The 144,179-nt window shown below is 41.9% G+C and overlaps 1 protein-coding gene across 1 annotated transcript; it reads left to right on the top strand.

Moving 5' to 3' along the window:
* Positions 1-51,665: 51,665 nt before the first annotated feature.
* On the top strand, positions 51,666-97,961 carry LOC147614778 (eukaryotic translation initiation factor 3 subunit B-like). The gene is made up of 11 exons (XM_086780123.1): positions 51,666-51,912; positions 94,403-94,637; positions 94,957-95,103; positions 95,186-95,314; positions 95,407-95,535; positions 95,648-95,731; positions 95,822-95,946; positions 96,033-96,231; positions 96,535-97,067; positions 97,163-97,271; positions 97,440-97,961. The coding sequence occupies exons 1-11, from the start codon at positions 51,761-51,763 to the stop codon at positions 97,785-97,787; spliced, it is 2,190 nt and encodes a 729-aa protein (XP_086636249.1). The 5' UTR covers positions 51,666-51,760; the 3' UTR covers positions 97,788-97,961.
* The last annotated feature ends 46,218 nt before the right edge of the window (positions 97,962-144,179 follow it).

Genomic DNA, 144,179 nt, shown 5'->3' with positions numbered 1-144,179 from the left:
AAGTACATTCTTTTTGAGTCCTGGCTAGAAGAAGCTTTTCTGGTATTACGCTGGTACCCTTGAGCTTGCATTAATCTTTTTGGAACCCACACTTGATAAGTGGCTGGAGTTCTTTGATGAACTCACATTGTCTTTTGTGGATGACATTGCGGAGTACTTTTATTCTTCTTCGGCCTTTGAGTTTTGCATTGAGGAAGAGGCTTTGATTGTCGAGGCACCCAAATTGGATTGGCACCTTTGTAGTAGCCCTGAGTTACAAGTAGCTACTTTTCCACTCACATTTTGATACCATTAAGATACCTTAATTTTTCCCATCGTGGTGGAGTTTCCTTTTTGGATGAAGTGGAAGATTTATTATCCTCCTTCACATTGGTGGCGCTGAGGCTGTGGGTTTGAGACTCATGGGTGTTGATGACAATGAGGCTTGAGTCTCTTATGGAGTGGTGGTTGTTGCTGGATTTTAAGCATGTAGCTTTCTCCCTTGGTGAGGTTGGTCGATGAGGAGTTGTTGAGGTTGAGGCTTTTCCTTTGAGTTCCTTTTTAGCAATAAATGGTTGCACTTGGGTGACTTCTTCAAGAATAGTTGTTGATTTGCGAGGTTCCGGCATTGGACTTTGTTGAAGGAGTAGATGCTTTGTCGAAGTTGGTCATTGATGCAAATGATAGGTCTTTGACTAGAGAGGCTTTTGAGGAAGAGGATTATAGCTTTTTACGCTCAACATCATATAGATCCTTCAGTGTTGAAGCCGCTTCCTTGTAGCATGGTATCACAAACTTTGTGTCTTGATGATCCTATTGCTAGCAAAGCACAGTGGTGCTTGGGGAGCAATAGTCCATTTATGCTCCAAAATCAAATCTTCTTCCAACACATAACCACAAAAAACTCGCAAGTAAGGGGGTTGGATTCTATATACATTGTTTGTTCAAAGTACCCTGAACATGGCATGTTCATGTCTTTTATGAATGGAATTCTTTCAAGATGAGAGCCTTGAGTGATGGTTGAACTAACAAATCCCATAACTCGAGGGTCATGAGATTGTGTTCTCTTTGAGGGTAAATATGTACTTGGATTGTGTTGATTTTATTGTAAATTTCAAATCCAAACATAACTCTTGGAATATTCTAAGTAAGATAGGTTGGGAATTCCAACTCCTCCAAGGTCTCTTCCTCCTGTAAGAGCAATTTCATAATGCCTACATGAGTGTTTAAGGGGTGACTGTTTACATGGATTTGTCAATTGAATACCACGAGTCACGTACCACAGTTCCCCCAAGGATGACATCATATTCAAGGGAATCTGGGGTTGCATGGAATTCAAATTCCACAATTTGACCGATTGTTTGAGTAGCATAGCTAAAGCAACCTAGAACTTTAATTGTTTCTGCACTAGCACCTATCGTAAGAGAATTTCCTTTAGGGATGATTGCAGGTTGGCCCAACGATACCCAAGTGTCTATTGTCATGAGGTTATGGCTTGCTCGAGGACTAATCAATACGCGTTTGTGCTTAACTTTATTTCCTATAGAGAAATCTAACCATACCATGATAGAATCCTCAAGCGAAACCATGGAAGTTTCAGTTTTTGTTTCAACTTCAGTTCCCATTTTGGTTTCATATTCCCATTCACTTTCATCCTCTTCTTGGCTCTCAATTTTTGTTTCAACTTCAGTTCCCATTTTGGTTTCATATTCCCATTCACTTTCATCCTCTTCTTGGCTCTCAGTTTTTTCCTTGGGGGGTACACTACTAAGAAACCCTATGTATCACGTGCGTTCAAGGGGTATTTAAAAAACCCCTTACTTGTAATTTTTCCTTGAATAAAATGACCCCTTTTTCATTATGGACTTACGAGTTTTTTTCCAAAATCAATTATAAAAACCACTTCTCTAAATGTATTTGTGTAAATTTACCTTTAAAATTTGAATTAAAAAACCCCTTCATTTGAACTCATGTGGTATACTTACGTATTTTTAGGTGAACCCACCGAGGTTTTTTCAAGAGTGCCCAATGTGTACAATGGTACCTTGGGTCCATTGACCACTTTAACTGAGGTCTATTTGGAAACTTGCGAATCCTTACAGTCCTGTTCTATGTAGCTCTTGAGATTTTGGTACAACTCATGGTTAGAACTTAAAGGTTGCAAGGGGGCTAAAGCTATGCTAGCTTCACCACATGAGAGAAGAGCACTCCTCTAAATGAGGATTTGAGATACTGCTTAAATTTCATAAGGGATTCATCGAATTCCTCATGTGCTTTTTCAACTGAATCATTTGTGCAATCTTCCTCTGATGACTCTTCTTAGCTTGATGAGTTCATTTATGTAGAGAGTGTCTTCCTCTTGAAAGGGAAAGTGATACTCCTCCGGTTTTTGTATTTTGGTTTCTTTTTTAGGTTTGACATTATGAGATTCAATTACAACCAGTGATCCTGTTTGACACTAAACAATGTTAAAGCATGCTCTCTTGAGCTTGCTTTTTGCGTTCCTCATATGTCATGTGATCATGATTTTCAATTTGGGGTGGTTTGATAGATTCTAGTTTCTTGATTGGACTGTGACGTGCACTGAGAGTAACGAGTCAAAACTTGTTTTGTCATCACTAAGTGATGTACTAGAACTTGTTTCATCTTTTGACTTTCCTTAGATTGTCAGGTTTTCATTATGTTTTCCCATGCCACAAGAACAAACTTTCTTTGGGATTTTGTATCATGTGTCGCACATATGGGTTTTGTGGTTTCAAGGGTAGCCTTGGAGGTGGATGCATTTGCATCATGTGTAGCTTTTGGCTCTTTTTGGGTTAGGTCTTCCACAAGCTCCTTTTCCTTGTTCTTCGCATCATATGTAGCTTTTGGCTCTTTTGGGGTTAGGTCTTCCACTGGCTCCTTTTCCTTGTCCTTTATTTCAACCTTGGTTTCGACACTTTGTTGGCCCTTTCTTAGGTTTAGAAGGTTTTGCATCCTCTTTTGGTTTCTGTTTGAAAGCGTGCTCTTCTACCCATTTTGAAGTGTGTTCTTTTGCATTCTTTTTTATTATTTCTTGTGCCTTGGCTTGCAAGTGTGTAAGCACATGCAAGGGTGCCATGGACAATTGCCCATTTTGCACTCTCAAGATGTTAAGAGTTGTATTCTACGAGATAGGTTGCATTGAAGCAACTTGCCTTGGGCAATCTTCGAATATGTGATCTTCGATGCCACATCATTCACATATGGGTTGTAAAGTGTCAGTGGTGGGCATGGAAGTATTCCAAACTATGCAATCTACCACTTTGTGAAATCCACAATAATGAAAACACTGAAGTATTTGCTTAACTACTTTCTGAACAGTTTCTACCCTTTGGTGGATTGTTTCTATTTGAGACAATGATGGTTGTAGTATTGATGCAAGTGTACGTGAATTAGGACATTGAGATGCATCATGATCCAAAGCTTTGCAATGTTTGCAGAATTGAAAGACATGCTTAGGGTATGCACATTGGGGATTAGGGTGGTAGTGGTGGCAATGAACACAAGGCATTAGGTCCCCACCACTTTGAGAGGCATCAAGGATGTTTTGTCTTGAGGGATCTCATTCTCTCTTGGATATTTTGGTTCAAAGCTTTTAAGCAAGGCTATGTAGAAACATCTCTATTCAAACATTTGCATATGAATTGAACAGGATCAGTCGTTCCATCGTACTTGCCCATGATTTTAGAAATCTCTATGGCCGTGTTTTTGGATGAGTCATTGAGGCCGTGTGTGGGTGATCTTGTGGTTAGGGCCTCATTTAGTCCTTGGGAAACTCCCCTTCCTAGATTAGTCAATATGTCCAAGGTTTGGGCAATTAAGGATTGGTGCCTAGCACTTCTAAAGGTTTAGGACTTGTGGTAGTGCTAGGCAAGGGACCAAATCTTGGAGGGATTGATGTGACAAGGGATGTGAAACCCAATGACATGTTGACATGGAAAATGGTGTTGGGAGGTGCATTTGGGGCATGGATTCCGAGAAAAGTGTATGCTGGTAGCCTCCCAAATGAAAGAGGTCTCAAAACCTATTTTCATTGTCTCAAGAGATAAAAAAATTTTCCAGAATGATTTTTTCTTTTTCACATCTTGTTTTTGAACGTATTGCAAAGGGAATTTGGAAAAAAGTTGTATGAGAGAGTTTTAGTATTGTTGGAGTACTATAACTTTATCTCTATGACTTTTTCATGATTTTGTCATTTAGACACTCAAAAAGTAGCCCGAATATGGTACGTGGTCTTTTTTTGTTAGTGGTTTTAAGCCCTTTTTGCCTCGATTTTTGGGTCAAATTTTGAGGCTGCTAGTCGGAGGGCAAAACAATGGATTTTGCCCTCAGATACTCCAATTTCGAAGAGCTCGATTAGGGCTTTTCGATGAGCACTAGAACATGTTCATCGGCCTCACGATTTAGGAGATATGGACCTCCAAACAAGGCTATTGTTTATACTCTTTTTTTTATTTGGACCTATCTCATGATGTGAAGTAGAGGCTATCTCACACTATGAAGTAGCTCCCATGAGTTTTTTTTTTTTTTTGCTACTTCATGAACCTATCTCATGCTGTGAAGTAGAGGCTATCTCACACCATGAAGTAGCTCGCGTGAGGTTTTTTTTTTTTCTACTTCATGGACCTACCTCACACCGTGAAGTAGAGGCTATCTTACACCCTTCAAAATGACCCCCAAAATGGACAAGTTAACAATTCATTAGCATATTTACATTAAATTCTCATTAGTCACTAATGAGTTGTGTCAAAATGTGATTAAAGATTAATCAAAGATTAACTCTTTCACTAATCATTTTTTTCTTTTTGACTAATTAAGGGCTCTAATTAACCAATAATCACTAATTAATTCACACCATTGAGCACATCATTGGATAGGGCATGAAATTGCTAAGCTATGTGCATCAACTAATGTGTAAATTAATCCATAATTGGAGATTAATTAAACTCTTAATTTAAGTCCTCTCTCTTTATACAAAATTAAGCAAAGAGAGAAAAAATCCTCTAATTAATGAAGAAATTGATGTAACTAGGTATTTTGATGCATCTAGATGCTCTCAAAACAATCAAGAATACTAATTTTAACCTCTTACATGATCGAAATGGACTCCATCCAAACAACATATTTATGAATTTTTTAACTCTTAGAAAGAATTAATCGCTCTTAAACAAGAAAAACGAGTCCATTAGTGAAGATTATTCAATTCCAAGAGTTTTTTAATGTCTTTGAGAAATTTTTTGAGAGTTTAAGATACCCTAATTGATTGATAACACACTTATGGAAATAAATCTAATAAAAAATATAAAAATTAAGCAAAAATTAAGGATTTTCACTCTATTAAACTAAAAAAGAGAGCTAAAAATCACTAAAAATGCATTCTATTGCATTTTTTGATGTAATGGAAGCAAACAAATCCTAATACACTCTATTTGCAGGCCCTAGGAACATTAAAAACCAAATTAACAACAGCAAAAACAATAATTTAAGCTAAAAACTAAGTAAAAAACATTCTTTACAAAACCCAAAAAAAAAAAAGAGCTATTCCTTACCAAATCACACATAAATCACCATCAAAACCACATCTTTTTCATGTTAAACCATTACTAAATAAAATGGACAATGGATAATGCATAGATTAGAGAAATATGATGGAAAAAGCCAAGGGATGGCTCCCCAACAGCGTCAAAAATGTTATGGGTCACCCAAACCCTTGTCGAAACACATCCAACAAGAAGATTACCTGGTGAACCACAACTATCATGTGGGGATCTCTCTGATGGCCAAGCTCATAACCCTTGAGTTCTCCAAGCTCCACCACTCCTTAAGTAGCAATTCCGATGTAGCCTCCCATGTGTGTGTTGTCACCCCGTCACGTTACACTACTACGTACACTCGTCCCTCCTCTCACCTCACTTCACTCACACACACTCACTAGCATGCATTAGAGAGAAATTAGCAAGAGTATTAGTAAGAGCCACACTCAATTGCACAATGGGAGCATCCTTTGTATTATGAGAGATTTTGACTTATATACATGGCCATAAGTGCTCACACTCACTTAAATTGTGGGGTCAGCTAGGCACTTTAGGCTCATAAGTGGCCTAATGCTCAATGACTACTCTCATAATATATCCATGAAGTACATCACTTGGGACTTCATCCTAACTTGCTACCACACGCTCTTGAAGTGGAAATTACCATGAGTATTCTATCGAACCATTACGAGCACTCATCCAAGTTGTAGATTTGGACATCGTTGCTTTATATCTTGAATGTATGACCTTTTGGCGTGTCTACCTTGACTCCTTGATGTAAGATAATGGCAATATCTCTTGTTAACCCTAGAAATGGGTTAACAGCAACCTCATAATATTTGTATCCTCGAGCTCTTGGAGCTCTTTTAATGTTTTTGTTTTCTTTTTGGGCACTTCATGAGCCGGTGGTGTTTTTGTAGATAATTCTTGTTCCTTACTTAACACACTCCCCTCATGTGATTTCTCTCAGACATACTCTATTGATGATGTGATAGGGGTTCTCTGTGGGAACATAGAAATTAGTCCCACTAGCCCTTCTATTTCTAACTGGGTCTACTACACCAACTCTTACATGCTATTCAACTTTGAGATTTCCTCTCTCGCGTTAGGGTAAGCTTGTAACTTCTTGGGAAGGGGTTCTTATAATCCTCTAAATTTTTATTTCTCTTCTAGGGCTTTCTTGGCCATTTCAAGAAGCTCATTTATGATTGATACAACTTCACTTTCCTTGCCTTGTTCTTCATTAAGAGTGATTTGAACTAGCAATTCAAGGATAATTTCTATTTCTACATGGCTTAATTCATCAATTGGTTTTAACCTCGGAGTTTTCCATTCCTTTCTATGAGCTTGTGAGGCACTCTTCCAGCCTTCTCCTGGAGTTCTAGAATTCTCTCTACTAGCACGGGCCCTTTTGGACCATTTAACCCTTTCTACTAGCATGGGCCCTTTTGGACCATTTAACCCTTTCTCTTCATCTAAGGTTATTTGACTAATTGAATCTAAAACATCTTCGATCTCAACATAACTTGGAAGGTCCTTAAGGTCTCTTACCCTTATCTTTTTACCACTAGGACTTTTTAAGGTTCCTCTTTGGTTGGATATTTTTCTTGTCTTTGAGGGGAGAAATGTATAGTCCTTGCCTCTTTTCTTGTTTTTAACACTTTTGAAAGTTTCCAGTGCTTAGGTCATAGATTGAGGACTAGCTTGATTTTGTTTTTGTTGGGCCTACATCCTAGTCACAATCCTCACTAGTACTTCATGTTCTTCCTCTAAAGAAGGTTGGCACTGAATATCCCAATGCTTGCTAGTGCTATGGTGTGATGGTAGATGGATTTGAAATTGTAGGCTTATGCGAACAATCACTAATCAAGTGGTCTATGCTACACTAAATACACCATCTATACAAAGGTGGCGGTTTTGTTGTTTACCACTTCTGGGTTTACCTTCATGGGACATTCATCAGGCTCTCTATGGGGGCCTTGACATCTAAAGCAAGCAAGAGGGATCTCCTCAGGCCATTAATGGCATGTCGTGTGTAGGCTCCCGATGCTATTTGCATTAAGGTAGTCAATTATTATGTGTGATAATACTTCTCAAAATAAAAAATGCAAGAGAAAAGAAAACTCAATTATTGTGTGTGGTAGTACTTCTCAAACTAAAAAATGAAAAACAAAGGAAAACTCACCATGCAAGGAAAGGCGATAAAACTTCACCATGGCTTGGCATTCTAAGTCCACAAAAATGTTATGTAAGGCATCATATTGGAAGACTATCTATGATTTATTAGTCTTCCCCCTAGGACTTCCTAGTGCCAATGTGCCTTCAAATGGAAATAGTGCCTTACACATCTTTTCACATCATCATTATCATTTATCTTCATAGCTCGAACCTTCCTAGGAACTAGAAGCAAGTTGCTTACAATCCTGTTAACCATGTGGGTTAACATCATTTTTCAAGCATGGTCACACTTCTTGTAACTTATCTTTTTGTAACCGTGCAAAGTGCTAATTATTAAAAGAGATATGGGATGACTGAGCTTACAACTTGTGTGATGCCGGTCATAAGAATGAGATGTACATAGACCTAGGAAGCTAGTTTTGGCCCCCTATTTTAAATGGGCGGCCGGCCATTGTAGAAAGTGAGCTCATGTATATAAGACATTTTAGGGAATATGAAAAGGGAGAATCCCATTTGTCTCAATTTAGTTTTGCTCTCTCTCTCACACACACACTCTCTTCAGCTTGTGGTTGCTTGCTTGTGTTGTAGTTGCTTGCATGCTTGATTGTTGTGTGTGCATGTTAGGGATGGTGTTAATCTGGCTTCTCTTCTCCTCTCCCTTCTCTTGTCTCTCTACCAAGATCCCTCTTGCATGCATGTTGGCATTGAGTGAAGGTAGAGCTTTCCATGGCTCCCTCCTTCGCTCTTCACCTAGCTTGTAAATTTCCACTTGGGTGACACAAGTGGTGGTGGAGTGAGCCCCTAGTGGGCTCACATAGGGGAGTTAACCCTCATTAGGGTTGGCTAAGTGCTAATCTCTGAATCGACCCGTGCATGGTTATTTCTCTTCTTCTCTCCCTCTCTTGTGTGAAAGGTTGTAAGTTTAGCTTAACATCTTTAGCGCCACTACCGGGGAGAGCACTTAGCTTAGGGTCATCCACACATTTCATGTGCTAGAGTCTTCATTTTGCCCTGTTGGAGTGCAAATCCACCGGTTGATTGCATGTTGCTTTGATTGTATTCAATGGAGCTATGGAGGTTAATAGAGCATTGGAACATCAAAGTCTCACCAAATACGAGAGACACAAGTATGTGTTTAATTTTTGCTCTTGACATTCATACAATTTCTGATTTTTTTCTTAACTTTTGTTAAGTTTGCACAATAGATTAATCATCTAATTAATCTTAATTTATTAGGTTTCCTTATGCCTTTTAGGTATCAATAGACATAGCTAGGGACTAGCTCTAAGCCCCCATAAAAATAAAAATTCAAAAAAAATATTTGGGAGACACCTGAATCTACATAAATCAGAGGAGGGAAGTAGGCAAAAATTGCATTTTGGATAAATCTCTGAGAAGTGAACACCCATTCCATTCTCCTGGGCATATCTTCTGAGATCTCTAGCCATTAATTTGGCAGTGGGCATTAAAAAAGGAATAAATTATATTGATTAAGCATAAACTACATTAAACAAGGGGTACAGTTGCACTGTTAGAGAATGTTTGTAGGTAGTTGTCAGACCTACACCATTAAAATCTCTGAAAAAATGGAAGTGAACACCCATACCATTTACAGCGTACGTCCCTTCCTTCCCTAAAGCATATGCCCAGGGCTACTTGCCACGCCCATTCCCTTTTAACTTGCCACGCTCATTCCATCTCTTTTTCTCCAACTATTACAACAAGTGTACACTCGTACCATCTCCCTTCTGAAGCGTACACCCGTGGCAACCTTGCCATGCCCGTACCATCTGCTTGCCATGCCCGTGGCATTTTTGCCATGCCCGTACCTTCATCATTCACAAGCGCACGTCCATTCCTTCCTAAAACCAAGTCCATGTCTTCTAGGAAGCGTATGCCCATGTCATCTTCTTTCTGAGAAGCGTACGCCCGTGTCCGCAAACAAAGCATATTCCCATACCATCTTGAAGCATACGGTCATACCATTCCCAAAAAAAAAAAAGATCGTTCACAGGGGTCCAACACAGTAATTCCACACATACATTCATGCACCTACGTTCAGGAAAATTGGTGCAAAATAACCTCTCACACATGGGGAGTGCTCAAGAGTGAGCAAGCCATGCCCAAACACACCACATTCTAAGCTCAACTACTAAAAGAACAAGGAGGAGATAAACTCACTAATCTAAGAAGGAATACAAGGATGGAATCCACAACTTGGACTAGAGGGGAATGAGATCTTCCTCACCCATGCTCTTTATAAATAGTAAAAAATAGAGCCATCCCATATGCACAAGTGCCACATGGTGAGCATAGGTGAGTCCACAAAAGATACACATGAAGATAAATGTCACCCAAATATCCTATGGAATAATATAGGATATGTGCACCGAAGTGATATGCATATACATGTGCATATGCACCATCATTTGGAGAGGGTAGGTAGTGCTATAAGCTATGGTGTACAGAAAGAGGTTAACATCCCCCACCTCTAATACATATCCAATCCCGTGGTAATGAGCATAAAAATAGAGGGGGCAAGGATAAAAAAAGGATATGGTCAATGATGAATGAAGCCCAAAAGAAGGATGGATCATGCCAAAGATATGTTAATGTAGAGCATGACCCACAAACCTAAGGATCTGTAAGATGTGTGGATGAAGAGGACCCTCCATGCACCAAAACATGAAGCAAGGAAAACTCTCCCACCTCAAGAGTGTAGACCATGGAAGTGAGGAATTCCCCCCACCTCAAAAGTCATCCCAAATGAAAACTAGAAACTGTGGAAGTCAGGGATTCCCCCCACCTAAAAAGTTGTCCCATCTACAAGGATCCCAAATGAAAACCAAAAACTCAACAGAATCCCAAAGATGTATGCCAAGATCCCATACGTAAGAGGCTAGAGTAGGTGCTCTTGAAAATTCCAAGGAATGGTATATCAATGGGGACGATGACACCAATGAGGTCCATGGAAAGTCGATGTAGACTAATCTAGTATCCCACATAAAGTAGCTCAAGACTCGAGCAAAGGCCAATGATGGGTGTTAATAACCATACAACATGGGGCCTGTGGATGGGGCCTATGGAATAAGGTGGAGCTAAGGCCTCCGAATGTGACATGGAAAAATAGAAGGGATAAAAAGCCTCCCCCTCAAAATATGTAATAAGTGTGAAGGTGGTAACTCCCTTAAAATATGTAATAAGTGTGAAGGTGGTAACTCCCTTAAAAGCCGATTGGTGAGGTAAAAGTACCCACACATGAGGATCCACGATCCCAAGAATACGTGCTAAGAGTGGGTGCCCTTAGAAATGCAATACAACATGAGGAAGTAGATGATGATGATAAAAGTGGTGCACGCCAAATGCAAGGTGTGTGATGAGTGGAACCATACAACATGATGACATGATGGATGAAAGTGGTGCACGCACATTGAATGGTGGCAATAGATGATGATGAAAGTGGTGCATGAACCTTGAATGGTGGCAAGTAATCGCATGGATGTAGAGGTGTCCAAAAAAGATGTATTAGTGGTAGGGGAAAGATCCTCCTCAATAAGAGAGAGCAGGTGCTCGGATACAACACTTAGTGTGGCAAGGATAAGTGTGGTAATACAAAGCTCGTCGATGTGACGAGGCCATAGATGGCATGCAAAGCTCCTTGTGATGCACCATGATGAGGTCCAAGTGATGCGGGTAACAAATGTGTGACACTAAAAAAACCCATGTGACCTTAGGCAATGGGGAAATGCTAGAGTCAAAATAAAGTATATCAATGTGAAGATGTGTATAAAAATGATTCACGTGACCCTAGCGCAATAGATAAATATGCAAGAAGCCATGGAATGCCACCATAAAATGCAAGGAATGTCCATACATCATCGCATAGTGAGATGACCATGGCTTGCCAGACATGATGTTAGCTAAATCCTCCTAAGCATCCCTCAAGGAATGGAAAAACGCCGCTCGTCAGTGGGTGATTTGAAGAGCAAACTTGGAGGGTGAAAGGTGATCGTACCACTTGAGAATGTGCATAAAGCTCATGGCATGGAAATGATTACATGGTGGTGGCATGATGGTACACATGCTAGATGATGCACCAGTTAGTTAAGTATATTTTTTTTTTATTTCACACACTGTGTGCATTGTTGTAACCCTAACCCTAATTCCAACAATTGGTATCAGAGCTAGCTTCCTTGACACTTGATCTAGTAGTCTGCCTCCCTCTTCATGACCCTATTTTTCTGTCTCCAATTGAGATACCCTCTTAGGAGAAGAAGGTAAACAGCATTTTTGAGGTTCGCGGTGCATTTTGGGCACCACAAGGTTTCTACAGATGTTGTGGAGAGACGCCATTTTGGATTGGTTCTACTCAATTTTGGGTGTTTGGGCTGTGTAGTGGCAAAGATTTGATGTGCAGAAACATCTATAGCATCTTCAACAACATCGACCATCCTACTTTCACTAGTAACAGTCTATTCTGTACTCTGTGTCATTTTTCATACACTTTGCAGGTGATTCAGTCAGTTGGCAACCATCCAAGGTTGCATTCAGTGAATAATGAGTACTTGCAGTATATTAAAAGATTTTGCATTTGGTAGAAAGTCATGGCTAGCAGTAGTGATGTATTCAACATGTTGTCTACTGAGGACAAACTTGATGGGACTAACTACCCATTGTGGTCCTATGTGATGAGGCATGTAGTACCGATTGCTAAAGGCCTTTGGAATGTGGTCAATGGTAGTGAAACTCGTCCTGTTTCACAACTACCAGTGCAACTAGGTGCTCCAGGTACATCTAAAGTAGAATCTGATATAGATGTGGCTCCTCCACATGCACCACCAGTACCACCCACTACTGCTCAAACGAGATGGGATGGAAGAGATGCACAGGCACATGCATTGCTTGAACTTTCTGTGAAGCGAAGCATTATTCCTCATATTAGGTCATGTAAGACTTCAAAACAGGCATGGGATGCACTTGCTGCATTATACCAAGTGCGCAATGAAGCACGTGTTACATATCTGCATAAACAGTTAGAGTCTGAGCACATGAATGAGGGAGACTCAATAGATAGCTTCTTGTGACCAAGATCAAAGATTTTAAGGAGCAGCTTGCTAGTGTGGATGAGATATATCCTGATAGTACATTGGTGCCCATCGTTCTCAATGCATTGCTGGATTCTTATCAGAGTTTTGCCTCTACCCTTAGACTCGTGATGAAGGGAAATCCAAATGCCCTTACATTTGATGAGCTGGTTTCGGTACTCTTGCAAGAAGATCAATCTAGGCAAAACATATCTAATATGCGAGTTGGTGACCAAGATTTTGTTGCCAATCAAAAAGGCAAAGGTAAAGCTTCTTCGCATGGTGGCTATAAGCCAAAATCAGAATCCTCAGGTAAGGATGCACAGAGAAAGAAGGTGATAAGCCTAAAAAGAAGGGCAAGTGTCACTATTGCAGGAAACCAGGACACTACTTAAATGAGTGCAAGAAAAGGCTAGAGAAGGAGAAAAAGAAAGAATCACGCATGGCTATGGCTGATGCATCTACACCAAGTGTAGAGAGAAGAAGGAATCTCTAAGTTTTGCTCAAGATGATTGGGCATGGACTGTACATTGCAATTATGACCCTTCTGTTCATGATGTATGCATGTCAGTGGCATAATCGGATGCTTGGTACTTTGACAGTGGTGCTAGGAAGCACATTATTTCACCAAAAAAAAAAATATCATCTCTGGAATCTGTCCCAAGTTTAGGAATTGTCATTTCCTCATATCCTGTCAAAGGAGTTAGTAGAGTTGTGCTCACTGTTACAAATGGGGGTGCATTTACTCTTTCTAAAGTTTTATATGTGCCAGGCATTAAGAAGAACTTGCTAGAAGAACTTGCTATCAGATTGAGCCTTAGCCTTGTCAGGCTTGACGGCGGTGAAATTTGTGGATGATAGATGTACATTTCATAATAGAAATGATGGTTATTCTATCATTGCCTCAGGTACCTTGTTTTATGGCCTATACAAGATGGATGTATTTGAGAAGTTGCAGCATGATGCTTGCTCAGTCTCTATGACTCATGCTATGAGTGATGTAGAATTATGGCATGTACGATTCGGCCATCTGAATTATGGCAGTTTGTTATGATATGGTGTCTGAGTTGCCAACTCTTGAGACCCCTCCTAGACATGTATGTGAGGGGTGTATTCTTGGTAAAATGCTTCAGGCATCATTTCCAAAGGATGGATCTGTTGAGAGCTGTTAAGAAATTACAGCTTATACATAGTGATGTATGCGGTCCTATATGAGAACACCATCTATTAGGGGATATCTCTACTTTGTCACTTTTATTAATGATTACTCCAGATATAGCTGGGTGTATCCATTAAAGCAGAAGTCAAAGGTTTTTATGTGCTTTAGGTACATTGTATCCATGGCTAAAAATGCATGTGAATGTAAAGTTGGCATCCTTCGTAAAGCAGACGGTAGCCAGACTTGAGCAGATATACATGAAGTACAAGAATTGAGTCATATAGACTCTAATTGAACTGCTCTGTGTGTTGAAGTAGCCACTTGTTGGTGAGGATTGAAAGAATTACGTCGACTTGCGAGGCTAATATAGATATCTTCACTAAGGATTGAAGATCATTGATTTGTGAAGATGGTTTTGTCGTTTGGAGAGGTTTGTAATTTAAAGGAAAATTCCAGGTGAAGGGTTGTACCAATGACCAGGCTTTCACCCACCACCATGGCCCCCCCATCTAAAGATGTACCTAGAAGTTGTCGATAGTGAGGCTTTGTTGCAAATGTTCTCCAATGCATGAGTATGGATATGTACTCATAGAGCAGCCACTACTTTTTTTTTGCCAAAAGAGCTTAACAAATATATAATGGCTATTGAAGATCTTTGGGAAAGTGTTAATGCGTGAGATGTGTTAATACCTGAGATGGTTTAATACACATGATGTGGCTTAAATCATGAAAGTGCAAGTTCTTAGGCCGAGTCTGTTAATTCATGCGAAACCTGAACTCGTGATATTGCAGGGGTTTTTTTGGGCCGTGAAGGGATATTCCGTGAAATGGCCTAATCCCATGAGATTGCAGGTTTTTTTGTTGAGAGATGTAATCGCGGTGTTGTGTATGTGGGAAAGCACCCTAGAGGTGCAAGATATTGTGGTGAGATGGAATGCCACATGTAATATTGTATGGTGTGTGAGTGTTGACTAAAAGAGTGGAAAAGGAGTTGCCACATGGATGATGATGTGTAAAGTGGGATAAGGCTAGAGAGCCTATATTATTGTATGGTTCATTGTGATATGCAATACAAGGGAATAGTGTTGAAGTGCAATCTCTCTCTCTCTAGTTATGGAGTTTTTAGTGTGGTTTAATCCACCTTAATTATGTTGCTTAATCTATGTCCTTCACCATGATCAATCCCATTTCTAGATTGTTAACATTTTTGGCTGTGAGATGAAATTCCATGAAGTGTAATTCCATGAGATGGAATTCCGTGAAGTGTAATTTCGTGAGTTGGAATTTCGTGAGATTGCATGTTTTTTGGCCGTGAGATGGAATTCCGTGAGTTGTAATTCCATAAGCTAGAATTCCGTGAGATTGCAGGTTTTTTGACCGTGAGATGGAATTCCATGAAAGTTAATTCCGTGAGTTGGAATTCCATGAGATTGCAGGGTTTTTTTTTCCGTGAAATAGCCTAAATCCATGAAAGTGCATGTTCTGACCCCGATGATTTTTTTATTGAAATGATTCTATGGGTCAACTAGAGCATGACATGCAAGCAACAGTTTCTTGTGCACTTATGCTTCGCATCCACCAGAGGGGTGACAAGAGCATTGTGAGTTTGTCTTTGATGTACTCGCAAGTCTCCATTGGAGACATGGGAATTGATTCTTGAATTTTTGGCTCACATGTTATCGAGGCCGTAGATAAGACTACTCGTTGGATACCATTGGGGTTGCTTGAACACACAAGCTCTTGTGTAGGTGGTGCTGAATGCACGAGAGTGGTTGAGTGACTTGCTTGTTATTGCTTAGGCCTCCATTCTTGCTGAACTTTAGGTGAAGCTGTTGGGGTTGAAGTCGGTGTGAGTTTCTTCACATTGTTCAATTTTGGCAACCATATGATGGAATTACCATCATAGTATCCTTGTTGTTGAAGCACATGCACAGGCACCCATCTTTGATGAACATTATAAACAGGTGTGGCTGATATGCTTGGTGCTGAGGCTTTCTTCTTTGTGCAAGCTTAGGAGACTTTGTGATGCACTTGGGAATCCAAGCTTTGGTATTACTTTGGTAGTACCCTTGTGCTCACAATAATGTTTTTGGTACCCACACTTTGTTGACTTGGTGGAGTTCTTTGAGGAACTCGCATCATCGGCTTTTGTGGACGGTGTTGTGGAGTACTTTTCTTTTTCCTTGGCCTCTAAGTGCTGCATTGAGGAAGAGGCTTTAACTATCGAGGTACCCAAATTTGATTGGCACCTTCATAGTAGCCTTGAGCTACAAGTAGCTGCTTCTCAACCCACATCTTAATACTATTAAGATACCTTGACTGTGGTTGTCTTGGTGGAGTTTTCTTTTGGGTTGATGTGGAAGGCTTAGGGCCCTCCTTGACTTTGGTTGGTACGCGGAGGCTACAGGTTTAAGACTCATGGGAATATTTTACCGATGATGAGGCTAGAGTCTCTTGTGGAGTGGCTGTCCCGATGATGAGACCTTTGAGCATGTGGTTGTCTCCTTTGGTGAGGTTTGTTGATGAAGATGCATAGGCTCTGGGGCCTTTTCTTTGAGTTCCTTGTTAGAGATAGATGGTTGAGCTGTAGGAACTTCTTTAGGAATAGCTGTTGATTGCGAGGTTTTGGCATCGAACTTTGTAGAAGGAGTAGATGCTCTAACAAAGTCGATTGTAGACGCAGACGGTAGGCCATTGTGTAGAGAGGCTTCTATGGAAGAGGCTTGTAACTTTTTATATTCAGCATCATAGAAATCCATTAAAGTTGGATCCTCATCCTTACAGGATGGTATTGTCAACTTTTTTGTCATTGACCATCATGATGACTCGCAAAGCACAGTGCTTGGGCAGCAATAGTCCATTTATGCCCCAAGATCAAATCCACTTCTTCCAACACATACTCAACCACAAAAAACTTGTGTTAATCCAATTCTAGGATTAACACATACTCAACCACAAAAAACTTGTGTTAATCCAATTCTAGGATTAACAACCACACATACTCAACCACAAAAAACTTGTGTTAATCCAATTCTAGGATTAACAACAGCTACCGCCATTATCTTACATCAAGGAGTCACGGTAGATACACCAAATGGTCATACATTCAAGATATCAAGCAATAGTGTCCAAAGCTACAATTTGGACGGGCCCCGTAATGGTGTGACAGAGTATTTATGGCAATTCCCGCTTCAAGAGCGTGTGGTAGCAAGTTAGGATGAAGTCCTAAGTGATGGATATATTATGAGAGTAGTCATTGTTGTAATAGCATTATGCCTCTTATGAGCCTAAAGTGTCCGGCGGCCGGCCATAGTTTAAGTGAGTGTGAACACTTATGGCCATGTATATAAGTGAATTTCTCTCATAATACAACATACTCTCCCATTGTGCAATTGAATCTGTGCAATTGAATCTTGCTCTTGCTAATCTCTCTCCCTAATGTATGCTAGTGAGTGTATGTGAGTGAAGTGAGGTGAGAGGAGGGACATGGACCCGTAGTGCAATGCGATGGTGTAACAACACTCGTGGGCGGGAGATGCAGTGGAATTGCTTCTTAAGGAGTTGTAGAGCTTGGAGACCTCAAGGGTTACGAGCTCAGCCATTGGAAAGATCCTCACACAACAGTTGCGGTTCACTAGGTAATCTCTTTTTGGATGTGTTTCAAGGAGGGTTAGGGTGAGACATAACATTTTTGGCGTCGCTGTCGGGGAGCCATCCCTTGGCTTTTTCTATCGTTTTGTCTCTAATCTACATATAACCCATTGCCCATTATCTTGATTAGTGGTTTTCCATGGAAAAGATGTGGATTTGATGGTGATTTGGGTGAGATTTGGTGTAGAATAGCTCTCTTTTTTGTTTTTTAAAAGAATGCTTCTTACTTAATTTTTAGATTAATTAGTTATTTTTGTTGTTGTTTTTATGGTTTTTCATGTTCTTAGGGCTTGCACATAGTTTGTATTAGGCTTAGTTTGTATCCATTGCATTAAAGAATGCAAGAGAATACATTTTTTAGTGAATGCTAGCTCTCTTTAGTTTAAACATAGATCTAAGATCATTAATTTTAGTTTAATTATGTGTTTTTTATTGAAATTGTTTGGATTAGAGTGTTAGTAAGCATTAGAAGTAGCTTAATCTTTCAAAAAAAACCATCAAAAAACCCTTGAATTTGACTAATTTCTCTTAATGGACTGGTTTTTGTCATTAAGGGTAATTAATCTTGTTCAACATGCTAAAAATTTAGAAAAATGTATTAATTAGAATCTAAATTGATCATATGAGTACTCGAAATTGAGGTTTTTGAATATTTTGAGAGCATCTAGATGCATCAAAACACCTAATCACATCAATTTTTTGATCAATTGGAGAAATTTGATTCTCTTTGCTTAATTTTACCTTAAAAAGGAGACTATAATTAAGAGTCTAATTAATCTCCTAATTTAGATTAATTTATATAATTGTTGATGCACATAGATTAGCTTTTCCTTGCTCTATCCAATGGTGTGCTCAATTGTGTGAATTAATTAGGGATTAGTGGTTGATTAGAGTCCTTGATTAGTGTAAAAGAGGGAAAGATTAGTGAAAGAATTAATCTTGGCTTAATCCTTAATCACTTTTTTACATAACTCATTAAGGCTAATGAGCATTCAATGAGAAGATGCTCATGAGTTGTCAATTTGCCCATCTTGGGGGTCATTTATGAAGGGTGTAAGGTGTCATTAAAAGATTGACTTTTTTTATTCCACTTACCTTTTTTATTCCACTTACTTTTTTTGGCAAAATGCCCATATCCCTTTCATTTTAAATTCAAAAAATATTTCCCCTAAAAAGGAAAATTTATATTTCCCACTAGACTCCAATTTTTTTTTTTGGAAATTTAATATCCATGTGAAGTCGGGTTTACACGTGAAAAGTTTTTCACGGCAAGAAACAGCAGTTCACGCGAAAAAAAATCAAAATTTAATTTCCACGTGAAGTTCGATTCACGCGTGAAAAGTGTTTCATGGCATGAAAAACTAGTTCTCGTGAAGTCCGATTCACGCGTGAAAAGTGTTTCATGGCGTGAAAAACCAGCTCTCGCGTGAAAAAAAAAATCAAATTTTAATTTCCACATGAAGTCCGGTTCATGCGTGAAAAGTGTTTCACGGCGTGAAACCCGCATGTGAAAAAAAAGACTCTGGAAACCACCCCTGTTTAGAGGCCCGTATCTCCTAAACCGTATATCCAATGAAGGTGCTCTAGGGCTCATCGAAAAGCTGTTATCGAGCTCTTCGACTTTGGACTTGGTTGTCCAAAGTCAAAATCGATCATTTTGGCGTCTGACCAGTAGCCTCAAAATTCGACCTGGAAATTGAGAAAAAAAACAGCCCAAAAACCACGAAAAAATGTATAAAAAAAACAGCGCGAAAATAACGACGAGCCATACTCGAGCTACTTTTTGAGGGTCTAGACGACAAAATCACGGACGACTTAGGGAAACAAAGTTGTAGTAGTCCAAAACTACTACAACTCCCTCTTACAGAGTTTTTCAAAATTCCTTTTGGGGATCACCCTCAAAAACCTGCTGCAAAACAGGAAAAAAATTCTCGAAATTTTTTTTTGTTTGGAGACAGAGATGGAGAATAGGTTTTAGGACCTCCTCTTCCATCTGGGAAGTTCCTAGTATACACTTTTTTCGAAAAAATATCTCAGGTTCACGTGCGTATAGCGCCTACTAAGCTAATTAGGGCAAACGGACACCCGTTTGATCCAACGAAGAGTACGCCAAGCCTCTTGAGGCTGTAACGGGCGGTGGGAAAGTATAAAAAGTGAAAAAAAAACTGTGATTACTCATTAAAGAGCATTTAGACACTCAAACATGGCCACAATAGAAGGAGTACCAAGGATCACACAAGGACTAAACCCAATGGTGGCTGACATCTTCGAGCCATTGAGATTCATGCCACAAATTCACCTCCCAATGCCATTGGCCATGCCTATAACAAGCGTGTCATTAGGTTTTACACCCCCTATGACTTCAATCCCACTAGGCTTTGATCCTTTGCCTAACATTCTCGCAATTCATATAACTCTTTCTTGGATGCCCACACCTTGGACATACTGGACTAGTCTAGGAAGGGGGGTGGCCCAAGGACTCACTGAGTCTCTTCCAACAAGAGCACTCACATATGATGTTAAAACCCTAAGATCTCTCTAGATAATTGTTATGCATAAACATGCATAAATCAAGCATAAACTCATCCACCCAAGCACCCCTGAGCCCAAGGGATGCACACATGAAATATAATGAAATACATCATACCTCTACCTTGATGTCCCAAGAGTATAACTCCAATCCATTAGCATGTAGCTATAGTGTAAAATGGTAGGTGAGTAGATATGATCCTCTACACAAGAGAGCATAACATAGCCTTGGCCTCATAAAAGCCCCAAGACTCAAGCTTCCCTTGAGTGTGCCCCATGTGTGACTCTCCATTTCCCATGTGTGATCCCCCTTGGATGCCTGACCCTAACCTTAACCCTTAAGGTTAGTCCTAACCCATGATCTACTAGAGCTTGTTCCCATGCTCCCATGCTCACAAGCCTAATGTGGGTTAGCCTCCTAGTATATGCACACATAATGTACATATAATATACTTCCCCTCTCTCAAAACGTTGTACTCCTGCAATGAAAAGAAGGAGAACAGCACGGAACAATATCAATCAACTCCCAAGTCGAATCCTCTATTTCCTTATCTTTCCACCTAATTTTAACCTCAAGGATTAGTCAACTACAAAGTTTCCTTTCCCTGAATTCAAGTACCTTATCAGGTTCATGTGGAACATAGGATAAATCTTCGACATAAATGAGTTCTTGAGGAGTAATTGTGTTATCCTCACCTCCTAGTTTCCCTTTCAATCTATCGATATAAAAGACTACATGAACTCTAACAATTGGAGGTACTTTTCGCTCATACGCAACCGTGCCAATCCGATGTATAACTCGAAATGGACCACAATATCTAGGAGATAAATTCGAGCATTTTTCTTTTGACAAAGTCGAAAAATCTTTAGAAACTTTTAAATAAACCAGCGCTCTTGGTTCAAAAGACCAAATTGAGCGTCCTCTGTCAGCATAGAACCATGCCATATCCCGAGCACTCCTGATAGAATCCCGAGCTTCGGTCAGCATTTCCTACATATCACGTAAGAAATCCCTCGATCCATCAAGCTCAATGTCTTTAAGACCGACATCAATAGGTGCCCTAGGTTGATACCCATACATAAGCATGAATGGACTAAAATCAATAGCCGTACGTTTAAAATTGTTATAGGCAAATTCCATCATTGGAGAATATTTTTTCGAATTTGATGCTTTTCTAGAGACATGCACGAAGCATGTCCTCTACAATCTAGTTCATACACTCTGTTTGCCCATCAGACTACAAATGATCAGAGGAATTCATACTCAAAGTAATTTTCTCATTGTAAACCATTCGAAATAAAGTAGGAAAACATGGCATTATAACAGCAGAAACCAGGGATTCATCGGCGCCCCGATGTACCCACATCTGCACATGAAATAATCGACGTCTCGAGTTACCCATATCAACATAGAGAGTCATCAGCATCTCGATGAGTCACATATGTCCATCCGTAAACCATCAGGTTGACTGTATAAATCACCTGAAGTACGGAGCTAGAGAAAGAAATGCCAACAAAGGAAAAATCCAAATTTCCTGAATCCGAACACAATAAGATAAACTCGTTGAACTCTAAAGAAAGAGATTTCAACAAGTGAATATGCCGACGAGATTACCCTCATCAATACATGTAGGCAATAGATAAAAGAAGTTTATCTAAAGAATGCCCACACTATAACTTCTGGTGAATTTAGAAAATGAGATTATCTTTGAATGTTGAGGTCAACATGCTAAGTGATGTAAGCAAAGCAACAATCTTGAGCCCAAATTATCCCATAAGATAATATATGTGAGGGATCACTAGCATCCCATACCACCACGATACCACCCATACATACCTTAACAATTTGAAAACTCCCTAGTATGCTGTCTAGGAAAATATGAATAAAATCCTGTATAAAAGGAATAAAATGGCCTTATCTCCCAGACTTTCACATACTAAAACTTGTCTCTATATTCCTGAGACTACATCAAAGAATAACTCTTTTCGAGTGTATCATTAGAAAAAAAATTGAATTATTGGCGCCTTTCTAATGATAACTACCCAATAAACTCAATAAAGTTAGGGTAGAAAAATAACTCACCTAGATACATAAACAACTAGGTATCAAAGTTGGAATATGTACAAGAGTATAAGAAATATACTCTAAAATCACGTGCAAAAAACGAAGGCAATACCTTCATCAAAGCACATGATATTATCCAAAAGATCAAAAGATCCTTATAAAACCATGGATAAAAGCATAGAAGCTCCTCGAATCCATGAAAACCATAGTTGATCAAAAAATTAATGCATGCCATCTAATGGACATTAATCATGCCAAAAGAAGCATTAAAATTGGTGGCCAACTCATCAATCTGGAGTATATGAACGTAGTGTCATTCAAACAAAACTCCAAAGCAAGCAAGTGAAACACGTGTGTAGCACTCATTAAAAAATCCTTAGATACAAGTGATCTAGGCAGAACCTGATGAGTCCATATAAAACTTGGAAAACATCCAATAAAATCCACCAAAACAAACCGATCAACTATTCCATGATATAATTTGTCTTAGGCTTAAGAAATTAAGCACAAACCACACTTAAATAAGTGCAGAATAAATTATTATGGAAAAGTGTCAAAGGTGAAATACACTTTGAACGTAAATTATAGCCATCAAAAGAAATTAAGGAACATGTCCAAAAAGAATGGCTAAACAATGGCAAAAAATCATGATCGTTTAGAATTAATCCAAACAAAAATAACTATTAATACGAGGTACAATCGTATTAATAATATACGAATAACCCGCATCTATCTAATGTCAGCACGAGAAAATATACTTCAACATTAAATAACCCTCAAAAATATTAAAATCTCAAGAAAAAGAATTATCATCATTTTTTTCCTAATTTTTCCTAATTTTATAGGGCCTCAAAATACGATAAATTTGAATTCCACCAAACCTATCTTATGCCATTCCAAACCTACATTTTTCCAAAAAAATTTCAGCAAATAATTTTGCCAAAAAACCATTGATATTTTAAAAATACCAATTTTTAGGATTTCTAAAAATAATTTCTAGAATATTCCTAATTTTTTCTGAGAATCCCATCGTTCTTGAAATTTCCAATTCTACCCAACAATTCTCAAATCCAATGAAAATTTACAATTTTAATGGATTTTTTAAATTTTTGGGTCAAAAAATATATTTTTAAAGTAATTTGAATGGTCACGGGCGCCCGAATGGACAACCACATGCCAAACACCAATCCCACATTTTCCAAAAATTTAAAATAACCTTTGTCTAATTTTTCACTAATTTTCAAGAAATTTTTAAAATTTTTAATTTACCCTGAACGCATTAGAATCAACAAAAAATTTTGGAATTCCAATGGTTTTCCCCGAATACAAAAAGCTAACAGTTTCGGGAAAATGAAAAGACAAAAAAAAAATCAGAATGTGAAAGGTCAAAAGTTTTCGGAATCCGAAAGGTCAAAAGATTTTTCGGAATTCGAAAAGCCAAAAGGTTTCGGGAAAGCGGAAAGCCAAAAGGTTTCCCAGAAGATGAAAAGCCAAAAGGCACCAAGAAAAAGTTTCCAGAAAGAGAATTTGTTTTTTGATTTCAAATTTTCTCTATTTTTTAGGGTTTTTCTAAGCTTTTTTTGAAAAAAATTCAAAAGCTTTTTTTTGTAAATAAAAACTCATTTAAAAAAATAAAAAAAACCAACATTAATAAGCTTAATTAAAAGCTTATAAAAAAATTTAGGGGGGGGATCGTTTTTCGCCGGCGCGGCTGCTGCGCAGCCCCCCACCTGTGCGTAGAAAAAATGAGAGAGCGATCTCTCTCTCCCTCTCCACTCTCCTCACTCCTTCACACCATTTCCATGGCTCCTCTCCACCCCCTCCTTCTCTGTAATCACATGGGAGGATTAACATTTGATTAATTTTTTTCATTAATCTTGTTAATCATAATTATGATTAATATTAATAAAAAATATATTTTTTAAGAGGTTTATATACGCGAGAGGAAAATTTAGAATTGAGAGACGAAGAGGATCCCACGCACACAGGAGAGCATTCCATGCATAAACATGCTGCCCCCTACTAAATTTCAGTAGAAAATCAGCAGAAATTTGATCGCATACCCGCGAAAAAACCCGCAAAAATGTATAAAAATACATTTTTAACCATAAAAATGCTCAAATAATTTTTAAAAAATTAGAAAAATTTTCCTTAAAATTCTAAAAATTTAGGGAATCTATTCTACCAAAAAACTCCATAATAAAATATGTGATATTTTTGTAAAAATTTCCATTAATGCTTATTTTAAACCTCAAAAAATAGAGAAAAATAACATTAAACTCACGGAATTCCCCCGTAACGTCAATTCGTCCATTGAATAGTAGTAACATACATTTCAATCGCCATATCAACGATCCACGTGCAAATCATCAACACAAATCGGCAAAATAACATTTTTATTAGTAAATATTAAAATTTACTTCAAAAAATGCCAAAAATTACAATAAAAAAGAAGAATCAACAACAAGTAACTAGAGATTGCTCTGATACCACTGTTAAAACCCTAAGATCTCTCTAGATAATTGTTATGCATAAATCAGGCATAAACTCATCCACCCAACCACCCCCGAGCCCAAGGGATGCACACATGAAATATAATGAAATACATCATACCTCTACCTTGATGTCCCATACCATCAAGAGGTATAACTCCAATCCATTAGCATGTAACTATAGTGTGAAATGGTAGGTGAGTAGATATGATCCTCTACACAAGAGAGCATAACATAGCCTTGGCCGCCTCACAAGCCCCAAGCCTCAAGCTTCCCTTGAGTGTGCCCCATGCCCTATTATATAGGAGGGCCTTCAAGTGACTCTTTACTCTCCATTTCCCATGTGTGATCCTTGGATGCCTGACCCTAACCTTAACCCTTGAGGTTAGTCCTAATCCATGATCCACTAGAGCTTATTCCCATACTCCCATGCTCACAAGCCTAATGTGGGTTAGCCTCCTAGTATATGCACACATAATGTGCATATAACATACGACCTCAGTGATTCATACAGAAATACGACCGTACATATTTCTAAAATTATGGGCAAATTAGACAGAACAACAAACCCTGTTCAATTCATTCAAATGTTTGAACAGAGATGTAAAGCCTTTGGAAATCCCAACTGCCCCACTAAGGTACATACATTGAACTTATTCTTAGAGGGAAAAGCTAGTCAATGGTTCATCGCATTAATGCCAGCAATCAAGACCAACTTCAACAAAACCTTGAAATCAGCCTTTATACATGGCTTTTCCAGACAAGGTGATCGGTGGAGTGGAGTAACAAAACTCTATTCAATTGAACGTCAACCCAATGAATCCATTAGAGATTTTATCCTTCAGATAAAACTCCTGGACTCACGTTGTGAGTCGTGGGAAAAATTAAACGATGTTCAATTGAGGAGATGTTTCATGATGGGCTTGAAGAATAACAGCTTACACAACTTGATCATTGTATCCAATCTAGAAACATTCGATCAATGTTGTAAAGAAGCAATACGTTTAGATAACATGCTAGAAGATGATCATGCTACGAGTTTCTATTGTCGTGGTGACAGACTGCATAGTTGGAATACTTCCATGCTGCCCATAGTCATTGACACCTTGAGACCAATGTGTGAATGATGTGGCATAGATTACATTTTCCAAGATTGCCTAAGACAAGTTGCTTCAATGCAACTTGTCTCACAAAATACAACTCTTAACATCTTAAGTGTACAAAATGGGCAATTGTCCACAGTGCCATTGAATGTGCTTACACGTTAAGAAGCCAAGGCACGACAAACAATCAAAAAGAATGTAAAAGACAATACCTCAACATGGGTAGAAGAACATGTTTTAAAAAAGAACCCAAAAGAGAAAACAAAACCTTCTAAACCCAAGAAAAACAAAAGACAACAAATTGTCAAAACCAAGGTCGAATTAAAAGACAGAGAAAAGGAGCCTGCAGAGGACAAAGACCTAAAAGGGGACATAAACACGAAAGAGCCAAAATCTGTACAAGATGCAGAAGCATCCACCTCAAAGACCACCACACAAACCTCAACACCCATATGTACGACACAGGATACAAAAACCTAAAAAAAATTTCGATCTCATCGCATGGGTAAACATAGTGGAAATTGACAAACCAAAGAAAGTCAAAGAACGAAACAAGTTCTAGTACATCACTAAGTGAGGATGAGACAAGTTCTTACTCTTCGCTCAGTGCACCATATAGACTAATCAAGAAACTAGAACCCACCCAACCACCCCAAATGGATAATAATGATCACATGACATATGTAGAATGCAAAAAATGAGCTCAAGAGTGCATGCTTAGCATAATTGAATATCTTACATAGGGTCACCGGTTATGATTGAGCCTCATAATGCCAAACCTAAAACAGCAACCAAGATTCAAAGCCTAGAAGAGTATTGCTTTCCCTTTCAAGAGGAAGACATACTCTCTACACAGAAGAGTCATTTGAGACAGATTGTACGAACTATAGGCTTCATAAAGCATGTGAGGAATTCAATAATTCCCTTACAAGATTAAAACAATCTCTCAAAACCTCATTCGGAGGAATGCTCTTCTCTCATGATAAAGCCAGCATCATATCAACACTTGCACCTTTAATAGCTCAACCTGAGTTATACAAGGACATAACGAACTACATAAACCAGGACTATGAGAATTCGCAAGTTTCCAAACATACCTCATTAAGAATTGTCAGAGGGCCAAGTGTGCCACTGTACGCATTGGGTACTCTTGAAAAAGCTGAGATCCAAACAAAGGATGAAAGTGAATGGGAATATGAAACAAACACAGGATCTGAAGCTGAAATAATAACCGAAACACCCATGGTTCCTTTAGAAGACTCTATCATGGTATGGTTGGATTTCCCTATAGGCAATGACGTTCAGTGCAAGCGCGCATTGATTAGCCCTCGAGCAAGTCATAACATCATAACAATAGACACTTGCGTGTCATTGGGACAACCTAACCTCACCCTGACAAGCAATAGTCTTGCAAAAAAGAAACCAATGAACAAAACATTGAAGTTCCAGGTTACTTTAGATACACTACTCAAACAATCGATGTGGTATGGAATTTACATTTCATGTCACCCTAGATTCCCTTGAGTATGATGTCATCCTTGGCAAACCTTGGATAAGTAAATCATTGTATTCACTAGATGAAAACAATCACCTTGAACACTCCTACATGCAATGTACAATTGTTATTACGGGAGGAAGAAACCTTGTAGGAGCTGGAACTTCCAATATATCTTATTGAAAAGATCCCTAGGATTCTGGTTGGATTGGAAATTGCGAATGAAATCACCACAACTCAAGCACAGCTTTATCCAACACAAGAACACAATCTCATGACCTTCGAGCTATGGGATTTGTTAGGTCAACCAACACTCACGCGACGGCACATCCTGAAAGGATTACCTTTACACAAGACTTGAACATACCATGTTTGGGGTACTTTGAACATACAATGTATATTGAAACTAACCTCCTCACTTGCAAGTTTTTTGTGGTTGAGTATGTGTTGGAAGCAAATTTGATCTTGGGGCATAAATGGACTGTTACTGCCTAAGCACCACTGTGCTGTGCTACCGATAGAGTCATCACTCATGAGAGTCAACAAAACAAAAAGTTGACAATACCATACTGCCAGGAAGAGGATCCAACTTTAATGGATATCTATGATGCTGAACGTAAAAGGATACAAGCCTCTTCCACACAAAATCCCCTCTACACAATGACCTACCATCTGTGTCAACAAACGACTCCGACAAAGTCTCTACTCCTTCAACCCCATCCTCACCTATGAAGTTTGATGCCCATTAGGAATTTTTTGGACCCAAAAAGGGCATCCTAAGGATTCCTAATTTTAAGGGATTAGAGCTTTAAAAGCTAGGCTTAAGGGAGACAAAGGCTATGATGACTCCTATTTTTTACCTTGCCACATCAGCCATACCCCCCTAGTTTCACTTTTTAAAGGGAATATTCTCATACTCTTTCTCTTACTTTTTGACTTTTCTCATACTTTCTCTCTTACGTTTTGAATTTTTTATCTTCACTCTCTACAAATTGAATCTTTCTTGTCAGTTTGAAATCTCCTTTCTCATTAACTCCCACCATACTGGGGCGACACCACGGAAGAGAGTGACCCCTTGGATTCTAGGACACACCCAATGGGATCACCAGAGTCCAACCTCCTCCCACAGTAACACCAACGCACACACATGCAGGCCCTTCTAGTGTGAGTAAGTGTGTGAAGAAGACCCCACAATGCAGCCACCCCAGAGATCAAGACAAAGAGGCCGATGATGAGCAGTTCGACTGGGTTGGTGAAAACATTCCTACATTGTGCTACCCGGGAGGAACTTTTTGATACACAGGTACCATAGCAACAGGAGGAGGAGGATTTAGACTATGAGAGAGACCAAGAGGAGGTTCCTGCAAGTGCGCGCAAGTGTAGAAAGGTCAAGCTCTTCAAGCCAAGGAAGTCCCAACCTCGCCAACGCACTAACACAACACAAAGAGCTCCAAGGAGAAGGATGCGCCAAGGGCATAGGGCTCTACAAGAAATCAAGTTTTATCATAGGAACACTGAGTTGCTGATAAGAAGAGCCCCTTTCGCTCACACAGTGAGAAGGAGATTCTCCAACGATATAGAACAGAGTTCCGTGTGTGCAGGGGATTGCCCTTGAAGCATTGCAAGAAGCCTCCGAGGCTTACCTTGGGCTTTTTGAAGACACCAACCTCCTTGCAATACATGCAAAGAGGATTACCATATCTGCCAAGGACATGCAACTAGCTCGGCGCATTCAAGGCGAGCGAGACACGATCTAGAGATCTTAGATGTTAACCTTTTTTTTGAAGCAACTCTTTTGTTTCAAACCCCCCTTTGTAACAAGCCTATCTGACTTTCATTTGTAACCTTCTGATAATTAAAATTTTAAGTTTCTCTTACAATGTCTTGGTGTCATCATGTTTGTTTAACATGGAGTGTCTATCATGTGCCAGTTTGTCACCCAAGGTATCAGAAATGCTCTTGGAGGACTGAGGAAGCTGTGCCGGAACAGTACGAATTTGGCCTCTTTTTGCAGCAGTAACGGTGTAGGCTCAAAATTTGCACTATTCTGGCACTTCTCCCCTAGCCTCATTTCTGATACATTTATAATGAAGTTGAGCACACTAATTGTGAGAAACAATAGTTTATAAGATAAAAACACCTTTAATCATGTGTAAAAAATAATGTTTATCATCCAATGCATCAGAATTACTCCTGGAGGACTGGGGAAGCTATGCCAAAACAGTGCGAATTTAAGCTCTGTAGCCGACGATGTAGGCTCAAAATTCGCACTGTTCTAGCACTGCTCTCAGCCACTCAAGATCATTTCTGATGCATTTAATGAAGTTGAGTACACTAATTGTAAGAAACAATAGTTTATAAGATAAAAACAGCTTTAATCATGTGTAAAATTACATTGTTTGTCATCCAATGCATCAGAATTGCTCTTGGAGGACTGGGGCAGCTATGCCAGAACAGTGCGAATTTAGGCTCTGCAGTAGGGCGGTGCAGGCTCAAAATTATGGCACTGCTCCCCCAGCCACTCAGGATCATTTCTGATGCTGAGTACACTAATTGTGAGAAAAAATAGTTTATAAGATAAAAATAGCTTTAATCATGTGTAAAATTACATTGTTTGTCATCCAATGCATCAGAATTGCTCCTGGAGGACTGGGGAAGCTATGCCAGAACAGTGCGAATTTAGGCTCTGCAGCGACGGTGCAGGCTCAAAATTTGCACTGTTCTGGCACTGCTCCCCCAGCCACTTAGGATCATTTCTGATGCATTTAATGAAGTTGAGTACATTAATTATAAAAATAGTAATTTACAAAATAAAAATACCTTTAATCATATGTAAAATGCATTATTTGTCATCCAATGCATTAGAATTTCTCCTGGAGGGCTGGGGAAGCTATGCTAGAGCATTGCAAATTTAGGCTCTACAACAGCAGCGGTGTAGGCTCAAAATTCGCACTGTTTTGGCACTGCCACTCAGAATCATTTCTAATGCGTTTATAATCAAGTTAAGTACATTGATTATATGAGAAACAATAATTTACAAGATAAAAATACCTTTAATCATGTGTAAAAATACATTATTTGTCATCCAATACATCAGAATTGCTCCTGAAGGGCTGGGGAAGCTATGCCAAAACAGTGCGAATTTGGGCTCTACAGCAACGGTGCAGGCTCAAAATTCGCACTGTTCTGGCACTACTCCCCTAGGCTCCCAAGGTCATTTCTGATGCATTCACAAAAATATTGATGGTACAAACTAGAAAAAACAATGATATACTTGATGAAAATAAGTTTGCAAAAATTATATAAGAAGTGATACATCATCTTTACAAAAGCTTTCTTACAATATTGAGCTTCCTTCTCTTGTTATTGGTGTGGGCAGAGTGTGCTCAAGGAGTGATTGGGCTATTTCTTGAGGATCCTCTATGCCTATGCTTTTGGCTATACCTATACGAGCAAGAAGCTTACCCCTAAATCCATAACCAAAAACATTGAAGGCAAGGGATTTTTTAATCTGAACTATACATTTGGTGCGTTCAAGGCGCTGGATGTAGGGGCGGGCATATTGTTGAATGTACTTAAGCAGCTCAACAAGCACCCATCGATCATTGGGGCAATGGGGAAAGGAGATGGAGTGAGGAGCCAAGTATTGCTCCATGTATACAATCTGCATCTCATAATGTTGGGACACAAGGGCGAGCGACTTTTCAAAGTCGACTTCACGAGAGAACATGACAGAGCTCGCTCTTGCCCGTGGTGGAGAGGAACTCACAAAAGTTGTCAAAGTGGGTAGCCATGTGAATGCAAAGAGATAGTGTGAGCTCGTGCTTGGTTTCTATCATGTGAAAATGAGAAAGAAGGCACCTTTGGCTATTTATAGTTAAAATTTAAAGTTTGGCCTTTTCACACTAGACCGGACAAAAAAATTACAGTTTGTAAAAATATTAAGATTTTAATTAAATAAAGATTGGTTAAAAAAGAGCCTGCTACAAAATTATAAGCATGTCATCTAATCTAAAATTGTTATAATGTCTTCATTTTTTGCCCCTCTTGTGACATTTACTTCATATTGATCTCCATCTCCTTGTTGAGTACTTTGAAAACTTGAGTGATGTCTTGATATCACTTACCATCTTAAACTTTAAGCATAAGATGGTCCAAGCATCAGGTTTGGGCCATTCAGGATTGTTAAGAGGGGGGTTGGGGATCTCTTCTAGCTTGCCAAATAAACCTGGTTTTTTATCTACAAAATATGAGTGAGAAAAGAAAAAGATATTGTTCTGTACAAGATCACTTGGGCTTTGAGATACAAACATTGCCTCTCCAATGGATGCATGCATAGCATAGAAAACTCCAGGGAGGCTTTGGAGTGGTTGTTCCTCAACATAATTAGAGGAGGGGAAAATATCTGTAGAGAGACATAAGAAAATTTGAAAGAAAAATCCAATATTAGCATGTTGTTACAGCTGTGTTTATGTTACACTGACAATTTGAAGGAAACCTTGGTCGTTGGCCTTGAATGTACAGGTCTCCAAGGGTATACACATGTTGCACTATGGCAACCAGTCCTTCCTTCTTAGTATGCTTGAAGCCTTGCAAAGCCGCCCCTTCCAATGATATAGCATATTCCCCAGTTGACGCACTCGATGTGGTCCCTGAGAGCTTGGCTGCATGTAGACCCAAGCCCCAACCCTGAATCTTGTTGGAGCCCAAACTCCATTCTCATCTCTTGTGTTATGCAACACAAGCTCTTCCACCTTCTCCCTAGGTCTTCTCACATTACTGGAAGAGGCCATGGTGGTAAGAAAAGAGAAGAAGGGAAAAAAAGCTTGTTTTACAATAGAGGAGTGGAGAGGAGAGAAAGTTTAGGGTTTTCAGTGCAGCAATGGAAAGCTTAAAAGAGGGTTAAAGTTTGAGAATAGGCTTCCTGAACCTAGAGTAGACTAAAGAGGGATAGAGTTTCTGCAGTAATGGAGAGGGAGGGAGCTTGAGAGAGAGAGAGAGAGAGAGAGAGAGGGAGATTGAGAGGGAGGGAGCTTGAGAAGGAGGGAGAGCTTGAGAGGGATGGAGTTTCTACAGCAATGGAGAGCTTAGAAAAGGAAGAAAGAGGGAGAGGGAGCTTGAGACTGAGGGAGCTTGACAAGGAGGGAGAGCTTGAGAGGTATGGAGTTTCTGCAGCAATGGAGATCTTAGAAGAGGGAGAGGGAGCTTGAGACTGAGGGAGCTTGACAAGGAGGGAGAGCTTGAGAGGTATAGAGTTTCTGCAGCAATGGAGATCTTAGAAGAGGAAGAAAGAGGTTCAAAATGAGCTTTCCAAACCTAGAGTATGTTGGGGGAAAGTTTGAGAGGGAAAACACACTTTTGGAAAAAAATTAAAAATTTTCAATTTTTAGAATTTTTATTTTGCGCGATTCTAGGTGGCGGGACCTCTAAGTTTGGGCCCAAGAGGTAGGGGGACAAGAGTAGTAATTAGGCCCCATTAGCAAACCAAAGCCTAGGCCCCCTAGGGTCAAAGAAGTCAAAAATGTGCACCCAGCCCTCTTCCTATTGGTCCATTCCTAATCAAAAGTTACTCTAAGAGGCCCTCTTTGGGTCTGAAAAATTCCTAATGCAAAACCTCGCAATCAACAGTTATTCCTGAATCTCGCCAACCAGCTATATCTAACAACCAAGGAACTCAAAGGAAAGGCCCTGGATCCTATGCATCTTCATCAACAAACCTCACCAAAGGAGACAACCACATGCTCAAAGGCCTCATGATCGACAACCACATGCTCAAAGGCCTCATGATCGACAACCACTCCACACAAGAGACTCTAACCTCATCATCAACAATGCCAATGAGTCTCAAACATGCAGCCTTAGCGCCAACCCAAGTCACGTCCACACCAATCCAAAAGAAAACTCCACTAATTTTCCCACAATCATGATATCTTAATAGTATCAAAATGTGGGTGGAGAAGCAACTACTTGTAGCTCAAGGAGGCTACTATGAAGGTGCCAATCCGATTTGGGTGCCTCAACAATCAAAACCTATTCCTCAACGTAGCACTCGCAAGCCAAGGAAGAAGAACAGTACTCCACAACACCGTCCACAAAAGCCTATGCGAGTTCCTCAAAGAACTTCTCCAATGCAACAAGTGTAGGTACCAAAAACATTACTGCAAGCACAAGGGTACTACCAAAGAAATACCAAAGCTTGGGTCCCCAAGCGCATCACAAAGTCCCCTAAGCTTGTACAAAAAAGAAAGCCTCAACACCAAGCACATCGGCCACCACTTTACAATGTTCATCAAGTAGTCATTATAATAGCATTGGGCATCTTATGAGCCTAAAGTGCTCGACCGGCCATAGTTTAAGTGAGTGTGAACACTTATGGCCATGTATATAAGTGAATTTCTCTCATAATACAACATACTCTCCCATTGTGCAATTGAGTCTTGCTCTTGCTAATCTCTCTCCCTAATACTACATGCTAGTGAGTGTGTGTGAGTGAAGTGAGGTGAGAGGAGGGATGAGGACCCGTAGTGCAACATGATGGTGTGATAACGCTCACTCGCAGGAGACACGGTGGAATTACTTCTCAAGGAGTTGTAGAGCTTGGAGACCTCAAGGGTTACGAGCTCGGCTATTGGAAAGATTCTCACGATAGTTGCGGTTCACCAAGTAATCTCTTTTTGGATGTGTTTCAAGGAGGGTTAGGGTGAGCCATAACAACTTGCAAGTAAGGGGGTTAGTTTCAATATACATTGTATGTTCAAAGTACCCCAAACATGGAACATGTTCAAGTCTTATGTAAAGGGAATTCTTTCAGGATGTGCCGTGAGTGTTGGTTGACCTACCATTCCCATAACTCGAGGGTCATGAGATTGTGTTCTCTTGTTGGATAAAGTTGTGCTTGAGCTGTGGTGGTTTTATTTGAAATTTCCAATCCAACCATAATTCAAGGGATTTTTTCAGTAAGATATGTTGGAAGTTCCAGCTCCTCCAAGGTCTCTTCCTCCTGTAATAACAATTGTACAATGCTTGCAGGAGTGTTTAAGGTGACTGTTTGCATGGATTCATCTATTGAATACAATGATTCACCTATCCAAGTTCCACCCACGACGTCATAGTCAAGGAAATCTAGGGTAACATGGAATGTAAATTCCACATCTCCACCGATTGTTTGAGTATCATAGCTAAAGTAACTTGGAACTTCAATGCTTTGTCTATTGGCTCCTCTTGTAAGACCATTGTCTATAGGGATAAGTTTGGTTGTCCCAATGACACCCAAGTGTATTATGACTAGCACGAGGGTTAATCAATGCACGTTTGTGCTTAACATCATTGCCTGTAGGGAAATCTAACCATACCATGATAGAATCTTCCAAAAGAAGCATGGATGTTTCAGTTTTTGTTTTAGCTTCAGATCCTGTTTCTGTTTCATATTCCCATTCACTTTCATCCTCTTTTTGGCTTTCTACTTTTTCAAGAGTACCCAATGTGTACACTGGCACACTTGGCCCTTTAACAATTCTTAATGAGGTATGTTTGGAAACTTGCGAATCCTCACAGTCCTGTTCTATGGAGTTCTTTATGTCTTGGTATAACTCATGTTGAGCTCTTAATAAAGGTGCAAGCGCTGATGTTATACTGGCTTCACCACCATGAGAGAAGAGTATTCCTCCAAATGCGGTTTTGAGAGACTGTTTTAATTTTGTAAGGGAAATATCGAATTCCTCACATGCTTTCTCAAGCATATAATTCGTGCAATCTGTCTCAAATGACTCGTCTATAGAGAGTATGTCGTCCTCTCTTGAAAGGGGAAGCAGTACTCCTCTGGACTTTGTATTTTGGTTGATTTTTTAGGATTGGCATTATGAGGCTTAATCACAATTGGTGACCCTGTAAGACATTCAACCAAGCTAAGCACGCTCTCTTGAGCTTGCTTTTTGTGTTCTGCATATGTCATATGATCATTATTCTCATTTTGGGATAGTTGGGTGGATTCTAGTTTCTTGATTGGTCTATGAGGTGCACTGATTGAAGAGTCATAACTTGTTTCATCCTCACTAAGTGACGTACTAGAACTTATTTCATTTTCTGACTTTCTTTGGATCGTTAGTTTTCCATGCGACGAGATCAAATTTTCTTTTAGGCTTTTATACCATGTGTCGCACAAATGTTTGTGGTTTGTGTGGTAGCCTTTGATGTGGATGCTTCTGCATCATGTGCAGCTATAGGGTTTATGTCCCCCATAGGCTCTACTGGGTTTATGTCCCCCATAGGCTCTACTGGGTTTATGTCCCCCATAGGCTCCTTTTCCCTGTCCTTTACTTCAACCTTGGTTTCGATAGTTTGTTGTCCCTTGTCTTTTTTGGGTTTAAAAGGTTTTGTTTTCTGTTTTGAGTTCTATTTTAAAGCATGTTCTTCTACCGATGTTGAGATATTGTCTTTTGCGTTCTTTTTTACTGTTTCTCGTGCCTTGGCTTGTAAGCGTGTAAGCACATTCAAGGGTACCGTGGACAATTGCCCATTTTGCACACTTAAGATGTTAAGATTTGTATTTTGTGAGACAAGTTACATTGAAGCAACTTGTCTTAAGCAATCTTGGAACATGTGATCAATGCCACATCGTTCACATGGGTCACAAGGTGTTAGTGACTATGGGCATGGAAGTATTTCAAACTGTGCAGTCAGCCACCCTGTGAGGTCCATGACAATAGAAACACTAAAGTGTTCGATTAACTGCTTCTTGAGCAGTTTCTACCCTATGGACTGTTTCTATTTGATGCACCGGAGATGGAGATTTTGAGTCAACTGTGGATGAAGTGGGACACTTTTTGGTATCATGATCAAAGGTTTTACAATATTTGCAGTATAGAAAAACAGATGCCTTATATGTACAATGGGGATTGGGATGGTCGTAGTGATTGCATTCAACACAAGGCATTTCGTTCTTCACTTGTAGAGACATTAAGGATGTCTGGTTTTGAAGGAGTACATCCTCTCTTAGAGATGTCGATTGAAAGGTTTTAAGCAAGGCTGCATAGAATTCATAGAATGTCAATTCTGAGATTGGTCTTTCTTTTACCATTGCTTCACTTAGTTTAGATGAGGAACACATCGTAGCATGATCATCTTCCAGCATGTTGTCATCTAAACGTATTGCTTCATTACAACATTGACCGAATGTTTTCGGATTGGATATAATGATCAGGTTGTGTAAGCTATTATTCTTTAAGCCCATCATGAAAATTGAATATCGTTTCATAGGGTCTATTGTTCAATCGTATTTGCCTACATATGATTTTGGAAATCTGTACGGTTGTATTTCTGTATGAGTCACTGAGGCCGTATGTGAGTGCTCTTGTTGGGAGAGACTCACTGAGTTTTTGGGCTACCCCCCTTCCTAGACTCGTCAGTATGTCCATGGTGTGGGCATCCTTGGTACCTATAAGATTTGTAGGAATGTTAGGTAAGGGACTAAAGCCTGGTGGGATCAAAGTGGCAGGGGGTGTAAAACCCGATGACACGCTTGTTATAGGCATGGCCAATGGTATTGGGAGGTGCATTTGTGGCATAGATCTCAATGGCTCAAAGATGTCAACCATTGGGTTCAGTCCTTGTGTGATCCTTGGCAATCCCTCTATCGTTGCTATGTTTGATTGCATAAATGCTCCTTAATGAGCAAACACAGATTTTTTTTTTGCTTTTTATATTCTCTCACAACCCGTTTACAGTCTCAAGGGCGTGGCGTTCTCTTCGTTGGGTCAAATGGGTGTCCATTTGCCCTCATTAGCTTAGGCGCTATACGCACACAAACCTCTTAGAGATATTTTCTAGAAAAAGCATATGCTAATAACTTCCCAGATGGAAGAGGAGGTCCTAAAACCTATTTTCCATCACTGTCTCAAGATGAGTTTTTTTGAAAATTTTTTCCTTGTTTCGCAGTACGTTTTTTAGGGTGTTCAAAAAGGAACTTTGAAAAACTCTGTATGAGAAACTTGTAGTATTTTTGGAGTACTACAACTTTGTTTCCCTGAGTCGTCCGCGATTTTGTCGTTTTGACCCTCAAAAAGTAGCCCGAAAATGGCTCATCATCGTTTGCGCGCTGTTTTTTATGTTTTTTCATGGTTTTGGGTTGTTTTTTGCCTCGATTTTTAGGTTGAATTTTAAGGCTGCTGGCCGGAGACCAAAATGATCGATTTTGACCTCAGACGGCTAGTCCAAAGTTGAAGAGCTCGATGTCAGCTTTCTCATGAGTCCTAGAGCGCCTTCATCGGATACACAGTTTAGGAGATACGGGCCTCCAAATAGGGGTGTTTTCCAGAGTCTTTTTTTTTCGACGCGGGCTCCTAGGGTGTGAACCCGTAGGCCGTGAAGTTGCAGAAATGATTCACGACGTTAACCATTTTCTGAAAAAAAAAATCAATGCGAGCTCCTAGGGCATGAACCCTTAGGCCATGAAATGAAAAACCACAATAACAATACCAAAAATAACAAATTAAGCTAAAAATTAAACAAAAAGCATTCTTTTTAAAAACAAAAAAGAGAGCTATTCTACACCAAATCCACATCTTTTTCATGGGAAACCATTAATCAAGATAATGGGCAATGGGTAATGTGTAGATTAGAGGAAAAATGATGGAAAAAGCCAAGGGATGGCTCCCCGACAACGGCGCCAAAAATGTTTTGTCTCACCCTAACTCTCCTTGAAACACATCCAATAAAAGATTACTTGGTGAACCGCAACTATCATGAGGATCTTTCCAACCGAGCTCATAACCCTTGAGGTCTCCAAGCTCTACAACTCCTTAAGAAGCAATTCCACCGTGCCTCCCATGAGCGTTGTCACACCGCCACGTTGCACTACGAGTACTCGTCCCTCCTTTCACCTCACATCACTTACACACTCACTAGCATGCAGTACGGAGAGAGATTAGCAAGAGGATTAACAAGAACAAGACTCAATTGCACAATGCGAGAGTATCTTGTATTATGAGAGATATTCACTTATATACATGGCCATAAGTGTTCACACTCACTTTAACTGTGGCCGGCTAGGCACTTTAGGCTCATAAGAGGCCTAATGAGAGATATTCACTTATATACATGGCCATAAGTGTTCACACTCGCTTTAACTGTGGTGGCCGGCTAGGCACTTTAGGCTCATAAGAGGCCTAATGCTATTACAATGACTACTCTTATAATATATCCATGAAGTACATCACTTAGGACTTCATCCTAACTTGCTACCACACACTCTTGAAACGGGAATCGCCACATAAATACTACGTCACACCATTACGGGCGCCCGTCCAAGTTGTAGGTTTGGACACCATTGCTTCATATCTTGAATGTATGACCCTTTGGTGTATTTAACGTGACTCCTTGATGTAAGATAATGGCGGTAGATCTTGTTAACCCTAGAATTGGGTTAACAAGTGGAGAATTAAAGGTACCCTTGTTTGTTACTATGTTATTAACATCAGAGTTATTAGTGTAGTTCTTTAGGTACTTATAATTTTTTTGGGAGTTACAGATTGAGACGTATTGTTTTACAGATGAAGGAAATAAGGCTTTTCTACTTAGGGTTGGCTATGATGCTATCTTGCTGTTTAAGAGGAACTCAATATATAGTTTCATCCAAGAAAGTAGATTCAATGGAGCACAAATATGATGGCCACCTATGGACGAGCAAATACATTTGATGGTATTGTGAGAGTCAATCAATACCTTGGAATCTTACAATGCAGGATGCTTACTTTCCCAAATTATCAAAATATTAGCACTCACAATAAAGTCTACTTCAAGGGTTCATTGGCTACAAAGTGGAGTGGGTATGATTTGCTGATGATGGACACACTAAGCTGATTTGTCACTTTTGCAAGATAAAATGTTCAGTATATTATGTTATTTTAAACGCTATAGATATAGGTAATTTTATATATTTTCAAAAATTTAGTTGTAGGACCAATAATAAACCCCTTCCAGTGTGAATGGGACCCACCACATCCAATCCAGCCGCTATAGCTGAACAAGCAGATTTTGATCCACTTAAGCCTTTCATGGGCTGAGGAAAAGTTTAGTTCTTGTTTGAATTGCAGACCAGCCGGCCGTCCCGGGCCAGTAATCATTCCTTCAGAATTTGAACTTGTCAGTCCCTCGATGGGTAATTGGAAGAGGGTAGGTAATTCCATCAATCTCAAGAAAAAGGGTGAATGCGCTTTTTCCTCAAACATTTTCCAAACCAATAACTTGCGCCTCTTGACTGCATAGACCCTTTCACAACTTTTCGAAGACGAAAATCTATAAGCATGTAGTACAACCATGGACATCTAAAGCTACCATTGAGAAGACCAGAATGTTAATTCAACAAGTTATTCAAGGAGATAGGAGTGTTGGACCAAGGAAGGTTTAGATGACAATAGCCAAAGAATTAATTGCGTGGCTGAAAGATGATAGGGTGATGATGATACAGTCAAGGATATTGAATTGACCAATTTGTTGGAAGAAATGGCTTCTCTAGTGGAGAATTGAAGGTACCCATTGTTTGTTACTATGTTATTAACAGCAAAATTATTAATATAGTTCTTTAGGTACTTATATTTTTTTGGGCGGGAAGGGGGTTATAGATTGAAACGTATAGTTTTACAGATGAAGGAAATAAGGCTTTTCTAGTTAGGGTTAGCTATGATGCTATCTTGCTATTTAAGAGGAAGTCAATGTATAGTTTCTTCCAAGGAAGTAGGTTCCTTGGATAAAGGTTGCCTATAGTGAAAGGTGTTTTATATTCAAAATGTCAAGTAAAGGTCAAGCTTCAGGTGTGGACTCAGTGAATCGAATGAGACGAAGTGGTGATAGGGTGACCATCTTACATGGGTGAAATATTTAATCACACAAACATAGAGTACATGATTGGGTCATAATGACATGCCATGTTTATGATTCATCGTAAGTGTAATAAGCTATATATTTAACTTTTTTATTTTATTAAAGTATATTACTAATTTATGTAAAAGTAAATAGTTATCTATGCTTAATAATATACAGGGTTCAAGTGTTGATGACTATTGCAATGTGTGAGATGAAAGAGGAAGATGTGGAATCCCAAGTACTTTTTTAGACTTTTGTTAATCAGACAATGGAAAGGAGTGGTCATGAAAGAGCTGATTTCCATGGCTTCATGACATATGAAGCACAAGCTAATTGGAATGTATCACACTATCCGATATGTTAGAAATAAAAATCAAACGGAAGGGTTCAAGTGTTGATGACTATTGCAATGTGTGAGATGAAAGAGGAAGATGTGGAATCCCAAGTACTTTTTTAGACTTTTGTTAATCAGACAATGGAAAGGAGTGGTCATGAAAGAGCTGATTTCCATGGCTTCATGACATATGAAGCACAAGCTAATTGGAATGTATCACACTATCCGATATGTTAGAAATAAAAATCAAACGGAACACAAGGAATTGTGTGAGAAAGGGAGAATTACACGTTCAAAAGAAGAAGCAATGTCTCATAGTAAACATATTCGCAACAACTGGCAGAGAAGCAAGCGAGTGGGAAAGGCCTCACAAGCGAGATTGCTAACCCCTATCTTGCAAGGGGGAGCTCAACCTGACCATCCATCTCCACCAATAAGCAAAAACAATAAAAAACACAAAAAGGGTTATGGTCTTAAAAAATCTCAATCTAATCACACGTTCTTCTCTCCTAATCACTCAAACACACCTTCAACTCAACACCTAATCACTCTACCACAAGTTTTGTAACTCATGGGAAAAACTAAATCAAACACTGGATCAATAGAATGCTTCTATTCCACTCTAGCACTAGTTCTACTCTAGGTAGTAGCGCCTCTTGTTTAGGGAAGTTGTAGCTTCATAACAAGCATAGTCTTCACCACAAGGAGTACAACCTGTGTAGAGCGTGAAAGCACATTGAATTTGGGAATGGGAAACTCAAGGGTGGTCACAATCCCTCAAGCTCTACCAATCCAATGATTAGACCTTCGTAACCTAATCACTTATCTCTCTCTATCCCTCTCTCTCTCTCTCTCTCTCCCAATCACACTCCACACCTAGTTAATCACAAGCAAGCTTACCTTAATCACACACTCTCAAGTACTTGCAAATGCAAGCAAGTAACTCAATGAGACTCCATAGTTAATGATAACATAAACATAAAATCATACAAGGATCAAGAAGAGATTAAGACAAGAAAGAATGAAGAAGCTCCCAAGCTTGAGCTCAAATGTAGATTATATTAGCAAAAGTTCCTTTACACACTCGCATAAGTCACTTATATACAATTGGGCTTTGCACAGTCATCCACAATTATGGGGTGCCCAAAACCTGTGCTCACTGGGATCAACTCCAATAGGGAATATGGCGAGCATTCACCTAGAGCCAACTTTTTTTATAATTGTAGGCCTTTGTCCATGTACAATGTGAAACATGTAGGCTAGGGTGGGGATTATAAGGAGTGTATGAAAAAGGAGTAACATTAACCCAAGAGGAGGAGATAGAACTTGTAGATATTCTCAAGCAATACAGAGATGTGCTCACTTGGAGCTATGCAAATTAGAAAGGAGTCCCTCCAGAGGTTTACCAACACATAATTCCTTTACTGGATGGCACTAGTTAGGTTAAACAAAGACCATACATATACAATAAAACATATGCTAAGGCAATTAAGGATAAAGTCAACAACCTTATAAATGTGGGTTCCATTTATGAGATTAAGCACATAGATTGGGTATCCGTGTGTGCAGTAACTTGAAAAAAATGAATGCGGGCACTGTAATAGATCATTACACACTCCATACACTGAATATGTGCTTGAGAGAGTGGCAAGAAAAGAAGCTTATGACTTCTTAGATGGATTTTGCACGTATAACCAAGTCTCCGTAGACCCAAGGGATCAATACAAGATAGCATTCGCTATAGAATGGAAAACATTTGCGTATAAAGTAATGTTGTTTGGTTTAACCAATGCACCAACTCATTTCAAAGACTTGTGTGTATAGCATACAAGGACTTTCTAAGTGAATTTGCTAGCTCATTTCAAAGACTTATGTGTATAGCGTACAAGGATTTCCTAAGGAAATTCTTAGAGATCTTCATGGACGATCTCTACATGAACTCAAAGTTGAGATGAGAGCACATACCCCATGTGGGGCTAGTGTTGAAAAGGTGCCGACGATACAAAATATGCCTAAACCTAAAAAAATACAATTTCATAGTGAAACATGGTGTAATCCTAGGACATGTGGTGTCTAAAAATGGAATCTCTATAAATAAAGGAAATATTCAAGTGATCATAGACCTCAAAAGACTTGAAACACCCAAAGCACTCCAAAGGATTCATGGTCACATAGGGTATTATAGACGCTTCATATTCATGTATACAAAAATTGCTAGACCACTATATGCCCTATTGGTATATTTTATGTAAAGAGTAGAGTCATTCCATAAGCACAAGGAGGCCTTAATAACCGCTCTGATTCTCAGAGCACCAAGGTGGGGTGTCATGTTACTAGTTTAACTTGGCAAAAAGAACATGGACTTTCCTATTAGTTACACTAATAGATAACTTAAGATTCTGAGAAGAGTTATACCACCATAGAAAGGGAAGGCTTAGTAATGGTTTATGTGGTTAAGAAGTTTTGCCATTATCTTTTGGCAACAAGAACAAATTTATATTTTTTAAAAGACCATCAAGATTTGCTCTACCTTGTGAACAAACCGTGCCATGGGCAAATTACATGATGGTTGTTACTTCTTCTTGAGTTCGATTTCACGGTATTAATTCACAAAGGAACATCTCATGTGAGAGCTGATCACTTGTCTATAATTTGCAAATGGGAGGGACTAACAAGTGTCAAGATGATCTTCCAAATGCGTCCCTATTTCAAGTAAGCTTAGTGCCAAGGTGGATTTATGAGATTCGGAGCAATGGAATTCCCTTAGACGAGATCATGTCTTTACGAAGAAAATGTCAATTAGTGAAGGCAACTGCCCTATACACCCTCATTTGAGGATAACTTTAAGAAGAAAATGTCAATTAGTGAAGGCAACTGCCCTATACACCCTCATTTGAGGATAACTTTAAGAAGAAAATGTCAATTAGTGAAGGCAACTGCCCTATACACCCTCATTTGAGGATAACTTTATAGATAAGGGAAAGATGACATCTTAAGACTCTACGTATGTGAGGACAAATATGTTGATATTCTAGAACAAGCTCATGCAGGAGTCGCCAGGAGTCGCCAAAGTACATTGGAGGAGACATCACAGTGAGAAAATTCATGTACATAGGATGGTGATGGCTGACACTCTTTGGTGACGTAATGGAATATGTCAAATGTAGCGACGATGAGTGTGCCATTGCTTCACCATTCCCCAACAAAACAAAAGAACCTTTATAGCCAATCATGTTCACGAGACCTTTCGCCAAATGGGGCACTAACTTCATAGGACCCATTAGTCTTGCCATTAGAAGTACACAAGTACAACACATCATGGTGGCTACCAATTATGTAACCGAGTGAGCTAAGGCTAGGGCCATGGTAAAAGCACATGTGGAAATGATTGCCAATTTCATTTATGAGCACATCATCACTAGATTCAAATATCCTTTGGGTATAATTAGTGACAAGGGACCAACCTTTTAAGTAACATGGTGACATTTCTCTTAGAAGAACTAATGATAGTACACCATAAATCTTTCTCTAACTACCCCCAAACAAATGAACATGCTAAGAGCACTAACAAGATCATATGCATTGTGCTTACAATCACAATCAAAGCATCAAGGACATACCATGTTATGGGCTTATAGAACCGCCTACAAAACTTCAACTATAACCTAGTCTTTGGACTTAATGCTATACTCCTAGTACAATTCATGACCCCAACTTTGAGGGTACCAATGTAAATGGAATGGATGGGAAATGAGTTGTCTGAACGACTTGTATAGCTTGAGAAACTTGATGACGCAAATCTACACTCTAGTGGTGGGCATGCATGCCAAAAAAGAGAGAAGAAAAAGTTGGTTTGAATGCCAACATCAAAACCAATAGGTTTAAGGAAGGGGACCTAGTCCTACCTTATAACCTCAAGAAAAATAAAAGGAAATTGAAGTTGAGAGGGATGGGTCCTTTTAAGATCTACGAACTCACAAAACTAGAGGGGTAGCATCCCTAGAGAAGCTTGTTGGAGTCCAGATGGAGGGATTCCTCAATGGGAGTAAGGGGAGGCATTCCTCAATGGGAGTAAAGTTAGAAATTATTGTGAATGTCTATGAACAACTTCAAGCCAGTTACAAGGCTAAAGAAAGGAGAAAACAAGAGATGCCAAGGGGTCAAACTGACCAACATACTGTAGGAATGTGTTCTACAGAATGTGTGGACATGATGATCACCTCAAGGAGCAACACCAAACGCCACCCACCTGTTAGATCTACATATCCTAGAATCATACCACCAAAGACTATAGGTACAACATTAAAAACAAGGCACTTGCAAGTGGTAACACCAATTAGCATGGTAGTAACGAGTAGTCAGCTTAGAGGAAAAATTATGACAACAATCAACCAAGGAGGCCATACTGTAATGAGCCAAGGAGGCCATACTATAATGAAAATAGAAGAGGGAAAGGACGTGTGGGGGGGGGGTAGTCTAGGACAGAGATGTGTGTTAGTATTGTAGAGTCCATAGGAAGACTGCTTGCCCAATCTTTCAAAAACATCAATAGGAGTTGAGGGAGCAAATGGGTGATTCCTAAGAGACCAGTCAGTCTGCAAAAAATGTGGTGATGCTTGTTCCTATGGTGGGGGAAGAGTATGTGTGTAACAACTAGATCAAAGCAAAAAGAGTTGGTGACCTCGGAGAGGCCATTAGATAAGAAAAAGAAGTCAGTGTCTTGGGAGAGTTAGGCAAAAGTTGGGGAAGAAGCCACAAAACTAGTACAATAACAAGTGTAAGGAATAATCTAGAAAGCAAACACAAATCTATCCTAGAAGCTTGAAGCACATGGAGTTGAACTCCAAAGAATCAGGATAGATGTAGGAGCCAAGAAAATAGAAAATAGGAGTGTGAAGCAGAGCAACAGAGACAGACATCTAGGAGGATGGGATAGAAATCCTACTAGTAAGTAAGCACAACATAACCTCAACAAACATAGAAGGAAGGGAAGGCGAAGTGTGATGCATGGAATGATTTGAAAAACATGAAACTGAATATCAAATCGGACCAGCTATTGACCTTGGTACTAAATTACAAGATGAAGAGCATCTAAGCTATTATGACAATTAGAGGATAACTTGGAGGCTATAGCCAAAGAGTCAGTGTGGATTGCCAAACTACCATAATAGAAAGGATCCCAGAAGCGAACAATGCAATTCCATAATTGACAGGAGTGAACATCCAACGTAACCTAATATGAGTGGTACCTTTGGATGGAGGTTCTAGAGTGAACATAATGTTGAAAAACACAACTAGACAGTTTGGAATATATGTATGGATGCCAGGACCATTTAATATGCACATGGTAGATCAGAGAATGCCAAGCCATTAGAAATAGTGAGAAACAAACAAATGATGATTGCTCGTGGATGGAATTTCCATACGACACTCCTCATGATGCAGATGGACTTATTCGTTCTCACATGGCATATTCAATCCTACTCGAAAGGCCGTGGTTACAACATGACAAGATCTTGCCACGGTTATGACATGGAAAGATCAAGCAAATATGGGAGAAACGAACAAATGATGATTACAGGATGGAATTTCCCTATGACATTCCTCATGGTGTGGATGGAAGCCGTACACGGAGCATATATGATCCTACTCAAAAGGCCATGGTTATTATATGCCATGGCAAGATCTTGCTTGGTTATGACATGGAAAGACCAAGTAGAAAGCCATGGTTCGACATGCAAGATCAAGTAGAATTGGGAGAAAGATAGGATAACCATCAGAAGACGTAAGAAGAAGTTGAAACTATTGTTGAAGCCACATTTCGACCACTTCCTGTGGAAGGGCTAAATTTGATGAATGGTGTGGAAGAAGATGAAGAAGAGAGGATCCTCAAAGAGAATCTAGACCTTATATCATTGTTCATGGTGGATGTGGAGTGTGTTGTTGTGCAATACACGACGATATGCACAACATAGTTGAAGGGGCCACAAAAGTAAGCCCAAACTCAGCAAAGTAAATCATGCAAATAGGTTCGATGATGATCAAACCTATTTATTTTATGATGATGATCGGAAAACACAAAATCTTTACAAGAACCAAAAGTAGAACAAACTCCTTCCCTAGGAGAGCCAAAGAATTGGATGGAAAACGAAAAGTCGAAAGAAAAGCCCAACATCAAGTTAGCCAAAGTGCAAGAAGATGAATTGGTGAATGTCAATCTAGGCCTGAATTTTTGATCTAATTTTACACTGAATTTGACATTCCTAGGATCAAAAATTTAAACTAAGACCTAACAAGCCTATTGACAAAATTCAAATATGTATTTACATGGAGCTATACTAACATGGAAGGCATTGTTCCTAGTTTTTATCGACATTGGATCAACCTCAAGAAGGATGCAGTGCAACCAATTGGGCAATAGCAAAGATACATAATGAATCCAGACTATGCAAAATCAGTGAAAGAAGAAATAGACAAATTACATAAGGTTGGGTTCATTTACCCCATAGAAAAAGAAACCTATATCTCACCAATTGTGATTATGCCCAAGAAGATTCTCAAGATCAGAGTCTATGTTGATCACAAGAGGCAGAATGTAGCTACCATTCCAAATCCCTTTCCCTTGTCTTTCACGAAATGGTAGCTAGCCATGAAATGTATTCATTCTTAGATGGCTTCAACAGATACAACCAAGTCCATGTCTCCGAAGGATAGAGAAAATATAGCCTTCATCACATAATGGGGTGTGTTTACCTTAAACGACTTTCGGCCTCAAAAATGCCCTTGTTACTTTCCAACAAATGGTACATGAGATGTTTTATGTATATCTGATAGATTATATAAAGGTGTTTATAAATGACTTTTCAGGGTGTGTTTACCTCAAATTTAATGGCTTTCGGCCTCAAAAATGCTCCTATTACTTTCCAGCAGATGGTATAGGAGATATTTTATGTATATCTAATAGACTATATGAAGGTGTTTATAGATGACTTCAATGTGTTTGATCATAAGGACATCACCTCATGTTATGCTTGCAAAGATGCATGGTCACACAATTGAAGCTCAACCCAACTCAAGAATCTTGCTCGGACACATTGTCTCCAAGGACGGATTGATAATTGATCCCTAGAAAGCGTAGGTGATAAGCATTGTGCCATCACCATCAAATTTAAAGGAAATAGAGAGGTTCCTAGGAAAAGTCAAATGGCATGCAAGGTTCTTGAGGTACTTGGCATGTGGCCTATTTTCTCTTCACACACTTACTAGGAAAGATGTAGCATATGCATGGTTAGACAAATGGTGCAGAGCTTGTTAATGGGTGCTTGGCCCAGCACCAATGGTGATCTTCCCAAGACTGGAAGATGGTACTGAAACATAGCAATTAGGAGTGTGAGGAAAGATGGTACAGATAGTGTATAATGCCAACAAAATGTTGTCCAAAGCAGAGAAAAACTATAATCCTACTAAAAGGGAAGCACTAGGACTGGTTCATTTTGTCAATAAGTTCAGACACTTTGCTGGGGAACAAGTTCGTTCCATGAGACTTTGTTATACTTGGTTAGCAAACCACATGTAACATCGCACTTTTTGTCAAGATTAAAAAATGGGAAAGTAAGTGAATCAGGAGTACCGTGATGATGTGGCAAATACTAAGTAGCGGGATCTGACCCAGATTATGCAAAAGAGGCAACTTCACGATGCTATGCCGGCTCCAATTTTAAGGTGCCACGAAATGCTTTCATAGCTTTCAACAAAGTGACAGACCCAACGCAACTAACGAGTAATCCTATGTTAGTAACGAATATATGTGGATTTATATGTAATGATTGTTAAAACTTGAGAATCCAAGCTTCCATGGTGATGGTGATGGTGATGGTGATGGTGAGGGTGAATTATTCCTATACTACTAATTACAATTATGATTAGTGCTAAGCTAAGCTAAGGTGGGTGATACCTATACTAAGGTGGATGGTGAGAATGAATTAATCCTATACTAATTACAATGTGATTAGTGCTAAGCTAAGCTAAGGTGGATGATATCTAAGTGCAATTATAATGATGAATAAACTAAACTAATTAAGCTTTAGACTTAAGCATAATTAAGCTTTAGATTCATAAATGATATCTAAAGTGTAATCATAATGATGAATATCTAAGTGCAATCATAATGATGAATAAACTAAACTAATTAAGCTTTAGACTCAAGCACAATTAGGTTAAGATTGAGACTCAAGCACAATTAGGTTCAGATTGAGCTTGTGCTCATAAAGAGGCTTGAGAGCTTGCTTCATTTGATTGCTTGAAAGTGACCCCTTTTATATAACGCGAGTATATCTTGTACTTATAAAGAGGCTTGAGAGCTTGCTTCATTTGATTTCTTGAAAGTGACCCCTTTTATATAAGGCGAGTACATCTTGGCTTTGATAGCTTATGTGGGATAACTGTAGCTTGCTCATGTGGCTTCTTGCTAGGTTGGTATATGTTTGGGCTTACTCATACTCCCTCCCTACCTTTCTTGTGCTCAGTGGCACCACATTTGTCAACACCCCCCCTTGGTGCCCTTGGTGCCATATTCTTAGGTTACTGCAGGGTGGCTGGATGTGAGGTTTGCAAATACTTCACCTCCCCTTAATGTAGCTGGTAGGTGGATTGACATTTGGACTTAGACATAGAACATGTCCCCTCTTGGGTGCTTAACTAGCTACTCTCAGCTGGTTAGGATTGTTTACATTTGCATCACTTCCCCTAGGTTCTCTTTGGCTAATCTTAGGTGGTAAAGCATGCTTACAAACTCATAGATTTGCATACTCATTTGGTGGCTTGCAACATATGGATTGATTAGGTTAGGGTAGTGGTTGGTAGGTCCTTTGTTTCTTAGTGTTGCTGCTTGTCTGAGATCTCCTTGCTTTTGCTTGATGAAGGTCCCTTGTTGCTTCCCTGGCTCTCAATCTCTTGCTCTTGGCTTTGACTCCAACTTTTGACTGCTTGTCTCTCGCTTGTCTTTGTGTCTACCTTTTAACGTTGTCTTCTTCATTGTGCCTTTGGTGTAGACTTTGTCTTTGCCATTTTCTTTTGATGCTTGTGCTTGGTGCTTTGATTCTTCTTCCTTAAGTGCCATTTGTGCTTCATTGCATATGCTTTCATGTGTGGGTGCCATGCATGTGCTCACCTCATGCGTGTATGCTTTTGGCATGCTTAGGAGAGTGATTGATGCATTTGTTATTTGCTTTTGATGTGTATGTATATGTGTGTATCCATTTGTATTGACCTCGAGGACCTGACCCTTCCCTAATGAACCTCTCAATATGACTTGTTGTGTGGTGCTTGATGCCATTTGCAAAAGGTCTTACCCACTTATGTCAACTTTTTCCTCGGCAGTGTCTAATTTGCTTACAAGTGGCAAGAGAAACACTTAAAATGCTTTGACACATGAGTTTTTTTGGCTTTTTTATTTTTGGGAAGAAGAGGTCTAAGAAATGCAAATGAAAAAACTCAAAGATAATGTAACTTGATTAAGACTAATAATTAACTCTTAATCAAGCTAGTGAAACTATTAGTATGGGAGAGTGAAATATGCAAATGATGTAATGAGAGAAATTAAAAAAGCATTGAGGATAAAGTAACTACTCCCCTAGCTCAAAAACAACTAAGTTTTTCAATTTTTAGCTCTAAAATCTTTGATTTCTTCTAATCTTTCACTAATGATAGTGATTAAGTCATAAAAATAATGATTAGTTAGTTATTAGCATGAACAAAAATTGGAGGACCCAATTCACCAAAGAAAACTTTTGATGGGGGTTTTTGATGGGGATGAAAGCCCTTGATTAGTAGAAGTTCCCCAAGTTGAAGAATTCAAATCTCCATTAGTGTTAATGAACTAGTGTTAGTGTAGTGGGAGCTACAGGAGATGAATGCCTGATACCATGTTAAAACTTGAGGATCCATGTGCCCATGGTGAATTAATCCTAAATATACTAATTACTATGTGATAAGGTGGATGATACTTAAGTGCCCATGATGAATTGATCCTATAATAATTACAATGTGATTAGTGTTAAGCTAATTACAATGTGATTAGTGTTAAGCTAAGGCAGACGATACCTAAGTGCAATCATGACGATGAATAAACTAAACTAATTAAGCTTTAGACTGAAGCACAATTAAGTTACAAGATTGAGACTTGTACTCATGACGATGAATAAACTAAACTAATTAAGCTTTAGACTGAAGCACAATTAAGTTACAAGATTGAGACTTGTACTCATGACGATGAGTAAACTAAACTAATTAAGCTCTAGACTCAAGCACAATTAGGTTACAAGATTGAGACTTGTACTCATAAAGAGGCTTGAGAGCTTGCTTCATTCGATTGCTTGAAAATGACCCCATTTCTATGAGGTGCATACATCTTGGCTTTGATAGCTCATGTTAGATAGCTCTAGCTTACTTGTTGCTAGGTTTGGTATATGTTTGGGCTTACTCATACTCACTCCCTACCTTTCTTGTGCTCAACGGCACCACATTTCTCAACAATGATGGAGTGACAATCTAAAAACTAGAAGGTAATTGGTACTATGACATGCTGACATTTTTAATAACAGGACCATATCAGGGCATCAGTGACAATCCAAAAACTAGAAGGTAATCGGTACTATGACATGCTGACATTTTTAATGACAGGAACGTTTTTGAGTGGTATGAATAAGGAAGGATCAGTGGAAAAAAGCTTGTACTAAGAAGCATGATGTCTGGTGGTAGCAACAGACCAACGCTGTAAAATGGGGGTAGAGTAGCAACTCTGCAGATGTGTCTTAGATCAAGTCGCACTGATAAAAGCACATTAGGGTATCAATGGAGGATGACACTTCACACACACACACACACACACACACATGCATGAATATATATATATATATATATATATATAGTTGATGTAAGGATTGTTATCGAAATACACGCCACTTGTATGCATATATATTAAGAATGAGTAAAAGGGAAAAAAATCAAATTGAAAGTCACCATGGAAAAAAAAGAGATTTCTTTTTAGGAAAAAAATAAGTGCTGGAAAATAGCAATTGCCTTTTAGGTGGGAAAAAAATAACTGATGTATAAAAAAAAAAGCAATTGCCTTGGTGGGAAAAAAATAACTGATGTATATAAAACATTTTTATTGGTATCAGTCAAAATTTGCCCTAAAATCCTCTTTTCTCACTCCCAGCGAGAGTCTCTGCAGAAGCTAGGGTTTCTTCTGAGGTAGTCTCCTTCCCTCCGAGCTTCCATGGCGGAGGTTGCAGATCTGCCGCAGGCGCCTCATCGCCTTCCCCCGCCCGCCGAGCCTCAAGAGGATCGCATCCAACTTAACATCGACTTCTCCAAAATTAACCTCGACGACATCGTCTTGCCCCCCGGTGAAAATTTCGGCATCAAAAGGTAAGCCGCCTCCTTACATTGCCATTCTTTCGGATTTCTTTATGTTTCTGTGTAATCTGTCTGCCTTTGTCAGCAGCTTCAAGCTGCGTCTAATCGAAATATTTGATCTCCTGTAGATAGTTCTGTTTCTTTTTAGGGTCTCTGCAGAATCAAAGCTACTATTATTTGAAACCTGCTTTTGCCTTAGGGGAGTGCTGTTGATTTTTAGGGTTTCAGCATAAAAACCAGGTTTTCCGTTGTTGCTTCTCGTATGCGCTCAGATAGCTGTTGCTTGGTGCACCATTTATTGTCTACTCACGTAGCCTATGTAATTTCCCCGTTAAGGAATCTCCTGGATGCCCCTCTTCATGGCAACTTATGGTGTGAGGGCACTGGACGAGGGCTGAAGTAGGCGCTACAAGAGCCGAACTCGGCATTGTAACGGAGTTGCTAGGTGGTCGGGCACAAAAACGGGTCAAAATAGCACCACTATTTTTTTCTAACCTATGTATCCTCCCGATTATGGAATCTCCTTTTCCTGTTGGTACCCTGGGCTGCTTGGCATGCCTGATGTGAGATCACGCTCGCGAGGTTCACGTGGGTGAACTTCACTTAAATCTTGAATGTCAGGAAAGAATATATTATCTATTTAACGCCTCACTTGACATAATTTCTGAAAAATAATAGAACAAGTGTTAAGAGGCAATTAAAAGTTTGATAAATTCAAGGTCATACATGAAAAGATAGAAGTTTACATAGAACGCAGCACAATTAGTACCCATAGGGATTCCAATTGCTTGACGAATCAGAGAGTCCCCTAAGGATACAAACAAGGCGTACAAGAAGAAATCTACCCAACAAGTGGCATCTTCAAAGTTCATAACTTCGGTATATCTCCTCCTTTTTAACTATACATCATCCTTTTTGGTCTTGAGCCAAAATAAAAAGTCAAAATGTAGAGCTAGGTTTTTATTACACTAAGCTCTAATTATGTCCTTCACATAGTAGCTTTTTTGAACGAGATTTCAAATCTTCCATAAAATCGAAAGTTTGAAGAGACACAGCTTACATTAGTGCTAGGTTTCATTATGGCTGAGTCTGCCCTGTACCTTCGGAGGTTTGACAGAAACTCAGTACGAAGCCTTTGTGTGAATATATGCTCGTGTGTGTGTGGTGTGTGTGTGTGTGAGAGCATATCTTGATACAGAGTTTGACACCCACTATTGGGCACTGAGGACGTTAGTGGGGATGTCGTAGTATCTAGTCCCATAGTAGTCAGGGGGTTGTTTGAAACGGGTTTCCTAAAACTTTCAAATGTGTTTCAAACGGGTTTCGTAAAATCAGCCCAAAGTTTCCCACCTATAGGTTTTTGCATGTACAAAATTTCTAATATATACTGTATAAAATATGTAAAAATAACACTAAATGCATAGAATACATGGAAACATCAATTTGAAGCCTACAATCTTTGAATCACAAATAACAAAAACCATATAATCATCCATCATCAATGTCAAATGATCATGATTCAAAGACCATGGTGCACTATCGATGATCCATGATCCAATCATCCATCATTCCATGGCACAAAAAAAAAAAACCCATACATGACACTACGTAGGTTAAAACTTATAAGTTTGAAGTGTTCATGTTACATGAATCATGATGAATCCACAGTTATGGCCCAATGCCCATAAACAATACAAAATAAATCAGCCTTGATGAGGGAAAGCGGCACACGGAAACCAGAAAAAACTTTATCAAAAGAGTCGCACAGATTTTCAACGTTAGATTTGGGGCAAAAAAAAAGTCGAAAAATTTGCTTGAAAAAAACGCGTTTCCTACAAGGAAATGTTTCAGAAACGCTTCCACGTTTCCTTCCCTGTAGGAAACGCGTTTCCTAACTACTATGTCTAGTCCATACTATGCATAATGGAGTTGATAGTTATATAATCTTGTGGGTTGACTACCAAGAGTATATAACATGCACGTTCCTAAAAGGTGAATTTGGGCATGTTCCTGGGTTCATCTAGGTATATATATATTACATTAGTTGGGACAACACCCTCTCTTTAGGACAAGCAAGCATGTCATGAGGCTCAATGTAAGTGTCATCAAAATATAATGTGTCGGCAAAAAAACTAGGACCCTTCAACCTAAACATGGTCAGCCCTTCAATATTGATAGAATGTGCAGCGGAAGAAGGGAAAGTGGAAACACGGGAGAGAGAGAGAGAGAGAGAGAGAGAGAGAGAGAGAGAGAGAGAACACAGGTGAGAACCTGCTCTCAATATCATCACCAAAAGGAATACATGTCCCGAGCAAGAGGGGAGAACCTCGTAAGTGAGGGACTGCAGCTAGACAAGCTAGGCAAGCAATGAAATATGAGGGAGGCATGCCGGCTATATATACCTCTACATGAAGGCAGTCGACTGGTGATAAATATCTCCACGACTGGGAAAAATACCCAGGACCATAAATGGGGAATAAATATGGGTAAAATACATGAGGGGTGACCAACCCCTCAGACTAACATGGTCAGCCCTAGAGGCTAAAATAGGACACCAAATAGGAAGCCAGCAAGTAGGGGATGATATCTAACACCCCCTCTCAGCACCGGATGCTGAGCAAACTCCAAGAAGCCAGAGACGCCGTCCTCGATCAAAGATGAAAGACTGCAGAAACAGGTACCAAGAAAGCTCCACAAGCAATCTCCTCAGCAACTCAGCTAAAAAGCAACAAAACAAGGTGCCAGGTACACCGCTCCTCTGGAAGAAAACAACCATGTAGGTTACGAGGTGTTGCTCCAAATAATGGTTCCAAACCCAAGTGTAAGAACACTCCCCGAAGTCGAATGTTGTGTATCTAGTCTGGAGAAGGTATGAAAAACCTCATAACTAACCAAGATCAAATCTTGTAGATAATCAATCATGGGAGAAGCAAATTGCTCCTCTTTTGGAACCCTCAAAAGAAAGAGTCAATCTGCTTCAACTCTGTACCAAGAGTAGCCAAATGCTGTATAAAAGCATCCTTTGAAAAGGTCGCCATCGCAAGATGGAAAGACTGTAGAAAAGATGGGGTCCATTTGCTCAAACTCCATAACATGAGTTGCCCAATGCTGTACATAAGTACACGCCACTGAGGTGGGCATCACAAGATGAAAGGACTCCACATCCCCCTCTGAAAAAAGATATCGTCGGACTGATATAAGTCCAACCTGATTTTGATCCAAATCCAAAAAACTCTGGAAGTACCACTATGCCCCAGGCACGGTTAGCAACCACAAATCCAAAGCATCCCATTGGGTCCAAAAAAGCATCCTCCAAAACAAGAAGCCTGCAGAAGTGGTGTCACGTGCATCCCGCACTTGGATGCCACGTAGACATTCTGTACAGAAGGTGCAGGACCTGGGATGGTGAACTGGTCCCATGTGAGCCCAGTCCGGGACGAGTCAGCCAGGGATCCATCTCAGTCGTCCGAGGTCAGGTGTGCATTGTCCTGCACATGAGTCCAAGGTCAGGTGTGCATTGTCCTGCACATGGAGCAGTGCCAGTCCGCGCTGTGAGTCTCCCTCTGGAATGATGTCAGATGATCTGTGTATCTGGTTTGCAACTGGATGCCAGGCCTCTGTAGGCATGTAGGTTTGCATGTAGAGATAGGGGCCAGCCCATAGGGCTACCCCAGGATAGAAGAGCTTGCATTTGCACTCTTAGTGTGGGCATGGGGGAGGTATAGAACCACCCCCAAGGGGCCAGGAGGGCCCACATTGTGCCCACCAGCCATGGCTTGGGCTGGAGGGGCTGTCAGCCAGCCCTAGGGCTGCTGGACAGGCAGCCGACAGGGCTAGAAGCCCTACCCAGCCAGTCGGCCAGGTGTGGGGGGCAGTCCCACACCTCTACGCAAGGTGCCCAGCAGTCAGATAGCTGTCCAGAAGGTATGCGCAGGCTGGACAGTAGTAAAATAGGTGTGAAAGCATTTATTTAATCAGACTCAGTCGTGGGACTTCATAAAGACAGCCGACTGGATGCAGTGAAGGGTATAAAAGCCCAGCCCATAATTCATTGATTCCATCTCACAATTCACCAAGAGCCTCAAGCATTCAAGGGCCAGGACAGCCAAGGGTTTGCTAAAGCTAAGGGGTGAAGGACTGAAGGTCAAGGGCAGGTTTTCCAGCCAAGAAAAGGTCAAGTACTTTGTATTTGTTTCAGATTTACATCATTCTAATAAAGCAAATACACCATCCGTGGTGGGGGCCCTACAGAGGGTAATTGGGACCCAATACTGTGTCCTTCTCCATCTCCCCCTTCTCTCTCTATTTTCTGCACATAGTCTTTCAGTTTTGTGCGTTAATTCCGTCGCGAAAAGAGTGCTGATTTCTGAGTTTTGAAGTACCGATCCTTCTCCGAAGCTTCCGCATATTACAGTGGTATCAGAGCCTACTTCAAGGACGAAGATTCAGCAAAGAAAACCAGAAAATTTTTCGCTCGTGTGGTTGGTTTTTAGACGCCGGTGGACTACCCCTTTCGGAGTGACTCCTGTCCCTCGAAGGACGGTTGGTTTTTAGCCTCCGGAAGCCTCCGGAAGTCTCCCACACAGATAGTGGATGGTCAGATTGCGTTCCGGAAAGGAATTGCAGATTCCCGCTATGGCGAGCTTTGGCGACGAGAGAGAACCAGAACCATGGGACCAGAGTGCACCAGGCAGCCCAGCTAGGGCACCCGGCTTGAGTGTACAAGACATGTTCCAGCAGATGATGCGAGCAATCGCAGACCAGACAACCAAGTTGGATGAGCAGAAGGCACGGATTTTGGCTCTGGAGGAGCGTTCTCGCTCTCCAGCGTCGCGTTTTCCATCTCCTCCTCCCTCTCCTTCCGTACCTCAGATACCAGATCCTCGTCACAGGGACCCTCTCGAGGGGTCACAGCAGCAGTCAAGCTCCTTGCTTGAGATGCAGATACGGGCATTGGAGATTCGACAACGAGAAGACGAAGCCATGCGACGAGTGGAACACGAGCGTTACCTCCGAGCTTTGGACGCCAGATTGACACCGGCGGCGCCCTCGAATCATTTTCCCGAGAAAATGAACTTCAGTAAGTATAATGGTAAACTCGATCCCACTACTCTGTATTCATGGTTACATCAATTTGAAGCTTACTTTGCCGCAGTTAGGAAAACAGATATTGACAAAGTGATCTTAGCCAGTTGGTATTTGGAAGGTGAGGCCATTCCTTGGTGGACTCAGTGGGCTCATGCCCACACCAGATCAGGTATGGCAGCTTATGGGTGGGACGAGTTCGTCCGTGACCTTAAGCAGCGGTTTTTACCGCCCCACTACCTTGAGCGACTCGAAGACGAGTTCAGGGGAGCGCGTCAGAACGCGCAACCAGTCCTTCAGTTTGCCAATAGAATTTCGACCTTGTGTCTACAATTAGGCTTATCTGATGCGGACAAGAAAGGGCAGTTTTTGTATGGCCTGGACACGCAAATCCAATGGGAGGTGCGTATGTTTAGACCAGCCACCTTTGAGGACGCACTCTCGCTTGCGCAGAGTGCAGAAATGAAACACAATGGTGGCAAGCCCAAGACTTCCCAGCCGGCTTCTCCTAAGGCTAACGCCTCGGGGGGCAAAAGCCAGAACCAGACGGGGTCTTCCCCAGGACAGAGCCCGGGAGCCTCTGGCTCCAAGAACTTGAACAATGCGTCTAAGCTTACTCCAGACCAGAAAGCGGAGGCAGGCAAGACAGGTGGCAAGTTGAGTGCTGAGGAGCTTGCTCAGTACAGGAAGGAGGGTAGATGTTACTTTTGTCACACAAAAGGACATACTTCTCGGGATTGTCCGAAGAAGCCTCCAAAGCCCGCCGCCGCCTCCACAGCTTCCGTGGTGAGCACAGCTCCCACACAGACCCCAGTGGCTACCCCTAGTTCTTCAACCCCCGGTGCTTCAGTTGGAGCAATTATTAGCCGGGAGCTCGAAGATAAGCAGAAGGGCGCCCATGACCAGGAGTATGAGCGCAACGAATTGCTCAAGTCCTTTGGCTACATAGGTGGCCAGAGAGTCGTTGTCTTGTTTGACAGCGGCAGTACGGAGGATGTGATCACGGAAGAGGCAGCTAGGCGTGCCCGTTTCGAGCTGACTCCGGTGGACAAACAAGTTGAGGGATTTAGCACAGGTATGACAACGAGCGTCAAGTATGAAGCTCTAGGTGCTAAGTTAGTCATTCAGGGCATAGAGTTTGTGCGTGACTTTATGGTTGCCCCTCTTGTAGGAGCAGACATAATTTTGGGGATCCAGTGGTTTCACAAGTTTCTCCCTGATGTCAAGTGGGACAAGCACACGTTCCAGATTGATCGGAATGTGTCAAACACCCCTGTGACCATTAAGTGTGAGCCAGGTATTCCAAATTTTCCGCTCATAAGCCACTTGCAGGCTAAGCGAGCAGTCCGGAAAGGCGCACAGTGTGCGATGATTTACGTCCAGACAGCCCAGACGGTGGCCAGTGCTTCCGAGAAGTACTCGGTTCTCCATGAAAAGTTCCAGAAGATTTTTCTTCGGGACAGTCTCCCTCCCCAGCTTCCCCCGTCCAGACCGGAGGATCACAAGATTGACCTCCTCCCAGGCTCGGAACCCCCGAGCAAGTTTCCGTATCGCCTTTCTAAGGCAATGGAATCGGAGTTGGACCGCCAACTCCAAGAATTGTTGCAAGCTGGCTTCATCCGCCCCAGCGTGTCGCCATTTGCAGCACCGATCTTATTTGTCAAGAAGAAAGATGGGTCTTCTCGGTTGTGTGTCGATTATCGTGCACTCAACAAGCTGACTATCAAGAGCAGATTCCCGATGCCTCGAATTGACTATATTCTCGAGAGGCTGAATGGAGCTAAGGTGTTCTCTAAATTGGATTTAAAGAGTGGGTACCACCAGGTTCGGATTGTTGAGGGGGACATCCCCAAGACGGCTTTCCGTACAGAACGGGCCCACTATGAATTTGTGGTCATGCCATTTGGTTTGACGAACGCCCCAGCTACATTTAACCGCATGATGATGCGTATTTTCCGGGAGTTGATTGGAGTGTGTGTGTTCATATTTTTGGACGACATACTCATATTTTCAGCTACAGTTGAGCAGCATGACATTGATGTGGAGAAAGTCCTTAGGTTGCTGGAAAGCAACGAGCTCTATGTCAATGAAAAGAAGTCAGAATTTTATCTGTTCCAGGTGCATTACTTGGGATATATAATCAGTGCCGAAGGCATTCGACTTGATCCGGCTAAAGTGGCCGAGATTGTTAACTGGGAAGTACCTCAGACTGCTTATGACATTAGATCATTTGTGGGTATATGCCAGGCATATTCCACCCACATTGACAAGTTTTCTGATCTCTCGGCAGACCTCACCGATCTGCTAAAGGGAGTGAAAACAAGGAGGCAAAAGATTCGAATGACTCCACGAGCGTTGGAAGCATTCCAGAACCTCAAGGTGGCTTTGTCAGAAGCGCCTTGTCTAGCCCTTGCCTCGTGGGACGAACCATTTCAGGTGATCACCGATGCGAGTAACATCGCAATTGGCGGTGTATTGCAACAGAATGGTCATCCAGTAGCTTACATGTCTCGTAAGTTACTGCCCGCCGAAAAGAATTACTCAGTCTACGATCGTGAACTCCTAGCAGTCATTCAGGCCTTGAAACATTGGAAACATTTCTTGTATGGCCGTGACTTCGAGGTTCGCACTGACCATCAGGCATTGCGCTGGATTCAGACGATGCCCAGTGCACAGTGGAGTGATCGACAGCACCGCTGGAGTCAGATATTCCAGCAGTTTGGTGGCATGATTGAGTACCTTCCAGGAAAGGCCAATCCAGTGGCCGATGCTTTGAGCAGGAAGGGACAAGTATCTGCGATTCAGACCACTAGACTGGACCTTGTTGGTACAGGACTAGAAGACATGAAGCACACGTACGCGGATTCCGAGGAATTCGGTACACAGTGGGAACAGGCATTGGATGCCACAGGACCATGCCATTTTCTGATACGCGATGGTTGGCTTTACTACAAAGGCCGACTGTGTGTCATGAAATCATTCCGGGCAGCTCTTCTCCATGATGCCCATGACGCCATTACAGGTGGTCATAGGGGCATGAATTCGACTCTGGAGAAGTTAGAACGGCAATACTATTGGCCAAAGATGAGGCGTGATGTGTTTACTTATGTACAACGCTGTGACATTTGTCAAAAGGTGAAAGCTCCTCGTGGAAAGAAGATAGGGTTGTTACAGCCTTTGCCAATTCCTGAGGGTCCTTTCCAAGACATTTCGATGGACTTTGTCACAAATCTGCCTCCCAGTCCGAGTAAGCGTAATACACAGTGTTTGACTATTGTTGACAGGTTCAGCAAATTTGTGATGCTTATTCCTTGCAGGGCCAATGTGACCGCCGAGGATGTTGCCCAGCTATTCATTCGGCATTGGTACCCGATTGGTGGGATTCCTAGGACCATAGTGTCAGACCGAGATGCCAAGTTTACCAGTCATTTTTGGATGCCAAGTTTACCAGTCATTTTTGGAGGGCATTGTTTGATAATTTTGGTACTAAGTTGAATTTTTCCAGTGCATTCCACCCACAGACAGATGGCCAGACAGAGATATACAACCAGTTGGCCTTTGATGTGCTGAAGTGTTATGTCCACGATCAGCAAGGTAAGTGGGAATCGTTTTTGCCTTTAGTTCAAGCTGTTCTGAATGACTCTTTTTCTTCAGCTATTGGCAGGACTCCATATGAGGCAGCGTTTGGAAGGCCTTTCCAGTCGTTGTTAACCAGGACCTCGTCTTCAGTACCGGAGGCGAACAGAGTGACGGAGTCTTACCAGGAGATTCTAGAGTCTGTTAAAGACAGATTGGCTAAAGCGCAAGAGGCCTACACTCGACAGGCCAATAAAGACCGAAGGGACATGAAGTTTTCGGAAGGAGATTGGGTATATCTTCGGATTATGAAGCAAAGATTAAAGCAAGTGGGCAAGCGATGCCCAAAGTTGTCTTTCAGGAGCTTCGGACCATTCCCCATCCGGAAAAAGATTAATGAGGTGTCTATGCAGTTAAAGCTACCTCCGAGTTGGACTATGCACGATGTATTTCATGTCAGTTGGTTGAAGCCATATGCAGGTCCACCCCCTTTAGAGGTCAAAGACGAAGCGGAACCAGACATCATTGATGAAGCCGAAGTAATGGTTCCAGAACAGATCCTTCTGCACCGTTTCAAGCATGGCTCAGGCCGAAGACTACGACAGTTCCTCACGAAGTTTCAGGACCGAGGAACTCATGAAGCGGTATGGCTCGACAAAGAATTTTTCGAAGACTATCCGGCTTTATTGACGGATTATTTGGAGGCTATGCAGCTTCCGTCAAGTTAAGCAGAAGGGGATGTCACGTGCATCCCGCACTTGGATGCCACGTAGACATTCTGTACAGAAGGTGCAGGACCTGGGATGGTGAACTGGTCCCATGTGAGCCCAGTCCGGGACGAGTCAGCCAGGGATCCATCTCAGTCGTCCGAGGTCAGGTGTGCATTGTCCTGCACATGAGTCCAAGGTCAGGTGTGCATTGTCCTGCACATGGAGCAGTGCCAGTCCGCGCTGTGAGTCTCCCTCTGGAATGATGTCAGATGATCTGTGTATCTGGTTTGCAACTGGATGCCAGGCCTCTGTAGGCATGTAGGTTTGCATGTAGAGATAGGGGCCAGCCCATAGGGCTACCCCAGGATAGAAGAGCTTGCATTTGCACTCTTAGTGTGGGCATGGGGGAGGTATAGAACCACCCCCAAGGGGCCAGGAGGGCCCACATTGTGCCCACCAGCCATGGCTTGGGCTGGAGGGGCTGTCAGCCAGCCCTAGGGCTGCTGGACAGGCAGCCGACAGGGCTAGAAGCCCTACCCAGCCAGTCGGCCAGGTGTGGGGGGCAGTCCCACACCTCTACGCAAGGTGCCCAGCAGTCAGATAGCTGTCCAGAAGGTATGCGCAGGCTGGACAGTAGTAAAATAGGTGTGAAAGCATTTATTTAATCAGACTCAGTCGTGGGACTTCATAAAGACAGCCGACTGGATGCAGTGAAGGGTATAAAAGCCCAGCCCATAATTCATTGATTCCATCTCACAATTCACCAAGAGCCTCAAGCATTCAAGGGCCAGGACAGCCAAGGGTTTGCTAAAGCTAAGGGGTGAAGGACTGAAGGTCAAGGGCAGGTTTTCCAGCCAAGAAAAGGTCAAGTACTTTGTATTTGTTTCAGATTTACATCATTCTAATAAAGCAAATACACCATCCGTGGTGGGGGCCCTACAGAGGGTAATTGGGACCCAATACTGTGTCCTTCTCCATCTCCCCCTTCTCTCTCTATTTTCTGCACATAGTCTTTCAGTTTTGTGCGTTAATTCCGTCGCGAAAAGAGTGCTGATTTCTGAGTTTTGAAGTACCGATCCTTCTCCGAAGCTTCCGCATATTACAAGTGGCAGGGGGAGGGGCATCCTTAGAAGCATCACAAAGAGATGAAGAGATAGACTCCTCACAGTGAGGAAAGGAAGTAGGAATATAAACTGCAGTGGCAACAAAGTCCTCAAAAGCTTCACAGATAGCAGAAGACTATTCTAGAAGTAGAACCAGATCCCAAGAATCAGCAACAGATAAAGGATCCATGTGAAAGGATCACACCGCAAAAGTGCAAAACACCCTCCTTGTTCTGCAAATATTGCAAAGAACACAAGCTCGTACAAAATAAACTTTGCTCAGGATCTCTAAAAAGGCCACTGCTCTCCTCCAAATAACTGTAAACTCCTATCAAGGAAGAAAGTCTCCACAGATACAACACAGCTCCCGAAACTGATCCTCAAGTGAAGTAGCTGGAGAAGGGCCCCCTCCTAAGTGAAGAAAACTCCTGTGGGAAGCAAAACGCAGCCAAAAGACTGCTATCCAGCAAAAAAAGCACTCCACCGCCAGTAGAAGGCAAGGAACATGTAGAAACCGGGAAATCGTGTAGGCCAGGAACAAAACACAGGTAGAGATGCTCCAAAATCAGCAAAACGCTGACTGAAATCTAAAATTCAGAATCCTCCTCAAGTACCAAACTGCCTCCAAAGCCACAATCCAAACAAGAAACCCCCTCTGCAAGTGATCTGTGTCCATTGGAGAAGAAAACACAGCCAAACAAGGGCTACAAACCCGAACAATGAAAATTCAGGCCAACCAGTGTCCACATCTCCTATGAGGAAAAACGCTGAAGAGAAGGTACCTTCGGGTACAACAGATGAAGCTCAAGTGAAGGTAGAGTTACCAGCAAAATCGGTTTAGAAAAACGCAACAACCATGGCTGCAAATCTGAAAACGCAGAGGTAAAAGGGGCTGAATATGGAAACTCTGAAGCCTCAAATCAAGAACTGCTGCAGAGAACAATCAGGGAGGATAGGCAAAAGGGAGCCCAGAGAGCTCCAAGATCAGGGTCGGGAAAGCAAGCCCAAACAGGCCAAAAACGCAGCCTGTTTGGGACAGCTATGTTGCTGTCCAGACCTGAAAAAAAAATGCATGAGTACCCCTGGAAGGTGCCGCCAAGAAGGACAGGTATGCTGTCCAGAAAAAACACCCTTGTCAGGCTGCCAAGAAGCTGCAAACTGACGCCCTGAAGAGAGGAAACTGCAGCCCACTGAATGGGTATCAATCAGCCCTTGAAGACACGCAAGCTTCAATGCATGAACACAAAAACACAGATCTGTCCATGGGCGGAAAAACGCAGATATGAAGAGGTAGAGGAGGGAGCATCCAAGGCTGAAAATCACCGGCGCTCTGATACCATGATAGAATGTGCAGCGGAAGAAGGGAAAGTGGAAACACATGAGAGAGAGAGAGAGAGAGAGAGAGAGAGAGAGAGAGAGAGAGAGAGAGAGAGAGAGAGGGAGAACCTTGTAAGTGAGAGATTGCATGTCATGTGCACAGTGTGTATCTACCGTGTGCTACACGCACGCAAGACTAGTTTCGAGGCTTGGGGAAGCTTGGAGCTAGGCAGGCTAATTGACGAGCTGAGTTAGGGATATACTAACGGGCGGGCACCCAAGTGTGGACGCCCGATGACCGGCCAAGAGCCTATAAAAGGGTGGCCAAGGTTAGTTATTGGGATATAGAGTCTCGCGAGTTTGTGAGAGCTCTATGGTCTTGGAGCGTGGATCTAGTGCAGACGTGCACCTGCTTTATGCAGTCGAGGCCGGCAGCAATCTCGAGGCCCGCGAGGGCAGCTTCGTGGCGGTATGGGACGTCGTGAGGAGGAGATTGGTCGGTACGTCAACCTAGTTAGCTTAGCTCGTGGCTTGGTGGGGACAGCCAAGATTGTGGGCTCGCCCACGGCTGTCATGGTTGGGAGGTGAGTCGGGCCTGCACCCCCTTTGTCATGTGCACAGTGCGTATCTACCGTGTGCTACACGCATGCAAGACTAGTTTCGAGGCTTGGGGAAGCTTGGAACTAGGCAGGCTAATTGACGAGCTGAGTTAGGGATACACTAACGGGCGGGCACCCAAGTATGGATGGGCGGGCGGCCAAGTGTGGACGCCCGACGACCGGCCAAGAGCCTATAAAAGGGTGGCCAAGGTTAGTTATTGTATTATAGAGTCTCGCGAGTTTGTGAGAGCTCTATGGTCTTGGAGCCTGGATCTAGTGCAGACGTGCACTTGCTTTATGCAGCCGAGGCCGGCAGCAGTCTCGAGGCCCGCGAGGGCAGCTTCGTGGCGGTATGGGACGTCGCGAGGAGGAGATTGGTCGGTACGTCAACCGAGTTAGCTTAGCTCGTGGCTCGGTGGGGACAGCCAAGACTGTGGACTTGCCCACGGCTGTCATGGTTGGGAGGTGAGTCAGGCATGCACCCCCTTGCTTGTTTGTTCGTTCATTTGTTTGCTGGATTCGAGTTTCGAACCAAGATCGATCACGAGGAGATCCGTGGGGATTTGACAGTGGTATCAGAGCATACCTCATGAACGAGCAAGTCGGTAGGTAGAGAAGAAGAGGTCGAAGAACGGTATGTGTTAAAAAACTTGCTGTTTTTCTGTGCATACTGCAGATTTCGGATTTGGTATGTGTTTTTTCATCATCAAAGAAACCCATGTTGATGGGAGATGGTAGTGTAGTAAGGGTTGATTGCTTTGCAAAGAAGAGGAGTCGTTTGTGCAGTCGCATGAGAGAAAACAGAAAAAAAAAGCATGATGCTTTTCGTTGCTTTTTGGCGCATGAGAGAGCGAGAGAAGTGCTGGATCGCTTGCAGGCGGCCAGGTTAGTGCGCTGGCGGGAGACGCTAGTATGCTATTGGCGGCTAGCAGGCAGGCGCATGTGTCTGTGTAGCCAGGCGGCCAGGCAGCCAGGCCTACGCAGCCTAAGCGCAGGTGTCCCGGCAAGGCCAGGCCACGCACAGCCGCCGGCGCCCAGGCCACGCACAGCAGGTTGGCGCCCAGGCCACGCACAGCAGGCGGGCGCCCAGGCACTCGTGGTGGCAGGTGCAGGATGGCGAGTAGTCAGCAGCCGATGGCAGGCGTGCAGGCGACGGAAAGAAAGCAGCCGGCAGCATGGCGACGTCAGCTCCACCGGCGGGCTAATCCAGGCGCCGGCAGCTCACCGTCAGGCTAATCCAGGAGGGAAGCGAAAAAAAAAACGCAAGTAAAGCATTACGTTTTTTTAGTGCTTTCGTTTTTTTTTTGGAGAGTTTATTTAAAAAAAAAAAAAGGTTTAAAAGTTCTCTCCTCTCCAAGGTTTCCATGGTGTTTATTTTTTTAGAAAATAGAATATATATATCCATATATATATATATATATGTATGTATATATATATATATATGTATGTATGTATATATATATATGTATGTATGTATATATATATATATATGTATGTATGTATATATATATATATATGTATGTATGTATATATATATATATATGTATGTATGTATATATATATATATATGTATGTATGTATATATATATATATATGTATGTATGTATATATATATATATATGTATGTATGTATATATATATATATATGTATGTATGTATATATATATATATATGTATGTATGTATATATATATATATATGTATGTATATATATATATATATGTATGTATATATATATATATATATATATATATATATATATATATATTCAAGAAAAAAAAAACACAAAAGCTAAAGCAAAAGCCAAGTCTAGCTTTTGGAGATTTTTGGCTTTTGGGAAACCTTTATAAACCCCTCAAATGGGCTTCTTGCCACACATCTCTCAAGTTCTCAAGTTTTCAAGCTCTCAAGCTCTCGAGTTCACTCGCACTTTTGTTGTGCAAAGATCGAATTTTCTCTCCGCGTATCCTCTTCACGATGTCAACCCAAGAATCGGAGTTGGAGCCCCTCGTGGAACGCGAAGGCTTGCCGGCTACGGAAGGTACCGACGTCGATCTTTTTGACGATTTTGTGATCAGATTTCCAAGAGTTCAAAGTAGCTCTCGAAGCTTCTTCGACGGAACGTCAGGCACAAATCGCAGCCCAGATGGAGGCTTTGCAGAACTCCATCGCTCTATTGACCACTACCCTCTCTACTTTCTCGGGTATGGATACCTTGGCTTCAGCTTTAGGCCTCAATATTACTCTGGAACCGTTCGGGGGCGAGCAAAAGCAGCGAACCAAGGAGATCGTGGACACGTGGCTACACAAGTGGCAAGTTCACTTTCAGTTTCATCCATATGATGATGGAAAGAAGATCCAGTTAGCAGCAGGTTTCCTGTCCGGCAAAGCTTTGCTTTGGTGGAAGGAACTCAACCCTAAGCCAACGACTTGGGCACAATTTGAAGATATCTTCAAGAAAGAATTCCTCAAGAAAGAGGATGACTATGATGATGTTGCTCGGTTTTCAGCTTTGACCATGACCTCGCAGCACCTCACTTATGAGGTCTACCTCCAGAAGTCTCGTGACTTGCAGATGAAAGCTATAAAGATGGATCCCACTTCTCTTTTGAGGTTTTTCGTAGCTGGTTTACCCGACTCGTACCGATTACATGTTAAAAATAACAAATGTAAAACATTGGACGAGGCCATTCATTCAGCTCGTATCTATGATGATACGATGGTCTCTTCTAAGTCGAAACCCGTTACCGAGCAGGGGAACAAGCATAAACGAAAGTTCTCCGTACCTATGGCTAACATGACTGAAGGCAAGTCTTCGGACCAATCTTCGAAGAATTCAAGTTCGACACTAGCGAAGAAGAAACGACTCCTTGGGGCTTTGAAGCTCAAGAAGGAAGGACGTTGTTTTATCTGCGAAGAAAAAGGACACATGCGTAACGAGTGCCCAAAGCAAAAGGGTACCAAGTCAAACGCAGGACCCAAGCCAAAGGCAGCTAACCAGTTGTCTTTGACAGGTATGTCAATTACTTTACTTTCTCGCCCTAGTACTTGTTCTGATTGTCTGTTCAATTCTAAGGTATTTGGCTTGCATGATCTTTTCCGAGTTTATGGAGAAGTGAATGGCCATAAAATTCACATTCTTTTAGACCCTGGCAGTTCGCATAACTTTGTTAACTACAAACTTGTGCAGAAATTGAGTCTTGATACAACACTCAGCAACCATACCTATGAGGTACGTCTACCTGCGGGAAGACAAGTTTGGGATCGAAAGGTGGAGATGCTTCCAATCCAGATTTAGGACTACAAAGACACTCTGGAATGCTATGTTATGCATTTGGAAAATGTAGACTTGTTATTAGGGATTGAGTGGTTTAAGACTCTTGAAGTCCAGATAGATTGGTCTAGTTATATTTTTTCTTTTCAGCATAGGGACACCAAGTATAGTATTTTAGGTGATTGTATCCATCCCTCTCAGGGACCTCTTGTAAATACAATTGATTTTGGAAATATAATGAATTCTTCTTTGTATACCGCCTTCCATTGTGTATTGATTCCACTTTCTTCTTTTCTCATCCCTTCCATGGATGTGAATGAATTAAGTGTGTTTGAAAGCAAAGAATTACAGAAGATACTTGATTCATTTCAAGATGTATTTCCTAAGGAACTGCCATCGGGTTTACCACCTGAACGGGCAGTAGATCATCGTATTGACTTGATCCCTGGTGCTCATCCTGTGAGTATTCCACCTTATAGGATGAGCTAAGCTGAGGAAGATGAGTTGGCTAAACAACTCGAAGATTATTTGAGGATGGGCCAGATCCGTCCAAGTAAATCACCTTGGGGTGTACCTGTGTTGCTTAGGAGAAAGAAGGACAATACCTGGAGAATGTGTATAGATTACAAGAGATTGAACAAGCTGACCATTAAGAACCGTTATCCTCTCCCTAGATCAGATGACCTGATTGACCGGTTAGCAGGAGCGCAATATTTCACGAAGATAGATTTACGTACTGGCTATCACCAGATATGTATTCATGGAAGGCATGTCGAAAGAACCGCCTTTCGGACTAGGTATGGCCATTACGAGTTTCTCGTATTACCTTTTGGGTTAACCAATGCTCCAGCCACTTTCCAGCAAATGATGAACGATCTTTTTCGTGAACATTTGAGAAAATTTGTGGTGGTGTTCCTGGACGATATTTTGATTTATAGTCGTACTCTTGAGGATCATGTCAGACACCTCACGATTGTCTTAGCTATTTTAAGACAGAATCGACTATATGCTAAGTTAAGTAAATGTGAGTTCTTTATGACCGACATCATTTACTTGGGACACAAGATCACTAGAGATGGATTGAGCATTGACTATGACCGAGTTCAGAAGGTTCTGGACTGGCCTATACCACGAACAGTGAAACAACTTAGTTCTTTTCTCGGTTTTGTAGTTTTTTTTCGGAAATCTGTACGGGAGTACTCTCAGCTCACACTACCGACGATGACCGACTTATTGAAAGGTCGTGGACGTAAGTCAAATCAGCCTATCACTTGGAATAACGATTTGGATATGACCTTCAGACTTTTAAAAGATAAAGTCAAGGAAGCACCTATCTTAGCATTACCTGATCCTAGTCGGCCTTATGTTCTTGAAACTGATGCCAGTGACTATGCTATCGGGGCTGCTTTATTTCAAGATGGTAGACCGGTTGCTTTTGAAAGTAAAAAGCTTTATGAGTAAAAAGGGAGGATCAGGTCCTGGACATTGAGTCTTGTCCGCCTCGAGACTTCAGTGAGTGTGAACTTGGAAGAGGTCATAATTTATAAGTGACTTTTGGGCGCCCAAACTTTAATGAAATGGGAACGCACTCACTTATAAGCATTGGCTAAGTCCTAAGGGCTATTTGAGCCTAGATCGGGAAATACTTACCACCTGTTCACATGCCACACAACCATGTCAGCAGACAGTTTCACACGCACGGTTCACGGGCGGGCGTCCCCTTACCCGGAACTACACATAGGTCATGCAGGCATGAAAACAGCATGCAATTTCATTTGCAGACAAGCACATAAAGATGCTATGCAATGCAGCATTGGCATGAGCAATTTCCGTTCATGAAACCATATAAGACCAGGCGTTTCCAGGCAAGTATACGCAATACCAGACCCAGTGGAAAGCCAATCCTCCGGGCGTTTCCGGGCATGTACACAAAGGCACAAGTCCCAGCGGAAAGCCAAGTCCTCCAGGCGTTTCCGGGCATGTATACAAAGGCACAAGTCCCAGCGGAAAGCCAAGTCCTCCAGATATTCCGGGCATGATAACATCAAGTCCCAGCGGAATATCATATCCAACTATACAGCATGACACGTGTCAATCACCTGCATAGGCATATTCCATAAGCCATGGACACTAATCCAATATGTACATAGTGTGAAAGCAAGAGTGAACCATTCGGGTGGCCAAATGGTGACATTCCCCCCCGCTTCTAAACAGTTGTCCGCAACTGAAATGCATCCAAATATGTCTGAAGCACATGCGGGCAATCTTTGAAGAACTCTTCATCTACCCATTTAGCATCAATGGGAAGATAGTTCTTAAACTTCACAAGGTAACGCCTCACAACTTTGCCTGCAGCAAGCTTGCGTTCCTTGTGATACACAAACTGCTCTGGTTGCAAGATCTCCTCAAGCTCATCCACTTCTGGTGGATCCGCAATGAGCATTTCACTGGGCTCCGGTCCTACATACTTGCGAAGAAGACTCACATGAAAAGCATTGTGTATGTGCCAATGACTAGGTAATGCCAATCTGAAAGCCACTTCATTGATCTTCTCGATCACTCGAAAAGGTCCATAGTACCTGGTTGCAAGCTTAGGATATGCACCCTCTTTGCCAGGCCTCTTTGCAAGTCTTGCTTTCTCAAATTTCAGCAATACCCAATCATTCTCTTTAACATCCAATTGCCTTCTATGCTTGTCGGCAGCCTTTTTATGCTTGTCTTGTGACCTTGCAATGGCTGTCCGCACCTGAGCAAAAGCAATATCCAAGTCTCTTACATACTCATCAGCTGCAAATATCTCATCCTTTGTGCGAAGGATGGGTGGCAAAACCACCTTACCATAAACAATCTCAAACGGGGCCTTTCCCGTAGATGCATGCACCGTGTTGTTGTATGCAAATTCCACAAGCGGTAAGTCTTCTTCCAAGAAGACTTCTGATCCGCCACATAACATTTCAAGAGATCCAACACGGCTGAATTTGCAGCCTCACTTTGCCCATCCGTTTGAGGGTGATAAGCTGATGAGAAGTCCAATTTGGTGCCCATATTATCAAATAAGGTCCGCCAAAAGAGACTTGTAGTCCTGGGATCTCTATCCCCCACAATGGACTTCGGCATTCCATGATGTTTGAACACTTGTGCAAGATATATTTTAACCATATGCTTAGCTTTGATGGTCTTTTTGATCGGCAAGAAATGAGCTTGCTTGCTAGACCTGTCCACAATTGTCCAAATTGCATCATTACCCTGTTGGGTATGTGGCAAGTCCATAATGAAATCCATTGTAATACTTTCCCATGGCTGCGTGGGAATAGGCAATGGCTGAAGCAAACCTGGTGCCTTTTGCCTATCAAATTTGACCTTTTGACAGGTGATACATGCACGTACATGTGCCTCTATGTCCTTCCGTATACCTGGCCAAAAGAAATACCGCTCAATCATGTGCGTAGTAGGCATTATGCCTCTATGACCAGCATATGGAGGAGCATGGCACTCATCCAAAACCTTTTGCCTCATGTCAGACACCACACATAGGCAATTATCTTTCATGAGATAACCCTCTTTGATCACATATGAGGCATGTGCATGACTAGCCATCAAATCAGCCCAAATAGACAAGTCCCCATGAGAGGCAACCGAGATAGCTGCTACATATGGCTTTCGTGACAATGCATCGGCCACTACATTCTTCTTTCCCGGGGTGTGCAAGATCTGAAAATGAAACATAGAGAGGAAATTGGCCATCCTCATATGCTTCTCTGACAATTTAGTTTGAGTAAGAAAATACCTCAAACTCTGGTGATCTGTCTTCACAGTGAAATCAGCCCCAAGAAGGTAATGTTTCCATATAGTAAGTGCATGAATTACAGCCAAGAGCTCTTTCTCATAAATGCCAAGAGATAGCTCTGCATCATGCAATCTACGACTCTCATAAGCCACGGCATGTCCCTCTTGATTAAGGACAGCCTCTATGCAATTTCCAGATGCATCACATTCCACACAAAAAGGCTTTTGCAAATCCGGAACGATCAACACTAGACCATGAGTAGTTGCATCTTTCAATTTGAGGAATGCATCTCTCTCTACATTAGTCCATTTGAACACGACCTTCTTCTTTGTCAAATCTTGCAAAGGAGAAGCAATCCATTCAAAGTGCCGAATGAACCTGCAGTAGTAAGAGCATAATCCAAGAAAACTACGGATCTCATGCACTGAACTCAATTCGGGCCAATTTCGAATTGCATCAATCTTTGCAGGATCCATCCGCACTCCATCTTTGGACACAATATGCCCAAGATAATGTATCTCTGACAAGAAGAACTCACTCTTCTTTGCATTTATGAAGAGTTTATGCTTATGGAGCTCTTCAAAAACAATAGCCAAATGAGCTTTATGCTCTTCTTCGGTCTTCGAGAAGACTAGGATGTCATCAAAGAAGACACCTGTAAATTTCCTATACCCACGGAATATGCGATCCATCATTCTATTGAATGTAGCCGGGGCATTTGTAAGACCAAAAGGCATAACAAGATACTCATAAAGCCCAAATGCTGTCTTGAAAGCAGTTTTGTGTACATCCTCAGGCACTACACGCACTTGATGATATCCACTCTTGAGATCAATTCGGCTAAAGCATGCCGATCCATCCAACTTGTCAAGGATGTCGTCTATGCGTGGAATCGGAAACCTATTCTTGATGGTAAGCTTATTCAAAGCTATATAATCCACACATACGAAAGGATCCATCCTTCTTTTGAACCAAGAGGACGGGTGAACAATATGGGGAAGAGCTTGGCTCAACCAAACCCTTCTCAAGAAGCTCATTCACTTGCTTCATTATCTCCTCTTTTTGGGATGCACTTACACGATAGGCTGGCCTATTAGGTGGTGAGCTACCCGGCACAAGATCAATGCGATGATCTTCCGGTCGTACAGGTGGTAACTCATTTGGTAACTCATCAGCAAAACAATCATTGTGCTCTTGCAAAAATTTCAGCCTATCATTACTAAGAGTGTTTACATGTACATTATTTTTCTCAACATGATCTCGTACAAAAATCAAGTACGCAAAAACACTCTTTTTCATTACTTTCTTAATTTGTACATGAGATACAAGGGGAATAGTATCACCCTCTTCACCAGCATCAATTACATGTTCTCGGCCTTTATGCATGAAGGTGATCCTGTTAGTCTTGTAAGCCTTGCACGGATCAATACGTGTATGCCAAGGCTTTCCAAGCAATACATCACAGCCATTCAAAGGCGCCACAAGAAAATCCTCATGATCCACATAGCCTTGAATGTGTATGCGCAACTTGCCAAAAATAGGCATGACCTGTACTTCTCTACCAACAAAGGCAGCCCCTGCTTCAATTTGAGGACCCATGTCCTCCACTTCAATACCCAAAGCAGCTGCCATCTGAGTGGATATGAAATTCTCCGATGCACAATCATCAAACATGAACAAAGCGGGTTGATCTTTGAGCTGTCCCCAAGCTTTACATACAACCCTATCTTTGCTATCATGTGAAGTGTTGCCCTGCACATCCGGAACCATATGCACATTAGGCTTCGGTACGTTAGCATTTTCAGCTTTCTTCTTCTTATTTGGGCATTCTCTTGCCATGTGCTCAGTGCTGCCACAAGTAAAGCATTTGCCTTCACGCATATATTGCTCCTTCTTCTCAGCACTAAGACCAAAGTTTGCCGGCTTATAAGGGCGCTTGTTAGCAAACTTATTTTCAGCTTTTGGACCTGATTTGGCTTGGTTTTGGTCCCTTTTAGGTGGCTGTCCATCATTTTGCAGGTTTTGGACAGCCCTCTCTTTGCCTTGAAATGAGGGTTTAGCCTTATTGGATCGACTCAATTTGAGTTCCAATTGCTCGGTGGCGGTGGCGGCTGCGATTAATTGGTGTAAGGTATGACCAGGATACATTTGTAATCCCGCTTTGTACACGGGTTGCAATCCCGATTGAAACCTTCTCTTCCTTTCCGCCACGGTGACATGCATAAATGGAGACACCTCCAAGAGCACTTTCCAAAACTTTTGTACATATGCATTTACCGATTCCCCCTCATTTTGCTTTACCCAATCCCACTTCATTGTTATCTCATTCAATGCATTGGGAGGCAAGAATTGAGCATAGAACCTCTCCTTGAACTCTTTCCATGATCTAACAGGATTCGGTGAGAGCTTCTCCGTGAGCCACCAATGGGCAGCAGTGCCTTTCATGAACATGCTTACATGCCGGATCATGGATTTCTGAGTGAAATCCTCATCACTGAAAGCAATATCAAACTGGGCAATAAAAGCAAGTGCCTTTGATGCATCATATTCTCCATGATATGTGTCAAACTTCACAGATTTGTCTCCGGCTTTGAAGTCACGAGACTTTGATGCATGTGTGTGCATCTCAACATGTTTTCCCCCATGTTTGTCCATTGGGACAGCTCCTGTGGACTGGCATCATTTTTGGACCAAAAGGTGATGCATAAGGCATAGATACATGTGTAACGGGAGGTGGACGCGTGTATTGGAATCGTATAAATGTGAACAAGATTCTGAGCACTTAACACTTGAGTATTACAACCACAAAGCTGAAAATGACAGTACACCACATAAGGGGCCGATGATAGGCTGACCCCCCTCCCCCCCTTTAGGTTATATTACCAAAAGAGTCTGCAAAGTACAAGATTACGGGTGCCTGGGGATTCACCACCAACCTGCACCTGATTCTTCCAAATACATCATGAATGAATACATTTCAAACAAGAGAATCTGTAGGTACATCCGCCCTACACAGGTACATCTGCCCTGCACAAGCCTCTTCATAGGTACATCCGCCTTGCACGAGTATCACAATCCTCACAGGTACTCCGCCCTGCACAAGATATAAATGGATCTTTAGGCCCTGTTTCCACGCGAGAAACTGATCCAGAAACCTGTGTTCTCCGCGAGCAAGTGTCCCCAATGCTTGCCCTAAGCACCTGTTACACCAGGAATCCTTGAGATGCATCCATGCTCACATATTCCATTGCTGTCCGGCCTGTTTTGTGCAATAACCAGTCCAAAACAGCAACTTTCTATCGCGAGAAATCCACCTGTAAAGGGTCCTACAGCCCTGTGGAGGTCCCTAGAGCTGTCCTGTAGTGTCCAAGTTGACTTTGGACACCTGTAACCAGCCCAAAACTCGCAATAACTAGAAATTGCAGGTCTGAAATTTACCAACCAGCCCTTTAGAAGAGTGTGGGGATCATTGTCCAAGCTTTTGTGAGTCCGGGAAGCAAGCAACCAGCCCTGTAGCAACTCCCAAAGCTCCAACCAGCTCTCCAATGTGTTCAATGATGAATAAAACAGCCCAAAAGGCCTCTTGAGGGAGGCGCCTTTTTCCAGTGCCACCTAAGGGGCCTGGTGGGTACACATACTGGCTGACAAGTGTCCCCATAAGGTGTCCAGGTAGGTGTCCAGCCCATAGTGCTCCATTTGTCCTGTTTGTATAAGTTTAGGTCCAACCAAATGGGAAATGGCCATAAGCTGTCCGGACTTCATTAATTTTGGTCCAACCAAATGCGAACGCATTATAAGTTGTCCGGCCACTTATTAATGAGTGTGGACCTGCAAACCAATAAACTTTAGTAGTAAATGAAATAAGCTGTAAATTGAGTGTGGACGCACTTACCACCTGCAAAACCCATAAGCCCACAGTTTTAGGCCCAAGCAGGAGTGCACACACGTGTCCACAAGGTGCCCGGGCGTCCCCGGTCCCTCGGACTTCACAAGCCAAAATAACAAGCATTGTCTAGGCAGCAAGACAATGTGACACAGTAAAATAAAGTTATGGCATGCATCATTTATGCATTGTGCACATGTAAACTTGGAGAACCACCTATCATCATTCTTGTACTTGAAAATATTCTGCCTGCCATCATAACACACCATGTGTGCATGGCCGGAATCCACACGAGCACTGCCCGAAAGTCCACAAATGTCCTGCCATGTCCTTGGACTCGTATGCATCCACTCATATGATCCATACACATGCCCAAGTATAATACATACATGCATCCGCATGTTTCTAGGCCTGACACGTATCCGCATGTCCCTAGAATATAGGGGTTTGTGACATCCCCCCAGCTTCTAATCAGTTGACCGTAATTAGTTGACCGCAACTGAAAAGCCTCCAGATAGGCCTTCAAAAGATCTGGGTAATCCTCGAAGTAGGCCTCATCCATCCATTTTGCATCCAAAGCTGAATAATTCTTGAACTTCACAAGGTACCTACGAACAAGTTTGCCTCCCGCAAGCTTTCGTTCCTTGTGAAAAACAATCTGTTCAGGTTGAAGAATCTCTTCCAGCTCATCCACCTCGGGTGGGTCTTCCAAAACCGGCTCAAACGATGTCGGTCCCACATAAGGCCTCAATAGGCTCACATGAAAAGCATTATGCATGTTCCAATGATCTGGGAGTACAAGCCGAAATGCAACATCATTGATCTTCTCCAAGTTTTGAAAAGGTCCATAGTACCTGTTGGAAAGTTTAGGGTACTTTCCCTCTTTCCCTGGCCTCTTTCGAAGGCGTGCCTTTTCAAATTTCAGCAAGACCCAATCACCTTGTTTGAATTGTATATCCCTTCTATGTTTATCAGCTGCCTTTTTATTCTTGGTTTGAGACCTCTCTATGGCTGTCCGTACCTGTGCAAATGCAGTATCCAAGTCTCTGACATACTCATCTGCTGCAAAAATCTCATCCTTTGTACGAAGGATGGGTGGTAGTACCACCTTGCCATAGATAATCTCAAAGGGCGCCTTGCCCGTAGAAGTATGTACCGTATTGTTGTAGGCAAACTCCACAAGTGGTAAATACTTCTCCCAATCCGATTTGCGGTCGGATACATAAGATTTCAGCAAGTCGAGGACGGCTGAATTTGCTATTTCACTTTGCCCGTCTGTCTGTGGATGGTAAGCTGAAGAGAAGTTCAGCTTTGTACCCATATTGTCAAACAATGCGTGCCAAAATAAGCTTGTGGTTCTAGGATCTCTATCCCCCACGATAGATTTAGGCATGCCATGGTGTTTGAATATCTGTGCCAAAAACATCCTAGCCATATGATCTGGCTTTATTGTCTTGCGCACGGGAATGAAATGTGCCTGCTTGCTAAACCTGTCAATAATGGTCCAAATAGCATCATTTCCCTGTGGCGTTCTTGGCAAATCCATAATGAAATCCATAGCAATGCTTTCCCATGGTTCATTTGGTATAGGCAAAGGCTAAAGCAATCCAGGTGCTTTATGTCTGTCAAACTTGACCTTTTGACATACCATACATTCACGTACATATGCTTCAATATCCTTGCAAATATGTGGCCAAAAGAAATACCTCTCCAAAGCTTGTGCTGTGGCCAAAATGCCTCTATGACCTGCATATGGAGGAGCATGACACTCATCCATAACCTTATGGTGAAGGTTCTTTACCACACACATACGATTTTGCATCATGAGATATCCATCTCTTATGACATAAGATGGGACAGCAATACCCTCTTGCAAATCAGCCCATACATGTGCAAAATCCTCATCCAGATGATAAGTATTACGCATATCCGATAAGTCCTCATGGTATGCAACTGTAATAGCATGAACCTGTGGTCGTCTAGATAAGGCATCCGCCACCACATTCTTTTTCCCTGGAGTGTGTAAAATCTGAAAATGAAACATTGAGAGGAAATTTGCCCATCTCATATGCTTCTCTGAGAGCTTACTTTGAGTCAAAAAGTATCTCAAACTTTGATGATCAGTTTTGACCATAAAATCAGCCCCTAAAAGATAGTGTTTCCAAATAGTAAGGGCATGAATTACAGCCAACAACTCCTTCTCATAAACCTGTAAGTGAAGCTCTGCATGTTGCAAGCGTCTGCTCTCATAGGCAATGGCATGTCCTTCTTGGTACAAAACAGCCCCTATGCAGTCCCCACATGCATCACATTCCACCACAAAAGGTTTGTGCAAATCTGGAATAATGAGTACCGGTCCCGAGATGATTGCACTCTTCAACTTTTGAAAGGCATCTCTCTCTTCTTGTGTCCATTTAAAGATTGCTTTCTTCTTGGTTAAGTCATGTAACGGAGCGGCAATGAAAGCAAAATGCTTGACGAACCTCTTGTAGTAAGCACATAAAACATGGAAGCTCCTCACTTCATGGACTGATTTCAGCTCTGGCCATTCTTGCATGGCTTGTATCTTTGCGGGATCCATGCGCACACCATCCTTTGATACAATGTGACCAAGATAGTGAATCTCTGGGAGAAAGAATTCACTCTTTTTTTGCATTTATGTAGAGCTGATTTTCCTTAAGCTCTTTAAACACAATAGCCAGGTGCTCACGATGTTGGGCTTCATTCTTTGAGAATACAATAATGTCATCAAAGAATATACCCGTGAACTTTCTATGCTTTCTGAATACCCTGTCCATCATCCTGTTGAAGGTAGCGGGTGTATTAAGGCACCACCAAAAACTCATAAAGACCAAAGGCTGTCCTAAATGCAGTCTTGTGTACATCTTGAGGTGCCACTCTCACTTGATGATACCCACTCTTGAGGTCTATTCGGCTGAAACATGCCGAACCTTCAAGCTTGTCCAAGATGTCATCAATGCGCGGAATGGGAAACAGATTCTTGATGGTTATCTTATTGAGGGCACGGTAATCAACACACATCCTGTAAGTACCATCCTTCTTTTGAACAAGACCGGCGAGCAATATGGCGAGGAACTAGGCCGAATCAAACCCTTTTCCAAAAGTTCATTCACCTGTGCCATAATCTCTTCTTGTTGACTAGCACTCACCCTGTATGGTGGCCTATTAGGTGGAGAGCTACCGGGAACTAGATCTATGCAATGATCTTCCGGCCTCTCTGGTGGCAACCTTGCTGGCAAAGCATTCGCAAAACAATCTTTGAACTCATTCAAAAAGTTAAGCTTGTCTTGATCTAATGTACTAACATCAACATTAGAATGTTCAATGGTATCACGTACAAAAACCAAGTAAGAACAAGCTGATTTCTTTATTGCCTTATTAATTTGTACATGGCTTACAAGAGGTATGGTACTTCCAGTAGTACCAGCATCTATAGAGTGCTCACGGCCTCTATGTACAAAGCTGATTTTCTTCTCTTTGTAAGTCTTAATAGGCTCTAAACGGTGATGCCAGGGCATCCCCAACAAAACATCACAACCTGTAAGAGGAGCCACTAAAAAGGTCTCATGGTCGAGGTAGTCCTGTATATGTACACGGAGCTTACCAATGACCGGAGTTACATCAACCTGTTTGCCCTCAAAGGCGGCATCTGCATTCATTTGCATTCCCATGTCATCCACATTGAGACCTATGGCGGCAGCCATCTGTACGGATATAAAGTTATCTGTGGAAGCATCATCAAAAAGAAACAAAGCGGGCTGATCCTTCAATTTGCCCCAAGCCTTGCATATGACTCTACTCTTGGGCTCATGCCCTGTATTACCCTGCACATCGGGTACAACATTCACAAGAGGCTTTTGCACATTAGGCTCAGCATTCTTAGGATTCTATGGGCATTTAGGATATATATGATCTTTACTGCCACACTTAAAGCATTTTCCAGCCTTCCTATACTCTTCCAATTGCTGTTTTGAGAGTCCAAAATTGTGGCATTTACCCCCCGGCTTCTTTTCGGAGTCATCCTTTGCATCTCGGCCATCTTTGGGAGCATTCTTAGGTGGCTTTCCACCCTTTTTCTGGTCATAACCAGCCCTGAATTTGCTCTTGTTTTGACCTGCAAATGGCTTATTTGTGGGTGCTTTTATGTGCAAGTTCTCCGTTATTTGGGTACACTCCCAAGCTTTGTTGGATAATGTGATGGAGCCCCGATTCAAACTTTCTCTTCTTCTCGTCCTCTCCAATCTTCATGAAGGGAGTAACCTTGAGAAGGACTTTCCAAAACTTTGCTATGTATGAAGCAACGGACTCTCCCTCATCTTGGGACAGCCAATCCCACTCCTTGCGTACATCCTTTGCAAAGTTTGGTGGTAAGAATTGATCATAAAACTGAATTTTGAAAGAAGACCAAGTTGGGGCAGCACTTCCATCAAGTATTTTTGCAAGCCACCAATCACTTGCCGTATCCTTGAGATGCATTCCCACATGCCTGAGCATAGACTTTTCCGAAAAGTCTTCATTGCAAAAAGCTATCTCAAACTGTCTAATGAAAGCAAGTGCTTTGGTAGAGTCCATCCGTCCCTGAAAGTTTTCAAACTTTACATCCTTGTCACCGGACTTGAACTCTCGAGGCTTCTTCCTTCTATATGCATCCCTATGTACATCCTGTTCATCTGCATGATGATGATGCCGCGATGAAGATTCACGATCCCTCTTCGTTCTCTCTTGAGCCACACTCTCCAAATGAGTGGAAAGCTCAACACGAGAACGGATATGTCTTCTTGGAGTAAAGCGGGAATGAGTAGAGGATCCCTCATCCTTACTCTTCTCTTGACTTGCATCAAGCCTAACACCAGGGACTCTTGTCCTTTCAGCATTTGGCACTTGCTGTGCTCTTTCTGCTTGTGCATCATGTGCATCACCACGGGCAGCCATGAGGGGTGGCTTCTTGAAAGCCAAACTACCATCTGCTTCAGTGTATACATCACCCTTAACCATTAGGTATGCAAGTGCAAGCTCTCGGGGTTTCTCAACATCCATTTCCTTTGCAATTGCTTCAAAAGTGACTTCATGGACCGAAGTCTTTGCCTTCGCAGCCAACACCCTTTGTACATCCGGGTCATTTTTCAATGACCTAAGCTCTTCGGTTTCAACCTATAGCGTCGCACTTGACGCCTCAAAGATTCCAAATCAGAATGCATAGTGTCATGAGTACTTGCATCTCCATAGACATCATTGCCTGCAGCATCTCTTGTATCCCTTGTACCATGAAATTCATGGTCCTGTGTGTTCTCCACACTGTCAGGAATGTGGCTGTCCATGACACTCAAATCAGGTCACCACTTATGATTCCAAGCCTCAGACCGTTTTCCAATGAGGGGAAAAACTGAGCTCTGATACCAATGTAACGGGAGGCGGACGCGTGTATTGGAATCGTATAAATGTGAACAAGATTCTGAGCACTTAACACTTGAGTATTACAACCACAAAGCTGAAAATGGCAGTACACCACATAAAGGGGCCGATGATAGGCTGACCCCCCCCCTTTAGGTTATATTACCAAAAGAGTCTGCAAAGTACAAGATTACGGGTGCCTGGGGATTCACCACCAGCTTGCACCTGATTCTTCCAAATACATCATGAATGAATACATTTCAAACAAGAGAATCTGTAGGTACATCCGCCCTACACACAGGTACATCCGCCCTGCACAAGCCTCTCCACAGGTACATCCGCCCTGCACGAGTATCACAATCCTCACAGGTACTCCGCCTTGCACAAGATATAAATGGATCTTTAGGCCCTGTTTCCACGCGAGAAACTGATCCAGAAACCTGTGTTCTCCGCGAGCAAGTGTCCCCAATGCTTGCCCTAAGCACCTGTTACACCAGGAATCCTTGAGATGCATCCATGCTCACATATTCCATTGCTGTCCGGCCTGTTTTGTGCAATAACCAGTCCAAAACAGCAACTTTCTATCGCGAGAAATCCACCTGTAAAGGGTCCTACAGCCCTGTGGAGGTCCCTAGAGCTGTCCTGTAGTGTCCAAGTTGACTTTGGACACCTGTAACCAGCCCAAAACTCGCAATAACTAGAAATTGCAGGTCTGAAATTTACCAACCAGCCCTTTAGAAGAGTGTGGGGATCATTGTCCAAGCTTTTGTGAGTCCGGGAAGCAAGCAACCAGCCCTGTAGCAACTCCCAAAGCTCCAACCAGCTCTCCAATGTGTTCAATGATGAATAAAACAGCCCAAAAGGCCTCTTGAGGGAGGCGCCTTTTTCCAGTGCCACCTAAGGGGCCTGGTGGGTACACATACTGGCTGACAAGTGTCCCCATAAGGTGTCCAGGTAGGTGTCCAGCCCATAGTGCTCCATTTGTCCTGTTTGTATAAGTTTAGGTCCAACCAAATGGGAAATGGCCATAAGCTGTCCGGACTTCATTAATTTTGGTCCAACCAAATGCGAACGCATTATAAGTTGTCCGGCCACTTATTAATGAGTGTGGACCTGCAAACCAATAAACTTTAGTAGTAAATGAAATAAGCTGTAAATTGAGTGTGGACGCACTTACCACCTGCAAAACCCATAAGCCCACAGTTTTAGGCCCAAGCAGGAGTGCACACACGTGTCCACAAGGTGCCCAGGCGTCCCCAGTCCCTCGGACTTCACAAGCCAAAATAACAAGCATTGTCCAGGCAGCAAGACAATGTGACACAAAGTAAAATAAAGTTATGGCATGCATCATTTATGCATTGTGCACATGTAAACTTGGAGAACCACCTATCATCATTCTTGTACTTGAAAATATTCTGCCTGCCATCATAACACACCATGTGTGCATGGCCGGAATCCACACGGGCACCGCCCGAAAGTCCACAAATGTCCTGCCATGTCCTTGGACTCATATGCATCCACTCATATGATCCATACACATGCCCAGGTATAATACATACATGCATCCGCATGTTTCTAGGCCTGACACGCATCCGCATGTCCCTAGAATATAGGGGTTTGTGACAGCATGGCTGGCCCCTCAACATGCATTGATACATTTTCAGCCATAACTTCTCCCTCACGAGCACACTCGAAGGCATGAGTGGCATGAGAGATACGCGGAATATCTGCACCAACAGAAAATTGCAGCCCATGTTGCATGTGTTGTGCATGTACATTTTCAGCCAGCAATGGCATTTGACATACATTTTGACCACTGCCATAAACATTGTATCCTTCACGGGCTACATGAGGTATTCCTGCATGGCGTATTCCTGCATGGTATTACTATTGGAGAAATTCAATACATAGCTTCACGGGCATCCATTGCCAAATCCTCCATGCCAATGCATATGAAATTCAGCATTTAGAAAACAATGGTATGTCGATGTAGATCACCAAGGAGCTGCCTTGATGCCCGGCCCGACTTCAGTGCCCATATTCTCTACCATTGGCTCTATGTTCTACCAAGCAAGGTAGCAACATCTTCAAGAGCCAATAGGACAAGAGAAATACTACACAGGGTGGCTAAACAAGGAGTCCTACCCTTCTACTGAGTAAGTAATGACAATACATTGTCCAATTACCTTACCAGTCTTCGTAGAAGTTGTTGCAAGTGGAAGCCTTCGCGTTGGAAGCTTTAGAAGTGTTGATATCTTTGATTTGCCGCAATCCTTCGCGACAAAAGTCTTCAAGAGGATGAAGGGAACCTTGGGAAAGCTTCCCCTATGGTTCAACTTGAGAAAGGAAGGCTGAAATTAGGGTTTTCAGCAAAAAGACCAGAAATTACAGCAAAAATGAGAGCTGTTTTGCTGAATTTCAGTCATTGGGAGTGAGTAGGAGAGTGATTAGCACTTGGAAACACTCTTGGAAGCTTGGAAAACACCCTAGCAAGTTGGGTATGGCTATGGAGAGCTTGGAAATGGAGAGAAATGGTGGAAAAACAGAGTTTTCAGCCTCCAAAAATCCTCATGAAGAGAAAACACGAATTTCTCTTAATAAGTAAGTGAATTGGGGTCCAATCAGGTGAAGGGACATGGAGAGATGCCCATTTATGAGTAAAAGGGGAGGATCAGGTCCTGGACATTGAGTCTTGTCCGCCTCGGGACTTCAGTGAGTGTGAACTTGGAAGAGGTCATAATTTATAAGTGACTTTTGGGCGCCCAAACTTTAATGAAATGGGAACGCACTCACTTATAAATATTGGCTAAGTCCTAAGGGCTATTTGAGCCTAGATCGGGAAATACTTACCACCTGTTCACATGCCACACAACCATGTCAGCAGACAGTTTCACACGCACGGTTCACGGGCGGGCGTCCCCTTACCCGGAACTACACATAGGTCATGCAGGCATGAAAACAGCATGCAATTTCATTTGCAGACAAGCACATAAAGATGCTATGCAATGCAGCATTGGCATGAGCAATTTCCGTTCATGAAACCATATAAGACCAGGCGTTTCCAGGCAAGTATACGCAATACCAGACCCAGTGGAAAGCAAATCCTCCAGGCGTTTCCGGGCATGTACACAAAGGCACAAGTCCCAGCGGAAAGCCAAGTCCTCCAGGCGTTTCCGGGCATGTATACAAAGGCACAAGTCCCAGCGGAAAGCCAAGTCCTCCAGATATTCCGGGCATGATAACATCAAGTCCCAGCGGAATATCATATCCAACTATACAGCATGACACGTGTCAATCACCTGCATAGGCATATTCCATAAGCCATGGACACTAATCCAATATGTACATAGGGTGAAAGCAAGAGTGAACCATTCGGGTGGCCAAATGGTGACAGAGCCCCTTATGGAACGCGAAGGCTTGCCGGCTACGGAAGGTTTCGATGCTGAACTTTTTGACGATTTTGTGTCAAAATCAGATTTCCAAGAGTTCAAAGTAGCTCTCGAAGCTTCTTCGTCGGAACGTCAGGCACAAATCGCAGCCCAGATGTAAGCTTTGTAGAACTCCATCGCTCTATTGACCAGTACTCTCTCTACTCTATCGGGTATGGATACCTTAGCCTCTGCTTTGGGCCCCAACATTACTCCGGAACCGTCCGGAGGCGAGCAAAAGCAGCGCACCAAGGAGATCGTGGACACGTGGCTACATAAGTACGTTCAGTTTCATCCATATGATGATGGAAAAAAGATCCAGTTAGCAGCAGGTTTCCTCTTAGGCAAAGCTTTGCTTTGGTGGAAGGAACTCAACCCTAAGCCAACGACTTGGGCACAATTCGAAGACATCTTCAAGAAGGAATTCCTCAAGAAAGATGATGATTATGATGTTGCTCGGTTTTCAGCTTTGACCATGACCTCGAAGTACCTCACTTATGAGGTCTACCTCCAGAAGCTTAGGGACTTGCAGATGAAAGCTACAAAGATGGATCCCACTAGTCTTTTGGGGTTCTTCGTAGTTGGTTTACAAGACTCATATCGTTTACAAGTTAAAAATAACAAATGCAAAATATTGGACGAGGCCATTCATTCAGCTCGTATCTATGATGATACAATGGTCTCTTCCAAGTCGAAATCCGTTACCGAGTAGGGCAATAAGCATAAACGAAAGTTCTCTGCACCTATGGCTAACACGACTGAAGGAAAGTCTTCGGACCAACCTTCGAAGAATTCAAGTTCGGCACCAGCGAAGAAGAAACGACTCCTTGGGGCTTTAAAGCTCAAGAAGGAAGGACGTCGTTTTATCTGCGAAGAAAAAGGACACATGCATAACGAGTGGCCAAAGCAAAAGAGTGCAAAGACCAACGCAGGACCCAAGCCAAAGCTAGCTAACCAGTTGTCTTTGACAGGAACGTCAATTTCTGTACTTTCTCGCCCTACTTGTTCTGATTGTCTGTTCAATTCTAAAGTATTTGGCTTGCATGATCTTCTCTGAGTTTATGGTGAAGTGAATGGCCATAAGATTCACATTCTTTTAGACCTTGGCAGCTCACACAACTTTGTTAACTACAAACTTGTGCAGAAATTGAGTCTTGATACGACACCCAGCGAAAATCAAATTGAAAACTTGCATCGAACCCTATTTTCTTAAAGAACTGTCTTACGCAAAAATGCTGGAGGGAGCGATCATATCTGTGAGGTACGCTTACCTGCGGGAAGGCAAGTATGGGATCGAAAGGTGGAGATGCTTCCAATCCAGATTCAGGACTACAAAGATACTCTGGAATGCTATGTAATGCACCTAGAGAATGTAGACTTGTTTTTTTTTTTTTCCGGAAAAAAGATCCTTCCATTAGTTAATGAGAAAACGCCATAAGGCTACAAAGCTCACCTCGCAAGGAGGGATAAAAACACAGTGAACTCCTGAGCTCCACCCTCGTGGCTGGTCGCTCTCTGGGGGGGGCTACCTAATAGTACATGTGGGAGGTGAGAAAAGCCAAACTGGAGGCCTGTAGTGCCAAGTGACATCCTCGCCCCTCGCGGTGAGGAAAGGGCCAGGTTGCCAAGTGCGGAGGAAAGCCTTGCGGCGCCCTCTCATGCGGTCCGAGTCGCCCTGGAGTTTCCCCCAGTGTAGAATGTAGACTTGTTATTAGGGATTGAGTGGTTTAAGTCTCTTCAAGTCCAGATAGATTGGTCTAGTCATATTTTTTCTTTTCAGCATAAGGACACCCAGTATAGTATTTTAGTTGATTGTATTCATCCCTCTCAAGGACCTCTTGTAAATACAGTTGATTTTGGAAATATAATGGATTCTTCCTTGTATACCGCTTTCCATTGTGTATTGATTCCACTTTCTTCCTTTCTCATCCCTTCCTTGGATGTAAATGAATTAAGTGTGTTTGAAAGCAAAGAATTACAGAAGATACTTGATTCGTTTCAAGACGTAATTTCCTAAGGAACTGCCATCGGGTTTACCACCTGAACGGGCAGTCGATCATCGTATTGACTTGATCCCTGGTGCTCATCCTGTCAGTATTTCACCTTACAGGATGAGCCAAGCTGAGGAAGATGAATTGGCTAAACAACTCGAAGATTATTTGAGGATGGGCCAGATCCGTCCAAGTAAATCACCTTGGGGTGCACCTGTGTTGCTTAGGAGAAAGAAGGACAATACTTGGAGAATGTGTATAGATTACAAGAGATTGAACAAGCTGACCATTAAGAACCGTTATCCTCTCCCTAGATCAGATGATCTGATTGACCGGTTAGCAGGAGCGAAATATTTCACGAAGATAGATTTACGTACTGGGTATCACCAGATACGTATTCATGAAAGGCATGTCGAAAGAACCGCCTTTCAGACTAGGTATGGCCATTACGAGTTTCTCGTATTACCTTTTGGGTTAATCAATGCTCCAGCCACTTTCCAGCAAATGATGAACGATCTTTTTCGTGAACATTTGGAGAAATTTTCTTGGATGATATTTTGATATATAGTCGTACTCTTGAGGATCATGTCAGACACCTCACGATTGTCTTATCTATTTTAAGACAGAATCGGCTATATGCTAAATTAAGTAAATGTGAGTTCTTTATGACCGAAATCATTTACTTGGGACACAAGATCACTAGAGATGGATTGAGCATTGACTATGACCGAGTTCAGAAGGTTCTGGACTGGCCTATACCGCGAATAGTGAAACAACTTCGTTCTTTTCTCGGTTTTGTTGTTTTTCTTCGGAAATCTGTATGGGAGTACTCTCAGCTCACACTACCGATGACCGACTTATTGAAAGGTCGTGGACGTAAGTCAAATCAACCTATCACTTGGAATAACGATTTGGATATGGCCTTCGGACTTTTGAAAGATAAAGTCAAGGAAGCACTTATCTTAGCATTACCCGATCCTAGTCGGCCTTATGCTCTTGAAACTGATGCCAGTGACTATGCTATCGGGGTTGCTTTATTTCAAGACGGTAGACCGGTTGCTTTTGAAAGTAAAAAGCTAGACGACACTCAATCTCGTTGGCCAACCCTTGAGAAGGAGCTTTATGGTGTGATTCACGCTCTCAAGGCTTGGAGACATTATTTATATGGCTCCAAGTTTGTGCTATTGACTGATGATCAGTCAATCAAGTATGTGTGTGATGCGGATGATTTGAGAGGAAGGAAAGCTCGTTGGGCTGAGTTAATGCAAGATTTTGATTTTGAGATCCGTTATCGAAAAGGGTCCATGAATAGTGTTGCAGATGCGCTTAGTCGAATTAGAGAGGTGAATTCTTTGTCGTTCACCGAGATTTCTACTGACTTATTTCAGTCATTGAGAGGGCTTTGTAGGTTTGATAGTTATTTTGGTCCATTTTGGCAGAAGATCTAGGACGGGAGCTCATTGATTGACCAAGACTCAATGATTGAGCAGTCTATCATTCAGGCTGTAGGAGACTAGTGGATGATTCGGAATGGTTTACTATTTCGTAATGGCAAAATTTATGTACACAGGTCCCGGACATTAGGTCCAAGATTCTTAAGGAGTGTCACGACGCCCCTTCTGCTGGACACCCTGGGATACATAGGACACTATCGTTAGTGAAACACACTTTTTATTGGCCAAAGATGAAAGGGTATGTAGAAGATTATGTTCTCAAGTGTCAAATTTGTCAAGCAAATAAAGCTGAACGCTTTAGACAGGCTGGGTTGTTGCATCCTTTGCAAATCCTAGGTAATAAATGGGAAAGTATTTCCATGGATTTTATTACCGGATTGCCAAGAACACATCAAGGCCACGATTCTATTTGGGTTGTGGTAGATCGCTTGACAAAAATGGCTAGATTTTTACCGACTCGGAAGACTATTACAGCTACGCAATTAGCACGGCAGTTTATCGAGCAATTGTTTAGACTGTACGGGTTACCGTAGGACATAGTCAGTTATAGGGACTCTAAGTTTACGCGTGATTTTTGGAAACTTGTTTTTGAGAAGTTGGAAACAACTTTGAATTTGAGTTCCTCTGATCATCCTCAATCTGATGGCCAGATTGAAAGAGTGAATCAGATTTTGGAGGATATGCTTCGAGCTTATGTATCCAAAAGACAGAGTTCATGGGAGGATTATCTACCTATGTTAGAGTTTGCATATAATAGTACTAAGCATACAAGTACAGGTTTTAGTCCTTTCATGCTTATGTATGGTTTTCAACCTAGATCACCTGTTTTTACAATAGGATTCTCAGGACTTCAGCATGATGCAGCACGTAATTTTTTGTAAGATATGCAAGAAATGTTACAAGTTGCGAAGGAATCTATTAGAAGTGCTCAAGACCGAGACAGGTTTTATTTTAATAGACATCGTTCACCTAGAGAGTTCTTTGAAGGAACGATGGTGTATTTGCGTGTTCCGAAAGATTTCGAGACTTTACGGATAGGTCGATCTCCGAAATGATCCCCTAGATACTGTGGATCATTTCGTGTTACACGACGGATTGGTTCAGTTGCATATGAATTGGATTTGCCTTCTCATGTGAAAGTTCATCCTGTATTTCATGTCAGTAGACTTAAGGAAGTACTGGGTGGAACAGATCAGTTAGTTACTCCTCAAGAAATTATAGATGTCGAGGACATAAGTGGAAGGATCGTGTTGAGGAGGACGCTACATGGGAGACATTGACTACTCTTCAGAGAGATTACCCTGGCTTTTTAGTGAGCTCAGGAGTGAGCTCTTAGAGGAAGGGGAGTATGTCATGTGCACAGTGTGTATCTACCGTGTGCTACACGCACGTAAGACTAGTTTCGAGGCTTGGGGAAGCTTGGAGCTAGGCAGGCTGATTGACGAGCTGAGTTAGGGATATACTAACGGGGGGGCATCCAAGTATGGACGGGCGAGCGCCCAAGTGTGGACGCCCGATGACCGGCCAAGAGCCTATAAAAGGGTGGCCAAGGTTAGTTATTGGGATATAGAGAGTCTCGTGAGTTTGTGAGAGCTCTATGGTCTTGGAGCCTGGATCTATTGCAGACGTGCACCTGCTTTATGCAACTGAGGCCGGCAGCAATCTCGAGGCCCGCGAGGGCAGCTTCGTGGCGGTATGGGACGTCGTGAGGAGGAGATTGGTTGGTACGTCAACCTAGTTAGCTCAGCTCGTGGCTCGGTGGGGACAACCAAGATTGTGGGCTCGCCCACGACTGTCATGGTTGGGAGGTGAGTCAAGCCTGCACCCCCTTGTTGTTTGTTTGTTTGCAGGATTTGAGTCTCGTATCAAGAACGTTTGCGAGGAGATCCTGTCAGAATACGCAGCGGAGATGATGACCAAATCTGGGAACACAAGAGCAAAAACGCAGGCAGAAAAACAGCACAAGAGAGAGACAGATGTAGGCGTGTAACTCTGCTCTATATACACAAGAAGATCCCGAGAAATGATACAAATGAGGTATGGGGGCTGAGGACCTATATATACCTTCCTGGAAGGGCAGTCGGCCAGCATAAAGAAAGCCCACGACTGATAAAAGGTCCCACGACTGCATAAAGGCAGTCGGCCAGTAAACAGGTGCCCACGACTGATCAAATCCAGTCGGCCAGCAGCCCAGTAGCCCACGACTGATCAACATGGAGTCGGCCAGCACTGGGGTGCTCTTGGCATCACCTGGCAGCCCTCCCAAGCCTCAGAAAAATGGAAAAAAATAGGGAAAAAATACAGAGAGTGGGGAAAAATGGGAAAACACCTCATAAGGGCGGACACACCCACAACAAAGGCCCTGGTGTATAAATCTAGACAGGAGATGACTTCTAACACACCCTCTCAGCTCCTGGCTGTGTGACCAACCACTGGGAGCTGGGGTGCTGCCTGAGCAAATCCTGAGAGCGACTTCGTGAAGAGGTCCACCGTACTGTCCTCCGTCGAACAGAACTCCAGCACGATGTCATCAGCAACGATCTGTTCACGAACAAAGTGCCTCTGGATGACCATGGGTTCCTCCAATGAAGGCCCAAACCTGCAATGTAACCTCCTCCTGCTCCGTAAAACTGCTCCTGGGCCATAAGTAGATCTCCTCGTGTCCGGATCTCCTCCCCAAACCGAGTCACTCCAACCGCGGAGTCCGACTCCATCCAACAATTCCCCTCCTGTGTACAAGAGTCCATGATCCTTCGCATGCTGCAGAAACCACAGGAAACGCAATCCTGCCTCACAAAGAGACATCTGCAACCAAGAGCTCAACTGCCTCATCAGGAAGCTCCCGTCCAATCCGGTGTCCATCAACCAGATCAATGAACCATACAGCTTCTGAGTCACAGAGACATCACACTGCTCACAAGGATCAACACCTGTTACGGTGCACAAACAAGTCCTGGAAACCTGATGAAACCTGTCAACCACACCCTCTGAATCCGGAACCACAAAGCCTGGAGAAACCACCTCCTTCTGCAAGTAAGCACCTGCCACCTGCTTGGCTTTCCGAAAGGTCCCCGTGGAAAGAACATCCTCAACAACTGGAAGTTCTATGTCCCGAACAGTACGAGACATCAGAGCATAAGTGACCTGTTCAGCTTCCTCTGACTGACGAACACAAGAACCACCAACATCAGTACTGGAAAGTTCCTGCCAACTGCTGCCATCTACTGGCAAGCTATCCACCACCTGGTCTCGGAAAGCCCGCACCTGCAGCGTATCCACACTTAAGTGGCCATTACCAGACTGCCACTCATCACAAATCTGAGGACCTGGGAGAGAGAGTGCTGAAAGCCTGTAAACTCCATTCTCCACTCCACCTTCCCAAACCACCTGGCCTGTTGCTTTGTCCCGGAGAGCAACAAAATGCTCATCAAACTCCACCCGTACGCCAGTCTTGCAAACCTGATGCACTGACAACAGATGAAAACCAAGTGCCGGAACATACAACACCTGGGAGGAATGCTTCCCCCCTCTGCCATCGGGAACTATCTCCATCCTGCCCTCACTGTGAACTGGGATAGTGGACTTATCCCCAGTAAGAATCTGACCAGAACACCTGCAGAGATCCTGTAAACCGGAACCATGTGCCTGGAAGCACCTCTATCGAGAATCCACTCCCGAGTATCCGTTGCGGAGAGTCCTCCAATCTCCTCCCTGCCTGAAGAAAATGAAGCATCGGTGTCCATCACCTCCAGGTGCACAAAAAGCCGGAGTCTTCATGATTGCTGAGGAGTCTTCACCCTTCTCGGTCTTCCGCTTGGGACACTACCTCCAGTAGTGGCCTTTCTCGCCACAATCATTACAGGTCCTCTCTGCCTTCAGTTTCTCACGGTCACTAACGGACATCTTCTCAGAAGACTTCTCCGACGAAGCCTTCCCCTTGCCCGTGTTACGGCCTTTCGACCGTTGGCCAGTAAAGGCCTCCGAACCTCCACCCTGAGGAGGGTTCGTGAATCGTTCCTCCTGGTCCAAGACCATGGGCACAAGCTCCTCCCACGTGATGGTGCTGAGCCTGCCACTGGTAATCAATGACGAGTAGAATGCTGAGTACGAAGAGGGCAAATGTGACAGCAACGTTATGGCCATGTCTTCTGACGATATCTCCTTCCCAGCCTGGAGAACTTCCTGCTGAAGAGCCTGCAGCTTGTTAATATGCTCCCGCATCATCAACGACTTTGCAGGGCTCATAACCCGCATCTGTACTTCCAAGGAAATCCTCTTCATGGGCGATACCCTGTTGTAGAGTGAGGCCAAATGCTGCCATATACCTTTGGCCAGCGTCATATGCTTTACATGATTGATTACCTGCGGTGTGCAGTTGAGGAAAATAAACGAACGGACCTTGGCGTTGACGCGATCCCACATCTGCGTCTGGGCCTCCCGGTCCTTTCGGGTTGACGGTAACTCCCCTTCCTCTACTTCCGGCCGTGGAATACCAACAACGACGAAATCGGCGAGATCGTAGGACTCCAGAACGGATTCCATCATCACCTTCCATATGCCGTAGTTGCTCCCGTCCAACTGACGGTCCACCGGGAACGTGGGGAGAGTCGGGATCTTCACATGTCTCTCGGCCATCTCAAACAAATCTGCCATAGCGGGGATGTACTCTGAAAAGGGTGGGTGGGTGGGAACAAAGAAGAACTGATACCTGCAAGTGGCTGTCCAGCAAATCAGCCCGCCTTCCTCTTGCTTCTCCTCTTCCCGATCAGCCCAAAACAGTCCACCAATCAGCCACAAAACAGCCCCCTCTTGCTCACACAAATCCCAAGACCTATCTAGAGCCTAGGGCTCTGATACCATGTCAGAATACGCAGCGGAGATGATGACCAAATCTGGGAACACAAGAGCAAAAACGCAGGCAGAAAAACAGCACAAGAGAGAGACAGATGTAGGCGTGTAACTCTGCTCTATATACACAAGAAGATCCCGAGAAATGATACAAATGAGGTATGGGGACTGAGGACCTATATATACCTCCCTGGAAGGGCAGTCGGCCAGCATAAAGAAAGCCCACGACTGATAAAAGGTCCCACGACTGCATAAAGGCAGTCGGCCAGCAAACAGGTGCCCACGACTGATCAAATCCAGTCGGCCAGCAGCCCAGTAGCCCACGACTGATCAACATGGAGTTGGCCAGCACTGGGGTGCTCCTGGCATCACCTGGCAGCCCTCCCAAGCCTCAGAAAAATGGGAAAAAATAGGGGAAAAATACGGAGAGTGGGGAAAAATGGGAAAACACCTCATAAGGGCGGGCACACCCACAACAAAGGCCCTGGTGTATAAATCTAGACAGGAGATGACTTCTAACAGATCCGTGGGGATTTGACACTGCAGCTAGACAAGCTAGGCAAGCAATGAAATATGAGGGAGGCATGCCGGCTATATATACCTCTACATGAAGGTAGCCGGCTGGTGAAAAATATCTCCGCGACTGGGAAAATACCAAGGACCATAAATGGGGAATAAATATGGGTAAAATACATGTGAGGGGTGACCAACCCCTCAGACTAACATGGTCAGCCCTAGAGGCTAAAATAGGACACCAAATAGGAAGCCAGCAAGTAGGGGATGATATCTAACAAATATGTACCCCTCACTGTTGTTTTGCTGAGTTCAGCTCTTGAATCAACTCCTTCATCCCTCCTCCACCACGCTTGTATAGACTTAATAAGAATGCCTCATAGTGCCTTAAATAATTCGGATATTGGTAAATATGGAGTATTAATTTTCTTGAGCTCGAATATGCTTGTATAGATTTGATAAGAATGCTTACATTACTTTAAATAATTCTGATATGGCTAAATATGGAGCTATTACTTTCCAGTTTCATGGGTTTTCTCATCCTTGCACAAGCAAAGTTACTTTTATTAATTAGTTTAGTAATGTGATTCCTTTTCTTGTTTGCTAGGGTATTAGTCGCTATGTTTGGAGTTTGAAATGTTTAGGACTTTAGAAAAGAAGATTTTAAAACAACATGCATTCTTTTTAATTTTAGGGCTGCATATGTGCACGCCACATTTTATATGCTTACATTAGCATTGCTATTGTTTGCTTCATTAGTGTGTGTGTGTGTGTGTGTGTGTGTGTGTGTCCTCTTGAAATCTTATGTAGTTGTGTTTATGTTTCACTTTTTCATTGTACCTCTTAGTATCTCTTTTAGACTCTTTCAAAACCAGTGAACAATTGATGCTTTTGTGCTGATGAGAACATAAGTATTGCTTTGCTTACTAGGAGGCTCTCTCTCTCTCTCTCTCTCTCTCTATATATATATATATATATATATATATATTCAATCATAACTTGCGAAGTTTCTTATTCTAGTAGTTAATCTATTAGTTGAACTTCAGATTTCTAAAAGTTTGTATTTCTCTTTGTCCCTGGACGCTTTGCAAAACTTTTTCTAGTTTTCCTTGCTTGTGTTTGTTTGTTGTTAAATAAGTGCAATCAGTCTCCCAATTTGTAAGGTTGTATTTCTCTTTGTCCCTGGACGCTTTGCAAAACTTTTTCTAGTTTTCCTTGCTTGTTTGTTGTTAAATAAGTGCAATCAGTCTCCCAATTTGTAAGGTTGTTTATATTCCAGTATTATGAAGGTTTTATGAGACCCTCTTGTATTGCAAATCTTGAGGATCCCCTACGTATTCTTTGTTCACTATTTTACTATCAATTAAACCTAGATGTAAGCTTTTGGGGGAAGGGAGGGTATTCTCATCTGGGGGCCCTAATGTGTGTTGCTGATTTTCATTTCTTTTATGGACACTCTAATCTAAATGTGGGCATAATCACGCAATATTCTTAATTTTTGCCCTAATATGGCCCACTTGCAGTGATGATGACGAGGAAGAAGAGGAAGTGAATGAGTTCGAGTCTGGGTTTGGCAATGTTATTGTTGTGGACCGCTTACCGGTGGTTGCTCCAGAGAAATATGACAAGCTTGAGAATGTTGTCCGGAAGATTTTTGGCCAGATGGGAATCATAAGGGACCATGGTTTAGTGATGCCCATTGATGAGGAAACCCAGAAGACAAAAGGCTATGCCTTCATTGAGTACAACACGCCTGAGGTATAGCCCGATACTATGGTTATACTGAGTTTCCCCTGTCTGCTTGGTTGTTGGATTCAGGGGTTTTAAGTTTTTGTTAGTTTTGGGGCATGGCTTTGGAATTGGTTGGCCTTCTTGAGATGCCATCACTGCACAGAGGAGGTGTCTTTTGACTCACTACATGTTGTCATTGCACTAGTTTGCAACTGCAGGAGGCCACAGTGTGTGGGAGCAAACAGATGGCTATGTACTTGTGTGTTTTTATTGTTGTTATTGCTGCACAGGTGGTGCATCTTCTGGCATGCACAATTATATTAACGCACTAGTATTGGGACTGCAGGAGGCTCAAGCAGCCAGAGAACAAGCAGATAACTACAAACTTGACAAGGCCCATATCTTTGCAGTTAACATGTTTGACGACTTTGACAAGTACATGAAAGTGCCCGACCAATGGGTGTCACCTGAAGTGAAGCCCTACACACCTGGGGTATGTCTTGAGGACCTTCTTTCATAGCATTTAGTTGGGTTTTTCAATGTATAGAGAACTGATCATAATGCTGTATGTCTAGGAAAATCTATTAATGTGGCTAACAGACGAAAGAGGGAGGGACCAGTTTGTTGTGCGGTTCGGATCAGAGACAGAAGTCTATTGGAATGATGCAAGATTAGGAAAGCCGGATCCTGTTTATCACCGTTCTGTAAGTGCATGTTTATTCAAGTGGGTTGCCGAGAGCTGCAGAGTTTCTTTCTGCTTGCTCCTTGTTATCTCACAATCCGTTTGATATTGCAGTTTTGGACAGAGAGCTTTGTTCAGTGGTCTCCTCTTGGAACCTACCTTGCCACTATTCATAGGCAAGGAGCAGCTGTGTGGGGAGGTGGCTCAACATTTAATCGATTAACACGATATATCCACCCTCAGGTGCTGTTGGGAGTGAATGATGAAAGCCTGTTGGTGTCACTGCTGGCTTTCAGGTCGTGCTTGCTTGGCTTTCATATTTGACTGCATGGCTTTTGTATCTTCATCTTTGCAGGTCAGGCTGATTGATTTCTCTCCAGGTGAGAAGTTTCTTGTGACGTACAGCAGCCATGAACCCAGCAATCCTCGAGATACACAGGTTGGTGTGATAAATCTCTTAGCTTTTCTCTCTTTCAAGGTGAACAAATACACAAATTATCAGTCACTGATTCCTTATCATTGCGGCCAGAAAGTGACTCTGAATGTATTTGACGTAAGAACTGGAAAAATACTGAGAGAATTTAAAGGAGGCGCAGATGATTATGCTACTGGGGGAGCAGGAGGTGTGGCAGGTGTCTCTTGGCCAGTATTCAGGTACTGATACAGTGTAGCGTCTCAGGATGTTATTGCAACTTCTAATTTGATACATTTAGGTGTTGCTAAGAGTGGTTTGATGCCAGGTGGGCCGGAGGCAGGGAAGAGAAGTACTTTGCCCGGATTGGCAAGAATGCCATCAGTGTGTACGAGACTGAAACTATGGGGTTGCTTGACAAGAAGTCTCTTAAAGTTGACAATGTGATCGATTTCAGCTGGTCACCTACAGACTCTATTCTGGCCTTGTTTGTGCCAGAGGGAAATGGTGGAAACCAGCCAGCAAGAGTGAGTTTTATTGGGTTTGAGTGATGATTGCCATCATGTCCTTGCATTGCTGGTATATATCAGCTGGTGATTGGGGATCTGCGAATTCTAATTTCTTTATTATTTTTGCTCTCAAATGAGTGCAGAACTGCCTCTCAGAGAGCTCTAGGAGACTCTCTTGCACTCACTGGAGTTAAATAAGAGCTTTTTAGAGTCTCTTTGAGTGCATACCAGTCGAGTTCTCAAATGACTTAATATGCACTCAAGTGAGTGCAAAAGTGCCCCGGATGGTGACAGAGAATTGACATGTTTTTGTTTTGACAGGTAAGTTTAGTGCAGATCCCAAGTAGGGAGGAGCTGAGACAGAAAAATCTGTTTAGTGTCAGTGATTGCAAGATGTACTGGCAAAGCAATGGGGATTATCTAGCAGTGAAGGTAGATCGCTACACAAAGACCAAGAAGAGTACCTATACAGGCTTTGAGCTGTTCCGAATTAAGGAGAGAGATATCCCCATTGAGGTGCTCGAACTGGAAAATAAGAATGACAAGATTGTTGCCTTTGCTTGGGAGCCGAAAGGCCATAGATTTGCGATCATTCATGGAGATGGCCCTAAGCCAGATGTTACTTTCTACTCCATGAAGAGCCCAAACAATGTGGGTCGTGTAACAAAACTGACCACTCTGAAGGGTAAACAGGCCAACGCTCTGTATTGGTCTCCAATCGGGCGGTTTATTGTTCTGGCTGGATTGAAGGCATATAATGGCCAGCTAGAATTCTACAATGTGGATGAGTTGGAAACTATGGCAACAGCTGACCACTTCATGGCTACAGATGTTGACTGGGATCCAACAGGAAGGTAAGATCAATGCACTTGTGATCTGTATAGACGTCTTGCTGTTGTTGGATGTGGTAATGATCATGTGGTGTAATGTTCCTCTTTACTTTCTGCAGATATGTGGCGACATCTGTGACTTCTGTGCATCAGATAGAGAATGGCTTCAACATGTGGTCTTTTAGTGGAAAACTCATATATCGTCTTCCCAGGGACAGATTCTTTCAGGTAATGCGTGAGAGAGAGAGAGAGAGAGAGAGAGAGAGAGAGAGAGAGAGAGATTCCAAAGTGCAGTGGTACCAAAATCAACTTGCAACCATTTTTCGTCCAATGAGTAGTAGTTACTGGGTGAGGCCTTATGCTTTTGCTCTGATGGGTTTCTTACCTTGTGTGCAGTTTTTGTGGCGCCCAAGACCACCATCACTGCTTAGTGCTGAGAAAGAGGAAGAGATAGCAAAGAATCTGAAGAAGTACAGTAAGAAGTATGAAATTGATGATGCGGATGCTTCGCTTGCATTGAGTGCAGCTGATATGGAGAATAGGAGAAAGGTGCAAGATGAATGGAAGGCATGGGTAGCTGAATGGAAGCGTCTCCACGAGGAAGAGAAGGCTTTGCGGATGGAGCTGCGAGATGGGGAGCTAAGCGATGAGGAGGAAGAGTTCGAAGCTGAAGAGGTTGAAGTAGAAGAGATTCTTAACATTGAGGAAGAAATAGTTGCATTTGGGTTTGAACAGCTAGATTGAAGCGCAGTCCCATCTTGAGATCGAGCCTTTTGCTGCTACTAAGTGCTGCTGTTGTACCGGCAAAACCAGAGCCTGAGCTTTGTCCCCCTCAGTGAATTTCTTGTTTTTCAAGAAATTTTGGAACATATGGTCCAAGAGCAGACCAGTCTTTTAAGGAAATTCTGTTTTATACTAGCATGTCTGTGTGTGTGCATGCGTGCTCATGCACATTTATTTTTGCTATTTCTTGATTGGAAGTCTCTCCAGCTGCCTGGAAATAAATGCACGCTTGTGTGCATTTATTTTTGGTATTTCTTGATTGGAAGTCTCTCCAGCTGCCTGGAAATTCAGGTTGAAGTCCACATTTCGTTATCTAGTGGATATCTTCACCCCGGATAAAGCCAGGGGGCTTCATTGTGGTGCTGGTCTGCCATCCAAATTTAGAATGGGACCGGTTCCATCTCCATGATATCCATCTTCGTCTCCAAAAGGATATGACCTCCAGATCCGCCATCCAAGACTACTCTTGTGATGGTCTTTCTGCAAACTAAAACTACACTTGTGATGTGGTCTTTCTGTGCAATTGCCCTGTGACCTCTGGAGCCATCATATCCCAATCTCTGACCGTCTGCACCTTGAAAGATGTGCTATCTTACATGACTTCATTATTCTTCTACTTTTCAGGATAGAAAGTAATATGCTCTGTATCCACTAACTTCCAGTTCAGCTGTGTCTAGTGATTTGGTAGGCAGCACAATAACTCATCCGATGTCATGTTCAACTTCATGCCTGTAACCACCATAGGTCATACTGAAAACTGTCCTTTTGGTTCATGTTCAACTTCATGCCTTTAAGATCTTCCCACCCTAGGTCATACTGAAACTTTCCTTTTGGTCCAGTTTCTTAGACTTAGAAACTTTCACCTTGATCTTGTTAGCTTGTCAGCTCAATGATTGATGATAGGGGGCTAGCCTCTCTCGGGTGACTACCTCTCCTGCTAGTCAAGCAGCCCTTTCATTTTAGCAACTCCTATATTCAGTCACCTGCACTGGCCACGAAAGGATTCGCGGAGACGGGGAGAATAGCCCATCGGCAATAAGCTAGGGGTGAGGTGAGGGAGATCGCCTAGCGGTAAGGGCGCTTGCCCTACACTGCGACAGTGGGTTCAATACCCTCCCCCTTCTCCTGCATGCGTAATGGCATATGGTCAGTCAATTCCGTCTCTAAAATAACCTTGGTAATACTAAAAAAAAAGGTCGAGGGTCGTTTGTTAGTTATATCTTCGCTTGTGTCCTAGATAACTTCCATATCATCCAATTCTTGTTTGGTATTGGGATCAAATGGAAAAAAGCAGCTTGACTTCATTAAAAATTAAACAAATCAAAAGCAGAATCCAAAGAGTCATGTTGCCTCTTCTTCTTCTTACGCTTCTTTGATGAATCAACTGATAAATCCAAGATTCGTTCTAAATGGATTGCAGCTATGACAACCTCCTCAAAGGTTTTGTGTGTAAATGTTTAGATGCAATAGTAGGTTTCACTATTTTCTAGAGGTCCCAAATAAACTATTCCGCTATCTAATAATCACCCGGCACAAAAATCCAGATGATTATTAATTGCTTGAAGTTTTGGAGCATATTCCTCATTTGTCTTGTGTGGGTGGTCTAAACACAACTGCAGTGATGTTTTGTGTATGTTTGAAACCTATCCAAAAATGCCACCTTTATGGCATAAAAAATGGAAACATGAGCAGGTTTGAAGGAGGGCATACTAGTTCCATGGTTGCACCTTTGAATGTGAGAGGGAACTATTCTAACTCCATCTAGTCTATCACCATGTGATTGGTGGAGTATACTATTTGAATGCTGGAATGTGACTATCTAGATCCTTATGTAGCTTTCCCTTGAATTTAAATAAATTGGCCTTGAAGGAGGGTTTGTCAAAGTTGGATCTAGTGCTAGCTTACGCATAACTATGGTGGGGATGTGCGAGTAGGTGTCATCACATGAAGATAGTGGTAATTAGCTTGACTCAAGTTAGTTAAATTGCAAGATAGATTAGCTTGCACTCATAAAGAAACTTGAGAAATGTGCTTGATCTATTTGCTTGAAATAGGCCTCCTTGTGGTACAACTTTTGGGCTTTTGCATATGGGATGATTCTAGGCTTTGTCACATGGCGCCACATTTCTCAACACCTTCCCTTGGTGCCATATTGGGTACAATTTTTAGGCTTTCTGTCTCCCTTTGTGTTGGGCTACTTTGGTCCTATAGGTTACTTTTGGGTATAAATTTAAAGCTTGAGTGCATCATATGGCCTTAGAGGCTAATTATAACACTTTTTGTAGAGATTAGAGGGGTGAAGAATACATAGTTATTTCTCTAGAAGAGTGTTTCTTTGGGTATGTTGTCTTCATCTGTAGTTTCTTTCATCTCGATGTAGTTTCCTTGATTCTTTTTATGGTAGCAATCTTTTTTTAGGTGACCAACTTTTCCACAAAAATCACACACAAGCTTTAGTTTGTGTTTGTGACGACATTCGTTCTTTGTGTGACAAGTTTTTCACAATGATAGTATCTTGGAAGTGAAGAGGTTCATTGATTATTCATTTGAAATTTTCCATCCTTAGCATAGAGTGCTTGTGAGATGATTGTTTCATTTTCGTTGAATTTTGATTCATATTCAAACAAAGATGATTCTATGTCTTGAAGCTTATTGTTAGGTACATTTTTAAGTACAGTAGCCACAATTGATTCATATGGTTCTTTATCAATACTTTTTTAATAGTATAATACGTTTGAACTTGTTGATGTGTTGTGTCATGCTCTTGGTGTCCTCCTGCTCAAGCTTGTAGAATCTTGGAGGTCTTTGAGTCGGTGCTGAAAATCTTGTTAAGCTCTTGCTATGCTAATTTGGCATCCTTCATGTTGGCAATGAGACTAATCACATCGTCACCGAGGTTTTGAGCGATAAGGTCCAATGTTTTGTGATTTTCAAGTGGCTCAACCTCCACTGTTTCATTCTCAATTAGGTGCCAAATCTCCTTACGCATAATGCTTTGCTAGGTAAAAAATTTGTTACATTACCCATAGAAAGCCACCATAGCTACCAAGATGAGGGAGGAGACAAGGGCTCTTGTTCACCGTCGAACCTTAGAGGAGAGTGGATAAGCATCCACACTGTCGGGCTTATGTAGTAGCATGCCTACTTGACTTGAAATTCAAGCGTAGCCTTGTAGCCCTGCATAGCAAGTGGCACTTCCAAAACCACAGTGTCCCAAATGGTTTTGTCACCATTAGCCATGAAACTATGTACTTATGGTCACTCTTGGTCTCTCGGGCAACTTCAGCTTTTTGACTAATGAGTAGTTAAGAAGGTTGTGTGTGGCTCCACGTCGATCTTAATGGTGTCTCTATGGCCACCAATCTTGCCATATAAACGTACCAAATCGTGTGGCTTGAAAGATGACTGCGACATAACCTATGAAATACAACAGGCATGGGTGCTGTTCGTATGGCAGACTGTCACATCTCTAAATTGGATAGACCAGAGAGGTAACATCTGCATCGTATGAACTTGCTGAGAGGATTAACCATCTTTCTTGGCATTGCTAGAACTTCCTTAAGCTCTAGTACCTAGATTAGGACAAGCTGGTGGGTGCTTGAACTAGAGGTCTAGCTCCATCGCTACTAGAACTACCTCTAGCTTCAGCACCTACGTTGGGATAAACTACCTTGCTATGTCTTGTTTTGGTGGGGCTACAAACGTCCTTACAGGTCTTTGTGGCTTTGGGTGGTTACCATGGGGTCATCTACGGACAAGGATGTGGCTAGGTACGTGCCTTCCACACCACTTGGCTCCTATGCACCAAGTTGTGAGGTGGATGGAGGACAAACGACCTTTGTCCTGGCATGCAAGGACAACTTGCTGCATGTGGGTAAGCTTAGTCTATGCAAGGCCAAAAACGGGCAATAACACGCGAGAAATACCCCCGAACCCCCTGAGGTGGGGTATGCTACCTTCGCTTTTGAAGCCATTTTTTAAAATAAAAATTACCAAAAACTATGCAAAATTGAAATTCAAAAATAAATGCAAACTTTACGAAATGAACAAATGGAACCAACTACTCGATATGTCTCGGAGTGTCCTGGCCAATGAAAGCTTGAAGCTTATGACGCGCTGCACTGCCATCGATGGAAACTTGAAGAAGCTGATGGCACTTCGAACTTCGTTGGAATCACCTCGGGCTTGCACACACACTTGATTCATAGATTGTTGCTTGATTTAGAGGCGGGTTTTGCCGTTTCTTGTACAAGTAGACGTGGTTGATTGTGAGTAAAGGCTCGAGGGTTTTTGAATAGAAGCACTAGTTATACCGCATAATAGCACATCACAGCAAGGAAAGTTTGATAGCCACTTTTGGAGGGAAGTCTTCAAAAAGTTGGATACTACTTTGAGTATGAGCATGGCCGACCATCCATAGTTTGATGGTCAGACAAAAAGAGATCAAATTGGGAGTACCTGCTACTTTTGGAATTTGCTTATAATAGTTCAAAACATTTAGTGATTGATGTTTCCAGTCCATTCATGTTGATGTATGGTTTCCAGCCGAGATCTCTTATAGCCGTAGTGTGTCAAGGATTTCAGTGAGGACATGCAAGATATGCTAAAAGCAACAAGAGAGAGCATTTGCAGTGCACAAGGTCATGCAAAAATATATACTGACAAGAGCTGCAGAGAAGTGACCTTTGAGAGGGTGACTTTGTTTTCTTGAAAGTCTCTACTATGCAAAGTCAAAGATTCTTAAGACCGGAAAGTGTCAAAAGGTTTCCCCTAGATATTGTAGTCCGCTTAAAACCATTAACAAGATTGGTAGCGCAACATACAACCTTGAGTTGTCGGAGAGCTCTCGAGTACATCCTGTAGAATACGAAAAATAGCAGATCATTAGGATAACGTAGTTACTCCTGATGTTTTGGTGGAAATTATTGAAATGCCGTCTCTTCCACATGAACCCAAGAGGATTCTTGGATTTAGGTATCAGAACATGCGGCATACTGTGTATCGAGAGAAACTTGTCAAGTGGAAAGATACAGACGAGGAAGCTTCCACTTGGGAACGCTTGAGTACGCGTACTAAAAACTATCCTCAATTTTTTTTTGGTAGACGAAAACCCTTCTTAATGGGGAGGTAATGTCACATAGCTTGTAACTGGCTACATAGGGCTTGACTGGGCATGGAGCCTGATCCGCTAGAGTGCGATTCACGAGCGATGGTGTCTGGGGTTAAGGGGCGAGGTACTTGGGTTGAAGGACTGCGCATAGCCGAGCAAGCGTGGGCAGACATGCCACTACATAAACTCTCGACAGTGTGGATGCTTATCCGCACTCCTCTAAGTTTGGGTGGTGAACAAGAGCCCTCATCTTCTCCCTCGTCTTGGTGGCTATGGTGGCTTCCTATGGGCAATGCAACAAAAACCATCACCATTGAACCTTGAGTTAACTTCTATATGCTCCATAATGAGAAGGGATTATGTCTAATGCAAGGGAGGACTAGATAGGCAATGCAAATGATGAGCTTTGAGATTTAAAAGAACTTGAAAGTATTAATGAAAAACCAAAGATTAGAGTTGGTTGAGGGTGGTGATTAAGCCATTGTGTTACCTTAACCCCATAAGCCTAATGATATGTAGAAAAATGCACAGTGTACAATTAATGAGAGACTAAGTGAGGGTTCAAGTGCAAATGAGGATGTCCCAAGGTAAAAAACTACCCAAAGATTCCAATTTTTAAGCTCAATCACTTCAAATTTTACTAATTAAGCCTTAATGATAGTGATTAGCAAGCTAAATTAGAGTTTAGTGAATAAAAAAAGTGGAGGCTACAATTGAGTTTACCAAGATGAATTTTGATTTGGGTGTTATTGATTTCCTAGCTTGCCCTTAATAGAATTGAGTTCCCCAAGCTCCAAAAACTAGCTTAATAGCGCTGAAAAACATAGAATTTCTACAGAGAACCACGACTAGTTTTTTCTTCTTCCAAGCGCATTGGCTCTTTGGTTCTACTTCCTTTACTAAAGCTCCAAGGCCATCCATATGGAGGTCTTTCGGAATCATGAGAGGAGCTCCTCATTATTTCTTCTCTCCCCTTTTCACCTAGCATGATCCATTGCTGATAACCCAACATACTTGGATATTTTACTGTTGCCGTGGCTCATATTTTAAGAGTTCCTTGTGGTTTTTTTCTACTTTTGCCTCCCTTTTCTTTCAAGGATTCCTTTAGCATCTGGATCTCCTTGGGGCCTTTTGTTACACACATCTATAGTTAGTTTGGTGCCCCCTGAGCCTAGTGTGTATCCACTCTTTCTGAGAACTTTACTACTCTCTGTTTGGGAGTCCGCATAGTTCCAATTGTTGTTTGTTGTGATAAGGGAAGAGACACTTCTGGTTGCGTGATGGTTTTGAGGAGATCATTTGTAGTCTTCACCTTTATTTTTGTAGAACTCAGTACAAGGAGGTCTTAAAGTGCTTGGTATGTGGTGGACACTTCCATTATGTGGGTTTGCTCTCCTTTTCTTGAGAATTTTTCTAGTGGTAGCTGTTGTCTGACTTGTAGCTGGCTTGGGTGGCAGGGGTTTTATCCCTATAGGCTCAATGGGCATTGGCTTTGATGTGCTTTGCCCTTCCTTGTCCTGTTGTGTTGATGCACATCTTGTTTCTGAGGGCATTCTAGTCCTCCCATGTCTTCTTCCTTAATATTCTTGGCTAACTCTTGTTCACCTGCTCTTATGTCTTCTTCTGCAAATGCACTTGGCCAAATCTTGTTCCTTTGTTCTTATATCTTCTTTTGCAATACACTTTGCTGACTCTTGTTCCTTTGTTCTTTATTTTCTTATACAATGTTCTTTGCTAACTCTTATTTCTTTGCTTTCCCCTGTTTTTCTAGAATTGGCCCTCCTTGTGGAACAGAGCCTTGAGATATCCTCCAATCTTAGTTTTGTTTTTTGGCTTTGTTAGCTTCACCATCTCATCCTTGTATTCTCGTCCGCGGCGTAACAGGGGAACTGTCTCTCGGAGGAGAAAGACTCGGTGAAATAGACAGGTTATTATATAGAATTCCTACCTAGGCTGATTTGGATCCTCCCTCACTAATCCATAGTTTTTCCTGGACATGCAGTATGGTTTGTGTGGACGCGGTTTATCATTTCCACTATGAACCTCATTTGCTATTTTTTGTCCTCATGTGGGTTGCCTGTGATTTTGTACTCATTGGCCCTTCCTTCCATAGCTGCTTGAACTACTGGAAGAGATCTTCCTCATTTCCTTCCTTGATTCAATCTCACCCTCCATGGGGAGCTTGAACAGTTCTACTACATACATTGGGCGATTTTTTTTCTTGACGGCAATTTTATTACATTTGATTTATGTAACTTAGATAGTTGCCGTTCTATATGAAAATTGAATGGAAGCTCCTCCAATGGCTTTTGCGAATTCTTTGAGGCCTACTCTTTGTAGCCATTCTACATGCCGTTTAGCTAGCTACCTTTTAGGATAAAGTAAAGCTCAAGGGTGGAAGCATGAAAGAGTGGAACAAAAAGTATTGATTTTGGCCAAAATTTGGGGGGTACTTTTAGTACTTTTCTACCAACAAAGCACTTGATTGCACAATCGTTTAAGCCCTATATTCCCTCCAAGTCACATGGCACGACTTAATGTATATGCTAATTATGAGGCACTTGTTTCCTCTCTCTCTCTCTCTCTCTCTCTCTCTCTCTCTCTCTCTCTCTCTCTCTCTCTCTCTCTCTCTCTCTCTCTATCTCTGTGCAATGGGCCCCTGTACAACTCCCTCTTTCTTGTTGAGCTCTCTGTCTCTGTCTTTGTCTCTCTCTCTCTCTCTCTCTCTCAGCCATGGTGCACGTATTATTTTCTGATCCAGTAGAGTTCTCTCTCTCTCTCTCTCTCTCACACACACACACACACACACACACACACACACACACACACACACACGAGTTCAATAGGAAATTGCTATGTATCTCTCTCAAATATCTTTGAATTCATATACCTATGAATTCAATAGGAAATTGCTCATTACCCATGCAAAGGTTTTAATAGGATTTGTTTTTGAAGCAAGACAAGGTTGCAGTGGAGGGAAATCTTTTTTTGTAGGCGCACAAGAGCCGGTGTTTTCTGATTCAAGAAGCAATATGGAACATGTAGGTGCTTTTGACCTCGTGGAAGAATCCAACAATGTTATAATTGAAGGTGTAGTGGATACATCATCCAGCAACAATAAAGAGTCGGCTAGGAGTATTAGGCGCCACACGCTACATGTTGTCCATGAATTGCAGTGCAAAAAGCCTTCACCGACTCAAACATGACATGTCAAATGATGACATGGTACGTAAAGCCTTTGAATATTTTGATACTAGCATTAAGGTGTTATTATGTGTTGCTCTTTTCTTACACATTAAATTTTGTTTTGTAGGACAAAGCCAAACATCCATGGTTATAAACTTGATCTTCTCTCTTGGGCTTGTGAGTTTGCTACAATTGGTTTTTATTCATCTTTGGACATGCAAAGTAGAGGATCATACAATTTTGATGTGAAACCAAATTGCACAAATGTTTTTGAACAACCAGGAGTTTGTAAGAAGTTTAAGCACACAAGTGCGAGTCTACAAGGAGTCATAAATCCATATCAAAAACCTCAGCTTTTGATGATGGATTTAATTGATTTACTTCTATAATAAAAGGAGAGTGGTTGATGGATCTCTTTACGGGGACTAGTTTCACAACTGTCAGTGCATTGTTGAAAAAGAGGTAGAAATGTGGTTGTAGTGGAATGTGATCCACTCCAGGTAAAATTTATCGAGAGCAAAGAGTGTTAGCTCTCAAGCAGTTATACCAGATGAGTTCCAAGAGTGGGAATGAAGAGCATGGAATATGATCCTTGTTTTTTTGATGCATTTGGAGAGCCACAGCCTCCAATTGGTAGTGAGCAGGTTGGGGAGATAGTTGACCTTGCGGATTATGATCCAGATGGCGTAGAGGCTGAGGAACAAGCTACTAACACTACTCTTGCAGTCACTCCAATGGGAGAGGAGGCTATGAATGCGGAGGAAGATGAGCATCCCATTCAAGCATAGTTGTCATGACTTTTTAGATCACGTTAACACATACTTTTAGTTTCCAAAAACTTGTCATTTTTGTTTGAGAAGGTACCTGTTTATATTTGTAGTTTAAATTGTTTGTAGCAATTGTTTGCTGAAGCTTGCCATGTTTTGAATTTTAATGCACATGTGATGGAGTTTTATTTGTGGGTTATAAATTCATCAAGCTTCTTTGAAAATTTCATAAATTTAGACCTAGTATCCTGATATCTCTTAAAGTGTTTTTGTGTATTCATTGAATGCCTAGCTTTAGAAGCATCAAAACCATGAAAGTTGTTTTTCTCGAGTCTCAAATTATATTGAGACTGAGTTTTGCTAACTTTTTAAAACATAGCTTTGTAGGTGGTATCTATGTTATTTTTTGTTAGAAAAATAGCTTGCTTGTCAAGACAGAAACGATCGAGTAATGCTATAAATTTCTTTTAAACAAATAGCCTTTTTTAAAACAAAATTACAACTCTTTGTTACAAATGGGTTTACATGTTTGAAAAAGTGGCCATTTTCCAAGTTGTTGTGAAATTTTGGATGAGCCCTTGCAAAGTCACTCACGACTTGTGCTAATTTTTCATGACTTACTGTTGACCCCACTCAAGTCCTATGTAGAAGCCTTGCATGCTTTTGTTCTTCTTGCATTGACGAGGAGTGGGACAAGTGCTCTTCATTGGCACATTATCGAGCATTTGCATTGAAGAAGCTAGAACCTATAAGTGCAGTGGATTACAAAAAGTTGAGAGAAATGCAGGAAAACATGGCAAAGAATGTGGATAGTGTACATGAGAAAGGGGGTGCAGTTCAAGAAGATGAAGACATTATGAACCTTGAAGAACATGTAGAACTAGCAGACTAGTTGGAAGTTGGGGACAATTTTGCAGTATTGACAGTAGATGAGGACTCATGTGAAGAATATTTCATTTTTCTATGCAAGCAGCCTAAGTGTGTGCTGGATAAATTTGTGAAGGATGGTTGGGGCAATGAATTCAGTCCAAGAGATGAAGTTATTTATGGTATGTACTTTGAGAAAGTCCCTTCCTGCAAGATTAGTTATGCACTTCTCTCAAATGCACTAGATGCTATTATCTATGATGATGAAGCAATTATATCAATCAAGTTTCACATGGTGCAAGTTAAGCACAAGGTGAAGGGTTACTCCACCTTGTATCAAGTACCCACAGAGGTGCATGGGAGGATTTTGGCTAACATCTCATTGTAGTTCAACATGTTATGCTATTATCCAATTTACAATTGAACAAAGTCGTACTCATTACAATGCCTTTTTTTGTTCCCAGGATGTTCTCCAATCATTGAGCATGAAGTGTTGTTTTTAACTATTAACCACTAGACTTCATGACACTTTAATCACAAAACCATATGAGAGGCAACCTTCACCAATACTATGATACAACAGATTTACCCGGCAAAAGTTTATCATGTGTTGTACAACGGAGTTCTCATACATAATTAGGTGCAAGTACTGTATACAAAATTAGATGGTCTTTCATCTTCAATGGTAAGCAATTAGGTGTTGTACAATAGAGTTCTCATGCATAAGTAAATGGGTCCCTTGGAAGACAACCCAAAGCATCCCTTAAGTTGAGGTCAATGTATAATGGATGTGCAAGCAGTGAATCTCAAAATACACGACCTGTTGGAACACCAATTCTCGCACCTTCAAGCTCACATTGGTAGAATTCGTATGGATGATCTGAGACAAAATCTAGAACTTTTTCGTTGTGGTCTGCCATCAACATCAGTTAAGGAAGTAGCTCCTTCTGAAGGTACGTGTCATGCGGATCTCCTTTAAATGTGATGGGTGAAATGCAAGCGTTTTTGGGATTCAATGCAACCTTCTCGGATGTGTCGTAATAAGCAGTGTGTATAAGGGTGAAATGCAAGCGTTTTTGGGATTTAATGCAACCTTCTCGGATGTGTCGTAGGCAGTGTGTATAAGGGGTGGTAGCCTTCAACCCCTTTGATAGCATTAAAAGGCTTCATAAACAACAAGACATCTGGTCGAGACTGTAAGATTCCTCTCTCCAGCTTTTGAGGTGTACAGGTGTAAGAACCTCCCCTTCTGATCTTGTAATTATTTCCCTCTTTGAAATAAAAGAAAGATTCCGTTTTACCCTGTTTTGACCTAGAGAGAGAAAATGTCTAGAGAGAGATAATCCAAAATCGAGATATTTTTGGATATAAAAATCCTCCTAGTGTCTAAAATGGTTTCCCCTGAAATAGGAATTCAAAAAGAACTTTTCAATGTGCATTTGGAATTAATTAAAAATAAGCATAAAGGACCTTAGCCTAAGGGTCTAGATTTTCAGAAATTTTTAGATTATGGTCCAATTAAGGTTCCTATGGGCCAATAGGATCAATCCAAGTGTGGGGAGGAGATAAATCTAATTTATAAAAGAAAAATACCCAAAAATGGGTAAATGCCCACTTAAGATGAAGAGTTGACTAAGTACAAGGTTTATTAGTAAAAAACTATGAATATTACTAAACAAATGAGATATTTTGGGTATAATGATTCAATTTTGACACCTTGGTAAGGAGAAGGGGGCTCTTCAAGGAGGCGTCTATTTCACATGTGTGGTGGAGTTTAAACTCAAAAATATTGTGATATTTTTATCTTTCCTCTCTCCTTGATCAAACCAAATCAAAAGGGAGCCAAACTAGGTCCAAATCTTGTCCAAATTCAGCCAAACTGAACCTGGAAAATTCTAAAAACTAGTTGGACTTGGTTAGAGGCCTCCCTCACCTATAAATAGATCCTTAGCCCTTTGTAAAAAAATAAGAGAACTATACCATGCCAGTATTATACTGACATTAGGGGAGGTTGAGGTCTATAGGGGCCCTTTAAGCTGCCATATTATGATTTTAATGACTTTTTATTAAAACGTTAAGTTTCTTTGACTTTAGATACCTTCTTGTTCTTCAAACGGCTAGAAGTTTGAATTTCAAAGTTTCCCGCCAAAATTGAATTTGAAATCGAGCAAGCAAAACTATATCATGTGACATATCTATGGAAAGAGCTCGACGAGTAGATTCTGGATCTGTAATCTCTGACAAATTTTGAGCTCATATGTAGAAGTTATGGACGTCCGAAATTTCAAAAACTTTCCCCCCCACTTTTTGGAAATGAAAAGTACAAAAAGGCATCTTTTAAAGAATCTTTTGACCACCTTTAATCACCCAACATTTTTGTATACATGGCATCACATGATTGGCTCTTTTCCTTAATAACCTTTTAATCACATGGCATCTTAAAGGGCCCCTATAGACCTCAACCTTCCCCTAATGAATAATGATATTTTCTATTATCCTTTAAAAATCCTCTACAAATTGGAGAGATTGGAGTTTCTCTCTCTCCTCAATCTTCCTTGGAGTCTTCATCAACATACCAAACCAATTGATTGGTTGGGGGCCTCTACATTGATTAAAGAATCAAGAAATCTAGGAGGTAAAGTGTGGTTTATGGTCTTTTTTAAAAAAAAAATCTCCAAATGTTCTCTCTTCTCAACCCCTCTCAAGCTTGAGAAGCATTCAATTGATTGGCTTTTTAATACAATTGAAGTTCTTTAATGAATTGTAGTGATAAAACACATAAATTTTCATTTATGCTTAAATTAAATGTTTTTTTAAAAGCATGTCTCTCTCTCCCCCAAAGAATGGTCATTCCTATGACCTATTCTATATTCAAATGAAGCTTCTCATGAAGCAATTCTCTAATCTAAAAGTAATTTCTATGCTTGTCAAATTGAGGCCAAATAAGTGGCTTTTTAATGCTTTTATGCTATTTAATTCATGGAAAAATTAGGAATCAAGTCCATAATTGGATATTGATCCAATTAATGGTTATTCTATCATATTATATTGCTAAACTTTATGTTTTCAAAGTTATTGAGAAGCAGCAGCGAAGCTATGGCAAAATTTCTAAAAAATTAAAACATAAATCATTTTCATTCATAATATGAAAAGAGGACTTCCTACCATATTCTAGGATTAATCATCCTAGATTAATTGAATGATTCTCATTATAATCATGGAAAAATTGATTTTATGTTTATGCCTAAATAGTTAATTAGAAAAAAGAGAAATTTCTAGTAATTCATTTTTATGTTAAAAGAGTAATCCCCATGACAATGGAAATCCATGTATTCCAATGAAGTAAGAGAAAAATTGGGATGCTAAAATAATGTATATTTTATTTAAAAAATTAAAGAAGGATTTTAGTTAAATTTATCTTTTTGCATAGATAAATTTAAATGTTAAAAGAGGAATTTCTATGACATTTGAAATTCCATCATTCAGATGGGAAAAGAGAAATTCCTAGCATATTGGAATTAATGAGTATTTTATTTAAATTCAAAGATAAAATTTTAGATAAATTTATTTTTTCTATGAGAAATGTTTAAATGTTAAAAGAGAAATTCCTATGACATTTGGAATTCCATCATTTAGATGGGAAAAGAGAAATTCCTAGCATATTGAAATAATGGATATTTTATTTTAGATAAATTTATTTTATCTATGAGAAATATTTAAATGTTAAAAGAGAAATTCCTATGACATTTGGAATTCCATCATTTAGATGGAAAAAGAGAAATTCCTAGCATATTGAAGTAATGGATATTTTATTTTAGATGAATTTATTTTATAAGAAATATTTGATGATAAAAGAGGAATTCCCATGACATTGGAATGCAAATAATTAAATGCAAAAAGAGGAATTCCCATGGTATTTGAGATCCAAGAAATTAAATGGAAAGAAGAGAAATTTTTAGTATAATTCAATTTATGATTATTTATCAAAAGTGAAAATATGGGTAGAATTGATTTATGTAAATCCCATGAATTCTTTTATTCAAAAGAGGAATATTGAATATAATTAAATTGAGAAATTGAGAAGGAATATAGAAATAGTTTTTTCGAGAAAAGGAACCTTTAATTAGGCCAAGCAACTAGTAGAAATTTAGAAAAAGTCCCATTATCGAAATCAAACTAGAAAAAGCTACTGAATGGGAATAGCATGTGAAATGGATGTGATAAGATGCGATAAGATGTGAATGGATGTGATAAGATGTAAATAAGATGCGATAAGATGTGAATGGATGTAATAAGATGAAAATAGAATGTGATAAGTTGTGATGTAATGGAAATGGATGTGGATGTGTATGTGAAAGAATGGTTGTAGATGTGTATGTGAAATAATGGATGTGGATGTGTATGTGGAAGAATGGATGTGGATGTGTATGTGAAAGAATGGATGTGGATGTGTATGTGAAGGAATGGATAAGGATGTGTATGTGAAAGGATGGATGTGTATGTGTATGTGGAAGAATGGATGTGGATGTGTATGTGGAAGAATGGATGTGGATGTGTATGCGAAAGGATGTGATGTCAATGTGAGTGAATGGATGAGATGTAATGTGATGTGAATCAGGATGTGAATGAATGAGATGTGATGTCATGTGAATCGGATGTAAATGAATGATATGGGATGTGAATGGATGAGATGTGATGTGATGTGAATCGGGATAAGAATGAATGAGATGAGATGTGAAATGAATGTGATGAGATGTGAAATGAATGTGATGAGATGTGATGTAAATTGAGATAGATGTGAATGAATGATATGTGAATCGGGATAAGAATGAATGAGATGAGATGTGAAATGAATGTGATGAGATGTGATGTAAATTGATATATATGTGAATGAATGATATGTGATGTAAATGAATGAGGTGTGATGGGATGTGAATATGGGTAGATGCGAGGGGATGAGATGTGATTGGATGAGAATAGGAATACATATGTTTTTAAATAACTGTTTTATGTCAATAATGCTGGGGAAGCATTTTGACCGTCTTGAGAATGAGGTCGTGGAGACCTCACTGCTGATAAAGTTGCAACAGCTGATGGAGAATCAACGGAGGACGTCTCACGTAGCAAGGTCGGTCGAGATCTTGACCAGCCTCGGTTCGATTTAAATGGTGAGCTTTCGGTACAGTGGATGAGGGACCAAGGAAGCGGCCTATGAGTGAAGCGCTAGGTGACTTGCAAAGGATCCTAGCGGGTGCTGACCATACGGTGCTCGGCCTATGAGTGAAGCGCTAGGTGACTTGCAAAGGATCCTAGCGGGTGCTGACCATACGGTGCTCGGGCTCTGGGTCATCGAAGATACCCACGTGCGTCGCGGAAGATATTGGAACAAGGAGTAAGAGTTATTTTCTGAAACCGGGCATGGATCTGGTTCATTGACCTTGCTGGCCCTCAACGGATGAGTCCATGGCTCTTTTATATGGATCTGTTGGTTGATCTTGCTGATCTTCAACAGAGATTCCATCTTGATTTTTATGAGTGAATATATTGTCCAGTACTATGAGCTAGGAACTATCAAAAAGGCCCCTGAGGGATAGGTGGTGAGCGTTCTGGTTGCCAATGATGCCATAGGTATACCGATAAAGGAATGATTGGAAATTAGGATTCAACCGGATATTTTGGAGGATTATGATCAGTGACACTATGGTTTCATTAAATAATTGTTTTAAAGATAGCTGAATCTGTGAAAAAGGCAATTTCATATTGGGTGTGTAAGTGGTGTGACTGGCATTAAATTTATATGAATATCAGGCTAGGGGGCCTGGGAACTCTTTTCCCTGGTACCCACGACAAAACCTAACCAAATTACTAATTGGATCCCATCACTACAGTGGTTGGGCAGTTGGCTAAACCCATGGGACTGGATGGGGTTAGGCTGGACTGATGGATCTGTAAAATGAGACTCAATTCTGTTATAGTATGATAGATGAAGTAAATCTCGGATAGTAATTGTTTTATGAAAAAAAGAATCAACGGCTGTGCCTCTCGATGGGAAAAAAAGCATTGGTTTCTATGATCCAAGTGCAAGTTTCTTCCTTGATCTGACCAAGTGACTCATAGGTTTGGTCAGATCAGTTTGGTCAGTAATGACCCTGACTATGTTAGTGTACAATTATCTTGGAGGAATTGCCCATGATTTTCGGTAGGGGGAAGTTTTTCTGGGTTCGGTTTTTGAAGAACCAAGGGATTAGACTCTTGTCTCCGGATATCCGTGGGGAGGCCCCGAAGGAGGGATCCTGCCCCATGCAAGAAGTGCTACTTCCGCTACTAGCACCCCCAAATCCGTTGCGCGGAGGGGGCAGGGATCTTTCAGAGACGGGTTTTTATATCCCTCAACCTGCCTACATTCACTCTGAGAGTAGCAAAACTTCAAAGGCAACCTCTCTCCTTTCCATCCCTTCCACTGCAACTCCCAAAGCATGGCTATGAGAAGTTGTTCCAAGTTCCATTTGGTCATAGAAGATGATACTGCCACATTGAACTTCTCAAAAATTGCATGAAGGAAATCTTCTAGACCTGGTCTAAGCAACCACATGTGTGTCCACTTTCACTGTTTGAGATGTATAGTGAGGCGGAGGGTGATGAAACCAACGTTTGAGAAGAAGACTATTTACGTCTAGAATAATTAGTCTTCTGTGGGGTACCTCACTGGATCATCCACACTCTGTCAAATTAAACAAGCACACATGTCGCTTAAGTATTTTGAAACATTTGAAAGTAATTAGAAAAGAACAAACAAGTCAAAAAAATATAAAATTGTAGTACAAGTGTTATAAACACTTATCTTACTCTACTGAAGGCAAATGTGGAACAAGGTACAAACATGGATGCTTCATTTGGCATTTCTCTTGGAGCATTTTCCAGGGGATTGCGGTGCAAGGGGCATGAGTTGCTTAAGTGAAGAAACTGGCATGACTTTTAGATGAAATACACGTGCTAGCCTGTTAGTGGGCCTATTACTAGTACATTTTCTACTTCACAAGCTGACAAAAAAGAATCCAATTTGCAACTTTAGTGTTAATACAACTCCAAAGTATATGTTTTCATTCACAAAAAATAAAACCAACGTACAAGTTGAGTAGTGGCTAGATAATACAAGTCCATTGCACATATTTCCAACTAGCCATACAACTGAGACAAGAGGTGGCCAAACTCATGCTCATGCTACACGCATCTGAAAAAAAAGCCATGTTGATAATAATGCATTTCTTTCCCTTTGCCTTTGGTTGCCCATCTCATTATACTCAATGATCCTCTCCAAGACCTTTATTGATTCTTGTTGTGGTACAATACATGCTCCATGCATGTTGTGTACTCTTGACGGTCCTCCAATTGAAGCCATATAAACAACCACGGCTGCACATGCTCAATCAAGAATGACCGGACTTCTTCATCATCTTGTAGCTCAAACTTTGGAAGTACTTATCAATTCATGGATGGGTTTTGGCACACCTTGTATAATGAGTCATCCAAAATGATAGTATTTTCTTGTAATAGGCAACTATACAAGTTCCAGATGCACTATAAATTCTTGAAAAAGATAGGTTTTGTATCCACAACAAGAAAGCATGCCTCATCACACTCACCTTGGGCCAGGACTCTTGTTATTTTCCTCTTGTGGCATGGAAAACACGCATCTAGGATTCTTTTGACTTTATTTAGTCAAGAAGTGCTCCAAATGAACACTTGAAACCACTGAAGATAAAAATCCAAGAATGTAGGAGCATCTCTTCGTACAAACATTGCGTGTCTTGCTCTCCTGAACTCTAACCATTTCTAGTGCATACGGTGGGGGTTTTTCTCCAAGATTGTACTCAACAACCTTTACCAAGATTTTATCCAAATCCAACACAATTGCTCTTGTTTCGTCCTCTAGAGATCTTGGTACCATCCTTGCTAGGGGTGGAGGTAGACAAGGCAACTGAGGGTGATCCATCAGAAGGATGGAAACTGGTCCAGATTTCTTTATCTCCAGTCTGTCCGTGATTTCTAAAAGCTGAGCACATATCCGGTCCCATTTAGCATGCTCCAACCTCTTTTGCCTTATTGGATTTGTTGTTATGACCTTCGATCGCGCATGTGTTTGTACTTTACTATTTACATAGATAGATAAATGCCATTTTTTTCCATTATGGTCACCCTGATGCAAACCTATTAGTATCACATCCCATTAGCATTTGCATTTAAGAGCTGTTAGTATAGAGGTCAAGCAACAAATGGGATGTGATAACTTCATATTATGTGAGAGTGTACAATAAGTGTCAATGACACTTATCATACGTGGGTAATACATAAATGGAATCAAGCTACAACGCGTACATGATAGTGTAGTATAAGTGTTATTATTAACACTTATGTTACTGAAGGTAAAGTTGGGACAAGGGGGTATAAACATGGATGCTTCATTTGGCATTTCTCTTGGAGCATTTGCCAGGGGATAGTGGTGCAAGGGTGTTTTTCTTCTTGAGATCTTTACCAGGGGATAGTGGTGCAAGGGTGTAGTATAAGTGTTATTATTAACACTTATGTTACTGAAGGTAAAGTTGGGACAAGGGGGTATAAACATGGATGCTTCATTTGGCATTTCTCTTGGAGCATTTGCCAGGGGATAGTGGTGCAAGGGTGTTTTTCTTCTTGAGATCTTTACCAGCAAATAGGTGGATTTGTGGCACGTCCTCCTCATTGGCCTCTTTATTGGTGTTGACCTTGAGTGATCCTTCCTATATAGGCTTTCTCATGCTGCTTCATAACTCTCGCCTACACTCCATTTTTGCATGTTTATTGCTTTCTCCCACAAGTGGTTCAGTTGGACTAACCGTCCCCGCAAACCCATGCTTCTCCCCAACACTGCCATCCACGTTCTCTTGCACATCCTCCAATTCCACATCGATACAAACATGCTGATCATTACTACCTCCCACAAGTATGTCATCTGCACTATCCTGCACATCATCTTTCTGTGACGCTGCAAACCCGAGTGTCTCCAAAACACTACCATCCATGTTCTCTTGCACACGCTCTACCGCATCCTCCACTGTTAATCCAATTCTAGGATTAACAAGAGATACCACCATTATCTTACATCAAGGAGTCACGGTAGATACACCAAAGGGTTTTACATTCAAGATATGAAGCAATAGTGTCCAAAGCTACAACTTGGATGGGCGCTCGTAATGGTGTGATGGAGTATTTATGAAAATTCCCGCTTCAAGAGCGTGTGGTAGCAAGAAGGATGAAGTCCTAAGTGATGTACTTCATGGATATATTATGAGAGTAGTCATTGCAATAGCATTAGGCCTCTTATGAGCCTAAAGTGCCCGGTCAGCCACAATTTAAGTGAGTGTGAACACGTATGGCCATGTATATAAGTGAATTTATCTCATAATACAACATACTCTCCCATTGTGCAATTGAGTCTTGCTCTTGCTAATCCTCTTGCTAATGTCTCTCCCTAATGCATGCTAGTGAGTGTGTGTGTGAGTGAAGTGAGGTGAGAGGAGGGATGAGAACCCATAGTGCAACGCGACGGTGTGACAACGCTCTCGCGTGGGAGATGCTTGTGAAGGAGTTGTAGAGCTTGGATACCTCAAGGGTTACGAGCTCAGCCATTGGAAATATCCTCATGGTAATTGTGGTTCACCAGGTAATCTCTTTTTAGATGTGTTTCAAGGAGGGTTAGGGTGAGCCATAACATTTTTGGCGGTGTGACAACGCTCTCACGGGAGATGCGGTGGAATTGCTTCTGAAGGAGTTGTAGAGCTTGGATACCTCAAGGGTTACGAGCTCGGCGCCATTGGAAAGATCATCACGATAATTATGGTTCACCAGGTAATCTCTTTTTAGATGTGTTTCAAGGAGGGTTAGGGTGAGCCATAACATTTTTGGCGTCACTGTCGGGGAGCCATCCCTTGGCTTTTTCTATCGTTTTGCCTCTAATCTATGCATAACCCATTGCCCATTATCTGGATTAAGGGTTTCCCATGAAAAAGATGTGGATTTGATGGTGATTTGTGTGAGATTTAGTGTAGAATAGCTCTCTTTTTTGTTTTTGAAAAGAATGCTTTTTGCTTAATTTTTAGGTTAATTTATTGTTTTTGTTGTTGCTTTTGTGGTTTTTCATGTTCTTACTTGCACATAGTTTGTATTAGGCTTCGTTTGCATCCATTGCATCAAAAAATGCAAGAGAATGTAATTTTTAGTGAATGTTAGCTCTCTTTAGTGTTAAACATAGAACTAAGATCATTAATTTTGGTTTAATTATGTATTTGTTGTTGAAATTCTTTGGGAATAGAGTGTTAGCTGTTTGGAATAGAGTGTTAGTAAGCATTAGGAGTAGCTTAATCTTTCAAAAATATCGTAAAACCATCAAAAATTCCTTGAATTTGATTAATTTCTCTTAATGGGTTGGTTTTTGTTGTTAAGGGTGATTAATCTTGTTCAAGAGGCCAACCATATCTCTTTTATTAATCAACGCTTTGCGTGGTTACAAAAAGATAAGGTATAGGAAGCGTGACCAGGCTTGAAAAATGACATTAATTGGAGTGGTTAACACACCCCCTCCCTAATTTAGGTCTGTCCTCAGAGCTGGCATGGATCTAATGGTAGTAGATCAAGTAGGTCCAGATAAAGTCGCGTCCCAAGGTAGGATGAGGGGGGGGCTTGATGGAAGACACGGTGGCTCGTCCAGAAAGTTGTCTCCATTATGTCTTTGAATGTTTGGAGGTGCTAGGTAGGCATCCACCGGACGCACTCGAGCCAAAGATCTGCTTCAGTGTTGGCCCTTTGTTGATGTCGAAGGCCAAGGCTTGAGTGCCTTCATGAGATAATGGTTCCAATTTGGGAATGTCTCTAGCAACGTGATGATCAATTGAAGAATATGATGGTGGTGACTAACCATGAGATCTAGTGCCTGATCATATCTTCTGATGAATTTATGGATGTGCTTTAACATGCTGACTTCAATGCACGAATGCTAGGGCGTCGAAGGAGCAAAACATGGGAAGTTGAAGAGAAGTTTTGGGTTCTTTGTCTGCTCCTTGTGGAAAATATTCCAGGCCCATTTGTGGCGGATCGATAGATATTCTAGGTTTATTCAAAGTGGACACGATGCCTTTTGCAATATTGTTCCTAGATATACGGCTTCAGCAAGAAAAGTTGCTGCTAGGCCGGCTGTTCACCCATGAGATCAAACATGATGGGACGAGTAGCGACGGTGGGCAACCGATGGTAACCGCCACATTGTTGAGGGGGGTGCTCAACGTAGGATGTGGATGCCCATTGATCCGCGACCTTGGTGAGTGGCTCCTCCTGGAGTTGTTGACTGAGCAGGATTCGAATTGCCTACTCGAATTCCGTGCGATTGAGGGGGTCACTCCAATTAAGGGGGTTGTAACTTCCTCTTGCTCATGTGTTGGCAGTGGTGGGATCTTGCCTTCCAAGGTGGGGGAGAGGGAATTTTGGGTGGCGGTGGTGACGAGGTTGGGGAGGGGTGGGTGATGTCAAGGAAATGGTGGGCAAGGCTGGCTTTAAGGACTGGGGAAGGCCTACCTGATGTTGAGGGTAATTTTGTAAGGGATTTGGGCAGAGTGTTAAGGTTGGAAGTGTGTGTGTGGGGGGGGTTGGTGAGGGAGGTGGAGTGGGGAAATGGATGGGTGTAGAGGATTGTGAGGGGAAGAGTGGGAGTGTTGTGGTGCCAGGTGGGGGTGGGAGTGGGGGTGGTTGTGTGCTGGATCTTGGGTGAGAGGATTTGGGGGGAGTTGGTTGATGGGGGGTAGATGAAGGTGGTGGTGGTTGAGGGGGTTGGGCTCCTGGGGCTCCATCACCTCTGTCATCGTTTCGTTGTCTTCTTCATCTGAGTATTCGGGGATGTGGGCTCAGAAGAAGACTTTAGCCTCCGCTTCTTCGGGGGTGAAGTTCATGGAAAATGCCAGTCATCAAATTGCATGATGCCTATGGCTTGCATGAATTCCATTTATAGATACTGAGTATGGCGGGAACTCATCTCACTGGAGGGATCGGTAGGCCACATGGACAATCTCCCATCCTTTGCAGTGGAGGGCCTTGACTGTTTGTTGAGATGGGTAGGGGTAAAGATAGAGCCCGTCTAGGATGGAGAGGTCGATGGGGTCATTCTGGTCCATGGGTATCCCAAAATCATTAGGAGGTGGGACCAGCTAATGAGGTTTGCTTAGAGAGGATGGGTAGGAAAGTCAAAAAAGATGTGGGGGAGGGTCAAGGAAGTCTAGCCCTAGAAGAAGAATTGAGCCAAGAGGGGACGATGCTATGGAGTGGGAGCTTGGTGAGGATATAGGCATATGTGGTGCAGAAGAGGGGTTCATTAATGAAGATGTTGTGTTGAAGCAAGTTGAGGTGGACGATCTTGTAATGGAGGTCAAGGAGTTGTTAGGGGCTTTGGGGAGGTATGGCGAGGAGAGGGAGCTCCATCTCATAGTGTCATGAAGGTGTTGACCTTCTTCTTGATGGCACTAGAGGAGGGTCCAGAGGGTGTGGGTGGTGGTTGGGCAGCTCTTCCTTCCGTGGCTTCCAACTGTGCTTCTTTTTGGTGGAGTGTCTCCTTTGTAATCTCGCGGTAGTGCTGGAAGTTGAGAGTGGTTCTGTTGAGGACCTCTTCCGTAGTTGTGGTTCTTTGTTGGAAGTCCTAGGCGAGAGAGAGTTTGTGGTTAGCCCGCTATGCTGCCTCCTGCTGTGCTGCTTGGAGCTGGTGTTAGAGTTTTGAAATGGATGAGAGGGCATTGACCAATAGTTGCTCCTTTTTGTCGAGGGCCTACTGGAGATGAATGTTGTTGAGGGTGGAGGTATAAAGGTCCTCGGCATTCTGCCACTCCTAAGCCTTTGCAAGCAACATTTGTTTCTATGCCAGTAGTGTAGCAATCTCCTAGTGGCAATAGATGCAGTCCGTCATTTGCGTGATGAGCTCGCGAGCCATGTGTGAGAAGCCCTGGGCAAAGTCTAGTACTTCCCCATGTGATGCACATACGCTTTTTGGATAAGCTTCATGGGATTTGAAACTGCTCGTGCGTGCCTAACGGAGGGTTTCCACAGTATTGATGTGACGAGGGAGGAGATGAGGGGCCCACTTCTGAGTGATGAGGGGGTAAGGAGATGTTGCGAGAGGTGGGGTTTCAAAAAGGTTATGATTCAAAAATGCCTATCTTTGTGTCTCCTCCTCAGTGGCCTTACATTGGGCTTCTGCAACTTCCTATTCTTCTGGGGTGGGGCCCTGGCTGTGGATCGGGGAAGGAAGGTGCTCTTTCCCCTTGGGGTTCGGGTGATGGCGCTTTGGCAGTAGAGAGTAAGAGCTGCACTGCCCTCAGAAGCTCCTCCCATCCAGCGGCATGGTAGAGGACTTTTGTGAGGAGGGCGGAGGCTACGAGCTTTCCTTGGGGGTTAAAACACACTGCGCCCAGCTCCTTATGCAAATATTCAGCCCAATTGATGGGCGTTCCCGTGGTGGTGGACTCTGGCCAATGTCAAGAGACTGCACCTGCTAAAGCGGCATGTCCACCATGTTGTCTCATCAATAAAAAGGAGAGTGCCTTGGCCGGCATCACGAGCTCCTCCTGAGTAATATTGCCCCACTCCACTCCATCCTTGGTAGTGCTGTCCCTAAAAGTGCAACGAGTCATCCATGGGGAGTTGGTGAGCCGCACGTCGGGCTGTTCCATTCTGGGGAGGTGGAGAGCTTCTCGGACCAGGTCGACACCCTGAGATGTACTATGTGCACTTGTCCTTAAATATCGAGCACTTGACCTGTTGCATGGTTTGGCTTTATATATCTCTGTAAAGTATAAGAAATTATACAGGTTGGGTCCCCAAGGCTCCATAGTGGGCAGCTTGCTGAGCCCAAGCTGCTTAAGGCGGGGGCCGCAATGGCTGGATTAGCAACAACAACTCTGTAGGGTCCGATGTAATATAATAGCTTATGCTTGACCTTATGATTGTTCTCCATAAAGGAGTGGACTGTGTGACCTCATTAGGTGCTCCCCTAGATGTGACAACTGGGTCGGGTGGCGGCCATACTCCTCGAAGTGTCCCCTCACTGGGCGCTTCTTCCCGAGGGTGGGGTGCTTGTGGACCTCCGGGGAGGAGCCAGATGTTTCGGCCATGTGTGATGGAGGATGCACCAACAGGGAAAGCTTGAGAAAAAATTTAGCAAGAGTTCGAGTAGGCTAAAAGTAGAAACTGAGGAAATGAGAGGGGTGGGCCCATATATATAGTTTTCAGAAGGACATGGTGTGGCAAGAAGATTGTACAGGTGTGGCATTTACAAGAAATAGGCATACGCTTGTGAATGGTATGGGCATACCATTTGGATCTGAGGTTAGAACGGGTGTGTCTTCGTTTGGTACAAGCATGCCATCTATTTGGAATGGCCGTGGCATATGAGGTTGAGGTTGGAACGGGTGTGCCATGTGGAGCTGAGGTTTGGCTGTGGCTTTGTTTGGTACATGCGTGGCAAATAGATTTTTTTGAGGGCACCCTATAAACAAGTTTTGTACTCGTGGGCTATGTTGCCCAGCACCCCATTGTGGGTTTTGTACTGACTGTGTGCCAATTCGCCAAATGGAGAAGACAGTTCCAATTAGGGGCGAGGGTGAGATTTCCTTGGGGATTTCAGAGTCTGGTAATGAGGGAGTATCTAAGAATGGAGAGGTTAAGGGCTGATTGGGAGTACTTTGAGGTAGCCTGACAATGACGGGTGGGGGACGATGTCGAGGGTATATCTTTGGTATGCATTGTGGGCTACTGTGTGGGGGGGTCAAGTGGTTATCATGAAGCTTTTGCTTCCCTTTCTCCTATGCAGTATTCATGGCAGAGGCCACTTTGGGTTTCCATTGAAGGGTTGGTAAACTGTTGAGTGAAAAGAGTAGGGAGGTAGTGCGTTGGTGATTCGGGGACCCAAATGTGGCGATTGCCCTCATAGTAATGTTGAGCCTCCAGTAGAGGTTGGGGATCCACTGGAAAGTTGTTGTTGTTGGGCAAGGCTTAGGGTGTGAGTGAGGATAGTTTGACCTTGGGGGGCATTTTGGGGTGGCGTTTGTCCTGTACCCTGTGGGCTTAGGGTTATCAAATTGGTTACTTGTTGTGAGAGGGAGGACGAGCTTGGGTTGCTACTAGATGTGTATGGGACATGGAACGTCGACGGGGGATCCACAAAGTGGAAGTACCGTCATAATACCCTTGCACTGTTAGAAGTCTTTTAGGTACCCACTATCGAGAGTGCTTGCCCTGTATACATTTGTTAGTGTTGTTAGGAGGGTTAGTCTTGTTAGTTTTGTTGGGGGGAGGTCAACAGTGGGGGTGGCTTTTGAGAGTTGGGATTGGGCTGCTGCTAAGTGGGGTAGTGGAGAGGATGTGAGAGGTAGTAGTGTGTTCAGAGTGGGGAGCGGCCTCTTTTTGAGCAATATGGATTTGAGTGGATTGGAGGGTGGAATTATGGTGTGGTGAGGGGAGGAGTAACTTCGTGGCACGAGGGAGCAGCGGGTATGGGTTCTTCATCCGTCATGATGAGGACTATAACTTGGCTGGAGGCCGGCTGGAAGGTAGCCATCCTTGTATCCCAGTCGATGTTGCACTGGTTAACCTCTTTCGAGAAGTATATCTTCACGCAGGCATCACATAAAACTTCCCTTCCAAGTATTATTTCCAATGTAGAACAAAATTGTGATTGTGCCTAAACAATGAAATTCTTGAGATGTCACTGTTGTGACGGTGGCAGGAGTCCCTTTCAATGGGGGTTCTTTGAGGGAAAGCCATGTCTCATAAGACACAAAGTTGTAATTAACCCTTGTATCTACAAGAGCTAACTTTTGAGTGAAGCTCATCAGGGTGGTCATTCCTAACCATAGCCAAGCAAGCTTGACCTCCCAATCTTCCTCTTCGAGGTCTACAACTTGGGCCATGTTGACCACACTATATTTTTTTGCCTCAGCATGTTACAAAGGAATTTTGTGACATTCCCCCGGCTTCTAAGCAGTTGAACACAACTGAAAAGCTTCCAAATTGTTTTTTTTGTCATGAATGGCCTTGAGAGGGTGGTTTTGGTTAGTGGGCCAGAGTAGCATTTATTTGAATTTGCTACTACCATTGAGATATCCCACCATTTCAACACCATCAAGTGTCTCTATGCGCACAATGCCTTGTGGGGTTATCTCAGTGACTAGGAAAGGTCCTAAGCCCCTGAGCTTGAGTTTCTTTTTATGTGTTTTTGTGCTTAAGAAGAGGTCCATGTTGCCCTCGTTCATTTTCTTGTCCAACTGGTCATCGAGCATTGTTTATGCCTTAGCTTTTCTACAATCATGCTATATATATCTAGGAGGTGTGTTTTGTCAAGTTTTTCAAGCTTAAACACGTGACAACCTAAGACATCCTCCGTGAGTTTTTCTTGTATAACTAGTTTAAAACTTGGGACCAACAACTCCATTAGCATAATCGCTTCAGTACCATAGGTCAAATTGAGTGGTGTTGCATTGGTAGCCTTGTAGGGAGTTCGATAGGCCCAGAGTGCTACCAGCAACTTTTGTTCCCAATCGTTGCCAGCTGGCCTCAACAATTTTGGTGAGAATGGTACATAGAACTTTGTTGGCGCTTTCTGCTTGGCCATTAGCTTGGGGGTAATATGGGAAAGATTTTCTATGAGTGATAAGGAATTCTTGTAAGAGGAATTGGATTATCTCATTAATAAAGTGCGTTCCATTGTCGCTCACAATTTCAAGGGAAAAATTGAAGAATGTGATTACTGACTCATACAAGAATTTTACGGTAGAGCAGGCATCAGCTTTACGGGTAGCCCGAACTTCAACCCATTTTGTGCAATAGTTTGTGTGTGGCAGCAATAATATATCGGGCTTGAGTGTATCTAGTTGCAGGACTAATGGGCCCAATGAAATCAATGCCCCACTTTTCAAATAGTTGCAAGGAAATAACACTGTTCAGAGGGGGCATACTATCCTTAAAGCGGTGAATTACCGCTCGTTGGCATTCATCGCACACCGCCTGACGTATTCTATTGCATCAGCCATTAAGGTGGGCCACCATAACCCGTCTGTGATGACTATACATGCAGTGATATCTACTGCAAAGTGCCACCCAGCACAAGCAGAGTGAGCCTCTTCGAGAAGGAAGTCATATTCATCTTCACAGATATAACATCTAATAATCTTGTCTCTCCCCTACCTGTAGAGTTGGCCTGTAATGAGCTGGTAGGGGGCTGCCTATTTAATGAGGCATCGGGCATGGTCCTTGTTTAGGAGGGGTTCAATTGGTAAGCCATTGGCTAGAAAGTGAGCTACCTCCTCACCCCATTCAGGAATTAAACATAATTGGAATAGGGCAGCATCTGGTAAATCATCAGCAACTCCCACGGGCGGATCACCATTGGGGATTCTTGAAATGTGGTCTGCTAAGACATGCTGTGAACCCTTCCGCACTGTGACAATGAAGCTGGAACTCAAGCAAGATGAGCCATCTGGTGATTCTTCCTACTGTACATGGCATGTTTATGAGGTATAGAAGAGCTTTATGGTCTACAAAGGATATAAATTTGGTTGCCAAAAGATAATGGTGAAACTTCTTAATGGTGTAAACCATGGCCAACCCTTCCCTCTCTAATTTCTTTTTGCCTCATTAGTTGGCGACTGGCAAAGCTAATGGAAAAATCCATCTTGTGTTCACGAGGTTAGGCCAACACACATCCAACAGCAAAGGCGGAGGCATTGATGCAGACATGAAAGATAATGTCCCACTTGGGGGACCTTAGAATAGGAGCACTTGCCAAGGATTTATTGAGGGTGGTATAAGCCTGTTGGCATTATTTCGTCCACTTAAAGAGGATCAAGAGTCTATAAAGAGGTTGAGCTATATTGGCATACATGAAAATGAAACGCCAATAACAGCCAACATGCCCCATGAAACGCTCGAATCCCTTAAAATTGGTGGGTGGGGGCAGCTCCAGGATGATGAGCCACACCTTGCTATCGTCCATGGAAATTCCCTATTGGGAGATAATGTGTCCCAGGATAACTCCATGCTTAACCCAAAACTGGCATTTGTGTGGGTTCAATGAAATGTGGTACAACCTGCACTTTTCTAGAACCTTACGTAAACAGTCAAGGTGTGTCTTCCACAAGGAGTGGACACATGTTATGGCTCACACTAACCCCCCTTGAAAAACATCCAATAAGAGATTACTTAGTGAACCACAACTGTCATGAGGATCTTTCTAATGGCTGAGTTTGGAACCCTTGAGGTCTCCAAGCTCTACAACTTCTTGAAAGAGAAGCAATTCCATCATGCCTCTCGCAAGCGTTGTCACACTGCCGTATTGCACTACGTGTACTCGTCCCTCCTCTCACCTCACTACACCTCACTACACTCATACACACTCACTAACATGTATTAGGGAAAGATATTAGCAAGAGGTTTAGCAAGAGCAAGACTCTATTGCACAATGGGAGAGTATCTTGTATTATGAGAGAAATTCACTTATATACATGGCCATAAGTGTTCACACTCACTTAAACTGTGTGGCCGACCGGGAACTTTAGGCTCATAAGAGGCCTAATGTTATTACAATGACTACTCTCATAATATATCCATGAAGTACACCACTTGGGACTTTGTCATAACATACTACCACATGCTCTTGAAGCGGGAATCGCATAAGTATTCCGTCAAACCATTACGAGTTCCCGTCCAAGTTGTAGCTTTGGACACCATTGCTTCATATCTTAAATGTAGGATCTTTTGGTGTATCTACCTTGACTCCTTGAAGTAAGATAATGGTAGTAGCTCTTGTTAACCCCCCTTGGATTGGGTTAACATTCCCCCCTTCCGCTGATCTCGCGATCTCGTGATCGCATTGAAGATCTTTGTGTGGGGAGAATTGATAAGCTTTGTTGATGGCTTTTGATGTTGAGTGACGTGCAATGTTCGTTATTCCTCCGGAAGGAATGAGAAGGGCTACTAGTTAGTAAATTAAAAGGTTAGTATTTATTGGGAATTCCTAACGGGATGGGGGGTGGGGTTTTTTGTGAATGATTGCATTTTTATATTTGTGTGAGCAAATTTTTTTTTGGTCACTTTGTTTTTGGCAATCATAAGCAAGATTTTTTGCTCACTTTGTTTTTGGCAATCATAAGCAAGGTTACATATGATTTGTGTTAGTGGGGATACTAAGAGATGTTAATAATGGGAGAGAAGAGAGGGAAGAATCTGGAGGAGCGTAGATATAATCATCATCAGAACGAGATGGTGATTCTCAGTTCCTCATTTGATTCATCGAAGTGACATTCATTATCTGAATATGCCTTTGATGAAGTTCCTTTTTGTGGCAAGATTCGTGTCAGATGTTGTTGAGTAGGACCTATTCTTGCATGCTTCTTCCCATGTTTTTTATGTTTTATGTATATTTAAGTGCTCTTATGAAGTAGAGATACATGAAGTACAATAATTGAATCATATGGATTCTTATTGAGGTGCTGATTTTTGTTAAAGTAGCCACTCATTGGTGAAACTTGAAAGAATTATGTCGGCTTGCGAGAGTCTTAGAGAGATATCTTCACAAAGGATTAGATATCATTGTGTTGTGAAGATTCTGTATTCGTTTGGAGAGGTTTGTAATTTGAAGGAAAGTTCCAGGTGATGGGTTGTACCATTGATCAAGATTTCGTCCACCATGGCCCCCCAGAGATGTATTTGGAAGTTGTTGATTGGTGAGGTGTTGGTGCAAATGTCTTCCAGTGCATGAGTATGGATATGTACTCATGGAGTAGCTGCTACATTAACTTATCCAAAGAATAGTAAGATATAAGCTTAACAAAATTTTATTGGCTATTTAAGATCCTTGGGAGTTGTTTGTGATATTCTACCACTTTTAGGTAGGCCATATGTGTGACCCCCTTGTATTTGTGTTTTGTTTTGTTTTTTTTGTTTTTACCTTGTAAGCAACAGGTTCTTGTGGCTACTCTCCTTTTTGAGAGAATAGATTATAATGTCTTCCATGTAGCTTCTACACTTACACTCCACATCCAAAGGGGTGAAAAGAGCATGAGTTTGTCTTTGATGAACTCATAGGTCTCCATTGTAGATGTGGGAATTGATTATTGAATTTTTGGCTCAAATGTTATCAAGGCGGTAGGTAAGACTACAGGTTGGTTACCATTTGGGTTGCTTGAACACACAAGCTCTTGTGTAGGTGATGAATGCGCACGAGAGTGGTTGAGTGACTTACTTGGTGCTGCTTGGCTTTCCATTCTTGTGGAACTTTAGGTGAAGCTGTTGGGGTTGAAGTCCCTCGGTGGTGAGGATTTCTTCACTTTGTTAGATTTTGGCAACCATATGATGGGATTACCCTCATAGTATCCATGTTGTTGAAGTACGTTCACAGGCACCCATCTTTGATGAACATTATAAATTGGTGGTTGATGCCTTTGGTGCTGAGGTTTGTTTCTTTGAATAGGCTTAGGGAACTTTTTGATGCGCTTAGGAATCCAAGCTTCGATATTATCTTGGTGGTACCCTTGTGATTGCAGTAGTCTTAGTACCCACACTTGTTGACTAGGTGGAGTTCTTTGAGGCCTTTGTGGAGTACTTTATTTATCCTTGGCCTTTGAGTGCTATGTTGAGGAAGAGGCTTTGATGATCGAGGCACCCAAATTGGATTGGTGCCCTCATAGCAGCCTTGGACTACAAGTAGTTTCTTCTCCGCCCACCTTTTGATACCATATTAAGATACCTTGATTTGTGTTGTCTTGGTAGATTTTTCTTATTGGTGGAAGTGGAAGGTTTTGGGGCCTCCTTCACATTGGTTGGCACTGAGGCTATAGGTTTCAGACTCATGGGCGTTGTTGACAATGAGGTTTGAGTCTCTTGTAGAGTGATGGTTATTGATGTGGAGGCTTTTGAGCATGCAACCCCCTCGTTTGGAGAGGTTGGTTGAGGAAGAGGCGTTTGCTCTAGGGCTTTTCCCTTGAGTTCCTTGTTTAGATGGTTGCGCTTGGGGATCTTCTTCAGGAATAGAAGTGGATTGCGAGGTTTTGGCATTGGAATTTGTTGGTGAGGATGAAGTTGAAGGAGTAGATGCTTTATTGGAGTCGATCGTTGAGGCAGATGGTAGGTCATGGTGTAGAGGGGATTCCGTGGAAGAGGCTTGTACAATCTCGTTCTATGTAGCTCTTGATGTCTTTAAATAACTCATGTTTAGCTATTAAAGGTGCAAGTGCTGATGCTATGCTGGCTTCATCTCATGAGAGAAGAGGTTTCCTCCAAATGAGGCCTTGAGAGACTACTTTAATTTTGGGATTCATAGAATTCCTTACGTGCTTTTTCAACCACATAATTCGTGCAATTTGCCTCTATTGACTATTCTATAGAGAGTATATCTTCCTCTTGAAAGGGAAAGCGATACTCCTCTATTTCTTGTATTTTGGTTGCTTTTTTAGGATTGGCATGATGAGGTTCACTGACAATCGGTGATCCCGTATAACACTCAACAATGCTAAGCATGCTCTCCTGAGCTTGCTTTTTGCATTCCGTATATGTCATATGATCATGATTTTCAATTTGGGATGGTTGGGCGGGTTCTAGTTTCTTGATTGGTCTTTTAAGTGCATTGAGTGATGAATCAAAACTTGTTTCATCCTCACTAAATGATGTACTAGAACTTGTTTCATCTTCTAACTTTCTTTGGATCGTTAGGTTTTCATTATGTTTACCTATACGATGAGAACGAATTTTTTTTTCGGGCTTTTATATTCTGTGTCGCACATATGGGTGTTGTGATTTGTGTGGTAACCTTTGAGGTGGATGCTTCTGCATCATGTGTAGCTTTTGGCTCTTTTGTGGTTGGTTAGGTCCTCCACATGTCCTCTCTTTCAACCTTGGTTTTGATAGTTTGTTGTCCCTTGTTTTTCTTGGGTTTAGAAGGTTTTGCTTTCTCTTTTGGGTTCTTCTTTAAAGCAAGTTCTTCTACCCATTTCGAAGTATTATCTTTTGCATTCTTTTTTTACTGTTTCTCATGCCTTGGCTTGCAATCACGTAAGCACATTCAAGGGTACTGTGTACAATTACCCGTTTTGTACACTTTAGATGTTAAGAGTTGTATTTTGTGAGACAAGTTGCAATGAAGCAAATCGCCTTGGCAATCTCGGAACATGTGATCAATGCCACATCGTTCACACATGGGTTGCAAGGTGTCAGTGATCATGGGCATGGACGTATTCCAAAATTGTGCAGTCTACCACCTTGTGAAGTCCACGACAATAGAAACACTGAAGTGTTTGCTTGACTGCTTTTTCCTGATCAGTTTCTACCCTTTGGACTGTTTTTGCTTGTTGCACGAGAGATGGAGGTTTTGAGTTAATTGTGATGAATTGGGACATAGGGTTTTGTCATGACCAAAGGTTTTGCAATATATGTAGTATTGAAAAACCGGTGCCTTGTACGCATAATGGGGATTGGGATGGTCATAGTGATTGCATTGTACACAAGGCATTTCTCTTGTCACTTGTAGAGGCATTAAGGATGGTTGGTTTTGAAGGATCTCATCCTCTCTTAGAGATATCGATAGATTTTAAGCAAGGCTACATAGAATTCGGGAAATAAAAATTCTGAGATCGATCGTTCTTTAGCCATTGCTTCACTTGGTTTAGATATGAGAAACATCTCGTATCATGATCATCTCCATCATGTTGTCATTTAAACGTATTGCCTCTTTACAACATTGATCAAATGTTTCTGGATTGGATACAATAATCAAGTTGTGTAAGCTGTTTTTCTTTAAGTCCATCATGAAACATCTATTCAATTAAGAATCGTTTAATTTTTTCCATGACTCACATCATGATTCTAAGAGTTTTATCCGAAGGATAAAGTTTCTAATGGTTTTGTTTGGTTTACGCTAAATTGAATATAGTTCACTTACTACACTCCACCGATCACCATGTCTTGAAAAGCCATGGATAAAGGCTGACTTCAAGGTTCTAAAGTTGGTTGATCGCTCGCCGACATCAATGTGATGAACCATCGACTAGCCTTTGCCACCAAGCATAGGTTCAACGCATGTACTTTGGTGGGGCGGTTTGGATTTTCAAAGGCTTCACACCTCTGTTTAAACATTTTAATGAATTGAACAGTATCAGTTGTCATATTTGCTCATGATTTTGGAGATCTGTACGGTCATATTTATGTATGAGTCACTAAGGCCGTATGTGAGTGTGCTCTTGTGGGTAGGGACTCACTTAATCCTTGGGCAACTCCCCTTCCTAGACTAGTCAATATGTCCAAGGTGTGGGCATCCAAGGGTTGGAAAGGGTTGGTACCTACTATAGGATTTGTGGAAATGTTAGGTAAAGGACCAAAGCCCAGTGGTGGGCTTGAAGTAACAGGGGATGCAAAACCCAATGACACTCTTGTTGTTGACATGGCAAATGGTATTGGGAGGTGCATTTGTGGCATGGATCTCACTGGCTCAAAGATGTCAGCTGGGTTTTAGTCCCTTTATCGTTGCCATGTATGATGCTATCGATTGCTCATTCATGAGAAAGCACACATGTTTTTTTTTTGGCTTTTTAGATTTTCTCACAGCCCGTCCACAGCCTCAAGAGACCTGGTGTACCCTTTGTTGGGTCGAATGAGTGTCCACTTGCCCCAATTAGCTTAGGCATTACACGTACGTGAATGACCTCTTAGACATATTTTCAAAAAAAGTGCATGCTAGTATCATCATAGATGGAAGAGGAGGTCTCAAAACCTATTTTCCATCACTATTTGAAGATGAAATTTCTTTTCGGGAAAATTTTCCCATTTTGCAGCCCATTTTTGTTCAAAGGGAATTTGGAAAACTATGTATGAGAGAGTTGTAGTATTTTTGGAGTACTACAACTTTGTCTCTTTGAGTCATTCGTGAACTTGTCGTTTAGACCCTTAAAAGTAGCCCGAATATGGTTCGTAGTTGTTTTCGTGCTGTTTTTTATGATTTTCAGGGCTTTTCAGGCTGTTTTTTGCCTCGATTTTTGGGTCAAATTTTGAGGCTGTTGGTCGGAGGCCAAAATGATTTTGACCTCGGACGGTGAAGACCAATTTCGAAGGCTGATGGGGTCAGAGGTCAAATTTTGAGGCTATTGGTCAGAGGCCAAAACGATCGATTTTGACCTCGAACAGTGAAGACCAATTTCGAAAAGCTCAATGTCGGCTTTCCGATGAGAATTAGAGCGCCTTAATCAGATTCACAGTTTAGGACATATGAGCCTCCAAATATGGCTATTTTTCAATGTTTTTTTTGATCGACGGACCCCCTTTTCATGGGGTGAACTAGTAGGGTGCAGTTTACGGCGTGAAACAGATTTCACGAATTTTATCAAATTTGATTTGATTTTTTTTTTTGCATTGACTATTTCATGCCGTGATATGCTTAGTGTTTCACGTCGTGAAATGCTTAAGGTTTCACACCGTGAACTCTGTGGACTTCACGAAAAAATTAAATTTGTTTTTTTTTGGGACTTGAACCCTTAAGGCATGAGAGTGCAGAAATGGTTCATGGCATGAGCCACGTGGCTCACGAGGATTTTTTTTTGACATGAACCCTTAAGGCATGAGAGTGTCAAGATGGTTCATGGCGTGAGCCACGTGGCTCATGCGAGATTTTTTTTTTTGGGGATGTGATCCCTTAAGGCGGAAGTGCAGAAACAGTTCATGGTGTGAGCCACGTGGCTCACACAGATTTTTTTTTGAACGTGAACCCTTAAGGCATGAGTGTAGAAACAGTTCATGGTGGCGGGATTTTTTTTTTGGATGTGAATCCTTAAGGCGTGAGAGTGTAGAAACGGTTCGCAGCCTGAGCTACGTGGCTCACGTGATTTTTTTTTTGGAGTTTAGTGGAAAATTTAAATTTTCTTGTTTGGGGGGAATATTTTTTGAATTTTAAATTAGGGAGATATTGGCATCTTCCCAAAAAAGCAAGTCAACCTTTTTATGACACCCCCTTACACACCTCATAAATGACCCCCAAAATGGACAATTTGACAACTCATGAGAATCTACTCATTCAATGCTCATTAGCCTTAATGAGTTATGTAAAAAAAAGTGATTAAGAATTAATCAAGAGTTAATCCTTTCACTAATCTTTCCCTCTTTTAAACTAATCAAGAGCTCTAATTAACCCCTAATCACTAATTAATTCACATAATTGAGCACATCATTGGATAGAGCAAGGCATTGCTAAGCTAACGTTTGATGTCAACCAAGTACCATGCCAGCACAATAACAAAGCATAATGCACAACAAATGGTAGAAATGGAGCAAGTAACTAAGGAGGCTAAGCAAAGGTAAAAAGAAATGTTCAATGTCAACCATGCCTTTACCATCCAAGTGCAGGAGCTACCTTGTATAGCTGGAGTCTCAAAAGTAAGAGGTGAGATCACAAAAAAACACACTAGACATAGCTATAGATCCAAGTTAAGAGCCTTACTAAGAACTTGCATAAAGCTAAGGTGGCTGAGTTGCATGCAAGGGCATGCACTCAACTACTCGATAGATAGAAAAAGTTGACCAATGCAAAAGATGATTGCCAAAAGCCTTAGAGAAGCGATTGGAAGAGAAAGACAAAGAACTCAAAGCTATGAAGACAGGGCTTAAAGCACAAATGGTAGCCTTGGGACAATTGATGTAGGCTAAAGACATTTATGAAATAATTGCAAGAACTACAAGATCTAGGAAAAATATCTCAAGGACACACTATAGAGCTTAAAAATAGAAAGGGTAACAATGTTAGAAATCCACACTAATAAGTCCTCTCCCACTTAAATGAGTATATTCTAGATGCCTATTTAGTTGGCCACAAGATTGCAGGCTGAAGTGGTGATGCTCAACAAGGACAAGGATGCCCTGGTGCTACAAAAACTACAGATCCAGGAAACTCACCAACAAAGGGAGATAGAGGTAGCCCAAGCATATGGTTGACCATAAGGAGCAAGTCACTACCCTCCAACAACAACTCGGTTTGTATAGGAAACCCACCATGGCAAGCGGTAGAAGAGGATGACACCTATATTAAACGAGTGATAGGGTAGCCCCTTTGGTTGACCTTCCAGTGCTTCCTTAGGCCCCTAATCAAACTTTTTCCCTATTTTTTGCTTCACTAACCCTCTCTCTTTTTCAATATAACATTAATCTTAATAACACAAGGAGATCTTCCCCTAATCAAACAAAATAGTACACATTGTGTCAATTTACGAGAGTCCTCAGACTAAACGAGGGACATGCTATGTATATTTACCCATTACACCCAATTGTGCTCAACATCAAATCTTGGTGTAGGGTGCTAATTAACTCAACTAACTTTAACAAGGGGGGAGATCTCCTAAAACTAATAAAACCCTTTAACATAAATTCTTATATAGCTCCCCTCCCTAGGATATAAAATAGCCTTGATTGGACTACAGCACGGGGATGGGTTGAGGCTTGGGATACTCACCAACACCTACTACTCCATAATAGCAAATCATATCATCCTTATGGTATCCTAAAACTTTTTGATCTCATTTGTGCACATCTACATAACTTATAAATATCATTAGTTTATGATTTTGACCAAGTGTACATTAAATACCCTCATTCCCTAAGGAAGAGTACTTGCATGCTCTTCATTCTTTCTTTATCACAAAAAAACCACAGCACCTTTCAATGATGGGGGTAGGGATAAAAGAGAAGAAGAAGAGGACAAAACCTACCCAGTGTTTAGTCCAATAACATCTTATTTATCTAACATTTATGTTAATAAGACTAAGGATGATACTAACGCACCACTAACTAACTAAGAGAAACTTTCCATCTTCTTCCTTTAATTTCCTAACTACCACTCTTGACCCCAAGAAACCCCTGGATAGCAAGCCAGCTAGAGGAGGCTAGGGCCCCCACTCAGTAGTAGCAAGGTCTTGACATGGTGGGTTCCACCTTTGATCCTAGGTCTAGAATATAAAAAAATCATCATGAGCAAGAATCCTTAACTTAAGCCTCATCTTATGTGCCAAGCCCTCTTGTAGTTCACTTCTTTCAACCCCACCATTCCAATACATGTAGCGGCTTATGAAAGAGGGGCACAACCTACTAATTTACCATTTTCTTCGGTGAGATAGGCTAAATGTATGATACGAAGATTATTGTAATCTGTTACTAGATCTCATTTGCTGACTAATTGGTCTCGTTTGCTGACTAGTTGGTCTCGATAGAGAGTCTAGAGTGATACCTGTTTTTGAGAAACAAGGAACTGGATGGAAATTTTGAGTTATGATATCTCTAACCAATAATTGTTTGTCAATGGATTGTTTTATAAGTTAAAGTTTAAAGAGGAGTGTGTGCGTATCTGTATTCTAAAGCAAAAGTTAAGAAAGGCATTCAATTATGGGTGGGTGAGTACTTGTCTAGTTCTACCAATTCCAGTGGTTGGTAACCCATGCGCCGGATGGGGTTAGGATGGAATCAATAGAGTTTTAATAATAAAATTGATTAATAGGAATATGCTTAGAACTCGAATAGTTAAATAATAACCTGAAGACTTCTCAAATGAATAGATCAACAGTTGTGCCTGATTTAATTAGGAAAAAAGCATTGATTCCTTCAAGATAAGTCTGTAATAGTTTCCATTATATCTAGTTTATTCAGATGAAGGTTAGTTCAGTATCTTGACCTCGTTAGAAAAATTCGTTAAGAAATTCAAAATGGTGGAATCATCCCCATTTTTCGGGCATGGAAAATTTTCTCGGTTTTGGTTTTTGGAATAACCACCAACTTAGTCTCGTGCTGCCTAGACATTCGAGGGCGAGGCCCCAAGTGGGAAACCCTGCCCCGCGCATAAGGGAGCTGCTTCGGCTGTGCCAGCTATCGAGAATCCGGTGTGCGGAGGGGGCAGTGGGATCTCACAGGGATGGTGATGATCTAGCTTCTCCTTCCCTCTCCCCTCTCTTGTCTCTCTACCAAGGTCCCTCTCTCTTGCATGTGGCATGGATTGAAGGTTTAGCTTTCCATAGCTCTCACCTTCTTGCTCTTCACCTAGCTCTTGAATCTCCACTTGGGTGACACAAGTGGTGGTGGAGTGATCCCCTACCAGCCTCACAAAGGGGAGTTAACCCTCATTAGGGTTAGCTAAGATCACATCCCCGACTCGACCCTTGCATGTTTGTTTCTCTTCTTCTCTGCCTCTCTTGTGTGCATGGTTATATGTTAGGATTAACATCTTTAGCATCACTGTCGGGGATGGCACTTAGCTTAGGGTCCTCCACTTATTTCATTTACGAGAGTCCTCATTTGGCCCAGTTGGATTACAAATACACTGATTTTTTGCTTGTGTTTGAGTTGTTGTTTGTTTGTGTTTGATTTGTTGTTTGTTTGATGGTGTTCCATGGAGCTTTTTAACGGGAGCATTGAGGTCTTCTCACCAAGTGCAGGAGACACAAGTAAGTGTTTAATCTTTGCCCTTGACATTCATACAAATTTTGATTTTTTTCTCATCTTTCATTAAGTTTGCACCATAGCTTAATTATCAAATTAATCTTAAATTATTAGGTTTCTTTAAGCATTCTAGGCATCAATAGGTAGCTAGAGACTAGCTCCAACCCCCTATCAAAACAAAAATCCCAAAAAAAACATTGGGAAGATACCTGAAATTGCAAAAATCAAAGGAGGAAACAAGGCAAAAATTCCGTTCTGGATGCTCTTCTGAGAAGCGAATGGACATTCCATTCATAGGACATAGTCGTGGCAAAAGTGCCATGCCCGTGCCATTCTGTCTGGGAAAATATTGGAAAATCTTCTACAATTAATTTGGCAGTTAGAATTAAAAAAAAGAATATTTTCATTAACTAGGCACAAGGCCACCTTTGAAGCCTTGAAAGAGGCCTTCAAGGTCGGATATTTTTGTCAAGGAACCCGATGGAGTTTTATTAAGCAACTACACAATGTTAAACAAAAGGATGGTGAAACCATCCAAGACTATATTAACATAGTTAGATATCTCCACTCCTGCTACAATGCCAAAGACAAGTTCTCTGATGATGAAAGGTTAACAGGGAGATTTCTGGAAGGTTTGGATCACATACCCCTACAGAATTCATTGTACGCCTTGGCCCATGCCTCCTTCGAGAGAAATGTTACAGGAGTGCTATGGACTTCGAGGACAATTTCAAGGGAACACATTCCCAAACCAAAACCTTCACATTCCATGAAAATTTGAGTACAAAAAACATTACAAAAATTTTAAAAAACAAATACTCTCCTTATAACTAAGAGAGATATTTGACCTTTTGCTTTAATATCTCTATGTTTGTCTTGCACAAGTGACCAGATTTTTTTAAATCAAACCCATACACAAGGATTTCTACATCCTCTAGATTGAGCGTGTCCACAGGGCGACAACTTCCTGCTTTCTTCCCCTTTCTGCTTTGTTTCAAGATCTCAAGATCGTATTTGCCTTTCAAATGAATACTCTCCAGTTGTCCGATAGCAATGTACTTCCCACATCATTCAATACATCCTGCTCTTTGAAAACCTTTGTAACTTTTGCAAGCCAAAATGGATTATCATTTTCATTGTTGGTAGCAAGAACCATGATCATTGTGTGCCCTCACTTAGCTCATTGTGTGCCCTCACTTAGCTCATTTGCATTTCCTTCCCACATTTCTCTCTTGCTGTGCTCTTCCTGGGACCAACATATATTTCCCTTGTTTCTCCATGCATAAGAAATAATAACTCTATTGTTGAAATTGGCACATCGCTGCTGACACCAGCAGCTACAACAGAGATAGCATGAGATCTGCCAAAGTATCGGAGGATGGGTTAGATTTGCAAGAGTAAATATCCTTGGGGAGCCGTGACGCTTTTCCAACACACGAAGGATAAGAGTTAGAGGAAATATATGAATGATAAGAAATTCAGCCCCCATGCTTTTCAAGCACAAGAAGGATGGGAGTTAGAGGATGTGTATGATTGATAAGAAGGTTACTATGAAGAATAGATATAGCCTTCCTAGAGCAGCAGAACTGATTTGACTGATTGGCTGCATGTTGATTTCACAAAGATTGGGCATGCTTACTGAGATACGGATTTTAGAGAAAGATGTCTTTAAGAGACGATCTTTTGTATGTGGTACATGCATCATTATGAGTTTCTCTCATCTCACAAAAAGCTCTTTCCACATTTCAACAAATGATGAATGATCTCTTCCAAGAATGTTTCGTCTTGCAGATTTCAAGGCATGAAAAATTGCTTTTACAAAGTCTGTGCAAGGCAGCTCCAAAAAAAAACAAAAACAGCTATCCCGAAGAACACTGTTATGTGGCGCCATTGACGCACTGCCAGTAGCATTCGAAAATTAATGGGAGATAATAGTTCCTCAAACGTTTACAAAGTCTGTGCAAGGCAGCTCCAAAAAAAAACAAAAACAGCTATCCCAAAGAACACTGTTATGTGGCGCCATTGACGCACTGCCAGTAGCATTCGAAGGGGACGACGGTGCCCATGACGGGCCTGTTGGGGTAGGTGGTGCTCCACGACTCGAAGGGGGCGAGGGTACCGCCGCCTTTAGGGACGCAGAGGTCCAAGGGGGGCTGGTGGTTAGGGTCGATGCCGCCACAGTCCATGTCGATGTTGATGGCGTTGCACATATAGCAGGTGTTGGTCACCTTCAGATAAATACCCGTCGGATCAGCGGAGATGTTCCGGCTCGTCTCTGCCAGGATGTTGTTCTCTACCGTGCATACATCGCCCGGATTGGCAGCGCACCGGCACTCGTTCACTGCCATCAGGACTCTCATTAAACAGTCAGTCTTCACGAGACGAGTCCTCAGAGGAATTAAGAACACAATCGTGTGATGATCATACAAGCAAAGCGACTAGACGTCTACGACGATCATACAGTCACGAGCTAGTACTCATCATGATCAACGGAAGAAAAAACGCAACGCAATAATCATACAAGCAAAGCTACTCTATATTATTGATGATGATGATGATCACGAGTTACTCAATGATCTCGACTCTCAACCCCGTACACCATCAGGAGCACACCCAGACTCAGCGCCCACAATATCGACCTGCTCAGATTCGCCATAGCTTGTGATGCTTTGATAACTAGGGCTTTACCCCCGGCCACGTTCTTATAGGCGTCACTGGCCGTCGGTCGGTGAGCGGGCCTGTAATTTCGAAAATGATAAAAAGAGGCCGCCCCTTTTCTGTTGGGTTGAGTTGGTGTAGCTAGCTGCTTCTCAAAATGAGCGCCCAAGTTTAACCTAGTACCGTAGTTTAACCTAGATAATTATGTGCCCATATTTTTTAAAAAAAAATCACATGCATGCCCGCCCTATTATGTGCACATCTCTTTAAAAAAAGAGTATATTTCGGATTATTTTTTTTACCAGGCATTACGTCATGGATTGAAGAGGAAATGGAAACAGTAATTTAGAACTAAATCATCTTAATCTCCTTAATTTGCTTCAACCCTTTATATAATTACAACTCAATCATCTGAATCTTCTTAAAGATGAATTTTCCCATCTCACATGATTTGAGAAGGCTTTTTCGAAAACCTGGATTCTAAACTTCGCCAGGGAAGGCCACCCATGAAACTTATTAAATTTTTCCACGAAACAAGCAGCAACAAAAGATAGCTTATGTAATTGTACTACTTGAGACCAACTATGCAACATGAGAAGGCAAGCAAAGCGGGGAGTTATATCAGCATGTGGCTTTTGCATGGTATCGTATGTAAGGCAGGTGAACCGGCTGTCCTCCGTGCATGCAGGCGAGCGAGCCTTCGGGATGGAGGATGCGTGGGCTCAAGAAAGAGAGGACGGTGTTGGTGGCTAGGGAGATAGAGGATCTAGAGGATCCAGAGGAGATGAAGCATCCGTGCAATGCTGAAGGTGGGGAGAGGGATGCAACGAAGTTGCATCTGGATTGGATTGCAGCGTGACTTAATGCCCAGCCTCAGAGTTCACACGCGAGTGTGTGTAAGGTACGTACGAGAGTCTCTTAAGAACTGATTGGGATAATCTGTTTTACCATGCATACCGTGCACATCTTCTTAAAAAAAGAGCATATTTCAGAAAACTATTTTTACCAAACATTACATCATGGATTGAAGAGGAAATGGAAATGGTAATTTGGAACTATATCATCTTAATCTCCTTAATTTAATTCACCCTTTTATATAATTATAACTAAATCATCTTAATCTTTTTAAAGAGGAATTTTCCCATCTCCCCCATGATTTAAGAAGGCTTTTTCAAAGATTAGAAAAGCTAAACCTACCTTTTCCCAAACGTTCATTCTAACCTTTTAAAGAGAAGGCCAACCAAAAAACTTATAAATTTTTCAAGGCAACAGCAACAAAAGATAGCCTACGTAATTGTACTACTTGAGAGAAACTACCCTACATGAGAAGGCAAGCAGAGTGGGGAGGTATATCAGCATGTGGCTTTGCATGGTATTGTATGTAAGGCAGGTGAACCGGTTGTCCTCTGGTGCATGCAGGACAACGAACCTTAGGGATGGAGGATGCATGGGCTCAAGGAAGAGAGAAGGGTGTTGGTGGCTGGGGAGACAGAGGATCCACAGAAGATGAAGTGTTCTTGAAATGCTGAAGGTGGGGAGAGGGATGCAAAGAAGTTGCATCCGGATTGGACTGCAACGCAACTTAATGCCGAGCCTTAGAGTTCATAGGCGAGTCTGTGTAAGGTGTGTACGAGAGTCTCTCAAGAACTAATTAGGAGGCAGAAAGGCCTCTTCTCAATGTGCAGTGCCATAATCTTTTGTCCTGGTAGACCACCAGCAAAAAGCATATTTAGGGAAGTGGCTACAAGAGGATATATTCCACAATAAGCTGGTGTCTCACATGTTTTATATTGGTAAGGGCTTTTTTAATGTGCTGTTCACAAAAGGCCAGGCCTATCTGAATGGTTTGCGAGGGCTCTGTTGTTTATGGGACATAAACTTATTCATGCCATGTCTTTTGACCCTCTGTTTGATGTAAACAAGAGCTTGCAAAAAACATGCCTGGTCTTGGTTGAGATAGTAGGCCTACCACCATGGTTAAGGCCAGGGTTGGGAGAACTACCTAGCATGCTTGGCTCGGTGCTCTCTATATCCCAAAAGAGGAGGTTACCGATCGCTAGGCAAACATCGCATGCATCACTTGGAATACCTTGAAAGAAACCCCTAGAACTCTAGAAGTGGATTTAGGCAAGTTAGGGAGACTCGAGAGCCTAAAATTCGGCCCATTTCCTAAGGCATGATTCAGATGCGGCGACTTTGAGCATATAGCAAGAAACTATGGTGAAGGTATACATTTAAAGCTCGGAGGTGAAGAGAGGAAGGCTGGAGAACAAAGTGGGGATAGCAAAGTAGGGAATAAGGAAAATAATTTGAACTTGATGAAGGAGGGGAAAGGGAAGAAGGTGTTAGAAGCTGAGGGACGGGGACAGGTTGAAGGAGGATGGAGTAAAGTGACTAACAAATCTATAGGAAAGGCCAACATTAGGTAGATCAAGGAAGAAGCCAGAAGGGCAAAAAACAAACCTACATCTAGGGAAGTTAGAGGCAATAAGTCTCAGAGTAGCTTAAGTCCTTTAATATACTCAAATCCCTTCAACCCTTTGGGTGAGGTAGATAGAGAAACATCCTTCGAAGAAAGGTTCAACTGGCAGATAGAGACGGCCTGGAAGGATATACAGAAAGGAACCCGAGAAGAGGGAGGGGATGAGGAGGTAGACATGGTCCTTGAAACTATCTTTATTTGAGTAACTTAGTAAGGAAGTCAAAGGTTGTCCTTGAATGTAAAGGGGATTAAAGATAGATAGAAGAATGCTGCTTTTTGGGGATTAGTTAAAGAATGGGGGCTTTCTACTATGGCTATCTAGGAACACAACCTTTTTGGACTGAAATCATTTAGGAGGGATGGTTATAAGGATTGGACAGTGTTGTATGGTGGGTTTATAGTGGGGTGATGACTATCATGATGAATAAAAAAATAATCTATGTCCCTGCATCGTAGAAAAACATCCGAATGGTAGGATCCTAGTGGTTGAGGTTCAGATTGATAGTGATAGGTTGTGGGTGGTGAATGTATATGGGGCTCACAACTACAAGGTGAGAAGTGGATTTCCAATCTTGATATTCACGGCCCTTATGTCTTGTTGGGTGACTTTAATATTCAAGGCCCTTATGTCAAATAGTTGTGGGGGGGAATTTTTGATGGGCCAAGAGAGAAGGAAATGGGAAGAGTTGAGGGAAAAAATGGGGTTGGCTGATGGGCAGAACATGGAGGACTGGGAATCTCACCCTAGACACACTCACTTTAATAGTCTGGAGTAGTTTGGTTCTTCCTCTAGGATTGATAGGGTCTTCTTTTCTCAGCAAGCACTATGGGTCCCCCATACCTTGAAGGTTGCAATTGACTCTTGCACTGATCTCTCTAACCACATGCCTTTGAAGTAGGATTGGCATGTGACTCTGACTAGGAAGAGGATAAACTGAATCAGTATCCTGCAAGGAAATTGAGGATTAACAATCTATTGCTCAAGTATGATTTATTAACTACCTACACTGAAGAGGCCATTGGTAGACTAAGAAGGAAAGGGGGCAATGAGGAGTCCTAGAGATCCTTTGCCAATGATATGCAAGGCATCATTAGAAGAGTTGGGAAATTCAGAGCTAATGAGAAGGCAGGAAAGGAGGAGATGGAGTGAACAGCTGGAGTCTCTTTAGAGGAAAAGGCAAGTTGGGAAATTCATAGAGGAAGAGGTCTGCCTCTATCTCAGGTGTGCGAGACATGCCTAAAAAGTTAAGATGACAAGCTTGCTAGTGCGAGCTTAAGATGGAAGCATGTAGCAATAGAAAAAAACCTGATAGATATCTTTTTAGGTTAGCAAACAATAAAGGCAATAGGGAAGTGGTGGGACTGATCAAAGATGATAATGGGAAAGGAATAGGGGAGATTGACCAAGTGGCCAAGAAGTGGCTGGAGTTTTTGGGATCTACATTAAGCCTAAAGGAAGACTATTTTAAAAAAAGGTTTGAAGCTGAGAACAATCTATTATGACAAATCAACCAAGGGTGGATGCTGATGGGAAGACAAATAGGAAAGTAGCAGCCTGGCTTACCAAGGAAAATCTATGTCTACCCTAGAGTGAAGGAGGCATATTGAGAACAATGGTTTCATAGCTTCAAAAAACACAAAAAATAGATATTTCTATCACTCTCTATGAAGGTAGGCCCCTTAGTGGGACTCAATTTTTGGAACCAATAGTTAGAAAAGTCCCTGGTCTTTTATGACTAGCATAAGTTTTTCAAGCTAAAATGGCTAGAGACCTTGGATTTGGACTATCCAAAGTCATAACAAGCATGAGGAGATTCCCCTAGTGGGTGAAGTCCTATGAGACTACTGTTTTTAGGTCTTTCTTTTTTACTCAAATTGAAAACTTTAATGGTTCTTGTTAGCTCACAGAATGGAGCTAAACTCACACACACCCAATGCTCAAAGAATGGAGCTAGATTCACACACACACACAATGCTTAAAGATAAGAATACAGATGTGTATAGTCTGATATTAGCAAGCTCAAAGGAGAGAGATGAAGCTCTCCATAGGTACAAAGAGAAATTATAAATGAGTAGCTACCCTAAACTGTGAATGAGGTTTCTTATATACTACCTAACCCTAAGGTTCCCGTTCGCACCTAGATGGCCATGGGAAAAAAACCTAGTGGGACAAAAGTGCCCATGGCATAAGTACATGGCCTCATAGTGTAGTGCTACTATATATCTAATAACACCCCCTAGTAATTGAGATTTACAGAGATTACAAATTAGTCTATGAAAGGGAAGAGGCCCAAAGCTTTGTGCAGCTCGAAACTTTGTGGAAGGCCTCAAATTGATGACAAGTTTCAAGCTGCACTTTGTGAAAAGTGTGGTCTTGAATTAAGAAAGAAAGGCGGTCGTGGAGTAAGTCAGAAGCCCAATGTGAAACAACATGATAACTATTTTCAACTTGCCTTTCATGATGGAGAAATTTGGGATCTATAAGATGATAATTTTAAGCTACATGAGTAGGGAAGTAAAAAGGTCAAAAGTTCAGTAAGTCGCCTGCAACTTCCAAAGGCAAAGGTGCCTCAAGTGAAGAAGCACCAAATCCCATTCCCAAAGAAATGAAGATAACAGTGTGGAGACATTTGCAAGGAATTTGTGAGAATCATTGATCATTGCAATTCTCTCACGCGTGAAGGGTGGAATCATCTCTTTAGAGCAAATGGGAGAAGAATTTGAAAGGTTTGTTTGATAAATTGACTCTTTTGTTTTTTCAA

Source organism: Cibotium barometz, chromosome 41 (assembly GCF_041138505.1).
Source record: "Cibotium barometz isolate CiBa-2024 chromosome 41, ASM4113850v1, whole genome shotgun sequence".
NCBI classification, from domain to species: domain Eukaryota; kingdom Viridiplantae; phylum Streptophyta; class Polypodiopsida; order Cyatheales; family Cibotiaceae; genus Cibotium; species Cibotium barometz.
Note: the sequence above shows the minus strand (reverse complement) of the source record. Positions and strands in the feature narration are given on the sequence as shown.

Coding starts and splice junctions, on each gene's coding strand:
- LOC147614778 (XM_086780123.1), top strand. CDS start 51,761: ATGGCGGAGGTTGCAGATCTGCCGCAGGCGCCTCATCGCCTTCCCCCG. Junction 94,638..94,956: donor TTGAGTACAACACGCCTGAG/GTATAGCCCGAT, acceptor TTGGGACTGCAG/GAGGCTCAAGCAGCCAGAGA. Junction 97,068..97,162: donor GACTGGGATCCAACAGGAAG/GTAAGATCAATG, acceptor TACTTTCTGCAG/ATATGTGGCGACATCTGTGA.